Below are 144,179 nucleotides of genomic sequence, written 5' to 3' on the forward strand. Positions count from 1 at the left end.
ATTAGAGAGTGTAGCCTTTCTTACATTCCTATATGTACTAGACCAGTGTAACGGTGGGCAATGCAGCTCTTGTTCCCATTTACTTGAGCTTGTATATACAGTTACAGTTGCTAGTGCTGTTCGAAGTTTGCTATATAAACTAGCTATCTTAACCCTCTCATCTGTCTGGGCATAACAAAAATCAAAAAATAGGATTCTCCCATGGATAAATATTCCCTTTATTCCTAGAGGCCGAGTTCGATCATCCTTACATATAACCTAACCACCCCAACATCTCTTCTTTGGTCACTTTTACAGCAAAATGCTGGTTGTATGATATACAGTAAGAGAACATTGAGGCATGTCTACTAAGGTTGTTGTGCGCACTTCCCTCAAAATTCTGTTCTAATTTTTTTTTAAGATTTTGCAATAAACATAAAATTTGTGTGCACCAGACTCAACAGGTTTATGGCTAAGTGGATTTGTAATTTGCACCAAATGTATTATAATTTATTATTGGCATAGATGAATGGTCTAAAGTAAACCATCTAAGATATGCTATAAGTGAAAGGACCAGTAATTGGCTGAGCAGTTCCTTCCCGATACTTCCATTGTGTTGCGTTAGGATCAGAAGGTGAAGAGTAGTGAAGCAACATTGCAATGGTGAAGGTGGGTGGTGGGGGAAGGTTGTTGCAATGGGTTTTGTTGGTGGAGGTTTTAAGATGTCAGCAACATAGATCTTAAAAAACGAGAATTAATTGATTGAAGGTATGATAGAAAGTTGTATAACACCTTGTTAAGCAATTATAAAGCTTTATTTATATACAAATGTTCTTGGAAGGTACTGATTCTCCTTGTGCACAGCAGTTTTCTTCCGCCCGATTCTCAGCATATTTGCCAGGTTGCGGTTGGATCTCCATGGGTCCCCATTATAGTTAATGGGGCCAGACAGTGAAGTTCGAGCTTCCGGCAATGCCCAAATACAGAAAGATCCAGCAGGCTGTTCTCTCCAAAACAGTCTTCCAGATACATAGCGCTAGTGTGAAACTATCCTTACAGGCAATGCTTCATGGGTAAACGTAGTACCCTGGAGCAGGATTACTTTGACGTTTGGACATTTGCCCCTGTTTCCCCTATGCAAAATTATAACCTTATTTTATTTGACTTGAAATGGTTAAATTGCACTGTTTAATACTGTTTAACTTCATTTTATATGTTTGTTGTGATATATATTCTGTTCATTTGCACTGTATTTGCGAAGCTCTGTAGAAAGGGTAAATTAATACTGAGAGACTTTTGGGACTTTGAATGAGAAGCTGGAAATTTTTTAAAGCTGCCATAGAGTTTAAAGAAGAGCATGTTTTGGAGGGGAAAAGCCAGACTTGTTTACCACCAAAACCAGACAGCCTGACCCTTTGAATGTCTGGTTTAGCTCTGTTGTTATGTCTGGAAACGTATTTTTGTCTGGAAAAACTGATGACAGATGGGAGTGGTAACCTTGTAACTGTTTGTGCTGAGCTTCTCCACTTCACCCCTCCCACTACAAGGTTCCAGTCTAGCTAGAAATTGTATATAAGGAGAGCAGTCAGAGCCCCTAGTGTTCTGCAGTTAGGGATAAGTATTTGGAGGGGAAGACTGCCAGTCTGCATGAGTGACCAGAAGAAAACGCTGAGATGGACATGCCATGGGTAACCAGCCCTGTAACCAAGGAGCCACCCGAATACTGAGCTACAGACCGTGGGCCTCTAGCCTTTTGTTAGAATGTTTATAATGGTACTGGTCAAGACAATCTCCTGAACTCCAAACTGAATGTCAGAATGGGAAAGAAAGGTGATTTAAGCAATTTTGAGCGTGGCATGGTTGTTGGTGCCAGACGGGCCGGTCTGAGTATTTCACAATCTGCTCAGTTACTGGGATTTTCACGCACAACCATTTCTAGGGTTTACAAAGGATGGTGTGAAAAGGGAAAAACATCCAGTATGCGGCAGTCCTGTGGGCAAAAATACCTTGTGGATGCTAGAGGTCAGAGGAGAATGGGCAAACTGATTCAAGCTGATAGAAGAGCAACGTTGACTGAAATAACCACTCGTTACAACCGAGGTATGCAGCAAAGCATTTGTGAAGCCACAACACGCACAACCTTAAGGCGGATAGGCTACAACAGCAGAAGACCCCACCGGGTACCACTCATCTCCACTACAAATAGGAAAAAGAGGCTACAATTTGCACGAGCTCACCAAAATTGGACTGTTGAAGACTGGAAAAATGTTGCCTGGTCTGATGAGTCTCGATTTCTGTTGAGACATTCAAATGGTAGAGTCCGAATTTGGCGTAAACAGAATGAGAACATGTATCTATCCTCTGATGGCTACTTCCAGCAGGATAATGCACCATGTCACAAAGCTCGAATCATTTCAAATTGGTTTCTTGAACATGACAATGAGTTCACTGTACTAAAATGGCCCCCACAGTCACCAGATCTCAACCCAATAGAGCATCTTTGGGATGTGGTGGAACGGGAGCTTCATGCCCTGGATGTGCATCCTTCAAATATCCATCAACTGCAAGATGCTATCCTATCAATATGGACCAACATTTCTAAAGAATGCTATCAGCACCTTGTTGAATCAATGCCACGTAGAATTAAGGCAGTTCTGAAGGCAAAAGGGGGTCTAACACCGTATCAGTATGGTGTTCATAATAATTCTTTAGGTGAGTGTACGTTATAAAGGCAACCAATAAAAAAAAACCTTCTCAAATACAATGGGTAGCTTATCAGTGGTTCATGGAATAAGGAAACAAAAAAAACTCAGAATTGACACGTGACTTCTCCCAGGCAACAGATATTCATAACTCAAAAGTTTAACAGCACATGGCAGAATTGTCTCATTATGCACAAGTCTGGCTATAAGCCAATATTATATACAAAGTAAAATGAAACTTTCACCACTTACAGGTAGTATATAAATAAATATATATATACAGTACAGACCAGAAGTTTGGACACACCTTCTCATTCAAAGAGTTTTCTTTATTTTCATGACTATGAAAATTGTAGATTCACACTGAAGGCATCAAAACTATGAATTAACACATGTGGAATTATATACATAACATACAAGTGTGAAACAACTGAAAATAAGTAAAATTCTAGGTTCTTCAAAGTAGCCACCTTTTGCTTTGATTACTGCTTTGCACACTCTTGGCATTCTCTTGATGAGCTTCAAGAGGTAGTCCCCTGAAATGGTTTTCACTTCACAGGTGTGCCCTGTCCGGTTTAATAAGTGGGATTTCTTGCCTTATAAATGGGGTTGGGACCATCAGTGGCGTTGAGGAGAAGTCAGCTGGATACACAGCTGATAGTCCTACTGAATAGACTGTTAGAATTTGTATTATGGGAAGAAAAAAGCAGCTAAGTAAAGAAAAACGAGTGGCCATCATTACTTTAAGAAATGAAGGTCAGTCAGTCAGCCGAAAAATTGGGAAAACTTTGAAAGTAAGGGCTATTTGACCATGAAGGAGATTGATGGGGTGCTGCGCCAGATGAACTGGCCTCCACAGTCACCGGACCTGAACCCAATCGAGATGGTTTGGGGTGAGCTGGACCGCAGAGTGAAGGCAAAAGGGCCAACAAGTGCTAAGCATCTCTGGGAACTCCTTCAAGACTGTTGGAAGACCATTTCAGGGGACTACCTCTTGAAGCTCATCAAGAGAATGCCAAGAGTGTGCAAAGCAGTAATCAAAGCAAAAGGTGGCTACTTTGAAGAACCTAGAATATGACATATTTTCAGTTGTTTCACACTTGTTTGTTATGTATATAATTCCACATGTGTTAATTCATAGTTTTGATGCCTTCATAGTCATGAAAATAAAGAAAACTCTTTGAATGAGAAGGTGTGTCCAAACTTTTGGTCTGTACTGTATGTATATATATATATCGTTTGTTCATTGTCTTTTGTAAAGGCATGAAGTATCTTTTATGGTACCTGTCGGAATCCCCCACAGTTTACCACCTGGGAATGTTTATGTAAAGATTTCTAACTCTTTCCTAATAATTCTCTGTCCAAGAAGATTAAACTTGTATTGACCTAGATAGCAGACAAAAATGGTTACCATAATGTCCATATTCCAATCTGTAAAGCAAGATGTATAGGCCTTTACAATATTGATTCTTTTCTGCCCAATATTTCTGACACTTTGACAAGGGTACCAGCCTCCTCAGAGAGAGCAGCAACACATGGTGACAGCTCAATAAAATAAGCAGTATCTCAAACGTTGTAGGGTACTTATCGGCACTGTAGATCCACCGTGTGACGTGGGCCAAATTCACATAGAGTTCAAGAAGATAAATAACAGTGGTCGCGCTGCCCAGTACATAGAGGTCCGTCAGGTAAAGGTATTTCTGATTCTCAAGCTCTTCACAGCCACACAATAAAATTCAGGGGTCGATGCATCAGAGGACATTCAAACCGCTGTAATGAAAATTTGGCGCAAAATAGTGAAATTCCACAAGGATCAAATTCCCAAGGATTTTTATTTATACTCACAAGATAGTGAATTATAAAATCATAAAACAAAATAGTTCTTTCCTCGTATAACACCCCAGGGTGTTATATGAGGAAAGAACTATTTGGTTTCATGCTTTTAGATTGTGAATATAGAGATAGTGAATTATAAAATCATAAAACCAAATAGTTCTTTCGTCGTATAACACCCCAGGGTGTTATACGAGGAAAGAACTATTTGGTTTTATGCTTTTATAATTCACTATTTTGTGAGTATAAAAAATAATCCTTGGGAATTTGATCTTTGTTGAACTTTACTATTTTGCGCCAAATTTTCCTTACAGCGGTTTGGATGTCCTCTAGTGCATCGACCCCTGAATTTTATTGTGTGGCTGCATTGTGAAGAGCTTGAGAATCTGAAATACCTTTACCTAACTGACCTCTATGTACTGGGCAGTGCGACCACCATTCTTTATCTACATGGTGACAGCTCAACAGTGTCCGGGGAACCCAGCGTAGCATTGGAACCACCCGAAACCCGCAGAAAGAAGTAAACTGCTACTTATAGGTGACACTACAGATGGTTTCTTTTAACGAATAAACCCCTTGAAGTCTTAACAAAACTTCAAACAATAGTAATAATGTAAACATTAATAGACATTGTTACAGTGATTGCTCTGTTCTTTCTGTCTATTATCCAAGGTATAATTTTCAAACATCTTCAGAGAAAGAAATAACACAGAGCTATGGTAAGACCTTTTTTTTTTCTTAATATTCTGTATAGTTTATAATTGACATTATTACTATTTTACTCTGCCTTGTTTCTTATGATTGTAAACATGTCAATTATCTGAACTACTACTCCTATCAGAGTTTACTCCTGATTTATATCAATACACAGATTGCATATATCTTACATAAATAAAGAGCATTGGAGATGTGTATAGGATGTATTTTAATATCTTGTTTTTTTCGTAGGATATCCTAACATGGTAAGCACACAAAAGGATTCTACATTACCTCAAAGAAATAATAACCAGGTGAGATGTGGAGCTAATAATGACAACGATAAATTATATCATATTATAATATCAGACTGTTAACCTAAAATGGCAAAATGTGATGTGATGTGATTTATTATTATCTGGTAGATCTATAAAAAGCAGAACACAGTGAGGCACATGCCTGAAAGTTGTATCCTTATAGTGAATGTCCTGTGTGGTTGAAGCTCCATTTTTCTGATTCAGAGCTCAAAATTCCTGTTAGAGAATAAAATGATAAGATGCTGACTACCTGCAACCACCACTAGAGGCAGCTTAATGTATACTGTGTTATTCTTGTGATCAATGTAAAACAGTATTCAGTAAATTACAGAGCTCTCTCCAGTGGTAGCAGCTGGTGCCAACAAATAGTCGTTTAAGTATATGTCTTTGCAATGGATTTGGAGCTCCATATCAGAAGAACAACACAGCATGCATAAAGCTCCCTCTAGTGGTGGCTGCAGGTAGTCAGCATTTTATCATTTTATTCTCTAAAAGGAATTTGGAGCTCTGAATCAGAAACATGGAGCTTCAACCACACAGGACATTCATTTTAAGGCTGAAAGGAAAATGGTATATTGTATTATGTATGTTTTTTTGCAGGATCCCCTCTTATTGACAACCACAGTGATCTATTCTTTCCCATAAAATTACAAAAGGAACTGCTCGTGATGTATGCAAACCCTCATCACAGGCAATATATGGACAGGGACTAAACCTTAACTTTTTCTAGCTAGGTACTTTAATAGCAGGGTCTAATAGGCTCCCTGTCAGTGTAACACTGACAGACAATATATTGCAAGGTTGATGAAAATATAAAACCGTTATGGCTTTTAGAATCAAGAGATGAATAAAACCAATGTTTCTTTAAGGTCCATACTCGGACACATCTGTAAGGGGTTAAAAGGGTCCTGACAACTGTTGTAAGTGGTATGTACCATATTTATCAAGCAGTTAAGGCTGTCAATGCATCTTAAAGTGAATATGGTACCATGGAGACAGAAAGGATGTTCTTTGAAGATTTACACAGGGAGCAGGAGGCACAGAAGTTTACATATAGCGAATTTACTGATCTTCACAGAGCATCCTTTAAGTAGTAGGCCCAGCTGCTTGCAAGTTTTATCAAGGACCTATTAACCCTATAGAATGCCTGCTACAAACTTTTGCGTTTTGCCTTGGCTCTGATATCAGTCTCAGTTGATGTTTCTTCACAAACTTTGTAGGACAAAAAAAGCTGCTTTATGAAAGTAATTATGGCCACTATTTGTATGAAGGTCGCATTACCATATGAATAAAACACACAAAACGATAGCAGTCCAGATTTAATGCAGTCTAAAGCTTTCACTTCTTTCATAGAGGTCATAAGAGGACATTGCTATATAAGCATTTGCACTATAGGTTATATCGATATTTTTAACTGTAATTGCCTGCGTGTTTCTCCTAATGCTGAAAAACAATCTCCTGTGCTTATATAGATGAAGCAGATCTACATTTGTCATTTACAACATGTCAAACATTGATGGCAGACCTAGAAAACTGCGGGGGCTTTGAGAAAATAATAAAAGCACTTCCACCCACTTTTCCAACCAACCAAATCTGCAGCACAAATTGACAGATCTAAGGTGCCCACATATCTTCAATAGCCATCTCTCCCCACTCCACCATACACATAAGCGCTGTAACGGGGTGCCGAAGGCGCACTCGGTCTCCCATCAGCCGCAGATCTGCTGCTTAGCTTCGGGAGCTAGGATCTGTGTTTGACCTCGTTCCCAGGGTGGGAGGCTCCCTGCTCCTTTGGCCTTGAGCGCCGAGCTGATCACTTGGTGCTCGACTGGTCGGTCTGTCGGTCATGTGACGCTGGCCACGTCACATGACCCTCACTCCCCACTATAAATACAGGCAGCCTGCTGGCCACAGGTTGCCTGTTAATTTAGGTTCCTGGCGTTTGTTGGATACCTGTATACTTACCTGATCCTGTTCCCTGACGATCATTTGCCTGCTCCTCCTGTACTGCGCATCCCTCCTGGTATTTTGACCTCGGCTTCCGCCTGACTATTCTTTGCGGACTCCTTTGGTACTTCTCAACTCTCCTGGTATTTATGACCCCGGCTTCTCCTGACCATTGTTTGCTTATCCCTCTGTACTGCGTTGTCCTCTTGGTTTTGACCCGGTCCGTTCACTATCCATTATTTGTCTTGTCTGTCCTTCCCGCACGTATCCTAAGTTAGGGACTTCCGTCCAGTTGTCCCCTGTCATCAGGACTTGAGGCAAGTAGGCAGGGCCAGGGGTGAGGGTGGAGCGCAGTGGTCACTATCCTCCCCCCTGTGTATGTGTGTACGCGACTGTTACAGATTAACAGGCCCAATAACCACTGCATAATGAATCCTCTGGTGACCCTGACTGACCATGTCTGTAATCTGACGCAGATGGTGCAGGAGCTAGGGGAAAAACTCAGTTCTTTTGAGTTAGGGCAAGGTTATTCCACTCCTCAGGCCTCCAGTCCGCATTTTGAGCCCCAGATTAAGCTCCCAGAACCTTTTTCTGGAGACCGGAAGAAGTTTCTCTCTTTTAAGGACAGTTGCAGACTTTACTTCCGTTTGCGCCCCGTGTCCTCTGGCCCCGAGAGTCAACGCATGGGCATTATCATTTCCCGACTACAGGGTGATCCCCAGGACTGGGCGTTCTCTTTACCTGCTGGCGCCAGTTGTTTAACTTCTGTGGAGGGGTTCTTTCAGGCCCTGGGTACCCTCTATGATGAACCAGACAGGGCTCTGGTAGCCGAGATGGCTCTTAAGGCACTGGTTCAGGGCTATCTAGCTGCGGAGGATTATTGCACCCAATTCAGAAGGTGGTGTGTCCCCTCAGGATGGAACAGGATGGAACGAACCAGCCGTGAAGCGTCAGTTCAGGTCAGGTTTGTCTGATAATTTAAAGGATCTTCTGGTCAGTTATCAACTTCCAGAGACCTTAGAGGAGATGATGACCCTTGTTGTCCGACTTGACCGACGGGTTAGAGAGAGACGACAGGAACGACAGTTTTCTTCCCAGATGGTGGTCCAGCCAGAGGCCTATCCTAGAGACAACGCTGAGGTCTCCACCGAGGAACCCATGCAGGTTGGCATGGCCCGAGGGAATCTTTGCCGCAGACGTGGAGAATGCTTTTACTGTGGAGATCCTGACCATTGGATCAACCAGTGACCTAAGAAGGTCCTCTCTGTCAAGTCTCCTAAGGCAAGGCAACCTAAAGACCAGGTACACCCTGATTTTTCTAAATGTAAGCTTTTGGTACCCATTACGATTTCTCTGGGGGTAGATAAATGGCCGGGTAAGGCCTTTATTGATTCTGGCTCAGCGGCCAGCTTTATTGACTCTGAGTACGCTGTAAGATTGGGTATTCCAATGTTTGCTTTACCAACTCCTATCCATGTCATGGCTATTGATGCTACTCCTCTTATTGGTGGTGCGGTGAGCTCATGTACTTTAGAGATTTCTCTAACCGTGGGTGTGTGCCACTCAGTGAGATGATCCCTTTTAGTCCTGGAGAACCTACCGATTGAGGTGGTACTAGGGTTGCCTTGGCTCCGACTACATAACCCCACTATAGATTGGTCCAAGGGGGAGTTGGTGAGATGGGGGCCTAAGTGTGACTCGTGCTTGTCCGTTGTACAGGCTGGGGTCTCAGTAAAGTCTGATACTTTACCCACTGTTGTTGGGGAATATTCTGATGTATTCTCATCACCAACCCCGGAGGTTCTACCCCCCCATAGACCTTATGATTGTACTATAGAGCTAGTAGATGGGGCCAAGTTTCCTAAGGGGCGAATTTATAATCTTTCTAAGCCCGGACGCAAGGCCATGGAAGATTATATTGAGGAGAGCCTTGGTAAAGGGCATATTAGACCTTCTGTCTCTCCTATGGGGGCGGGGTTTTTCTTTGTTAAGAAAAAAGATGGTGGTCTTAGGCCATGTATCGATTACCGGAGATTAAATAAAATCACTGTCCAGAATAGATACTCCCTCCCATTGATTCCGGATTTATTTAACCAGGTTCTGGGGGCAACCTGGTTTTCCAAGATTGACCTGAAAGGGGCATACAATCTAATCCGAATCAACGAGGGAGACGAATGGAAGACGGCTTTCAATACTCCAGCAGGACACTTTGAATATCAGGTGATGCCTTTTGGACTCAGCAATGCCCCAGCTGTGTTCCAAAACTTTATGAATGACATTCCTAGGGAGTTCTTAGGTAAATTTGTTATCGTCTATTTTGACGACATTTTGATATTCTCTCCTGACTTCGAATCCCATGTGTCTCATGTTAAACAAGTATTAGAGGTGTTGAGGGAGAATCAGCTATCCGCTAAGCAAGAGAAATGTGTCTTTGGTGTACAGGAGATTCTGTTTCTAGGGCATGTTCTGACTCCTCACGCCTTCAAGATGGATCCTGGTAAGGTACTAGCAATTAAGGAATGGGTAAGACCTTCATCCTTAAAGGCCTTACAACGGTTCTTAGGTTTCACCAATTACTATCGTAAATTTATTATGAATTTTTCTGTAATTGCTAAACCGTTGACCGACCTTACTAAGAAAGGGACGGATTTGGAGAATTGGTCTACTGAGGCAATTTCTTCATTTGAAAAATTAAAAAAGGCATTCAGTAGCGCTCCCATTCTGATCCAGCCTGATCAAGAGAGACCTTTTATTGTGGAGGTGGATGCGTCCAAGGACGGCGCAGGAGCAGTTCTTTCACAAGGTCCTGCTAGCCTCACTAACCTGAGACCGTGTGCCTTCTTCTCCAGGAAATTTTCTCCCACGGAGAGAAACTACGACATAGGGAATAGGGAGCTGCTGGCCATTAAATGGGCATTTGAGGAGTGGAGGCATTTTCTGGAGGGGGCAAGGCATTGTGTAACTGTTGTCACTGACCATAAAAACCTTATGTTTCTTGAGTCTGCTAAGAGGTTGAATCCCCGTCAAGCCAGATGGTCTCTGTTTTTTACTCATTTTGATTTTTACATTACGTTCAGGCCGGGAAGTAAAAATGTGAAGGCGGACACATTATCTCGGAGCTTCCATGCTTTTCAACCTACTGAGGTACCACCTGAATCTATCCTACCAGCAAAAGTCTTCATAGCAGCTCTAACCCAGGATATCTCGGCTCGCATTAGGGCTGAACAACATCTGGCACCGGTATCCACCCCAACAGATAAGTTGTTTGTTCCCGTACAATTTCGTCTCCAGCTGTTGGGTGAGTGTCACGATTCTGCCTTTTGTGGACATCCGGGTGTTGAGGGCACTAAGGATCTGGTTTCTAGATCTTATTGGTGGCCCACTCTAACTAGGGATGTCAAGTCCTACGCGTCAGCATGTGAGGTTTGTGCCAGGTCCAAGACACCTAAGACTCGCCCTGCTGGTAACCTACGACCCCTACCCATTCCCAGTAGACCCTGGTCCCATATCTCGATGGACTTTATAACTGACCTACCGCCGGCGGAGGGTAAGACTGTGGTTTGGGTAGTGATCGATAGGTTTAGCAAGATGGTCCATTTCATTCCCCTGTCTAAACTCCCGAATGCCAAAACCCTGACGTCTATTTTTGTGAAAGAAATTGTTTGATTGCATGGTATCCCGGAAAATATTGTTTCTGACAGGGGTGTGCAGTTTGTGTCCAAATTCTGGAGGGCCTTCTGTCAAAAATTTCAAATTTCATTGTCTTTTTCCTCTGCCTACCACCCTGAGAGTAATGGGCACACTGAACGCCTTAATCAGTCTGTGGAACAATTCTTGAGGTTGTATGTTGCTGATGACCAGCAATTATGGGTTAAATTTCTTCCATTGGCTGAATTTGCTTTGAATAACCATGTCAATTCTTCTGCTGGGGTTTCACCTTTCTTTTGTAACCATGGTTTCCATCCCCGTTTTCATTCTGGGTCATCCGTCTTCTCCTCTAACCCTGAGGCGGATAGGCTCTCCTCTGAACTGTGCACAGTTTGGGCCCGGGTTCAATCGAACTTAGAAAAGGCTCAAAGTTCTCAGAAACTCTATGCCGATAGGAGACGTTCAAGGGGGTGAGTTTTCAGGTTGGCGATAAGATATGGTTGTCCTCCAAGAATCTCTCTCTTAAGGTAGATTCTAAAAAGTTTGCTCCTCGTTTTATTGGACCATATAAGATCACGGAGGTGATTAACCTGGTATCATTTAGGTTGGAGCTGCCCGAGTCATTCCCCATTCATAATGTATTCCATAAATCTCTACTTAAAAAATATTTTGAACCGGTAGTACCATCGAAAGCCTCGCCTCTGCCGGTTCTTGTTAATGATGCTGTCGATTATGTGGTGTCTAAAATAGTGGATGTCAGGAAGGTGCGTAATTCCTTGCAGTACCTGATTCACTGGAAGGGGTATGGACCTGAAGAGAGATCTTGGGTACCTACCAGGGAGGTTCATGCTCCTAGACCTGTTCGAAAATTTCATTTAGAACACCCTGAAAGGCCATCACCTGAAGTCTTGGGTCCGGTGGCCCCTCGTAAAAGGAGGGGTACTGTAACGGTGTGCCGAAGGCGCACTCGGTCTCCCATCAGCCGCAGACCTGCTGCTTAGCTTCAGGAGTGAGGATCTGTGTTTGACCTCGCTCCCAGGGCGGCTTTGCTAGCTGGGAGGCTCCCTGCTCCTAGGTCTGCCTTGAGCACCGAGCTGATCACTCGGTGCTCGACTGGTCGGTCTGTCGGTCATGTGACGCTGGCCACGTCACATGACCCTCACTCCCCACTATAAATACAGGCAGCCTGCTGGCCACAGGTTGCCTGTTAATTTAGGTTCCTGGCGTTTGTTGGATACCTGTATACTTACCTGATCCTGTTCCCTGATGATCCTTTGCCTGCTCCTCCTGTACTGCGCATCCCTCCTGGTATTTTGACCTCGGCTTCCACCTGACTATTCTTTGCGGACTCCTTTGGTACTTCTCGACTCTCCTGGTATTTATGACCCTAGCTTCTCCTGACCATTCTTTGCTTATCCCTCTGTACTGAGTTGTCCTCTTGGTTTTGACCCGGTCCGTTCACTATCCGTTATTTGTCTTGTCTGTCCTTCCCGCACATATCCTAAGTTAGGGACTGCCGTCCAGTTATCCCCTGTCATCAGGACTCATGAGGCAAGTACGCAGGGCCAGGGGTGAGGGTGGAGCGCAGTGGTCACTATCCTCCCCCCTGTGTGTGTACGTGACCGTTACAAGCGGCCAGTTTACCCGATTGTGTGTTTTCAATGGGGAGAGGAAAAAGCTGCTATCAGACACTGCTGATGGTGGTTTATCAACATGCACAATCCTTCTCTCCCCCGGCATCATCTTTTAGGGGGAGTAGTGGGGACTGGTTCCAGGTCTGGCCGTCAATAACCTATTGTGGATGGGGGTCCTTTTTAAATCTACACTGTAGGTCAGTTTTAGCTGTAAGATTTGCTACAATCATATCCATTTTGCTGGTATTGAAAATACATTCCAGATTTTCTGCATGCAATCCACAGCATATCTACCATGTGTGAACAGTGATGGTCAGTTCGCAGTGTTCACCAGCGAACACATGCGGGCTGCCATCTTTAGTAAGGTAGACTCACCCGTCCGGCGATGCACAGGTAAGCCCTTACCTGTGCCTGTACCGGCTCCCAGCACAGGTAAGGGCTTACCTGTGCATCGCCGGACGGGTGAGTCTATCTTACTAAAGATGGCAGCCCGCAGCGAACAATGCAAACTGATCATCACTGCGTGTGAACATACCCTGGCATTGAAAACTGGCTTTAAAGAGGTTGTCCGTTATTTTAACCCCACCCCACTGATCAGTTGTTTGAAGATGCTGCAGGACTCCAGTGAGTGGCTACAGCCTCTTCTTAGGCCAGTGACGTCACATTCATCCATCATGTGGCTTAGGTGCAGCTCCGTCCATTCAAGTGAATAGGGCTGAGCTGCAATACCAAGTTGCACTATGACCTCCTCAAAAAGCTAATTGTTAGGGGTGCTGGGAGTCAGACCCCAACCAATCCAATATTGATGACCTATCCTGATGATAGGCCATCAATATCTAACTCCTAGAAACCCCTTTAAAATAAACAACTTGTTAAAAATCGATGTGTATTTTAATAGATATGAATCTATTTTTATGGTTATAAGTCTCACATGTGTGCTTTTATACAGGGCATATATTACAACATAGTAAGAAAAGAGACAGGAGAAATGTCTCATGGAAGTGATCTCCCTCCTCAAAGTACTGTCAATGTCACCAAAAATGGCCAAACTTGTATTCTATTTGGAGTCAAGAGAATAATAATCAGATTTAAGAATCAAACTCAGCTGGACCTGACAAATACAAATTTCAGCCTGTATGACAACGTGGATGTGGTTGATTCGAACTGCAATGAAGAAAATTCCACGTAAGCAAGTATGGATTAATTTTCCATAAATTGTGTATATTAATTGGATCACTGTGTTCATAATTAGTGATGAGCGGCAGGGGCAATATTCAAATTAGCGATATTTTGCTAATATTTTGTAGAATATTCATCATATATTCGCGAATTCGAGATTATATTCTTGATTGCGAAAATCGGCAATGTATTATTTGCATAATGCGTGCAAAATATAGGCGTGGGTCATCTATGCCACATTTTTCAAGCTGGTATCAGAGACTGGAGAAAATGGTTGGCATGGCAGAACATTAGAATAGCTTTACATGCAGATAGAGTGCTCCAATATATTTGCGCTTGCTTATTTTCGGCAATTAATTATGCGCATATTTTTTCGCAATACGTGCAACTTGTATAGAAAGGGGCAGGCAACTTTTCTATTGGTTGCTAGGGATGTTGCTAAGCTGTGACAAAGCCTTCACATTGGCCCACAAGCTAGAAGAAGTGCCAATATTTGCGCTAAAAATTTGCTTTTTGAATATTCGCGCTCAACACTATTCATAATGTACAACATGCCTGACCACCGAAGTTTTAAGCCGATTCGGACAGGACCATTATCATTGTGTTTAAAATCAGTCAATATTGACCTAACAATGATCAATACAGTTATCCTCTTCCGGACACAGGGCGTACAGGTACGTCCTGATGTCCTGGTACTTAAGGACACAGGGCGTACCGGTACGTCCTGTGTATTTCCGATCACCGCCGCGCGGTGGGCGGTGATCGGAACAAGGTGCCTGCTCAAATCATTGAGCAGGCACCTTGGGTCAATGCACGGGGGGGTCCCGTGACCCCCCCCCCCCCGTGCCGGCTTTCGCCGCAAACCACAGGTCAATTCATACCTGCGGTTTGCGGCTTTTCATATTGCGGACGGCGGCGGGCAGCGGTGCCATCAGGTCCCCATGCAGCTGTAGGGGGGACCCGATGGCATGGAAGGCAGCCAATGCAATCCAATACAGAAGTATTGGAATGCATTGTAAAGGGGATTAGACCCCCAATAGTTGAAGTCCCAAAGTGGGACAAAAAATAAAGTGAAAAAAAAAGTTTAAAAAATAAAGATTTCCCCCCCAAAAAATTTACATTTTTAAGTAAAAATAAACAAAAACGTCATTTTCCCCAAATAAAGTAAAAAAAATTGGGAAAAATTAGGTATCGCCGCGTCCGTATCGACTGGCTATATAAACATATCACATGACCTAACCCCTCAGATGAACACCGTAAAAAATAAAAAATAAAAACTGTGCTAAATAAACAATTTTTTTGTCACTTTACATCACAAAAAGTACAACAGCAAGCGATTAAAAAGGAGTATGCCCACCAAAATAGTACCAATCTAACCGTCAGCTCATCCCGCAAAAAATGAGCCCCTATCTAAGAAAATCTCCCAAAAAATAAAAATAAATATTGTTCAGAATATGGATACACTAAAACTTCATTTTTTTTTTAAAAAAAGTATACATATTAGGTATCGCCGTGTCCGTAATAACCTGCTCTATAAAAAAATCACATGCCCAAACCCCTCAGATGAACACTGTAAAAAAAAATATACAAACGGTGTAAAAAAAGCCATTTTTTGTCACCTTACATCACATAAAGTGTAATAGCAAGCGATCAAAAAGTCATACGCACCTCAAAATAGTGCCAATCAAACCGTCATCTCATCCCGCAAAAATCATACCCTACCCAAGATAATCACCCAAAAACTGAAAAAACTATGGCTCTCAAACTATGGAGACACTAAAACATTAATTTTTTTTGTTTCAAAAATGAAATCATTGTGTAAAACTTACATAAAAAATAAAAAAGTATACATATTAGGTATTGCCGCGTCCATGACAACCTGGTCTATAAAAATACCACTTGATCTAGCCTGTCAGATGAATGTTGTAAATAACAAAAAATAAAAACGATGCCAAAACAGCTATTTCTTGTTACCTTGCCTCACAAAAAGTGTAATATAGAGCAACCAAAAATCATATGTACCCTAAATTAGTACCAATAAAACTGCCATCCTATCCTGTAGTTTCCAAAATGGGGTCACTTTTTTGGAGTTACTACTCTAGGGGTACATCAGGGGGGCTTCAAATGGGACCTGTTGTCAAAAAACCAGTCCAGCAAAATCTGCCTTCAAAAACCGTATGGCATTCCTTTCCTTCTGCGCCCTGCCATGTTCCCGTACAGCAGTTTACGACCACATATGGGGTGTTTCTGTAAACTACAGAATCAGAGCCATAAATATTGAGTTTTTTTTGGCTGTTAACCCTTGCTTTGTAACTGGAAAAAAATTATTAAAATGGAAAATCTGCCAAAAAAGTGAAATTTTGAAATTGTATCTCTATTTTGCATAAATTCTTGTGGAACACCTAAAGGGTTAAAAAAGTTTGTAAAATCAGTTTTGAATACCTTGAGGGGTGTAGTTTCAATGTACAGGGGGTCACACATCTTTATATACTGTGTGCAGGGGGTCACGGATCTCTATATACCAGAAATGGCCAACCTGTTGCTCTCTAGCTGTGGTAAAACTACAACTTCCACCATGCCCTGCTGTAGGCTGATAGCTATAGGCAGTCTGGGCATGCTGGGAGTTGTAGATTTGCAACAGCTGGAGAGCCGCATGTTGGCCATCCCTGCTATATACAGTGGTGCGGGTCACACATCAGTATATACAGTATACAGTGGCGGGGTCACACATCAGTATATATAGTATAAGGGTCCATTCACACATCCACAATTTCGTTCCGCATTTTGCGGAACGGAATTGCGGACCCATTCATTCCTATGGGGCAGCACGATATGCTGCCCGGACACAGAATTTGCAGACCCGCACTTCCGGGTCCGCAATTCCGTTCCCGAAAAAAATAGAACATGTCCTATTCTTGTCCGCAATTGCAGACAAGAATAGGCATATTCTATAGTGCCGGCAATGTGCGGTCCGCAAAATACGGAACACACATTGTCGCTGTCCGTGTTTTGCGGCTCCGTGGATTCGCAAAACACGTTGCGGACGTGTGAATGGACCCTAAAGTGATGGGGGTCACACATCAGTATATGCAGTATACAATGGTGGGGGTCACACATCAGTGCATACAGTATACAGTGGTGGGGGTCACACATCAGTATATACAGTATACAGTGTTGGGGGTCACACATCAGTATATGCAGTATACAGTGATGGGGGTCACATATCACTGTATGTATATCACTGTATGGGTCATATATCACTATATACAGTGTGCAGGAAGGAGAGGGCACACATTTATAAATGGTGAGACTAGTGACTGCTGCTGATATCACTGACCTCAGCCATAACTTAAATCCCAGAAGGGGTTAAACTGTTGGTCTGGCTGTCATAAACATGTCAGTGATAACATCACAGAGCAGAGGGGCCATAAACAGGACAGACACTGGGATTGCTCACAGTTTGTGGTCCATAGCACCTTCCTGGCCCTGCTACATCCTCACATGCAGGCAGGATCCTCTCAGTCACTGGCGTAACTATAGGGGTCGCAGCGGTCGCTGTTGCGACCGGCCCCCTATGCCAGTGGTACTGTACTTTTTTCTTTATAAGATGCAGTGCATCTTATAAAGGGAATACTAGCGAGCTCTTCCATAATGGAAGCGCTCACTAGTCTGCAGGAGGAGGGGGAGAGAAGCGCTGTGAGCGCTGTACAGTACTTATCTCTCCTCCTGCTTGCTCTTCTCACGGCCCGCGCTGCTGTGTCCTGGCTGCCTGCAGCGTCAGGACGTACAGAGCGCACTCTGACCTGAGGCTCCAGGAGGTCAGGTGACTGCAGCGTGGGCCCTGAGAAGAGAAGACAGCCAGGACAAGGAGATTGGCGGCAGGAGAGGTAAGTTACTTTATTATTTTACAGTCTGATCTGAGGTCTGATATGGAAGTCTAATGGGGGGGGGGGGGGGGGGGTCTGCAGAGGTCTAATTGGGGTCTGGAGGTCTGACTGGGGGGTCTGAAGGTGTGACTGGGGGGTCTGGAGGTCTGACTGGGGATCTGAAGTGGTCTAATGGGGGGTCTGGAAGTCTGAATGGGGGTCTGGAGGTCTGACTGGGGGTCTGAAGTGGTCTAATGGGGGGTCTGGTGGTCTAATGGGGGGGGTCTGGAGGTTTGACTGGGGGGTCTGAAGGTCTGACTGGGGGTCTGAAGTGGTCTAATAGGGGGTTCTGGAGGTCTGACTGGGGGGTCTGGAGATCTGACTGGGGGGTCTGGAGATCTGACTGGGGGTCTGGAGATCTGACTGGGGGTCTGGAGAGGTCTGACTGGGGGCTCTGGAGAGGTCTGACTGGGGGTCTGGAGAGGTCTGACTGGTGGGTCTGGAGAGGTCTGACTGGGGGGTCTGGAGAGGTCTGACTGGGGGGTCTGGAGAGGTCTGACTGGGGGTCTGGCGAGCGGTGATCGGAACCCGGTGCCTGCTCAAATCATTGAGCAGGCACCTTGGCTAAATGCGCGGGGGGGTCCCGTAACCCCCCTGTGTTGGCGATCGCTGCAAACCGCAGGTCAATTCAGACCTGCGGTTTGCGGCTTTACCTGCGGTTTGCGGCGGTGTGTGGCGGTGCCATCGGGTCCCCAAGCGGCTATAGGGGGGACCCGATGGCATGGAAGGCAGCGCGATGCCTAAGGAAGGCATAGCTCTGCCTTCCGGTGACGAGCCTGTGAGATCCAGCCCCCTGGATCTCACAGGCCGGAAGCTGCATGAGTAATACACACAGTATTACTCATACAGCCAATGCATTCCAATACAGAAGTATTGGAATGCATTGTAAAGGATTAGACCCCCAAAAGTTCAAGTCCCAAAGTGGGACAAAAAATTCTGTGGGAAAAAAGTTGAAAATAAAGTCCCCCCCCAAAAAAATTCAAGTTTCAAGTAAAAATAAACAAAAACATCATGTCCCCCAAATAAAGTTAAAAAAAATTGGTAAAAAATAGGGGGGAAAAAAGTATACATATTAGGTATCGCCGCGTTCGTATCGACCGGCTCTATAAAAATATCACATGACCTAACCCCTCAGATGAACACCGTAAAAAAAATAAAAATAAAAACTGTGCTAAATAAACCATTTTTTATCACCTTACATCACAAAAAGTGTAATAGCAAGCGATCAAAAAGTCATATGTACCCCAAAATAGTGCAAATCAAACCGACATCTCATCCTGCAAAAAATGAGACCCTACCTAAGATAATCGCCCAAAAACTGAAAAAAACTATGGCTCTCAGAATATGGAGACACTAAAACATGATTTTTTTTTTTGCTTCAAAAAATTATATCATTGTGTAAAACTTACATAAATAAAAAAAAAGTATACATATTAGGTATCGACGTGTCCGTCTCAACTGGCTCTATAAAAATATCACATGACCTAACCCCTCAGATGAACACCGTAAAAAGTTTAAAATAAAAACTGTGCTAAATAAACCATTTTTTGTCACCTTACATCACAAAAAGTGTAATAGCAAGCAATAAAAAAGTCACACGCACCCCAAAATAGTGCTAATAAAACCGTCATCTCATCCCGCAAAAATCATACCCTACCCTACCTAAGATAATCGCCCAAAAACAGAAAAAATTATGGCTCTCAGACTATGGAAACACTAAAACATGATTTTTTTTGCTTCAAAAAGAAATCATTGTGTAAAACTTACATAAAAAAAAAAAGTATACATATTAGGTATCGCCGCATCCGTGACAACCTGGTCTATAAAAATATCACATGATCTAGCCTGTCAGATGAATGTTGTAAATAACAAAAAATAAAAACGGTGCCAAAACAGCTATTTCTTGTTATCTTGCCTCACAAAAAGTGTAATATAGAGCAACCAAAAATCATATGTACCCTAAACTAGTACCAACAATACTGCCACCCTATCCCGTAGTTTCTTAAATGGGGCCAAAAAAGTGAAATTTTGAAATTGTATCTCTATTTTACATTAATTCTTGTGGAACACCTAAAGGGTTAACAAAGTTTGTAAAATCAGTTTTGAATACCTTGAGGGGTGTAGTTTATAGAATGGGGTCATTTTTGGGTGGTTTCTATTATGTAAGCCTCGCAAAGTGACTTCAGACCTGAACTGGTCCCTAAAAATTGGGTTTTTGAAAATTTCTGAAAAATTTCAAGATTTGCTTCTAAACTTCTAAGCCTTGTAACATCCCCAAAAAATTTAATATCATTCCCAAAATGATCCAAACATGAAGTAGACATATGGGGAATGTAAAGTAATAACTATTTTTGGAGGTATTACTATGTATTATAGAAGTAGAGAAATTTAAACTTGGAAATTTGCAATTTTTTACACATTTTTGGTAAATTTGGTATTTTTTGATAAATAAAAATTTATTTTTTTGACTTCATTTTACCAGTGTCATGAAGTACAATATGTGACGAAAAAATATTCTCAGAATGGCCTGGATAAATCGAAGCGTTTTAAAGTTATCACCACTTGCAAAAAATGTCCGGGTCTTTAAGGTGAAATAGGGCTGAGTCCTTAAGGGGTTAAAGGGGTTGTCTGCTTTTTTTTTTTTGTATGCGCGCTGCCTTCTCTGCTCTGTTTTCCTGCTCATCACTGCAAATGCTACGGCGAGCAGGTGAACAGAACAGAGAAAGCAGCTCTCATATGAGCGCTGCCCTCTCTTCAAATAGCTGATCATCCGGGGTGCCGAAGAACCCCGGCAGATCTGATATTGCTGACCTATCCTGAGGATAGGTCATCAGTAGTAAAAAGAGTACAACCCCTTTAACATTTCAATATTTGCCTTGGGTAGCAGAAAAGCTAGCTGCACCAGCGCTGAGGGAAGAGGGGGGGCCCAAACTGAACTCTTGCACCAGGGCCCATGAGCCTTTAGCTACGCCCCTGTTCTCAGTACAGGAGATACAAAGAGGGTGGAGTCCTCAAACAGTGAGCTCCTATCAGCCCTCACAGCTTCTCCTCTGTCTCCCTTCCTTCTGCAAAAGTTCCTTTATCTCAGCTTTTAAGAATCCTCCTGCTAAGCCCCTCTAGCCCTGCATAAGGCACCTCTGATACAAGCAGCGTGCTTCTAGGACCCAGACAGCAGCACTCCTTCAGGCATGGACCAGGTAGCTCCTACATGGCTGGAGCAGGGATGGACAAGTGAGGCAGCTGTGAGAGCAGGACAGGAGGGGCCGCGGTGAGAGCAGGGCAGGAGGGGGCGTGCCTTCCAATAACAGGACAGGAGGGGGCGTGGTGAGAGTAGGACAGGAGGGGGCATGGTGAGAGCAGGACAGGAGGGGGTGTGGGGAGAGCAGGACAGGAGGGGGCATGGTGAGAGCAGGACAGGAGGGGGCGAGGTGAGAGCAGGACAGGAGGGGGCGTGCTGAGAGCAGGACAGGAGGGGGCATGGTGAGAGCAGGACAGGAGGAGGCATGGTGAGAGCAGGACAGGAGGGGGCGTGCGGAGAGCAGGACAGGAGGGGGCGTGCGGAGAGCAGGACAGGAGGGGGCGCGGTGAGAGCAGGACAGGAGGGGGCGCGGTGAGAGCAGGACAGGAGGGGGCGTGGTGAGAGCAGGACAGGAGGGGGCGTGGTGAGAGCAGGACAGGAGGGGGCGTGGGGAGAGCAGGACAGGAGGGGGTGTGGGGAGAGCAGGACAGGAGGGGGTGTGGGGAGAGCAGGACAGGAGGGGGCGTGGTGAGAGCAGGACAGGAGGAGGCGTGGTGAGAGCAGGACAAGAGGGGGCGTGGTGAGAGCAGGACAGGAGGGGGCGTGGTGGGAGCAGGACAGGAGGGTCAACCCCTTTAACTGTAGAAAGCTGCACACATGTTTCTCCAGTCCTGATAGATTCCTACAGCGTGGAAGAGGAGGAAAAATAAACTGTCAGTATGGAGTCCAAGATATTTAGCTCCTAGAGAACCTCTCAGACTGGAAGCATTATAACCATCAGCTGCATGAAATATTAGGTTTCTACAGGTTTCAGCCTGTAGATGTAAATACAAATGTTCTACTTTACTGACAAACTAGGTTCTGATTCTCCTTGTATAGGAAGAAATTATTTAGGGGGAGAAATTATTTAGGTCAAAACTTACTGGGAAAAAGTATGCAAAATAGTGCTCCTCTCTAGTTCCACGTATAGATGTCAGCAATCCCCTTCCCTGGTGTGCCAGAAAAGTAATAAGTGGTGTCAAAAAGTCATAGTTTTTTTTGCACAGGCGTCATTTGTGCAAAAAAGTGTGCCTTTTTATGTGTTTTATACTATACTTGCCACTTTTTTTTAAAAAAACGTGGGTGGACAAACTAACCTTCACTAGGAATTCTATGTCTTCCCCCTTCTTGTTAGAGATGTTAACTCTCTTTGACACCTCATCCACATCTCTATACTGCTAAAACTTCTTATTGGCTCTTTGTGGAAAATTAGCTTTCCACTAGGGAGGAGAGGCCCACTTGTATTCATCCACCTGTTACTGGGCTTAAAGAGAAAACCAGTGCATAAGGCAGACAATAATTCTTCCTCTCCCAGGAGAACAACCAAGTACAGCATTGTTTCAGATGAAACTAGTAAGTATGTGCAGACCCAGCAATCTGCCATATTAAATAAACGTGACTCTGTTTGATGATAAGTCACAAACTTATTGTCCCAATCGCCTACTAAATGTTCATTAATGGCCACACAAATAGCAATTAGTCGCGCAACGATGTAGGGAATCAAAGCTGGCATAGTTCTGCTTCTGGGTTCAGAATCTTCTTCGAATGGCTGGTGTTAATCCAAGAGGCCTTTCCTATCAGACATCTCTATAGTAAGCAGGACTTGGTATGGGCCATCAGATCAGGGATCCAGACATTTTCTGATGTTTTTCAATCTCTACACTTTAGATGGTGGGTCCCCTCTTTTTTTTTTTTTAAACTTCTCTTTATTGAAAAGTACATGTACGATCACAAATCAGACAGAAAGGATATGCATCGGTGTACAATAAATGTTTACAATCTTATTTTCCATGAATCATTTCTCACCAGGAAAGGTACAGAGTTGAACATGACCAAAATTTTCTATTTTTTCTTATTTTTAAACCCACTAAACCCTCACCTCCCTCCCCCCTCCCAAAACAAACCCCCATCTCAGATATGCACGAGTTACAAACTTATTTATTATATGCCTAGCTGGTCTCAGAATTATGGATTCGATAATTATGAATCCAGGAACCAATTTTCGGCTAACCCCTCCTTGAAAACCCAGTACTGAGAAAGAGAGAAAGCCGGAGACAGCTTCCGTCCACATCCATCACCCTATCACTATCAGAGGCGACGGAAACTTTTTGTGAAGTTGATACCAAGAATCTGTGGTATCTAATTTCAAATACCATTCTGTATGAACAAATGGAGTTATATGTGTTAGTATTTCCTGGTCTGACATTAAAGCCTCCATGTACTGCCTCCATTTTTTAAAGAAAGGCGCTGTAAGTTTAGTTTTGGCTTGTTCTGCCTGTATACGGTCAAGTATTAGACAATTTGTAGTTTGTTGCACCACTTCTGTTATTGTTGGAACTTTTGATTGCAGCCAATGGTTTAAAAGACACCTCTTGGAAGCCAAAATCAACACATGAAAAGCTGGTGGAATTGTTGAAGATATCTCTGACCGCTCAATATGAAATAGGAGGACCTCTGGATCCATATTAATCTTCAGATTACATTTGGTGCTTAGCATGTCAAGAAGAGCCCTCCAAAAGGTGTGAACTATAGTGCATTCCCACAGCCCGTGAGTGACGTCAGTGTCGGGCATTTTGCATTTCGCACAGTGTGTCAATTTATCAGTCGACATCTTGTTTGTAGATTTCGGCAAGTAAAATCCATAGATTGCTCTATGCATAATTTTAAAATATGTCTCCCACCAAATCTCACTGCCCACCACCTTTCTTATGAGGATCCACCCATCTAGAAGTTGGTCCTGTAAAACCAGATTAGGGAAAAACTTGAGCCATGACTTAAAAAGCGAGGTATCACCCAATTTAGTGTCAACATCTCTTAAATAACCATATATGGTTGCCAGGTCCTTTCTTGGTTCTTTGGATAGCAGAGAAGAGTCAAAAGTGTTGGTTGAAAATTCACGTGACAACTCCCTGATTCTGGAAGACAAGAATGATATCAATTGTTGGTATGCCAGGAAGTGAGATGTCGGCATTTGGTATTTCAACCTAAATTCTTGGAAAGTATAAAATTTACCTTCCTCTCGGTTCCATACGTGTTCTACATTACTAATCCCCCTAGCCTTCCATTGGGCAAATTGGGCATTAATGGATAGGGCCTTAAATTCCAGGTGATCCCAAAGGGACATGCGTTTGGAAAGGGAAGATCAAACATCTTTCTCACTGCCTTCCATGCGGCTATTGTGTCTCTGAATAAAATGCTATGCTTTATACTGGAAGGCAGTTGCGCATATTTAGTATGTAATAGCGCGTTTAAGCACCAAGGTCTGGCCATTTCCTTCTCTACCTGTAAAACTGAGTAGTGTGACGTATTATGCACCCAGTCCAAACTATGTCTCAGTAAACTAGCAAGGTTGTATTTTCTGATGTCAGGAAATCCCACCCCTCCTCTGTGTTTTTGTCTGGCCAGAGTCTTCAAGGATATTCTACTTCTCTTAGATCGCCAAATAAACGATCTAAAAATATTTTGTAGATTTTGAATATCCCTGTGCTTCAGGAGAATAGGTAATGTCTGCATAGGATACAAGAGTTTGCTAAAACTCATCATCTTTATCAGCGAGCATCTACCAAGGAGCGAGATGGGTAGATTTGTTCAGGAATTGAGCTCCGCAGTGATTTTTTTAAATAGAGGAGGATAGTTTAGAGTGTATAAAGTATCCGGCGTCTTACCTATTTTTATACCTAGGTATTTAATACAGGTGTTTGTCACAGCAACTGGTAAATCTTGTAGCATTTTGGGATTTAGACTAGGTGAAGGTCACACTTAGATCTATTGACTTTAAAACCAGAAAGCTGGCCGAAGTGCTCTAATAAATTAAAGAGTATGGGAATATCAGCTTGGGGATGTGATAAGAATAATAAGAGATCGTCCGCGAAAAGTGCGTGTTTAAGGGTCTGGGATTTGATGTTAATTCCTCTAATGGAGTGGTCCTGGTTAAGGGCTCTAGAAAGTGGTTCTAAGGCAATATTAAATAATAAAGGCGAGAGCGGACACCCTTGCCTGGTGCCTTTTTGCAACACAAAATGCTTTGACAGGAATCCCGGAATTGAAATCCTAGCTAGTGGGGAGCTATACAAAGTCTTGATGTATTCTCTAAAAGGTCCTTTAAATCCCATCACATCTAACACCTCATTCAACCATCTCCAGTTCACATTGTCAAATACTTTTTCCTCGTCAATGGTGAGCAAAGCTGGAGACGGATATTATACCCCGCTGACCTGCCCTGAACAAAACCTACTTAATGGGGGGAAATGAGCCAAGGCAGAAAAGTGGCTAACCTGTCTGCCAAAATCTTGGAGATATATTTTAGGTCATTATTAATCAGGGATATTGGGCGATACGATGAAGGTAGGGTACAGTCCTTCGGTAGAACTTTTATGTATGCCGTATTCATATCCTGAGGAATCTTTTGTGCTTGCAAGATTTGATTGTATAGAGATGTAAGAACCGGGGCAATCTGAGGGTTCAATGCTTTATAAAACTCATTAGTAAAGCCGTCCGGTCCCGTTGCTTTCCCATTGCTAGAGTTTTTAATGACCCTCTGAACCTCTTCCACCGTGATAGGTTTATTTAAAATCTCTAGCTCCTCCTGAGAGACCGTCGGCAAGGACAAACTGTCCAGCCATATTTTTCCCTGAACTTCAGCATTCACAGTGGAGGTATAAAGGTCAGAATATAGCTTTTTAAAGATATCCACTATTTGTTTGGGTTTTGTGAACAGAGAACCCTTATTATCCCTCAACGCTGCTATTTGAGTAGGGGGCTTGAGTCCTCCCGCTTTGTTACCATATTTATAGTATTTCGCCTCTTTCTTTTTACCCTCTAATTCCTCTCTCCTCCTAAGCCAACTATCATATGCATTTTTAGCCTCCACCCAGCTTGTTTTGGTGGATGCAGAGGGGTGCAATAAATGTTGTGTGTAAGATTTCCTAAGCAGATCTGTAAGTTCTCGTAATTTCACGTTTACTTTTTTCTTCCAGTTGGCAATATATGCCAGTATCTTGCCTCTTGGTACTGCTTTACCTGCTCTCCAAACCAGCTGGGATTCACTCGTGGGGGAGTTTTCCTCCCAATATTCTAACCACCAGTGATTCAACATTTCTACAAGATTTTCATTGGATACTAGATCTGAAGGGAACCTCCAAAGAAAATCACTTCCCCTCGGCACTGAATCTGTAATTTCCATGATCACCGGGGAGTGATCCGAAATGACTAGATCTCCTATTTCCATTGATATTGTACGCTGCAGAATAGATTCAGTGACCAAGAAATAGTCAATACGTGACCAAGAGTTGTGAGGTTCGAAAAAATGGGTGAATTCCCTATCTTCTGGATGGGTGGATCTCCAAACATCGTGCATGTGTAGGTCAGCCGCAATTCTACCTAATATTACATCTCTAGTTCTAGGTTTAGGTTGATGTTTTGCATCGCTTCGTCTATCCTCTGAGAAGGACATAACCGTATTCATGTCTCCCGCTATTATACAGAGTGGTGTTGTATCTTGCATGACCATGTTGCATAGGTTATCCAAAAAAATAGTGTTGCTCTCATTTGGTCCATAGACGTTATAAATGCTTAAGGTTTTTGTTGGTAATTGAAGAAGAACATGAAGGAGTCTGCCCTCGTTATCTTCCTTACTATTTACGATTTTACACTGTAAACATCTATGTATCAAAAGCAGCACCCCCCCGGATCCATCTGCCGGAGAACCAAGGACCTGACCTACCCACAGACGTTGCATTCAATGAAAATCAGATTTTGACAAATGAGTCTCCTGGAGCAAAGCACGTCTGTGTGTAGGCGTTTCAAATGTCTTAGGACCATGATTCTCTTGTGTGGTGACTTTAACCCCTTCACGTTCCAAGTGACAATTCTAGTCATAGTTGTGTCCTAAAGAAGATATTTTCCGTAACGGTCTGATTCCAAAGATTAAGCATTGACTTTGATATCTGAATAGATAGATGAAAGCACATAAAACCGCTCCCCAATAAACAATGTCCCCCCCAACCCCCCCCCCCTTAGTAACAAACCAAACGCTGCAAAACCCGGACCTCACTTCTTCCCGACACAGCATTATAGCGCGAATCATTATCCCGCTGAGGCAATGAACTGAAGCATTAGTCCACAAATAGCCCTGTGAAATAGTAAAAGTATGCACTGGAGGTCTCATTAATCATAAATGAACTAATGAACAACCAAGTCCGGATACAGTGAGCGTGACGAACATGTCGAATATGTCGAATATCGGGTCATGTCCCGAATAACTCAGTCCCGGAATGAGCTTTGACCAAGTCCGAACAGACACTTCCGGACATATAATCTAGTATTCACTGTATCTCTGACTATGAAAGAGTTATATGGGGCATAACCGATTCCAGTCATGCACTGACCTTTGCACTACGGGAATGCGCGTCTTCAGTTGTTGTCATGCGGAGAACGTTCTCCCTCCTTGCGAAGTATGTTGTGCAAGGTGCTCCTAGCTGCTTGAGGATCTTGGTATGTAGCAATGGATCCCTCCGCATTATGAACTCGTAGGGTCGCAGGGTAAAGTAGGGCGAATTTCACTTGAGCACTGTAAAGATCCGAACAAAGTGAAGAAAATTCCCGTCTTTGTCTGGTGACCTCTGCTGAAAAATCTTCGAATAGAAGAGCTCGGGAGCCCCTTAACATCAGGGGTGTCTTGCTATTTTTGTAGGCTCTGAGTATGGCCGCTTTTTCTGAGTAGTTGAGGTAACGCACTATCACCTGCCTCGGCCTTTGGTTGAGAGCCGCATGCGCTGCTGGTTCTCGGTCCGGTCTCCCTGATGGCAATGGTGTTTGACCAATTCTGTGAGCCCTCTCCACTTTGCAGTGGGCAGGTAGATTCAGTGCCTGAGGGAGTTCTTGCTCACATAACTTTACCAGTTCGTGCAGGGGTATTGTCTCGGCTATACCCACTAACCGCAAATTGTTCCTTCGCGAACGATTTTCCAGATCATCCAATTTCAGCAAGATTCTTTTGTTTTCTTGTTGGAGTCTGGAGTATTCGGAGTGGTAGTGGTTCTGGTCCTCTTCTAGTGAGGTAATTCTCCCCTCTGCTTCAGTTAGGCGGCGGCCATATTCTGCCAGGTCTTGGTGGATCTGCGACAAGGAGGCCGAGACCGTAGTAGAGAAAGACTCCTGTAAATCCAGGAGGATATGTGCCGCCACCTCTAGAGCCAGTTGCTTGTAATCTACAGCAAAATCTTCAGGCTGATCTGACTCTACTCCGGGATCGTCTTCTGATTGTATCGGCGGCATCTCTGTAAGGGCCGAATGGGGGGGCATGATCCGCCATGCTTCGCGCCACAGACTGCGATCTGGTGACCTTCAGTGGACCTTTCTGTTTGTTTCTAGTCCCCATTGTAACTAAAAACCGGTCCATACGAAACTGGTAGGTCTCTGCGTGGGATAGACCCAGATCTTGAGCTTCGTCAAGTCTGGTAAGGCAGGGAGTCAGGCTAGCTACGTGCGGGCTGTTGCGGAGCTTCACTCAGCGCGACTTGCCATGTTGGCGCCAGAACCGGAAGTCCGTGGGTCCCCTCTTTTAAGTCTGAGCCCAGAATGGAAGAAAATACATTTTTGTGAATTCTACTAAGTTGACCATGCAGTGCGAAAACATAAGCAGTCAAGTCCCTGTGCTGGGCATGCAACTGCTGGGGGAAGTACAGGCCCATCCGGTGAACGTTCCCAAACAACACTTGATAAGTGGACATCCAGTGCTCCTGCTTGGAGCAGTGCAAACTGCAAATAGAGCAATGGGGAGGCACTCAGTCCATGGCTTTCTGGATTGATAACTTCAGAGTCCCATTAAAAGAAATGTGTCATCAAAAATTTTACCAGATAGTGACACACTTCCTGTTTATTTAATCTGTTTTATTTTCTGATTGCAGATTTTTTTATTCTATTTCCTGAACATGATTATGGGGTCGAGCATCTTGCCTGAGCTGTTCTTAGCAGGATTTATAAAGCTTTTAAAAAAATTGATTTATGGCAGCCACATGGACCATAGGCACAATGGTCAGGAGGTGACCTTATTGACTTCTGTGGAAGAGTCTTCTAGGCATGCTCTGAGACCTGTGCAGAGGTCATTGTACAAGGAAAGAATAGATGAACTTTGGCAATCACCTGTTGTGAATAAAAGATCCTGACTTATCTATACACAGAGGTGATACGGTATCTCCATATCATTACAGGCAGGTTTAGAATCGTAGATAACTGCAGTAAAATGATCTGTATAGACCAAGATGTGGTGCCTATTATTATTACTATAGGCATGGGGGCCAGTGCAAAAATATAGATATTGACATGGAAAATTAAAAATTACATAATCAAAACTTCTTTAAAATTATGTTAAACATAAAAATGTGATTTAAACACTAAGTCATTATCAGATGACAAATTTCCTTTAAGCCCCTCCCCTTTTCAATTGCTTTGAGTGTGATAGGATGTGTGGGATGCTTGTGAGATACCTAAGCTGTCAATAATTGCTCTCAACACATCTCCAGTGATCTACAGGTCCTTCTAAAAAAATTAGCATATTGTGATAAAGTTCATTATTTTCTGTAATGTACTGATAAACATTAGACTTTCATATATTTTAGATTCATTACACACAACTGAAGTAGTTCAAGCCTTTTCTTGTTTTAATATTGATGATTTTGGCATACAGCTCATGAAAACCCAAAATTCCTATCTCAAAAAATTAGCATATCATGATAAGGTTCTCTAAACGAGCTATTAACCTAATCATCTGAATCAACTAATTAACTCTAAACACCTCCAAAAGATTCCTGAGGCTTTTAAAAACTCCCAGCCTGGTTCATTACTCAAAACCACAATCATGGGTAAGACTGCCGACCTGACTGCTGTCCAGAAGGCCATCATTGACACCCTCAAGCAAGAGGGTAAGACACAGAAAGAAATTTCTGAACGAATAGGCTGTTCCCAGAGTGCTGTATCAAGGCACCTCAGTGGGAAGTCTGTGGGAAGGAAAAAGTGTGGCAGAAAACGCTGCACAATGAGAAGAGGTGACCGGACCCTGAGGAAGATTGTGGAGAAGGACCAATTCCAGACCTTGGGGGACCTGCGGAAGCAGTGGACTGAGTCTGGAGTAGAAACATCCAGAGCCACCGTCTGGAGTAGAAACATCCAGAGGACCGATTACAGACCTTGGGGGACCTGCGGAAGCAGTGGACTGAGTCTGGAGTAGAAACATCCAGAGCCACCGTGGACTGAGTCTGGAGTAGAAACATCCAGAGCCACCATGTACAGGCGTGTGCAGGAAATGGGCTACAGGTGCCGCATTCCCCAGGTCAAGCCACTTTTGAACCAGAAACAGCGACAGAAGCGCCTGACCTGGGCTACAGAGAAGCAGCACTAGACTGTTGCTCAGTGGTCCAAAGTACTTTTTTCGGATGAAAGCAAATTTTGCATGTCATTCGAAAATCAAGGTGCCAGAGTCTGGAGGAATACTGGGGAGAGGGAAATGCCAAAATGCCTGAAGTCCAGTGTCAAGTACCCACAGTCAGTGATGGTCTGGGGTGCCATGTCAGCTGCTGGTGTTGGTCCACTGTGTTTTATCAAGGGCAGGGACAATGCAGCTAGCTATCAGGAGATTTTGGAGCACTTCATGCTTCCATCTGCTGAAAAGCTTTATGGAGATGAAGATTTCATTTTTCAGCACGACCTGGCACCTGCTCACAGTGCCAAAACCACTGGTAAATGGTTTACTGACCATGGTATTACTGTGCTCAATTGGCCTGCCAACTCTCCTGACCTGAACCCCATAGAGAATCTGTGGGATATTGGGAAGAGAAAGTTGAGAGACGCAAGACCCAACACTCTGGATGAGCTTAAGGCTGCTATCGAAGCATCCTGGGCCTCCATAACACCTCAGCAGTGCCACAGGCTGATTGCCTCCATGCCACGCCGCATTGAAGAAGTCATTTCTGCAAAAGGATTCCCGACCAAGTATTGAGTGCATAACTGAACTTAATTATTTGAAGGTTGACTTTTTTTGTATTAAAAACACTTTTCTTTTATTGGTCGGATGAAATATGCTAATTTTTTGAGATAGGAATTTTGGGTTTTCATGAGCTGTATGCCAAAATCATCAATATTAAAACAAGAAAAGGCTTGAACTACTTCAGTTGTGTGTAATGAATCTAAAATATATGAAAGTCTAATGTTTATCAGTACATTACAGAAAATAATGAACTTTATCACAATATGCTAATTTTTTGAGAAGGACCTGTATGTGCCCTGATCACTTTAACTCACCTCTGGGGCTCTATACCTGCAGACTACCTCACTGAGAAGTTTCTTTGCAGTAGTTTTGGCAGAGGCAAAGTCTTGCAGGCCCCAGCTTCAGATCATCCATAGAAGAAATCAGTACATACCAACATATACATACATTTAAGGAATTATTCAAGAAATTTCACATATCTCCTATGAGAAACCTTTTTTCAAACTTTTTTTCAAACATTTAATATATCTCGATGATAAAACACTAATAGGAGAAAAAAACGCAAGTGATTTGAAGAAAACGCAACAAAAACGCAGATGCGTTTTTTGATGAAATTGACTTAGAAGAGATCCCTCCAGAAGAGAATCACCCTCCATATCTAGAAACTGCAGAAATTTGCAAATAGTTTGTATATGTATACACTATATATATTTTTTATATGTGATTTTATGTGATTCTATATGTATTTCTTATACACATATGTCCTATACATTTTTATATTTATTGTATATTTATATCATATAACAACATACTAAGAAGTATATCTTAAGAACGAAATGTCCTATTCAATTAATTATAAGTGGATCAAAATATAAACACAAAACTGCAAACATAATAGAGAAAACGCATCCCTATGAAAAAAACGCACTAAAAACGCAAGTAAGCTATAAGGATAGAAAATTAGATCTAAAATCTTGAGCCAGACTGTCTTTTTGGTGGATTCTGGGTCCAGACCAGGTTTTGAGTAGGACCTAGATCTAGAATAAATTACATTGACTCACAGAATCGGGATATACCACTGAAGAAGGGGAAAGCGTCTCCCCGAAACGCGTCTGGTGTGAAATCTTGGACAAATACCCTGTTTCCTATGGATACAAGTGCACTACAAAGAAGAAGATAAAAAGTTTCCTGTTACCTTAGAAAGACCTCACTACGTCATTGACCTGCGCCTAAAGCTGCAAGTGCGTAACTCTTGTATCGAGCCAGCCCTTGAAACCAGCTGGGAAGCACACGTGGGACGCGACAAACTCCATAGCCGGGACGCCGACTCCTAATACGGAGTAGCAATTCATTCGCAAGCCCCCACAAATAAAGAACCAGGCAAAGGTAAGCCCAGATATTGGGTACAAAATTTATGAGGCAAAATACTAAGCTACCTTAAGGAGAAACAACAAACTGCACTTAGTAATACGCTAAGGACTTTTCTATGTTAACAACCTCCATTAGGTTGAATTGCAATATCACTCTGTTGATACAACGGAGACTGGATACACTTTGCAAAAGAATATCAAACACAAAGGAAAAGTCGTATACAGTATGTGGAACGTTATCTGTGTATTTTTGACACACTGTTAATAACCAAGATTAGTCAGTGGCAATACAGCACATGCGTGCATTTTATATTTGAATATAGGATATATATGCAATATTTAATGTGTTCTTATGAATTGGATATTTATGCCATTTTATAAAATCGATTGATCAACTTTGGAGGAATATTATGTTTGGATTGAGATTAATTGTACAACTGTCCTCCCCCCCTCTGTATAAATCATAGAATTGTATGGGGAAAGCCCAGTGAGGATTTTTTGTGTTATTTCACCTCCATCCAAAGGACATCAAATTTTATTTGCAATTTTTTATTTATATATATTTTTAATTCAGTGTATTTTATTGTTATAGGATTTATGTTTGAATAAATTGCGTCCTATATCTTCATATATGAGTGCCCATCCATATTTCTTTACATACCAACATATACTCATACACACACACACACACACACACACCTACCTTAGGTATAAAATCTACATATATGAAGTCTCTGAAATTGGTAATGAGGGTGGGGTGTGCACTTACCAGTTTTAAGTGGGTTATAACAGGCACATATCTTGATGTAACTGCTGAAAATAGGTAGATGCTGCAGAAATAGTCTGGTTAGGCTTGGCGTGAGATACCGGACTGGTACCAGTGCGCTTTGTGCCGCCGCCGCAGTACAGTAATAGACTGAGTGAGAGGCGTGGTCTTACAACCTACATATTGGACCCTACAAGAAAAGCAAGCTATGACATAACATGATCAGCGGTACACTAACAAATTATAAATGAGTTAATTTTAACCTGAAATCCTGTAGAATAAGAAACTATCTGATCACTTTTAGTTGTAAACTTGCACATCTATTGAGCCCCCCTTTGAATGATTTAAAAAAAAATGTAACCATATATAATAGATTTAGTTAGATGCCTGTTCACATTATACATACTAGCTGATATTCTGTTACCAATAGTACAGGGCCTCTTGGCAACAAAACGCACACCTGTGTGTAGAATGTTGTAGAGTAAGTCATCTTTATATAGTACTAGTAAATACTTCTTAATAACTAACCACCTTGGGGTATTCAGCGCTATAACTGGTACTAAAAGTGTCTGGATCTATCTGCTGATGATTGGGGTCTCTAGGTTTGCTGCACGGACATAAACAATCCTCTCTAATTCTAAGTTTAGCTATATTTTCTGCTTATTTTAATTGAGAAATAGAAGTCTCTTTGTGAAAGCTTAGTTGCAATATTATTGCACTCAGCTTCTTTGGAACTAAGTGAATACATTTTTTACTAAGTGTGATTAAATATAAGATAAAACAGACAAATCACATACAGAATAACAAAAAGTAAATAATCATCACTAGCCTACATATGCAATATGGGGTAGGACTCCGGTCGACCATGCTATAACACATGGCTGTCTACCACGTTATAACACAGGACCGACACCACAGGGTGTACAGTCAGGTCCATAAATATTGGGACATCGACACAATTCTAAGATTTTTGGCTCTATACACCTCCACAATGGATTTGAAATGAAACAAACTAGATGTGCTTTAACTGCAGACTGTCAACTTTAATTTGAGAATATTTACATCCAAATCAGGTGAACGATGTAGGAATTACAACAGTTTGCATATGTGCCTCCCACTTGTTGAGGGTCCAAAAGTAATGGGACAGAACAATAATCATAAATTAAACTTTCACTTTTTAATACTTGGTTGCAAATCCTTTGCAGTCAATTACAGCCTGAAGTCTGGAACGCATAGACATCACCAGACGCTAGGTTTCATCCCTGGTCATGCTCTGCCAGGCCTCTACTGCAACTGTCTTCAGTTCCTCCTTGTTCTTGGGGCATTTTCCCTTCTGTTTTGTCTTCAGCAAGTGAAATGCATGCTCAATCGGATTCAGGTCAGGTGATTGACTTGGCCATTGCATAACATTCCACTTCTTTCCCTTAAAAAACTTTTTGGTTGCTTTTGCAGTATGCTTTGGGTCATTGTCCATCTGCACTGTGAAGCGCCGTCCAATGAGTTCTGAAGCATTTGGCTGAACATGAGCTTAGAATATTGCCCGAAACACTTCAGAATTCATCCTGCTGCTTTTGTCAGCAGTCACATCATCAATAAATACAAGAGAACCAGTTCCATTGGCAGCCATACATGCCCACGCCATGACACTACCACCACCATGCTTCTGTCACGGGCTTTGGTTTGCGCTGAGACACTGTTGCCACATTTGCGCTTGCCCATTTTGCTGTGAGAGCATGCGGTGGCAGTGTCTCGGCCTTCTGGGTGATTGCCGTGACATGGTTGCCATGCATGCTGTTGCCGGTGGTAACGTGTGGCTTGGTATGCTTGTGTGTGCACTTCCCCTTTAAGTTGCTTCCTTGTTCTGTCTGGTGTTGCAAGGGTTACCTCCCTTCCTAGTGTTTTGTGAACACTGGGTTTATGTGTGCGTGGGTGTGGCTGCTTGGGCTATTTAACCTCTGCTGGATGCCTGAAGCTCTGGGGGTTCCTCCAGCCTTGGTGTATGCTGGTGGTTCACTGTTCCTGGCTTTTACCATCTGTCCAGTGAGGGCCACCCTTGTGGTCATTGATGTTATTATGGCGTCTATTTCCCTTCTTATCTTTTGGTTTGCGTGGGTTATGTTCAGGGTGTTGTTTGTCTTGTGTTGTGTTACATGGCTGGTGATGTTTAGTCATCCAGCATGTTTGCTAGACATTCCCCTATCTCACGCTTACTGCAGCTATGGGTGTCCTGGGTTCCTGTGTGGTTGTGGTTTGTGCTGTGTCCTTTAATGTTGGTGTGGACGGCAGCACTTGTGCACGGGTTCCAATCAGTGTGGCTGTGGCAGGTAAGTGTGTTATGGGTTTTGCTTACCTGCCAACTCCATATGCTGTATGTGTTCCCCTTTCCTTGCAGCCTGGCCTCAGATAGAGACTCCTGTTCCTCCATGACTGGGATGAACAGGTTGTCTCTTCCCGGCTCCTTGGTGAGGGATTACCAGGGCGACTCAGGGTCTCTAGAAATCCAGAGTATGAGCCGTCCTACCATCGGGGTCCGCGCATACGGTGAGGAGTCAGGGAGAGGATTAGGGACGCTGTATGAGGTGACCTGCTCCCTTATTACTCCTTTTGGCCAGGCTAATCCCCTTTGACACCGCACGGTGGGGTTTTCCCCCACTCCCCACTGTGACAGCTTCACTGATGAGGTGGTATGCTTAGGATCATGAGCAGTTCCTTTCCTTCTCCATACTCTTCTCTTCCCATCACTCTGGTACAAGTTGATCTTGGTCTCATCTGTCCATAGGATGTTGTTCCAGAATTGTGAAGGCTTTTTTAGATGTCATTTGGAAAACTCTAATCTGGACTTCCTGTTTTTGAGGCTCACCAATGGTTTACATCTTGAGGTGAACCCTCTGTATTCACTCTGGTGAAGTCTTCTCTTGATTGTTGACTTTGACACACATACACCTACCTCCTGGAGAGTGTTATTGATCTGGCCAACTGTTGTGAAGGGTGTTTTCTTCACCAGGGAAATAATTCTTCTGTCATCCACCACAGTTGTTTTCCGTGGTCTTCCGGGTCTTTTGATGTTGCTGAGCTCACCGGTGCGTTCCTTCTTTTTAAGAATGTTCCAAACTGTTGTTTTGGCCATGCCTAATGTTTTTGCTATCTCTCTGATTTTTTTTTTTTTTTTCAGCCTAATGATGGCTTGCTTCACTGATGGTGACAGCTCTTTGGATCTCATCTTAAGAGTTGACAGCAACATATTCCAAATGCAAATAGCACACTTGAAATGAACTCTGGACCTTTTATCTGCTCATTGTAATTGGGATAATGAGGGAATAACATACACCTGGTCATGGAAAAGATGAGAAGCCAATTGTCCCATTACTTTTGGTCCCTTAACAAGTGGGAGGCACATATGCAAACTGTTGTAATTCCTACACCGTTCACCTGATTTGGATGTAAATACAGATGTAGCAGGGTTAGCACTCCAGCTCTTAACTCAAATTTCTTAACTCATCGCATTATCTTGAGACAAAAGCCATTGAAAAGCAATTGAAGCTGTTTGCTTAGATTAGATAACACTCCTGTTTTCGGAGATTTCTGAGGAGTGTTAACTCTGCTCCATCCGTACCCTCAAATTAAAGCTGACAGTCTGCAGTTAAAGCACATCTAGTTTGTTTCTTTTCAAATCTATTGTGGAGGTGTATAGAGCTAAAAATCTTAGAATTGTGTCGATGTCCCAATATTTATGGACCCGACTGTATAAGAAATAGGGCGAATCAATACTTACATCCTACCTAGGATGAAGTTCCAAGTGAAGTCCCCCTTAATCATCTGTGCAGACCACAGTTATTTCCATCAGCCCCTCCTCCAGTTTGCATCATGTATGTCTCTGAGATCACTCACTAAAATAGCACAATGGGGGGATGGGTACTACATTACAAGGAGTTACAAGGACTATCCTTACACAGAATACTAAATCTAATATAAAAGACAAAATTAAAGGGGACAGAACCAATCAATACTTAAAAATACCCTTACAATACAGGCGAGCTTGTATATACTTGCCCAAAAGTAAATTACTTATTATATGAGGTGGATAGCAACTTGATGCACGTAGAATTGAGTTACCAACTATAGGTTTTTCTGTATACCGAGGCATCCACTTTACCTGTACTACAATTACCAGATAGCCATATATCTAAGAACGAAATGGCCTGCTCAGACCACTGTGCTGTAATTTTGAGATTGCAAGCGTTATTATTCATATATGTAACCAGGTCAGCTATAGTTGATGGCGTACACCTCCAAAATTAATAAAATGAATGTACCATTGAATATTCATGAGGGGGGCAATCTATCATCGGGCATCCTTGTAATTGTAAAAAGCATTGATCATTAAATGTGAAAAAGTTATGCCTGAGTAAACAAAAAAATAGAGACATCCAAAATATACTCACGCAGAACATCAGAATATAATGGAAGGACCCCGGACATTAAGGGGGTTGCACATGGGCTAGAGATTTTCTGCCTAGTGATGAGAAGGCTAATTTTAGCCAAGGTTTTGGAGGGAAAATCTTCCTGCCTTTGTCAAGGTCACTGGGCAGAAGTTTGATTCTTCTCAGTGACCTCCTTTTTATTGGTCAGGCTAGATGACCTATTGTGTCCCGGGGCTCCGGGTAAGGTCCCCGGACCCTGGTAACAAAGGTCTAATTGGTGGAGGTGGTTTGGGTGCGGTCTATAAGTGTTTGAGCTCCATGGGCTGGTTCACCTTTATGCCGCACCTACCATCCACCCACCCCAATTTGGTTGAGTTTTGGCCATGGAATTAGGATGGGTGGTTTAAAGATAGTCATCCTGTGATGGGATGGACTCTGATGTATGGTTATGGTTTAATTGAGTTTATGACTAGGCTCATAATTGGTTAAGTAAAGTTAAAGTTTGATTTTTAAATAAACAGGCCATGAACAATTTTACCTCCACTCTCTAGTCTGTGTATTTATTGTCTATTTATAAATGCTGGTTATTGAATTTGGGTGTTTGGGGGGGGGGGGGGCATTATATGTCATGTATTGCCATATACACTCACCTAAAGAATTATTAGGAACACCTGTTCTATTTCTCATTAATGCAATTATCTATTCAACCAATCACATTGCAGTTGCTTCAATGCATTTAGGGGGTGTGGTCCTGGTCAAGACAATCTCCTGAACTCCAAACTGAATGTCAGAATGGGAAAGAAAGGTGATTTAAGCAATTTTGAGCGTGGCATGGTTGTTGGTGCCAGACGGGCCGGTCTGAGTATTTCACAATCTGCTCAGTTACTGGGATTTTCACGCACAACCATTTCTAGGGTTTACAAAGAATGGTGTGAAAAGGGAAAAACATCCAGTATGCGGCAGTCCTGTGGGCAAAAATGCCTTGTGAATGCTAGAGGTCAGAGAAGAATGGGCCGACTGATTCAAGCTGATAGAAGAATAACGTTGACTGAAATAACCACTCGTTACAACCGAGGTATGCAGCAAAGCATTTGTGAAGCCACAACACGCACAACCTTGAGGCGGATGGGCTACAACAGCAGAAGACCCCACCGGGTACCACTCGTCATCTCCACTACAAATAGGAAAAAGAGGCTACAATTTGCACGAGCTCACAAAAATTGGACTGTTGAAGACTGGAAAAATGTTGCCTGGTCTGATGAGTCTCGATTTCTGTTGAGACATTGAAATGGTAGAGTCCGAATTTGGCGTAAACAGAATGAGAACATGTATCTATCCTCTGATGGCTACTTCCAGCAGGATAATGCACCATGTCACAAAGCTCGAATCATTTCAAATTGGTTTCTTGAACATGACAATGAGTTCACTGTACTAAAATGGCCCCCACAGTCACCAGATCTCAACCCAATAGAGCATCTTTGGGATGTGGTGGAACGGGAGCTTCGTGCCCTGGATGTGCATCCCTCAAATCTCCATCAACTGCAAGATGCTATCCTATCAATATGGGCCAACATTTCTAAAGAATGCTATCAGCACCTTGTTGAATCAATGCCACGTAGAATTAAGGCAGTTCTGAAGGCAAAAGGGGGTCCAACACCGTATTAGTATGGTGTTCCTAATAATTCTTTAGGTGAGTGTATATCTGACAAGCATATCTCTTAGAGCAACTAAGGCCAACTCATGGGGGACTGCAGTATAAAGCCAAGTGATGTCACAATAATCCACATATATCAAGGTTTCCATTGTAACTTATTCAAACCTTGTATTTGAATAACAATAGGCTGGAGATGTTTGTCGAGCCAAATCCCTAACTTTTCTAATAACGAACCTATCCTAGATATAATAGGGCAAAATGGTCGAGGGAAGGTTTGCTTGTGTACTTTGGGTAATACATGGAATATTAGTGTCACCGGGAATCCTCCTGTACAAGTGCAAGATATTTGGTCCTAATGTCAGAGGTGGGATCTGTGGATAAACTCTTATAAACATCACAATCATTAAGGCTACTTTCACACTTGCGTTGTTAATTCTGGTATTTAGATCCAGCAGAAGTTCTCAATACCAAAATTAAACGTTTCGGATCCATTGTGATTTTGCACATCAGGATTCATCTGTTCCGTTATGATGCAGATGTGTGAAATCAAAACAGAAAAAAAATTATCCATCACTAAATACATTGAAACTCAATGGGTGACAGATCCCGGTTTTTAGGCTTCTAAAAAAAAAAAAGGATCTGTCACCATTGACTTACATGGTTTTCAGTGCCGGATCATTTTATTTCCGTTTTTATGATCGGATACAAAACGCAGCTTGCAGCGGTTTTGTGTCCGGTCACAAAACGGAATGCTGCCGGAACAGAAGACATCCTGATGCATTCTGAACAGATCTCCTTCCATTCAGAAAGCATGAGGACTAAATGCAAACATTTTTTTCCAGTATTGAGATCCTCTGCTGGATCTCAATACCAGAAAACAACAAAGCAAGTGTGAAACAGGCCTAGGTTGTTTCATAATCTCCATTTCACATAACCCACTATCTAGAACAGGGATCAGCAACCTCTGGCACTTCAGCTGTTCTGAAACTACCACTCCCAGAATCCTCCTTTTAGTTCTATGAGAGTTACAAGAACAGCTGAACAAATGTGCATGCTGGGAGTTGTAGTTTCACGGCAGCTGGAGTGCCGAAGGTTGCTGACCCCTGATCAAGAATAACTACGGATAACCCCTCATCTGCAGCACAGTGATTACTTTCTATTTGCCTTAAAGCAAGACATTCTTTTTTAGTTACATTATCATGTCCCATATGACTTGAAAAATCTTTTCAGTCTTTTCAGTTCTTTTTCCACAAAGATTGAAAATAGTCCATTGTTGATGAATCTGACTAAATGGGATAATAGTCAAAATTAGAAATGCGATCCATTTTAATAGCAGAAGCTTCCACCTTGGGTTGCGGTGGGTTACCATCCTGCAGTGACTCCAGAGTCATCAATGATACCTGCTCAGGAAACTCTAGGTGGTTCACAGCCAGAGGCGTATCTAGTGAAAATGGCGCCTATGGCAAGCACTGAAACTGCGCCCCTGTCAAAATATTTTAAACCCATCTTTCAGATAACCTTAACAAAAAAAAAAACAGCTGACAAATCTTCAAGTCAAACTCTTTAATCTTCCAATTAAAGTTTTTGTTGCCTAAAATTAATGTTTGTAAGGTAGAAAAACAGAATAGTGTAATGATTCTGTTAAAAAACGAGTAAATACTTATTAAATTCCTTCATCTATATCACCTCCGGCGTTCTAGTTTCTGTTCTCTCATTCACTTCCTGGCTTGCGGCGCTCGTTCATGTAAGAACTACATTTCCCAGTATGCATTGCAGCACGCATAGTAATTCACATCTCCTTGATGTCTCTAACACGTAGAGAGCGTCCTGCCACACAGATGTAGTTCCCAGGAGGGGGTAGGAACAGTGTACACACTGATTCGAAAGCGCCACTGCCCATTGAAATCAATGGGCAGCGCCGCCGAACCGCCAGCAATGCACCGCTGCAAGCTGCATTTTGCGGGCGGTTTTAACCCTTTTTGGGCAGCTAGTGGAAGCTCAAAGTCCTGCGAGCCGCATATTTGAGGCGCCCTGCTAGCGGCTGAATAGCGCCGCAAAAACTACAGTAAAGCGCCGCTCAAATAGCGACGCTTTACCGCCAATAGCGCAACGCCCCAGTGTGACAATAGCCTAAGCCTGGCATCATGACAGTCTCAAACAGAAGCAAGCAGCCCATCCAATATAGTGCTTGCACAATATGGATTAAATTAATTATAATTATGCATAGCCATAGATATAAATAAAGTGATTTGTGCAACAGCAGGTACAACTTGCACAAATCACTTTATTTAGGATATCTATGCATAATTCTAATTTATTTATTCCATATATTTAGCAGCACTATATTAGGTATTTAGCAAGGTTACATTTATTAGGTTGCCTGCAGTGCTTGGCAGATTGCAGAATGTCAGTACATCATTATACAGTGTGATCATGATGTGTGTGTGTACCGTAGCAGACTAGCAGTGCTGCCTGGCTGGGGGTCCAATCGTCCAACTTCTCACAGTTCTTCTCCTCACTTCACCTCAGTGCAGTCAGTCACGGTGACTGAGTCACCTCACGAGTGACACGCTTGGATAAATGAAGCTACGATACGCAGAGGAGGGTAGGCGGAGCTTGAGGCGGAGCCTCTGCAAGTTAGCAGATACACGGACGGACTGGGCGATCCCATTCATAGAAAATCATTGGGGCGCCTGTCTTTCTCCTACATGCCAGCCCTCAGTCCAGACTGTCCAGCCAAGGTAAAAGTACTTTCCAAGTTAATTTGCGTGCCGCCGCCAGCGCTGGGGCTAAAGGAGGTGGCTGCAGAATGGGTGGGAATTTTTTTTTCATGATATTTCTTTTTTTGTCGCCCCCCCCGCTTGGCGCCTATGGCACTAGCCATGGCTGCCATAGCTTGGATACGCCACTGTGTGTGTACCGTAGCAGACTAGCAGTGCTGCCTGGCTGGGGGTCCAATCGTCCAACTTCTCACAGTTCTTCTCCTCACTTCACCTCAGTGCAGTCAGTCACGGTGACTGAGTCACCTCACGAGTGACACGCTTGGATAAATGAAGCTACAATACGCAGAGGAGGGTAGGCGGAGCTTGAGGCGGAGCTGGAGGCGGAGCCTCTGCAAGTTAGCAGATACACGGACGGACTGGGCGATCCCATTCATAGAAAATCATGGGGGCGCCTGTCTTTCTCCTACATGCCAGCCCTCAGTCCAGACTGTCCAGCCAAGGTAAAAGTACTTTCCAAGTTAATTTGCGTGCCGCCGCCAGCGCTGGGGCTAAAGGAGGTGGCTGCAGAATGGGTGGGAATTTTTTTTTCATGATATTTTTTTTTTTGTCGCCCCCCCCGCTTGGCGCCTATGGCACTAGCCATGGCTGCCATAGCTTGGATACGCCACTGTTCACAGCTGACATATGAGGCCGTTCAATCTGTTGCTGCTCCTCCGCAGACAGAAGGGTATAGAGTCAACATAAAACAAATGTTCCTTTAAACCCTTCCTGACGCAGCGATTTTCTGTTTTTGAGTTTTAGTTTTTTGCTCTCTGCCTTCCCGGAGCCATAACTTTTTTAGTTTTCTGTTCACATAGCCAAATGAGGACTTGTTTTTTGCGGGACAACTTGTACTTTCTAATGGCACCATTTAATATTGCATAGAATGTAATGGGAAGCTGGAAAAACATTCCAAATGGGGTGGAATTGTAAAAAAATAACTGCAATTCCACCACAGTTTTATAGGTTTTGTTTTTATGGTGTTCACTATGCGGTAAAACTGACTTGTGGTTTTCATTCTCCAGGTCAGTACAATTACAGTGATACCAATATAGTTTATAGTTATGTATAGAGAGATGTGTGAGGGATCATTTTTTGATGAGACCATCTGTAGTTTTTGTTAATATCATTTTGGGGTGTGTATGACTTTTTGATCACTTTTTATGAATATTTTTAGGAGGTAAAATGATGAAAAACATCAATTTTTTCCCCGTTAAGCCACTCACCGTATGGCAAAGTTTTTTTAAATTTTTTAATAGTACTGGCGTCTTCGCACTCAGCGATGCCCATGATATTTTATTTTTTTATTGTTTAAGTATTTTGATTTTGGGGAAAGGCGAGTGATTAGAAATTTTATATACCCATATTTTTCGCCCCATGAGACGCATGTTTTTCCCTCCAAAGTAGGGGAAAAAATGTCACTGCGTCTTAAGGGGTGAATACTAATGAGCGCTTCCATTATGGAAGTTCTCATTAGTATCGGAGGACTGGGAATAGGTGAAGGCTCTAGCTAGCTCCGTACAGTATTCAAACAAAGTATTATGCGAATAGACTTTGGATGTTTCATCCGAAGTTGATTCGCTCACCCCTAATTTATATTTTTTTAACCTACTGTACATTAATCACTCTACTGACTTTTGTTTTTTTCCCTTTTTATAGGCTTACCTTGAAGTTTCTCAAGGTTGGGCATTTAAAAGGACTTGCCTTAAGGTAAAATCAGTGTAATTCGATAATTATGCTATCTGTATGTAATGCCTTGTCTCTCTCACTAGTCACAGTGGCACAATGAATTTGTCTAGCCGCAGAACAGAAAAGGTTATGACTTTTCCATGGTTGTAGAATGATTAGATGAAAGGGGTTTTTCAGGATTTTGGTATTGATGGCCTGTCCTGAAGATAGGTCATCAGTATCAGATCTGCAGGGGTCCAAAACTGTGCCCCCGCTTAGGCACCAGCTCAGTCCATTGTGTAGTGGATGGTACTGGTTACTGCAGTGCTTCTCTCATTCACATCCATGGGAGCACTGCTACAGTTACCAGCATCATCCACTACACAATAGACAGAGCTGTGTAGTGATCCATGGGATGGGAGGTGTCAGACCCATGCCCATCCGAAATTGATGGCCTATCCTGATGATAGGCCAACAATATCAAAATCCTGGACTACCTCTTTAAGACTTAGTCTGTGGTGTGGCCTAATATTCTACATTCCATTGGAAATGTGGGTTTAAAGGGTGTCACGGCCACGGTTCTGGCCGTGACTCCTTGGGAGCCGCATACAGTTGCCAGCGGTTTGGGTTGTTGTTTCAACCGCAGCTTGAGGCTTGATGTAGTTTGCCTCAAGTGCGGTTGCCGCGGACAACAGGTATGTGTGCGGTCCCTTTGGAGTTTGTGTGTCTGTATGTATGCACTTATGTATGTCTGTGTGCACTCTGTCTTATGTCTGGTGTGCACTGACATCTTCCCCTCACTGTGGTTGCCCGTGGCAACGTTTGGTTGTAGTGTGTACATGTGGTGGCAGTGTCCCGGCCTTCGGGCTGACTCCCAGGACACGGTTGCCACCCATGTCGTTGCTTGCTGCAACAGCCACAGTGTGACTTAGGTGTTGGACACTTTCCCTTTAAGTTGATGTCTTCCCTTCCCTGGTGTTGGAAGGGTTTACTTCCTTCCTAGTGTGTGTGTGCACTGGGTGTGTCCAATTGTGGGTGTGGCTGCATGGGCTATAAAGCCTCAGTTAAGACATGATGTCTGAGGGGTACTCCAGCCTTGTTGTAAGCTGGAGGAACTCTCCTGGTCACATTTCCATCTGCCACTGAGGGCCACCCTTGTGGTCATAAATTGTGATACACCATGTTATGTGATGTTCAGTTGATATTTTCCTGTTGTATTTTGGTGCAGCTATGGATCTGGGTTCCTGTGTGTGGTTGTGTGTTTGCTGGGTTCATTGAATGTTGTGTGGACTTCAGCTTGCCTGCACAGGGATCCAGTCAGCAAGGCTGTGGCAGGTAAGTGGAACTAGTTCACATTACCTGCCATATCCATAGGACTGTTTGTGTTCCCCTTTTTCCCAGCAGCTTGGCCAGTGAGACTCCTGTTCCTTCGTGTCCAGAAGGAACAGGTCGTCTTACCCTGCTCCTAGGTGAGGGCCATCTTGAGGGCTAGCAGGGACTTCTAGGTTCCGGAGCATGAGCCCTCCTACCATCAAGGTCGGCTCATGTAGCTAGGAGTCAGGGTCAGGTTAGGGATGCGTTTAGGAGGTGACCTGCTCCCTAATGTCGTCCTGGTCGAGCAGCGACCATCATCTCTGTTCATCGCACGGCTGAGGGTTTTCCCCATCCTCAGCCGTGACAAAGGGGTAATCCTGTGTCATAATATTATAATATTATAAGTGGTGGGGGATCAACTCCTCGTGCCCTCACTCATTCCTAGATTGAAGGAACAGATGTTCCTTTTCCAGTTTTGCTACACCGTTTTACACCATCCCACCCACCTGTGAAAGGAATAGCAACACAAGTGAATGGGGCTGTTATAGCTCCCTGCTCAGTGGCTGAGCTGGGAGCATTGCTGAACTGGGAAAATTAGAAAAGGACCTGGAGTGTAACTACCATGTTGCAAGGCAGTAGGTAGCACTCTAATATATTATAAACTGCCCATCTTACCCTCCCAAGAATTATTTAAATAGGAGCTGCCACCTCTTCTGACGTTTATTCTAGTAAATACCTGCATTCCCCATGCGATAACCATTCTGGAGCATTCCTCTGTTATGTCTGCTACAAGTTTATGAATAAGGTCCAGATGGGTGTTACCAGTTGGGGTGTGTCCCTTCACAGTGTAATACTGGCAACACTGATTGGATAGTTTCAGGCTGTGCAGGAAAACACCCCCAACTGGGAACACCCAGTGGGACCTCCTTAACTTCTAGCAAGAATAATAGAGGAATAGAAAAACATAGAGTCATATGAATGAGCATATATGGAATACATAAAACAGACATGCCAGGGAAGGTGATAGGTCCTCTTTAAAAAAGAATGCTCACACAATAGTATAGATATTATTTATCCCTCTTGTATCCATGTATTATCACCTGATCAACATCGTATGCCGCCTTTTTTTCATTGTAAAGCTTGGTTCACATAGGGTGATGGTGTCAAATGCGTTATTTAACATATAGTTAATAGATATTGCATGTAGTCCTTTAGGAAATTATAAATTCCTATTCACATAGTGTGTAAATTCATTCTGTTTTGTCAATATCATGCTACATTATTTCAAAAACACAGCATGCTCACTTCTTTACTTTAAAGGGGGTTTATAATGTGTTATGATGGGTTAGGCTGTACAACTGACTCCATGGTCATGTCACGGTAGGTGAGCGAAGGGAAGCAAACCAAACACAACAAAATTAATTAAAACAGCAGGCTAGGCCTCACAGCTAGGGAACAGGGAAAGGTCACCTCCTGACTATCCCTGAGCATTTCCCTGACTACTACCAACATGAACAAATCTCGATGGTAGAAGGCACTTTAACCTAAGCCCTGCTGCAACTGACACAAACCCTCAGCTAGGGAGCAGGCGAAAAGACAACCGGTTCCTTGCACAAGGTGAAGGAACCAGCGTCTTCCTAAGGCCTAGCGAGTACAAACAACAGAAGGAAAGGAAAGAGAACTTAACTGAAGACGAACAGGGAGCAGGAGATCCACCAACCACCAGCAGAGATCTCCAAGAGAAACTATAAACCGCATGGGCTATAGTAAGAGGCAGGTATAATAGCATCACTAACAAACTAATGAGCATAACCTGTGAGGAGGTGGGATCCTGCCCAAAGCAAAAACAAAGCAATCAGATAGATTCACGTGCAGCAAGTCTGACAGATCAGTAACAGGGCAGGGAGTGACAGGTCAACTACAAGGAGCACCAAAAATGGCACTAAATTTTATCTCTAATATGACTTTGTATCATGGCTCACAGAATGCAGGGGTCTGTATTATGGCACCTGTGCGGTCCCAATCAAGCACAGCGCAGACCTTCTCAGGGTCCATCCGAAAACCAGAAGCGGAGAGAAGAAAACCAAGAAATTGGATCTCCGGAAACCGCAAACACACATTTTTCCAGTTTAGCGTATAATTTATTCTCCCACAGAATCAGCAAGACCTGACATAGGTGGTCCCGATGAGTCTTGAAATCAGGAGAAAAAATTAAAATGTCATCTAGATACACCAGTACAAATTTCCCCATTAAATGATAAAAAATGCTGTTCACAAAATGTTGGAAGACGGCCGGAGCATTCATCAAACCAAAGGGCATAACCAAATTCTCAAAATGACACTCAGGGGTATTGAAGGCCATCTTCCATTCGTCCCCTTCCCTGACCCTGACTAGGTTGTATACCCCTCTTAAATCCAACTTAGAAAAAACTTTAGCCCCAACAATCTGGTTAAACAGGTCCGGGATCAGAGGAAGCGGATATGGGTCACGAATTGTGATACAGTTCAGCTCCCTGAAATCCAGACATGGTCTTAAAGAACCATCTTTTTTCCTAAAAAAAAAAAAACAGTGGCAACAGGTGACTTCGAGGGTCGGATGTGTCCCTTTCTCAGGCTCTCAGAGATATAAGTACGCATAGTGACTCTTTCAGGTTGGGAGAGATTGTATAGTCGTGATTTTGGCAGCTTGGCGTCTGGGATGAGATTAAGAAAGCAGTCGTACTCTACACCGCTCTCGGAAAGCACATCCGAAAATTCAGGGAGAAAAGATGGCACAGTCTTGGTAGAAACCTCTGAAAGAGACGCCGTGAGGCAATTCTCTCTGCAAAACTCACTCCAACCATTTATCTGCCTTGCTTGCCAATCAATGGTGGGGTTATGTTTAGTGAGCCAGGGTAGCCCCAACACTAGAGGAGTAGGTAATCCGCTTAAGACGAAACATGACATATCCTCAACATGAGCGTCACCCACAGTCAAACGGATATTGTGAACTATGCCCTTTAAAGGGTTTCTATCACTTGGTATGACATAATTAGCTGTCAGACACTAGCGATCTGCTAGTGTCTGCTCTGGCCAACCATCCTACTATAATCGCTTGTGGGGCAGCGGTTTTGCTAAAAAACTAACTTTTATAAATATGCTAATGAGCCTCTAGGTGCTATGTGGGCTTCATTAGCACCTAGAGGCTCCGTCTACCTTCATACACAGCCGCCGCCCAGCGCGTCCCTCCAGCCCGCCCATGTCCTCCTCCGTGTGACGCAGCGGACGAGTTCTCGCGCATGCGCCGTGCGCGGCTGTATTCGGGCATTTGAGATCTCAGCTCGGAGCGGTCAGACATTCAATGCGCATGCGCGGCTGTATTCGGCGCATGCGCATTGAATGTCTGACCGCTCCGAGCTGAGATCTCAAATGCGCCGAATACAGCCGCGCACGGCGCATGCGCGAGAACTCGTCCGCTGCGTCACACGGAGGAGGACATGGGCGGGCTGGAGGGACGCGCTGGGCGGCGGCTGTGTATGAAGGTAGACGGAGCCTCTAGGTGCTAATGACGCCCACATAGCACCTAGAGGCTCATTAGCATATTTATAAAAGTTAGTTTTTTAGCAAAACCGCTGCCCCACAAGTGATTATAGTAGGATGGTTGGCCAGAGCAGACACTAGCAGATCGCTAGTGTCTGACAGCTAATTATGTCATACCAAGTGATAGAAACCCTTTAATGATCTTTGAGAAAGTGGAGCGGAACAGATAGCATAAACAGGTATATCCTTTTCCAAAGAGCATACCTTGAAACCATGCGTTGTTGCAAATTGATTATCAATGAGATTGACAGCTGCTCCACTATCTACAAAAATCTCACAAACAATGTTCTTGCTGTCTAGCGCCACCCTGGTAGGTAGGAGAAAACGGGAACTACAAGCAAACGGCAAACCTTCAATTTCCGCATCAACCTTGCCAATAGTAGCAAATGGAAAGCTTTTAGAGTTTTTTTTTTATTTTGTTTTGTTTTTATTACCCTCAGAAAACTCCATGAATCTCCTAGAGGGGCAAACATTAGCCAAATGATTTATACCCCCACAACAGAAACAAACTCTCCTCTGAGAGCTGAATCCTCTACTACCAGAGGCAAGCAAACCCAGCTGCATGGCCTCCTCCTCAGAGGGGATTGAGACAGACTGAGACCCCTGCGCACTGAATGAGACAGCCCCACTGTCCTTGGGCTGAATATGACAGGAAAGAGTAGTCTCCTCTCTCTCTCTAAGACGCCTGTCAATACGAACAGCTAGAAACATGGCAGACTCTAACGACGCTGGTCTCTCATGAAAAGCGAATGCATCTTTCAATCTTTCCGAAAGACCATGGCCAAATTGACTTCGGAGTGCAGCATCATTCCAACCAGTATCAGCTGCCCATCTCCGAAATTCAGAACAATATATCTCTGCGGAGTGTTTACCCTGGCATAAAAGACGCAGTTTAGATTTAGCCAGAGCAATATGATCCGGGTCATCATATATCTGCCCCAGGGCAACAAAAAATTCATCCACCTATCGGAGGGGCCGTGCCCCCACCGGCAGCGAAAAAGGCCCAAGACTGAGCGTTATCCCTGAGCAGCGAGATGATGATCCCCACCCTCTTCTCCTAATCACCAGAGGAATGGGGAAATAGTTGATAATGGAGTTTGCAAGCCTCTCTAAAGTGAACAAAATTCTCACTACCCCTGGAGAACGTATCCGGAAGCGAGATCTTAGGCTCGGAACAAACTCCATGAACGCGAGCAGAACCGGTCACCTGAAACTGAGACACAGTTTTACTGAGATCTGCTACCTCCAGCAAAAGACCTTGCATGCGGTCAATCAAGGCTGAAACCGGATCCATGCTTAAGACGGTTATGGCGGTTTATAATGTCACGGATGAAGTTGCAGATAGCTGGAACTTAAAAATAAACGACCGACTGACTTGATCCCAAACTAAGGAGCATATAGGTGAGCCCTATAAAACCCTAAGAGCTCTCCCTGACTGCTATGTACATGCCCACGTACCTAAGACTGTGTGACACCTGAAAACCCTATAATAGTGAGGGGACACGACCACCGGCTCCCTACACTTAATACGGATGAAGTCAGGGTCACCTAGAATCAAGCCAGAAAGGAAACACAATAAAGTAAAAGACTTATCTGAGCAAACAGCATCAGCAGCCTCCAGCAGTGAACACTTCATCCAGGAAGTAGTATAAACCGCAAAGTGAGGCAGTATGGGAGGGAATATAAATGAAAGACAATTAGTCCAAATAAGTGACACCTGGCAGAAGGAAAGGAGATGACAAAGTGAAACCAAAACAAAGAACATCATACAAGAGGTAGAGAAGAACGTCTGCCAGACCTTCTCACAGAATTGGCGGTGACATGTAGTCCCCACTTCCCAAGACCAGGATCCAGATTCTAGTGGGTAGAACCGTGTTGTAATCCCAGGGGGGTATAATACCGATAGCAATCCCCAGAATAAATATAGCTGTTCCCCAACACATAAATTCACATTTCAGGCAAGAACCCGTCTGTGGGTATAGTATTACAGAGGTGGTATATAGAAAAATCAGTAGTCACAGACTACCACTCTTAAAAAATAGTCTTTAATTACTGTATGTACCGTTAAAACCCCAAATAACCTAAATGATAATATATAAGGGAAAAATGAAAAAAGAGTAAATATAAATGAGTAGATATTTAGCTCTTTGGGACAGAGGTAGGCAGGTATGGGCCAAATATATTATACTATGGGCTCTGACCCTATAGCTGGCCCTATATCTATCATGCCCTGCCTATAAACGTATCAGGAACCTCGTGAACGCCCTAGGATGACCCTGAATAGGGGATGAAGCTACCACGTAATATATAGCTGACAAAAGGAACCATCACTACAATGATGAGCAGCACAACATACAGTCAGGTCCATAAATATTGGGACATCGACACAATTCTAATATTTTTGGCTCTATACACCACCACAATGGATTTGAAATGAAACAAACAAGATGTGCTTTAACTGCAGACTGTCAGCTTTAATTTGAGGGTATTTACATCCAAATCAGGTGAATGGTGTAAGAATTACAACAGTTTGCATATGTGCCTCCCACTTGTTAAGGAACCAAAAGTAATGGGACATAATAATAATCATAAATCAAACTTTCACTTTTTAATACTTGGTTGCAAATCCTTGGCAGTCAATTACAGAATGAAGTCTGGAACGCATAGACATCACCAGACGCTGGGTTTCATCCCTGGTGATGCTTTGCCAGGCCTCTACTGCAACTGTCTTCAGTTCCTGCTTGTTCTTGGGGCATTTTCCCTTCAGTTTTGTCTTCAGCAAGTGAAATGCATGCTCAATCGGATTCAGGTCAGGTGATTGACTTGGCCATTGCATAACATTCCACTTCTTTCCCTTAAAAAACTCTTTGGTTGCTTTTGCAGTATGCTTTGGGTCATTGTCCATCTGCACTGTGAAGCGCCGTCCAAAGAGTTCTGAAGCATTTGGCTGAATATGAGCAGATAATATTGCCCGAAACACTTCAGAATTCATCCTGCTGCTTTTGTCAGCAGTCACATCATCAATAGCTACAAGAGAACCAGGTCCATTGGCAGCCATACATGTCCACGCCATGACACTACCACCACCATGCTTCACTGATGAGGTGGTATGCTTAGGATCATGAGCGGTTCCTTTCGTTCTCCATACTCTTCTCTTCCCATCACTCTGGTACAAGTTGATCTTGATCTCATCTGTCCATAGGATGTTGTTCCAGAACTGTAAAGTCTTTTTTAGATGTCGTTTGGCAAACTCTAATCTGGCCTTCCTGTTTTTGAGGCTCACCAATGGTTTACATCTTGTGGTGAACCCTCTGTATTCACTCTGGTGAAGTCTTCTCTTGATTGTTGACTTTGACACACATACACCTACCTCCTGGAGAGTTTTCCTGATGTGGCCAACTGTTGTGAAGGGTGTTTTCTTCACCATGGAAAGAATTCTTCGGTCATCCACCACAGTTTTTTTTCCTTGGTCTTCCGGGTCTTTTGGTGTTGCTGAGCTCATAGGTGCATTCCTTCTTTTTAAGAATGTTCCAAACTGTTGTTTTGGCCACGCCTAATGTTTTTGCTATCTCTCTGATGGATTTGTTTTGTTTTTTCAGCCTAATGATGGCTTGCTTCACTGATAGTAACAGCTCTTTGGATCTCATCTTGAGAGTTGACAGCAACAGATTCCAAATGCAAATAGCACACTTGAAATGAACTCTGGACCTTTTATCTGCTCGTTGTAATTGGGATAATTAGTGAATAACACACACTTGGCCATGGAACAGCTGAGAAGCCAATTGTCCCATTACTTTTGGTCCCTTAACAAGTGGGAGGCATATATACACACTGTTGTAATTCCCACACCGTTCACCTGATTTGGATGTAAATACCCTCAAATTAAAGCTGACAGTCTGAAGTTAAAGCACATCTTGTTTGTTTCATTTCAAATCCATTGTAGTGGTGTATAGAGCCAAAAATGTTAGAATTGTGTCGATGTCCCAATATTTATGGACCTGACTGTAGCAGCAAAAGATAAAAAATACACAAAATACACAAAAATTTATAATATCGCAAATAAGAATCCAAATTAATAAACCATTCCTATAAACCGATCCTGATTTCGTCCCGTTGATATTATAGCAAAGATATTATAGCAAAAGACTAGTGTTGAGCACAAATATTCGAATAGCGAATAATAATCGCAAATATCGGCACTTCGAGAATTCGCAAATATTTAGAATATAGTGATATATATTCGTAATTTTGAATATTCTAGATTTTATTTTTTAACAGTACACATGATCCCTCCCTGCTTCTAGTTTGAGGGACAATGAGAAGGCTGCAATATCTCTGTCCCTAGCAACCAATAGGAATATAATACATATATTTAGTGGTAGATAGTGTAGGTTAGTTAGGGAATAAGTTAGCTGATTAGGTTCCAGTGTAGAGTGTTAGGTACATTAGCTAGGTAGCTCAGTCATATACAGTATATAATCCAGATAGTTAGTGTGAGATAATGTAGGTTAGTTAGTTAATAGTGTAGCTCATAGGGTTTAGTGCAGGGTGTAGTGTAAGTTAGATAGAGATATAGTATAGCATAGCCTTTTTCTGTCTGTTTAGTCTGTGAAAAAAAAAAAAAGTATTTTGCTGTGTTTTAGGTTTTTGTGCGCTAGGATTGTCTGCGTCTTTTGTCTGTGAAAAAACAAAAAAATCCCCCCAAAAAGTCTTTGCCTGTGTTTTAGTGTAACAGTTTTAGGCTGGGTTCACACGGGCGTGACAGATTTGTTCAGGATGCGTCCCGCGTGTATTGCGGCAAACCAGCGCGAGTAGGTACGCAATTGCAGTCAGTTTTGACTGCAATTGCGTCCCGTTGTTCAGTTTTTATCGCGCGGGTGCAATGTGTTTTGCACTCGCATGATAAAAAAATTTATGAATGTGCTACCCAGACCGGAACTTCTTTACTGAAGTTCAGGTTTGGGTTAGGTGTTGTGTAGATTGTATTATTTTGAATACAGAATGCTAAGTAAAATAGGGCTGGAGGGGTTAAAAAAAAAATAATTAACTCACCTTAATCCTCTTGTTCGCGCAGCCGGCATCTCTTCTGTCTTCATCTGTGAGGTAAAGGACCTGTGGTGACGTCACTGCGCTCATCACATGGTCCGTCACACGATCCATATCCATGGTGATGGATCATGTGATGGACCATGTGATGAGCGCAGTGACGTCATCACAGGTCCTTTACCTCACAGATGAAGACAGAAGAGATGCCGGCTCAATGTCTCTGGGGATAATTTTTGTACTGCACAAAATCGGGATCCAACCCTATCCCGAGCCTGGGAAAATGTATTAATAATAGATCAAAGACATCAAGAGATATTGTATAGAGTAAACCAGCTGCGAGGTGAATCAATTGAACAGTTGGTGGTGCACCAGGCTTATTGCAAACTCGTGTTAGAGTTAGCCCACCAGCATGTTCTCAGGGGTCAAAATGCAGGACCGGATTCTACAGCGGTTTTACTGGCCCAGTGTTTTCAGAGAGGTAGAAGAATATTGTAAGTCTTGCCCAACCTGCCAGATAACGAGCCCCCAGCCACAATTCCATAGTCCCCTTGTACCCCTCCCGATTATCGAGGTCCTGTTCGGACGAATCGCTATGGATCTCGTAGGCCTGGTACCGAAGTCTGCTAGAGGACATCAACACATCTTGGTTGTCCTCGACTACGCCACTCGGTACCCGGAGGCGGTGCCAATACGGCCGATAGTCTTACTACCCAAGCCGGACTGTACATTGCGGTTCTGTAGCGACTTCCGCAAACTGAATGAGGTGTCCAAGTTTGACGCATATCCCATGCTCCGAGTGGATGAGCTTATTGAGAAGTTGGGCCATGCCCGGTATTTTAATGTGTTGGACCTCACCAAAGGGTACTGGCAGGTACCCTTGATGGAGGCTGCCAAGGAAAAAACGGCTTTCATTATGCTAGAGGGGCTGTATCAGTACACGGTATTACCCTTTGGTCTACATGGCGCTCCCATCACGTTTCAAAGGCTAATGGACATTGTACTCCGTCCACATCGTCGGTACGCTTCGGCGTTCCTGGACGATATCAGTTATCCACAGCACCGACTGGGAAAGTCACCTACCTAAAGTACAGGCTGTAGTGGACTCCCTTAGGAAGGCTGGCTTAACCGCTTACCCCAAAAAGTGCGCAATAGGGTTAGAAGAGACCAAGTACCTGGGATATGTAATCGGGCGCGCAATTATCAAACCTCAGGTGAATAAAATTGAGGCAATTAGGAATCGGCCCCGACCTGTCACTTCTCGGCAAGTAAAGTCATTCCTGGGTATAGTGGGGTACTATATGAGGTTTGTCCCCAATTTTGCTACAGTCGCCGCACTATTGACAGGCCTTTTGAAGGGACGCAATGCAGTGACGGTTCAGTGAAATGAGCAGGCGGAAAAGGCTTTCTCCACTTTGAAGTCTGCCCTGTGTGGGTCCCCAGTATTGGTGACGCCTGACTTCAAGAGAGAGTTTGTGGTACAGACCGATGCCTCTGAAGTAGGCCTTGGAGCTGTACTCTCTCAGGACATCAATGGGGAGGAACATCCTGTTTTCCTGAGCCGAAAGCTTACCCCAGCCGAGACTAGCTACAGTATAGTGGAGAGAGAGTGCCTGGCCATCAAATGGGCACTCGAGTCTCTCCGCTATTACCTGTTGGGGAGAAAGTTCCATCTGGTGACCGACCACTCACCTCTCAAGTGGATGAGCCAGGCCAAAGAGAGGAATGCTCGGGTCACCAGGTGGTTCTTGTAATTACAAAACATTTAATTTTCTGTGGAACATAGGGCAGGCAGGTTACAGGGAAACTCAGATGCCCTGTCCCGGGTCCACTGTCTGGCGGGTGTTCACCCCCTCAGGGTTGAAAAAACAGGGGAGGTATGTAGGAAGGCGCAAAGGGCCATCATTGATGGAAGATATGTGTCACCGAGATTCCTGGCCTCAGTGAGGTAACAGCCCGTAGTTTTAAGTGTCAGTGGCAGCTAGTGCTGACTGACACTGTTTGTTGTTAGTATGGCTGTAAAGCCGATCTGGGCCGGCTCTTACTGGGAGTAGCCAAAGTGCTGGGTGGGTGGCTTCTCCCTACGCTCCAGGCCGGGTTTTTATTGGCCTATATAAAACCCAGCCAGCAGTCTCAGCTGGATGTGGTTTTTCCTCCATCTGACAGAGAAGCTGGGGAGTCTCTGTGTTTTGGGACCTGTGTATTTGTACCATGCTAAAGGGCTGAGAGCCGCATGCCAGGAAAGAGGCCCCTAAAGCCTGCTGTGGACTGCGGGTGGAAAACTGCTAACCAGGTGAAGATTTTGTTCTATGGACATTGCATGGTGTGAACAAACACCATGACTGTGAAAGGTCATTTTGTTTTTCCATATGTGTGAATAAATACCAAACTGTTTAAGTTAAAGACTTTGTGATTGCCTCTATACTGCGTCCGCTAGCCTGTCTACCAGAGCAAAACCCCACACTGTATATATACATTACAGAGTGTTAGCGAGAGATACAAAAGTAATGTAAGCATTGTACCTGGGAATTTTCTGTCGCAGATCTCTCTGATCTGATCAGAGTTCCGACACTTCAAATTGGGCCATCCGAGGGTGATTGACCTTAAATTTTCTTTTCAGCTCGGACAGGATCTCCCTCACAATGGCCTGCTTCTATGCGTGGATCCGGGTGCGGTCATAGCCCTGCTCCAACATGAGCTGCAGGATAAAGACGCAAGCATATAATCGTCATTTTTTTAAATACAAGTATTGAAAATAATGTCCTCAATAAAGCATCAAAAAGTATTTAAGACTTTGAATGGGAAATATTAGATTTAATGTTACTGTTATAAGATCAGATTGTATTGCAATTGTATGTCTGTGGGGTCTGAGCAATCAGATATTGGCCAGCTGAGTAGAGATGTACTTGTCTAGTGAAGTGACGGCATGGTATGGGGTGTACAGCTGGTTCGCCTTCCCGTGGTGCACCCTGGGAAACTCTAAATGAGCCAGCAAATACTGGCGGTAACACAAAGAAAGCTTCTCCTGAGTCCCGACCAACAGGACACAAACTCTAATCTATAGACTGTGTTTGTGTATGTGTGTGGGGTATATAGTGTGCGGCAGGAAAATGGATGTGCAATGTGCATGTGAGAGATATTTCTATGCTGTCCATACATACATGCTACTGACATAGTGCTGTGCTGTCACAACAATACTTAGTGCACCAAATAGTAATATCTACTTAGACCTAATAAAAAGTGAAGTTATATGTATCGCGAAAAAAAATTCTGATCATAAGTGGCGATTTTCACAATCAGGAATATTTTATAACACTCTATCTGCATATAAAGCGATTGTTCTGTCATGCATGTGAAATGTAATCAAATACACTGCTGTAATGTCAAATTACTTACAGTGATCATTAGTTCTTCCTCACTGTCATGAAAATTGCTTCCCACCATCTTTTCCAATCTTCCCAAACTACGGGTAGTTTAAAAACAGTTCTGGAATTAGGCCACTCCCCTTGCACATGCACATTAAGCGAATTTTAGTGTACGAAAATAGCAAATTGGCGAATATATGACGAATAATCGTCCATATATTCGCAAAATATCGCAAAATCGAATATTGCCCCTGCCGCTCAACACTATTCACAACGTCATCGTCCCAACGGGTTTCAACCATGCTGTAAATGGGCTCATCATGGGATACATTCAGCTTAATACCTGACCAGGATCAGATCAAAACTTAGATCTGAGGATATACAGTAATAGATAAACCAAAAAGAGCTTCCAGCTTTCATAGCAACAATAGATATACATGATATCAACAGCAGCTCATTAGTATAATACAGTCTCCCTATATAGGGTATTATATTGGTATTAGGCCGAATGTGTCCCCTGATGAGTCCAATTACAGCATGGGTGAAACGTGTTGGGACGATGACGTTGTGAATTAACACGGCGTCTCTTTGAATATCAACAGGACGATGATGTTGTGAATTAACACGGCGTCTCTTTGCTATAATATTAACTTTCTATCTGTCTGAAATCAGGATCGGTTTATAGGAGTGGTTTATTAATTTGGATTCTTATTTACGATATTATTATATTTTGTGTATTTTTTTTTTTGCTACTACTGTATATTGTGCTACTCATCATTGTAGTGATAGTCAGGATAAATTAGCTGGTAGCTTCATCCCCCATTCAGGGCCATCCTAGAGCATTCAGGAGGTTACTGATACGGGATCGCCCCTATCGGGGCGGCTATTCCGTTTATAGGCAGGGCATGATAGTTATAGGCCCAGCTATAGGGTCAGAGCCCATAGTATAATATATTCGGCCCATACCTGCCTACCTCTGTCCCAAAGAGATAAGAATCTACTCATTTATATTTATTCTTTTTTCATTTTTCCTTTATATATTATCGCTTGGGTTATTGGGGGTTTTAACAGTACATAATTAAAGGCTATGTTTTAAGGGTGGTAGTCTGTAACTACCCCCAACCATTGGGACGAGACTCTATGTTGAGGGTAAAACAGGAACTGCATGCAAACAGACAGCCCCTCCCCAGTGTCTTAATGAAAGAATAGGGAGAGAGTAGACACATGCGATGGGATTATCTCCTGAGTGTAGCATGGGGTGATCTACTCCTCTACCCCGGAGTCGGCTACTCCTAGAGTCGGCTATCTTAATCCCATCACTAACACAATAGAACAAAGGGACAAATAAACTAACACATTCATTGGGAGTCTCAGTGCAGAGTTGACCCTTTTTGTATTGCAGGACACCTTTAATGGGCAATAGGAAAGATGTGGCCTATAACACCACACATAAATCAGGGTTAATAGTTCCTTGTAACCCCAAGAGGTCTGAGGGGGTCTCCATAGTTCTGGGTCCATAGTCCGTAGGAAGGAGGCTAGCCCTTCTGTCTTCTCCAGCAGCCCCAGTGACGGTTCAGTCCGTCACATTTTCTCCCCTCCCAACAGTAGACTAACCAGATAGCAGACCCCCAACTGGTCTGGACCTGTGTTAGTCTGACAAGATAAATCTAAAACCTCTTCCAACTGGTCCGCTTGACTCTGCTGCAGGAGAGTGATGCTACCCATGTCATATCCTGGGTAAACACACTGCCGCTCGGGGGAGAGGTTGGCTACCTCTTCTACCTGGGTCTCCATTTGCCGTTGGGGAGAGAGGTTGGCTACTTCTTCTCCTTGGAATGCCCTCTGCTGGTGGGGAGAGAGGTCAGCTACCTCTTCTTCCTGGGCCTCCATTTGCCGCTGGGGAGAGAGGTCAGCTAGCTATTCTTCCTGGGTCTCCATTTGCCTCTGGGGGAGAGGCCGGCTACCTCTTCTACCTGGGTCTCCATCTGCCGTTGGGGAGAGAGGTTGGCTACTTCTTCTCCTTGGAACGCCCTCTGCCGGTGGGGAGAGAGGTCAGCTACCTCTTCTTCCTGGGCCTCCATTTGCAGCTGGGGAGATAGGTCAGCTAGCTCTTCTTCCTGGGTCTCCATTTGCCTCTGGGGGAGAGGCCGGCTACCTCTTCTACCTGGGTCTCCATCTGCCGTTGGGGAGAGAGGTTGGCTACTTCTTCTCCTTGGAACGCCCTCTGCCGGTGGGGAGAGAGGTCAGCTTCCTCTTCTTCCTGGGCCTCCATTTGCCGCTGGGGAGAGAGGTCAGCTAGCTCTTCTTCCTGGGTCTCCATTTGCCTCTGGGGGGAGAGGGCGGCTACCTCTTCTCCCTGGGTCTCCATCTGACGCTGGGGGGAGAGGTCAGCTACCTTTTCTTTCTGGGTCTCCATCTGCCGCTAGGGGGAGAGGTTGTCTACCTCTTCTCCCTGGAACAACCTTTGCCGCTGGGGTGAGAGGTCAGCTACCTTTTCTTTCTGGGTCTCCATCTGCCGCTAGGGGGAGAGGTTGGCTACCTCTTCTCCCTGGAACGCCCTCTGCCGCTGGGGAGAGAGGTTAGCTACCTCTTCTCCCTGGGTCTCCATCTGCCGTTGGGGGAGAGGTTGGCTACCTCTTCTCCCTGGAACACCCTCTGTTGCTGGGGAGAGAGGTTAGCTACCTCTTCTCCCTGGGTCTCCATCTGCCGTTGGGGGGAAAGGTCGGCTACCTCTTTTCCCTGGAACGACCTCTGCCGCTGGGGACAGAGGTCAGCTACCTCCTCTCCCTGGGAAACCCTCTACCGCTGGGGAGTAGGACCGACTGTACCTACTCTCTGGAACTCTGGCTGTTGCTGGGGATCTGGACCAGCTTCCCAGCATCCCTGTAGGTGCGGTGGAGAGACCTCGGTCCCATCTCCACCCGCCGACTGGGGGTCCTCCCTGGACCAGTCTATGAGGTCCCCTACCTCTGAAGCAGGGGATACCTCAGTCGGGTCTTCCCAGCTGTAGGGTGATAGAGCTGAGGAGGTAATGGTAATCCTGCTCCAGCTCGCGCTCCATTGTCACTAGAGATGGCAGGTCTTGTCTCACCTCTCTCGCTGTAGCCCAATCATGCATACCATCCCTGTAGTCATAGATATCGCAGAATCTGGACTCTCCAGCATCTCCGAACTCTCATTCTGCAAAGGCCTTATACAACAAGCTAGGGCCAACGTAATCCTCACCCTCGGGCCTGTTGTGCTCAGCCATCCAGGGGGAGTGCCGAATCGAGTACCACTAGAGTGCCTGGTAGGCGTCATCTAGCCAAATCTCCTTCCATACCAGGCTCTCGAGTTCTGTCACCCACTCATCCAGGAACTGTTCTCCCAGGAGGGGCATTCCCAGGGCCACTCGCATCTGCAACCGCTGCTCCTCAATGGGGAGACTCTCACCCCACCGATGCTGTACGTCCCCCAGGGCCTCGTGCCGGACGCCTTTCCGGACTGCATCCCTCCAGTACGGGTAATCCCCCTCCTCGTAGTGGAACGCTGTTTGGGAACTAGCTGATTCCATACTGCTGTAGCCAAGGGCGCTGAACAGGTGCCCCAAATATAAATCCATGAACGGTGTCTCAAGGATGCTTCTATACTCCTAGGATGTCACCCCACTGCTGCCACCAATGTGACAGACTGCTTGGCACCAGATTGGCTGTCTCCGCCAATCAATTCTTCCTAGTGCTCACCGAGTACTTCCAAGCACTCCACCGGACACCATCAGCACTGTAGTCCCCACTTCCAGCATTACAGCTTGGCTGGAGTCTCGCTGTCCTCCACCCGCCCTGGGCCCAAGACCAGGATTCAGCTTCCAGTGGGTGAACCTCTGCTTATTCCAGAGAGCGAAACAGGAACAGGAACAGCTCTTACAAGAGCTACGGATTATACTCTGGAGAGTATAATGATTATAGCAATCCCCAGAATGTAGTTCTCCAATCCCCCAAACATGAGCCTAGACTTCAAGAAGGGTAGAACAGGACCTGCATGCAAACAGACATCCCCTCCCCAGTGTCTTAATGAAAGAATAGTGAGAGAGAGGACACATATGATGGGATTATCTCCTGAGTGTATCATGGGGTGATCTACTTCTCTGCCCCAGAAGCGGCTACTCCTAGAGTCAGCTATTTTAATCACATCACTAACACAATAGAACAAAGGGACAAATAAACTTACACATTCATTGGGAGTCTCAGTGCAGAGTTAACTCTTTTTGTGTTGCGGGATTCACACCCTGCACCTTTAATGGGCAATAGGAAAGATGTGGCTATAACTCCACACATAAATCAGGGTTAATAGTTCCTTGTAATCCCAAGTGGTCTGAGGGGGTCTCCATAGTTCTGGGTCCATAGTCCGTAGGAAGGAGGCTAGCCCTCAGTCTTCTCCAGCAGCCCCAATGACGGTTCAGTCTGTCACAGCACCATCAGAACTTGTCATCTACCGCTGTATGTGGGCACTGTGAGCAGGGCAGTTTCTAGGGAAATTTACCAACAGGGCGAACATAAAAAAAAGCGCGGATCTCTGCCGTACCCCACTGTAGTTGATGGGGGCGGCGGGCATTCAGTCTGCAGTGCCGGATCCAGTGAATTCCGGCAGGCTGTTCTCAGCTGGAACAGCCTGCCAGAATCACTAACGCAGTTGTGAAAGTAGCCTAATACAGGTCCACATACCTCTTACATCCAGTGACATCTCCTTTCACCCATCTCTTCTCTCTGCAGAGTTTGTCAGACATCTTAATTTCCTACTTTTCCATCATCCTCCCACCTTCTCAACATCCCATTATGCACCTCGAAAACTATACTGCATAAACTGATAAACCCCCTGAAAATACTAGTTACACACAGATAGCGCCCCTTCAATAATTATTGGAACACAATGCTCTAAAAAATAACTGCACCCAGCAAATGGTGTCCCTGACACTAATAGTGTAACCATAATGTCCCCCAAAAAGAACTGTGCTAAGCTGATACTGTGCCAGGGTGCCCCCACAGTAATAGTGCTCCCAAAAATCCAAACAATAGTGATAATTCTGTGCCAGAGTGCACTTAGTAGCAATAGTGCTCCTAACAGTAATTGTGTGCCAGAAGTAAGGTAATAATGCTCCCATAGTCCCCCAGTTGTAATACAGCCCACCATAATGCCCCGGTAGTAATAATTCTATTTATAGTGTGCGCCAGTGCAAAAAATGCCCCGTGTGTCAGTGGGAAAAAAAAAAAAAAAAAAAAAAAAAAAAACATCTCTTAGTGCCCCCAGTAGAGCCAATGTCCCCAGAATGCCCTCATGTGTTCCAATGACCCGTACTGTGTCCCACTACAAAAAACACTTAGTGCCCCCAGTTGAGCTTAGGTGCCCATAGTGCCCCTATAATTTGTGCCAGTATAAAAGACTCCTATATAGTGCCCCCAGAAGATGCCCCATAGTGCTCCTCCCCTGTCCCCATAGTGTCCTCCATAATGTGCCAGTATAAAATGCCCCTATAGACTGCCCCACATAGATGCCCCCATAATGCTCCTCTCCCCCTTCCCTATAGTGGCACCAAAATGGTTGCCAGTATTAAATGCCCCTATATAATGCCCCCATAGTGCTCTTCTCCCCCACTTCTCCATAGTTCCCCCCCATAATGCGTGCCAGTAAATAGGGCCACCAGTAAATGCCCCCATAGTGCTCCTTTACCCCCCACTTCTCCATAGAGCCCCCCATGAGTGCCAGTATATAGGGCCCCCAGTAGATGCGTCTCCTCTTCTCCATAGTGCCCCCCATATTGTGCTAGTATATAGGACCCCCATAGTGCTTCCCCTCTTCTCCATAGTGCCCCCCTTTATTTGTGCCAGTATATAGAGCCCCCATAGTGCTTCCCCCTCTTCTCCATAGTGCCCCCCCATATTTTGGCAGTATATAGGGCCCCCATAGTGCTGCCCCTCTTCTCCATAGTGCCCCCCCCATATTCTGCCAGTATATAGGGCCCCCATAGTGCTTCCCCTCTTCTCCATAGTGCCCCCCATATTGTGCCAGTATATAGGGCCCCCATAGTGCTTCCACTCTTCTATTTAGTGGCCCCCATAGTGTTTCCCCTCTTCTCCATAGTGCCCCTCCATATTGTGCCAGTATATAGGGCCCCTTCTTGCCACAGTATACTATAAATAATAAAAACAACAAACACATATACTGACTTATTGGGATGTAAGATTACTTCAGACAGCTGCCCGACCAACCCTACAAATGCTCAAAAATTATCTCTCGATCTACCCATGTAGGCCTTTTAGCCCAAACAGGAGCCCCAGCCATCGGCTTACCGACCTCCTGAGATGCACGCTCCAACGTGTCATGCACCTGTTTAAACATTGAATTGCCTTCCAGGACCCTCCATTAACCTGCCCCTACTACCATTGACGTAGCTACCTAACAATGGGCAGGTGGGTGGGCAACTCACAGGTACCCCGGACACTTCTGCAAGTCCCACCCCTATCACAGCTTATATACAGCCCGCAAAATTAACCAATACCGCCCCCCTCTACCACCAATCAGACTCCTGACCCGAATCTCCCATAAATTAACCCCTTCCTGCCTTCATACTTCCCCCCCCAAGTCAAGATGCACTTCACTACTGTCTGCGCCACGCTCGGTTGCTCCACTTACCTTATGCTGCGGTCAGTGATGCGATGCAGGCCTCTTCCGGCCTGTGTCCTGCTCTGTACGGCTCAGGCGGCGCGATGACGTCATTGCGCCGCCTACACCGGCCTTTGATAGGCTACAGGCACTAGGCCTGTTGCAGTCAGAGGAAGGGGCAAGGGAGACGCCTCTCCCCTTCTCCTCCGCACCATTCATCCTGAGGACGGCGATACAGATAAATTTGGAGAAGAGCGCTTCCACAATGGAAGCGCTCATCTCCACTCCTGCTTCCTCCGGACAGAAAGGGCCCCCCTCCGGCGCTGGGCCCTGCTGACGGCGCCCCCCGTCTTCTGTCATGAGGGATGCAACCCGTGCGGTCACACCCCTCGCCCTCCTCTAGAAATGGCCCTGACTGTGAGGTGGTGAATTTTCCCATAAAAGCAATGATTATCTCCGTACATACCACATTCATTGGAAATGATGAATAAAACCATGGCATATGGAGGTGTACTGTAGTTTGGGCTCCATATAATGGATTTGTACAACACTGATCCATGTGCATGAGGCCCAGTCCTGAAATTGAATGAACAGTTGACAGTTAAGTCTTGTTTTACATGTTCTCTTCCATCAGGCTTTGATGCTATTATTGCTATGTCTACATTATTATCTTAGATAACAGCATTTAATTAAATGGGTTGAAATCTTCCCAAAGCCATTAAATTTGATAAAGTAAGAAAAGATCCTGTACTCGCCACTTAACCCCCAGCCATTTCCAGCACTCTCTGGTCCTCCCCCACGGTTCTCCTGGTCATTTCCAGCACTCCTGCTCTGGTCCTCCACCACGGTCCTCCCAGTCATTTCCAGCGCTCCTGCTCTGGTCCTCTGCCACGTTCCTCCCAGTCATTTGCAGCACTGCTGCTCTGGTCCTCCCGGTCATTTCCAGCACCGCTACTCTGGTCCTTCCCCACGGTTCTCCCGGTTATTTCCAGCACTGCTGCTCAGGTCCTCCCCTGTGGTCCTCCTGGTCATTTCCAGCACTGCTGCTCCAGTTCTTCCCCCTCGGGATTTGTTTAAATGCCTGCAGCATCCAGTGTACTCAGGGATTGGTTGCTGTGGTCGTGTGGGGTATATACACACATCCCTGCTGCAGCTGGCTAAATGCAGACCGGAGTAAAGGATTGGAACAGCAGCACTGGAAGTGGTTGGGGATTAAAGGAATAATTACACTAATAATCATGAAGTCCATGTAAAATCCTGGAATGAAGTATCGGCAGAATTTCGAGAAATGTTATTGCACAACCACAACTCGTAGCAATAATAATACTTCCAGAGTGTTTGAAAGTTTATTGGCAGTAAAATGACAAATTAAATGCTTCAGCAATATAAACCCATGATTTTCTAATAAATTCAAGCACTTTAATACAATTAAATAAAAAACATCCTATACCCATCACTTAAAGGGAACCTGTGATCAATTGTATGCTGCCCTCTCTAGTAGTGACAGACTTGCTGGTTTCAGTAGTGTGTCACTCATGAACTAAAAGTAAGTGGTTGGGGGTGTTGCCTGACTATGGTGATCACGCACCACAGAGATTCTCCATACCAGCCTGCTCCAGAGCCCTTTGAGAGTACCAATGGTGAGGACAAGAAGAGTCCCTCCCTGGCAATCACTCAGCGGGGACTTCAGGGGAGCAAAGCAGCATTTACCACTTCTTCACTGCCGGAGCGGCCCAAGATGAGACCACAGCAGGCCGCAATCCAGGTGCCGCACCTTTCTGCCCAGCCCAGCCCAGCAGCCTATTGCTGCCCCGACACCAGCAAAGCCGACCGCTTAATCAGCGAGACATACTTCCACACCAGAGCGTGTTACTTCGAAGTCCTCTCGGGCCTGCTTATCAGTGCCGCTGGATCCTTTACCGCAGTGCTCTCCCACGCGGTCACCGCCATCTTGGAGTGCCAGCCCGGCCTCACAGCTCCACTCAGGTACTGTAGGGGCGCTTGATTCTGCTAAAATTTCAGAGGGGGGCCCCCCCCCCCGATATTCAGTGGGATTGGAAAGAGCATATGAAACTGCTCCTGACACGCCAAGAAATTGAGAAGTTTGTGGAGAGATTAGAAAACTCCTATAAACAGGAGCTATCAGAGGTGAAAGCCAATGTGCAAGCTATAGAGGAGAAGGTTGAGGAGGTCGGTTCTATGCATGATCATACTGCTGCTAAAGTAGATAAATTAATGGCCCAGTGGGAAACTAGAGACCGTCATATCTGCCAGCTATAATGCCTACATATAGAGAACCGCAACAGGAGAGATAATGTTAGAATAAGAGGTTTCCTTGAATCTACCAAAACAGAGGATTTGATCCCTATTTAGCACCATACTGGAGAAACCGGTATTTGAGCACCTGGAGATAGATAGAGCTCATAGAACCCTGGCTCCCATCAACCCGGATTCCTCCAAACCCAGAGATGTAATTTGCCGTCTCCACTATTTTGCAGTTAAGGAGGAAATAATGCGAAAGGCCCGCAACTTTTCTACCATTGACTTTGATGGGGCTACTGTAACAAACCTGCAAGATCTGTCACGCTCCACCTTGGCCCAGAGGAGAGCCCTCAAACCTTTGTCAGACCTCCTCAGATCAAATGATATCCCCTATATGTGGGGTTTCTCATTTCAACTAGTAGTTCGCAAGAATGGTCAACGTATTGAGCTGCGAGACCCAGAGGATTTGACGGCGTTCCTCACAGCGATGAATCTCCTTATAATTCAACTACCAGATTGGCATGGTGTGCCTCCACTACCTTCTCGTTCTCTACTACAGGGAGACCTAGGAGCAACTTACAGCGACACAGCAGCGCTACCCAACCCACCTGAAACTATCGGAAGATTTTTGGGAAAGCATAAGCTTAAGCTAAGCAGTGACACTTTATGTTTGAATTTAAGAGAGCTCCTATCCTTTATAGTTAAGCTACATGTTTGCTTTCGTCTTTCTTTCTCTTTATTTGGTCCTCTAGCTTGTCCCTGGCCTACAGCCCTCAGGGACACATCACCCCTTTGGTTGCTCTGGTTGTGGGGGGTTGATATTCTTCTTGTTAAGTATCTGTTTTGTTACCCGGTGTCCCAACCTTGGGGCAGCTCCTTTGCTCTGTCATTGGAAGTCCGTCTCCTATTTAGGAACTCGTCTCTACCTAGTTAGAGACGTCACACTCCTCTCCACAGAGGGTTTTTTTCTTTTCTCTTTTTTGTTTACTTGTTTTGAGTTTTTTTCTGTGCAGATCAGATACTGCACAGGACCAGTGACACAATTTTCACACTTTGTAGGGACACATAAGTGGTCTCTTGAGCCTTTTTATTTTTTATATCCTCCACTTCTTACTTTGTTTCAATCCTTACTTTTCCTGAACCATCTCTTCATACCCTACCTCACCCTTCCATCTATGACTATGGCTCCACCTGGTGTCAGACTCGCCTCACTAAATGTATAGGGAATTTAATATTCCTGAGAAACGCTCTACGGTTTTATACAGCATGCACAGAGAGAGGGTGCAGATTCTTTTGCTACAGGAAACACATTTTAAGCAGGGCCATATACCGGGTATATACTCTAAATACTACTCCTATTGGGCTCACAGTACGAATCCTGACTCTAAGTCGAAAGGGGTCTCTATTGCTTTGCATAAATCTCTGCCTTATACCTTTTTAGAGTCCAGGCAGACCCATGTGAACGGTTCCTTTTTCTGAAGCTGAGGATCCATGAGAGAATGTACACCATCGGGAACCTATACTTGGCGAACTTAAGACAAAGTAAAGTACTTACAGGTATTCTGTCCAAATTAGACGTCTTCACTGAAGGGATCATATTGCTAGGGGGCGACTTTAATATGACCATGGAGCCCTCGTTGGACTCCCTCACAGGCAAATCAATGGTTCCTAGCTTGGCAATTTCTCGAGCAAAACAAGCATTACACTCTAGGCAACTGGTAGATGTTTGGCGCATTTTGCACCTTAAGTACGGAGATTACACCTATTTTTCCTCAGCCCACCAATCATACAGTAGGCTGGACATGTTCCTGATCTCTCACCGTACATTGGCCTTCCACCCAAACACACATATAGGGACTTTCATCTGGTCTGACCATTCCCCAATATTCCTATCTTTGGAGTTACCTGGTGGCTAGGGAATGGACTTGGCACCTAAATGAGGCTCTCCTTCGTGACAGTGTGTGTTTAGGTGATCTGGAATCCGCCATTAAGGGTTTCATAATGGATCACTCATCGGATCCTATGGCTCTTCCTCTGCAATGGGAGGCACTAAAATGTGTACTACGAGGGGTGTTTATTCAAAAGGGAGCTAGACTCAAGAGGGAGCGGGCAGCCAAAGTACAACAGTTATTGTCCCAAGTAACTGCTTTAGCGTATTCACACAAACAGTCACTGGACCCTGAGCTCCTTACTGAGCTTACCCTGGCCAGAGATCTGCTTCAGAAGATCCTCACAGAATCTACCTGTAGAAATGCCAAAAGGTTTCGCAGTTATCTGTTTGAAAACTCCAATAAACCTGGGAAAGCCCTAGCGCGACTCATACATCCTCGCCAACAAGGGAGTTACATTCCCACTATTAAATATACGAGGGGCACATCAGTTCACCATCCTTGCCAAATAGCTGAGGCCTTTAAATCATATTACAAATCACTATATAACATCAGGGGCCAATTGGTTGATATGCAGACATCAGACTTAGACAACCGTATTAAAACATATGTAGAAGAAACGGCGCTGCCCTCAATCTCTGAAGAAGTAAGCTCTACAATGGAAGAGGCATTCTCGGAGATGGAGATTAAAGAGGTTTTGACCTCTGTAAAGGGGGAGGAGGGGGGGGGGGGGAGAGCCCAGGCCCGGATGGGTTCACCACACCTTTTTTCAAGAAATTTCAAGATCTCCTTGTAACTTTCCTTTTGAAGGTATTTAATAGCATCTCCCCTTCCTGCCCTTTTCCTAAACAAGCCTTAGAGGCTCATACCCCATAGTCGTGATCCCGAAACCTAACAAAGATGTGACCGTCTGCAATAATTATCGACCCATCTTGTTAATTAATTGCGACATCAAAATGTATTCTAAACTGTTAGTAAATCACCTCAGCAAGGTGCTTCCGGAGGTTACCCACAGAGATCAAGTAGGCTTTGTGCCAGGCAGGGAGGCTAGGGATAACACCATTCGAACTATTAATCTTATTTCCAGGGCGCGTAGTCATCAGGATCCTTTGTGTCTCCTATCAATAGATACTGAAAAAGCATTTGATAGGGTACAAATAGGATTAGGGCCTAGCTTTGTGGATAAAGTCTGCGCCCTTTACACCAACCCCACAGCTAGAGTCAGAGCTAATGGTATACTAGTGCAATGACCAGGATACGCGTGGGTAAAGTTCTGTATTTGTCGTGACGCCAATTGCAGCCTGCGCAGGGTACTATCCCAGGGCCCTTCCAAGGTGTTATAACGAACGCACGTCCCAGATTAGGAATGCCAGAGTGGCCTATAATGTCTCTATCGGATAGTGATAATTGTGTCAACGGTGTCTCCTATCTGGGTACGGCTGGACTCCTGGCTCCTGGCTCACTTGCAATAAATTTGAGTGTAGTGATAGTAGGATTAATAGAGGAATTTTGCAGAGTAAATGATGTCCAGACCTTTAGATGAAGTTCAAACGTTTCTTTACTGAAGATAACTTGTATCCAAGCAGTATACAGCTTTGGTCTCTGGTCCCAGCAGGTTTTAGCAATGATTGGCAGGAATGAGTGCTTCTGCTTTAAACTTGAAACTTGCAGGATAAGTCGTCTGCTTGGTAGCTCTGTACTTGTGGCACAAATTAATCTTCTGCACTTTTCTGTAACTTCTGCTTTATGGGGACAGACTAGCTGAGGAGGAATGGCTTCTCCTAGGTCTCTGGACTTAACTTACAGATAGTTTCTCAGGAGATGCTTTCTTCCTGGAACTCTGGAGGTTGTCTGTGGTTTTCTGCTTCTTCATCCAGCTGAGGCTGAAAGTAGTCAGACTGGGTATATGATCAAGTCTCAGCCAAGACAAGATCCTTGCTGTCTTCCCTATGCAGGGGAACTCCTCACACACACACCCTACCCCTAGCAGGGGGTGGGCTACACTAACTCTAACTTCCTTCTCCACCCATGCTGCAGGATGTGGGAACAGCCCACTTCGCTCACAGAGGGGGAGCTAATCTGGAATAATCCATTCCAGCCTAGAAACTTTAAACTGGAACTAGTAGCTTGCCAATGGAGTTTCTGCCACCTGCTGGTGAACCTGGAAAATTACAAGAACAATTGTGTTTAACATGGTTTTACATGCACATTTGTGAAGACATAATATAAATTATATCAGATGACAATATACAGGCTCTGAGCAGATAGTAATGTGGAAGAGGCGTGTAGTAACACTACTCTGGGGTGTTACACTAGCACCTTCTTTTAATATAAGAACTTGGCAGGGATGCCCTCTCTCGCCCCTGCTGTACATCTTGTAATGGAACATCTATCCAATGCGCTGAGAAGGAATCCAGACATTTCTTGCGGGTCGGGGATTGCCAGCATTGACTGGCACTTTATGCGGATAATCTCCTCCTGTATGTCTCGAGAGTTCATACCTCCCTCCTATCTATTCTCAGTGAATTCCAGCGGTTTGGCTATCTCAGCAACTTCAAGATTAACTTTACCAAAAGTGAAATGCTGAACATATCGCTCCCTGCAACTAATGTGTTTCTTGTACAGAGCAACTTTTCTTTTCGCTGGCAAACTCAGATCCTTAACTACCTAGGGTTACAGATTGTGACTCACTTACACCTACTATATCCGCTCAATTATTTACCATTGCAGAGGAAGACCCTAGAAGTTCTGCAGAGATATTCATTGAAATCTCTGTCATGGTTTGGCAGGATGAGTATAGTCAACATGGATATCTTACAGAGATTTTTGTATCTCTTTCAAACAATACCCATCTGTGTATCAGGTAGATTCTTCTTGACTCTTCACAGAGCCATAACGCGCTTTGTGTGGGGTACGAGCAAACCTAGGATAAACAATAATGTATTGACCAAATCCAGAAGTATAGGGGGAGCGGGACTGCCAGACCTAAAAGTGTACGATGCTTCAGCGATCCTCATGCGGATCTTAACCACCTCAGCCCCCCTAGCTTAAACACCCTTAATGACCAGGCCACTTTTTACACTTCTGACCTACACTAATTTAACCGTTTATTGCTCGGTCATGCAACTTACCACCCAAATGAATTTTACCTCCTTTTCTTCTCACTAATAGAGCTTTCATTTGGTGGTATTTTATTGCTGCTGACATTTTTACTTTTTTTGTTCTACATGTCTTTGATAAAAAAAAAATGTTTGGATAAAAAAAAAAATGGTTTGGGTAAAAGTTATAGCGTTTACAAACTATTGTACAAAAATGTGAATTTCCGCTTTTTGAAGCAGCTCTGACTTTCTGAGCACCTGTCATGTTTCCTGAGGTTCTACAATGGCCAGACAGTACAAACACCCCACAAATGACCTCATTTCGGAAAGTAGACACCCTAAGGTATTCGCTGATGGGCATAGTGAGTTCATAGAACTTTTTATTTTTTGTCACAAGTTAGTGGAAAATGATGATTTTTTTTTTTCTTACAAAGTCTCATATTCCACTAACTTGTGACAAAAAATAAAAACTTCTATGAACTCACTATGCCCATCAGCGAATACCTTGGGGTGTCTTCTTTCCAAAATGGGGTCACTTGTGGGGTAGTTATACTGCCCTGGGATTCTAGGGGCCCTAATGTGTGGTAAGTAGTTTGAAATCAAACTCTGTAAAAAATGGCCGGTGAAATCCGAAAGGTGCTCTTTGGAATATGGGCCCCTTTGCCCACCTAGGCTGCAAAAAAGTGTCACACATCTGGTATCCCCGTACTCAGGAGAAGTTGGGCAATGTGTTTTGGGGTGTCATTTTACATATACCCATGCTGGGTGAGATAAATATCTCGGTCAAATGCCAACTTCGTATAAAAAAATGGGAAAAGTTGTCTTTTGCCAAGATATTTCTCTCACCCAGCATAGGTATATGTAAAAAGACACCACAAAACACATTGCCCAACTTCTCCTGAGTACGGGGATACCAGATGTGTGACACTTTTTTGCAGCCTAGGTGGGCAAAGGGGCCCACATTCCAAAGAGCACCTTTCGGATTTCACCGGCCATTTTTTACAGATTTTAATTTCAAACCACTTCTCACGCATTCGGCCCCTAAAATGCCAGGGCAGTATAACTACCCCACAAGTGACCCCATTTTGGAAAGAAGACACCCCAAGGTATTTTGTGATGGGCATAGTGAGTTCATGGAAGTTTTTATTTTTAGTCACAAGTTAGTGGAATATGAGACTTTGTAAGAAAAAAAAAAATCATCATTTTCTGCTAACTTGTGACAAAAAATAAAAAATTCTAGGAACTCGCCATGCCCCTCACGAAATACCTTGTGGTGTCTTCTTTCCAAAATGGGGTCACTTGTGGGGTAGTTATACTGCCCTGGCATTCTAGGGGCCCTAATGTGTGGAAAGTAGGTAAATGACCTGTGAAATCCTAAAGGTGCTCTTTGGAATGTGGGCCCCTTTGCCCACCTAGGCTGCAAAAAAGTGTCACACATGTGGTATCGCCGTATTCAGGAGAAGTTCGGCAATGTGTTTTGGGGTGTCTTTTTACATATACTCATGCTGGGTGAGAGAAATATCTCGGCAAAAGACAACTTTAACCATTTTTTATACAAAGTTGGCATTTGACCAAGATATTTATCTCACCCAGCATGGGTATATGTAAAATGACACCCCAAAACACATTGCCCAACTTCTCCTGAGTACGGCGATACCAGATGTGTGACACTTTTTTGCAGCTTAGATGCGCAAAGGGGTCCACATTCCTTTTATGAGGGCATTTTTAGACATTTGGATCCCAGACTTTTTCTCACGCTTTAGGGCCCCTAGAATGCCAGGGCAGTATAAATACCCCACATGTGACCCTATTTTGGAAAGAAGACACCCCAAGGTATTCAATGAGGGGCATGGCGAGTTCATCAAAAAATTATTTTTTGGCACAAGTTAGCGGAAATTGATATATATATTTTTTTTTCTCACAAAGTCTCCCTAACTTGGGACAAAAATTTCAATCTTTCATGGACTCAATATGCCCCTCACGGAATACCTTGGGGTGTCTTCTTTACGAAATGGGGTCACATGTGGGGTATTTATACTGCCCTGGCATTCTAGGGGCCCTAAAGCGTGAGAAGAAGTCTGGAATATAAATGTCTAAAATTTTTTACGCATTTGGATTCCGTGAGGGGTATGGTGAGTTCATGTGAGATTTTATTTTTTGACACAAGTTAGTGGAATATGAGACTTTGTAAGAAAAAAAAAAAAATTTCCGCTAACTTGGACCAAAAAAATGTCTGAATGGAGCCTTACAGGGGGTGATCAATGACAGGGGGGTGATCAATGACAGAGGGGTGATCAGGGAGTCTATATGGGGTGATCACCCCCCTGTCATTGATCACCCCCCTGTAAGGCTCTATTCAGACGTCCGTATGTGTTTTGCGGATCCGATCCATGTATCCGTGGATCCGTAAAAATCATACGGACATCTGAATGCAGCCTTACAGGGGGGTGATCAATGACAGGGGGGTGATCAATGACAGGGGGGTGATCAGGGAGTCTATATGGGGTGATCACCCCCCTGTCATTGATCACCCCCCTATAAGGCTCCATTCAGATGTCCGTATGTGTTTTGCGGATCCGATCCATGTATCAGTGGATCCGTAAAAATCATACGGACATCTGAATGCAGCCTTACAGGGGTGTGATCAATGACAGGGGGGTGATCAGTGACAGGGGGGTGATCAGGGAGTCTATATGGGGTGATCACCCCCCTGTCATTGATCACCCCCCTATAAGGCTCCATTCAGATGTCCGTATGTGTTTTGTGGATCCGATCCATGTATCAGTGGATCCGTAAAAATCATACGGACATCTGAATGGAGCCTTACAAGGGGGTGATCAATGACAGGGGGGTGATCAGGGAGTCTATATGGGGTGATCACCCCCCTGTAAGGCTCCATTCAGACGCCTGTATGTGTTTTGCGGATCCGATCCATGTATCCGTGGATCCGTAAAAAACATACGGACATCTGAATGCAGCCTTACAGGGGGGTGATCAATGACAGGGTGGTGATTAATGACAGGGGGGTGATCAGGGAGTCTATATGGGGTGATCACCCCCGTCATTGATCACCCCCCTGTAAGGCTCCATTCAGACGTCCGTATGCGTTTTGCAGGTCCGATCCATGTATCAGTGGATCCGTAAAAATCATACGGACATCTGAATGGAGCCTTACAGGGGGGTGATCAATGACAGGGGGGTGATCAGCGAGTCTATATGGGGTGATCAGGGGTTCATAAGGGGTTAATAAGTGACGGGGGGGGTGTAGTGTAGTGTAGTGCTGTTTGGTGCTACTTTACTGAGCTACCTGTGTCCTCTGGTGGTCGATCCAAACAAAAGGGACCACCAGAGTACCAGGTAGCAGGTATATTAGACGCTCTTATCAAAACAGCGTCTAATATACCTGTTAGGGGTTTAAAAAATCGCATCTCCAGCCTGCCAGCGAACGATCGCCGCTGGCAGGCTGGAGATCCACTCGCTTACCTTCCGATCCTGTGAACGCGCGCGCCTGTGTGCGCGCGTTCACAGGAAATCTCGCGTCTCGCGAGATGAGGCGTAGATGCGTTACTGTGCGCAGGGCTGCCGCCTCCGGAACGTGATCCTGCGTTAGGCGGTCCGGAGGCGGTTAAATTGGTCTAATAGGTCATCTCTGAAACTCTGGGTCCAGCTGGAACAAGAACTCTCCCAGATGGACTTGTTAATTGCTCCATGGGCGACTCAGGATGATATAACACCATTAGAGGAATGGCTCTTCCTAGTTCATCATGCTCTTACTCAATGAGACAGCTGGGTCCTGAAGTTTCAGATACCACAGAGACCAGGTCCTATGAGGCCCCTCATGGGCAATCCTGCATTCACCCCTGGATTAAGGGTAGATGGGTTCCTAATATGGAATAGATCTTCGTATCCCAGGGTCCATGATGTCACGAAGAATGCAAAAGTAGTGTCCTACGAATCCCTTGATCTGGATGAGAGGCTTAAAGGCTCTCTGTGGCTCATGTATGCTCAGCTGAGATTATACCTAAATAGCTTACTCAGCCAAAATCTTTGTCATAACTTGAAGGACTTTGACACCCTTTTTATAAAACCCGACACTCACTTCAGACTGTTATCACAGATGTATAAGATTCTACTGGACCAGAGCAACCCAGATGTAGTTCCCTATTTTCGAAAATGGGAAGTAGACCTACAACTCACTTTTTCACCGAGGACATTCTCAAGATGTGTGCGTTCTCTCATGGATTGTCCGTAGCGGCCCATGCAAAAGAAAATAATTATAAGATTCTCTCCAGGTAGTATTACTGCCAGACGACCCTCCACTGAATGTTCCCTAATGTATCCAGCTTATGTTGGAGATGTGGACAGGAGGAGGGAACCGTGTTACATATATGCTGGTCTTGCCCTACTATAAGCAAATTCTGGGACCAAGTGCTCCAGGTTTATGGCAAATTTTTAGGAAGAGAGAAGGGAGATGGCATGTGAACACTGCTCGCGCCTTCCCTTCATACAGCTGATCTGCGGGGGTGCCGGTTGTCAGACCCCCAGCGATCTGATATTGATGAACTATCCTGAGGATAGTCCAAAAATATAAAAGAGATGATGGAGACAGCACATCCTAAACTTGGTTATAAATAAAGTCTATAGAGCCTTTCTTAGCTGAAACGTTGCATCTGGAATAAAATAACCAAGGTTAGGATGTGCTGTCTCCATCATCTCTTTTTTTATATTTTTGTATTATCTGTGGATTACGGGAAAGCTTACCACTTTCTCAGGAGACGTGCACCCACCGCTGGCTACTAGGAGTGCTGTCCACCCCCCATCCCTTTTTGTCTGGCTATGCTGAGGATAGGTCATCAATATTAAAAGTCCGGACAACCCCTTTAACTAGAAAATCATGGTTTTATATGGCTGAACAGTTTAGTTTATCATTTTACTGCCAATGAACTTTCAAACACTCTGGACGTGTTATTATTAAAGTTCTGGTTGTGTAATAACATTCCTTGAAATTCTGCTGATACTTCAATTCCAGGATTTTAAATGGACTTCATGACTAGGGTCATTGTCAATTGTTCTCTTTTGTCTCTCTTTTGCCCACACATACTCCTTAATGAATGAATTGCTAGAAATTTGCAACAAAGGTCCAGATGGGTGTTAACGGGAGGGGGGATGCCCCCCCCCCCCCCCCTTAACACCCATCTGGGCCTTTATTGCAAAGTTCTAACGATTAATTCATAACTTCTAGAAGGAATAATAAAGGAATGGCACATAAGAATAGATGTTCCATGGGGAATGCAAGTAGTTACTAAAACAGACATGTCAGGAGAGGTGACAGCTTCAGAGCTGAACCCGGACATACACAAATCACTGCAAAAAATGCACCAAAATGATACCCAACTGACAATACTAGCTAATTTCTCCGGCCAATGTTAAAAGCTGATAACTTTGCCAATATCTTCCAGTCAGGAACATATCAGAGCCCCTCATGCACCACATCATGGTGTCTCAGCACGCATGGGGTCCTACCACTAAACTGCCCGTGGTGTGTGAACAGGGTCTGAACAGTGCAATTAACTTTTGTTGCTGGGGCGGAGCTTGGGAAGCAGTGTGTGTATATATAGAGACAGACTCATTAGCTGGCCTAATTCATTAGCTGCAAGAACTAGCTTCAAGTACTACATTAAGTACTAGTAAAGAGATATTGCAGCAGACTGAAGAGATTCAAGAGATACTGCAAGAGATTGGCTTAGAGTCTCCAACTGGCTCATCTGTGTTGTTTTTGCTGATCATTGCTTGAGAAGAGGTAAGGAATTCGGTCAGCTGTTTGCTATTGTGCGTTTGCTAATGAGCCTAGCTCACTAAGGTGTTACATTTGTTGCTGGGGGCGGAGCTTGTGAAACAATGTGTGTATATATAGAGACAGACTCATTAGCTGGCCTAATTCATTAGCTGCAAGAACTAGCTTCAAGTACTACATTAAGTACTAGTAAAGAGATATTGCAGCAGACTGAAGAGATTCAAGAGATACTGCAAGAGATTGGCTTAGAGTCTCCAACTGGCTCATCTGTGTTGTTTTTGCTGATCATTGCTTGAGAAGAGGTAAGGAATTCGGTCAGCTGTTTGCTATTGTGCGTTTGCTAATGAGCCTAGCTCACTAAGGTGTTACATTTGTTGCTGGGGGCGGAGCTTGGGAAGCAGTGTGTGTATATATAGAGACAGACTCATTAGCTGGCCTAATTCATTAGCTGCAAGAACTAGCTTCAAGTACTACATTAAGTACTAGTAAAGAGATATTGCAGGATATAGTCAGGAGGTAGGCTGGAAGGTGGAAACAATACAAAAAAAAAAAGAAGGTAAGATTTGTTTGATTTGTTTGATTTAAAGTTACAAATTTATTTTTTTATTTTTTTCTCCTCTTTAAAATGGCAGACTTGGTTCAGTGCAGGAATTGTTGTGCATTTATTTCATGTTCCACTCTTTGGAGATTCGGATGCTGTCAGATCTGTAGACAGTTCTCCTTACTGCAGCAGGAAATTGCATTTTTGAAAGCTGAAATATTTAAATTATCTGTTAAACAAACTCCAGCTAGGACTGCTGCAATGCCACTGCCACAGAGGACCCCCAGAAATGGCAGATGGGTTAATGTAGGTTCTGGAAGTCTTAGAGTGGTGGATAGAAGACATGTCCCACAGTCAGTGGTTCTCCATAATTCATTTGCAGCACTCTCAGAATGTAAGGACAACATGGATATCGACTCAAGCACAGAGGGTGAGAAACCATCGACTCCTATGTCTAATGTATGCAACAAAAAAGATAAAGTGAAGTCTCAAAGGATGCAGCTGTTGCTGGGTGATTCAATCATAAGAAGTGTGGAGCTTAAAGAAAATGGTTTTGTGAGATGTCTCCCTGGGGCTACTGCTAGAAGAGATAGAAGACGTATTATTAATATTGTTAAGCAAGCAAAGCAGGAAGGGGACGTGGATGTTCTTGTCCATCTAGGGACAAATGACCTGGCTTGCAATGAAGTGTCAGAGGTGAAAAAATCTTTTATCACACTTGGTAATGACGTACAGGATTTTGCATCCACCATTTCATTTTCTGAAGTTCTGCCTGTGCATAATGTTCAGAATGATAGGCAGAGGCGCATAAAGGAGTTCAACATATGGCTTGGTAAATGGTGTCAAGAGCAAGGATTTGGCTTTGTTTCTCATGATAGCTCTACTTGGAATAGAAAGGAACTGTACAAAAAAGATGGTTTGCATCTTTCTCTCAAAGGAACAAATGTACTTAGTGAACAACTCCAAGAATTTGCGGAAGAGTATTTAAACTAGGAAGGGGGGGCAAAAGAGTGAAAATAAAAGAGTCCAATTGCCCCCCCGAAACAATGCCAGAACAGGTCAGAAGCACAGAGGTTAAGAAATGATAAGCTCAGAGTCCTGTCTACAAATGCTCGCAGTTTAGGTAAAAAAATCAATGAACTTGGGTCAATAATGGCATCTGAGAATGTAGATTTAGTGGCTGTTACGGAGACATGGTTTAATGAAAGAAATGACTGGGACATAACCATACCAGGGTACTCTTTATACAGAAGAGACAGAGAAGGCAAGAAAGGAGGAGGAGTGGCCCTGTATGTGAAAGATAGCATTAAATCTAACCTAATACAAGTTGGTGAGGCCAACATAGAGTCAGTTTGGGTTACGTTGCAGTTTGCTAACCATGCAGTAACTCGTGTAGGTGTGATATATAGACCACCTGGTCAAGTTAAAGAACTAGATGATCTACTAGTTGAAGAAATAGCTAAAATGACAATGAAAGGAGAAGTTATCATTATGGGAGATTTCAATCTTCCAGATATAAACTGGAAAACCAAAATAGCAAGTTCTACCAGGAGTACAGATATTCTAAATTCCCTACTGGGGTTATCTCTACAACAAGTGGTTGAGGAGCCAACCCGGAGGGAGGCCATTTTGGATTTGGTATTCACAAACGGGGATTCGGTATATGATGTCATTGTAGGCGAAACCTTGGGATCTAGTGATCACCAGTCAGTGTGGTTTAATATAAGAACTGTGAAAGAGTCCCACCACACAAAAACAAAAGTTTTAGATTTTAGAAAAACAGACTTTTCAAAAATGAAATTAGTCATAAATGAGTCCTTATCAGACTGGAACGGATTACATGGAGTCCAGGAGAAATGGGACTACTTAAAAGGTGCATTATTGAAGGCAACAGAAAATTGCATTAGACTTGTCAGTAAAAGCAAAAAAAGGAGGAGACCAATGTGGTACTCAGCAGAAGTGGCCCAAATCATTAAAAATAAAAAGCTAGCATTTTGTAATTATAAAAAAACCCAGAGCAATGAAGATAAGGAAATCTACAAGATTAGGCAGCGAGAGGCCAAGCAAGTTATAAGAACTTCTAAAGCGCAGGCAGAAGAAAAACTAGCTCAGTCTATGAAAAAAGGGGATAAGACATTCTTCAGATATATAAATGAAAAAAGGAAATTAAAACAAGGAATAACTAAATTAAAAACAAAGGACGGAAGGTATGTAGAAGAGAATAAAGGGCTAGCCGACTGCCTTAATGAATACTTCTGTTCAGTTTTTACAAAAGAAAAAGGAGAAGGACCTCCACTAGAAAGGATGACTATTAAATCGTTTGATGCATGTATCTTTACAGAGGAAGATGTTCTAAGTTTGCTGTCTAAGGTGAAGACAGATAAGTCACAGGGGCCTGATGAGATACACCCAAAATTATTAAAAGAGCTTAGTGGTGAGCTGGCAAAACCGTTAACAGATTTATTTAACCAATCATTAGTAACAGGAGTCGTCCCGGAAGATTGGAAATTGGCAAATGTCGTGCCCATTCACAAGAAAGGTAGTAGGGAGGAATCGAGCAACTATAGACCAGTGAGTCTGACATCAATAGTAGGCAAATTAATGGAAACCCTATTAAAGGATAGGATTGTGGAACATCTAAAATCCCATGGATTGCAAGATGAAAAACAACATGGGTTTACTTCAGGGAGATCATGTCAAACAAATCTTATAGATTTTTTTGACTGGGTGACTAAAATAATAGACGGTGGAGGTGCAGTAGACATCGCATATCTAGATTTTAGTAAGGCTTTTGACACTGTCCCACATAGAAGACTTATCAATAAACTGCAGTCATTGAGCATGGACTCCCATATTGTTGAGTGGATTAGGCAGTGGCTGAGTGACAGACAACAGAGGGTTGTAGTCAATGGAGAACATTCAAAACAAGGTAATGTTACCAGTGGGGTTCCACAGGGATCTGTACTGGGACCGATTTTGTTTAATATCTTCATAAGTGATATTGCAAAAGGCCTCGCTGGTAAGGTTTGTCTTTTTGCTGATGACACAAAGATATGTAACAGGGTTGATGTTCCTGGAGGGAAACGCCAAATGGAAAAGGATTTAGGAAAACTAGAAGAATGGTCAGAACTCTGGAAACTGAAATTTAATGTGGATAAGTGCAAGATAATGCACCTGGGGCGTAAAAACCCAAGGGCAGAATATAGAATATTTGACACAGTCCTGACCTCAGTATCTGAGGAAAGGGATTTAGGAGTAATTATTTCAGAAGACTTAAAGGTGGGAAGACAATGTAATAGAGCAGCACGAAATGCCAGCAGAATGCTTGGATGTATAGGGAGAGGTATAAGCAGTAGAAAGAGTGAAGTGCTTATGCCGCTGTACAGAACACTGGTGAGACCTCACTTGGAGTATTGTGCGCAGTACTGGAGGCCATATCTCCAGAAGGATATAGATACTCTAGAGAGAGTTCAGAGAAGAGCTACTAAACTAGTACATGGATTGCAGGATAAAACTTACCAGGAAAGGTTAAAGGACCTTAATATGTATAGCTTGGAAGAAAGAAGAGACAGAGGGGATATGATAGAAACTTTTAAATACATAAAGGGAATCAACTCGGTAAAGGAAGAGAGCATATTTAAAAGAAGAAAAACTACCACAAGAGGACACAGTTTTAAATTAGAGGGGCAAAGGTTTAAAAGTAATATAAGGAAGTATTACTTTACTGAGAGAGTAGTGGATGCATGGAATAGCCTTCCTGCAGAAGTGGTAGCTGCAAATACAGTGAGGGGGTTTAAGCATGCATGGGATAGGCATAAGGCCATCCTTTATATAAGATAGGGCCGGGGGCTATCCATAGTATTCAGTATATTGGGCAGACTAGATGGGCCAAATGGTTCTTATCTGCCGACACATTCTATGTTTCTATGTTTCTAACTCACAGCCAGGCTCTCACATGCCTCCATAGTGGTATCACCAATGCATTGTGAGGTAAAATAAAGCTGTGAGCGGCACCCACAACAGACCATGTGACACAGAAGCTACCAGGTGCAAAAGAATGTTACCAACAAAATAAAGTGGCACATTCCATACACATGCTGGGACGCATCTTTTGCTGGGGATTGCCGTTATCTGCGGACCGCATGCGGAGGAATTGCTCCTCCGGTTATAGACACGCCACAGTGTCTGGGTTTAGAGCATTTCCACCCGTTTAAGCCACTTTATTCAGTGAGTTTCTGTCTGAACCCGGACATACCCATAATTTCACCCAGGCAGCACCCCTGATGTTAGCATCGGAGCATTTCATGCTAGATCGCGCAGGGCAAGGGCTCTTTTGTTTACAATAACACACTGCCAGGCATTTGCGGATCCGCACTTCCATTCCGCAATTGTGGACAAGAAAAGGCATTTTCTATGAGAGTGCCGGCGGTCCACAAAAGGTGGAATGTACATTACCAGGTTCTGTGTTTTGCGGATTCGCAAAACACATACGGACGTGTGAATGGACCGTTAGGTTACTTTCACATGAGCGGCAGGACGGATCCGACAGGCTGTTCACCCTGTCGGATCCGTCTTGGCGCTATTTTGCCGTGCCGCCAGACTGCCATTCCGTCCCCATTGACTATAATGGGGACGGGGGCGGAGCTCCGGCGCAGCACGGCAGTGCGCAGCGAGAGGCCGCCAGACTAAATGTACTGCATGTCCGACTTTTTAGTACGGCGGCCTCTCACTGCGCACTGCCGTGCTGCGCCGGACCTCCACCCCAGACTCCATTATAGTCAATAGGGACGGAGTGGCAGTCCGGCAGCACTGCGAAATAGCGGCAGGACTGATCAGACAGGGTGAACAGCCTGTTGGATCCGTCCTGCCGCTAGTGTGAAAGTACCCTTAGTCAGTTATAAAACTGTCCTCCACATATGCCCCAGCTTACTGGTTTTATATATGATAATGTATTGTGTATAGTCAGATTTGATTTTTCTTTTGTTTTAGATTTGTATTAGTGAAAAGTTACTACAAGCTGTCCGTGCAGAACTGGTACAAACTGCAAAGCGTACAGATACTTCTTAACCATTCTGTGCAAGCAACATTCAGCACCTCCAGAATATTTGCTCCCGTCAGCTATTCTTACCACTGTCAGCATGTCAGCAGCCTACACAAATACGATGCGCTGTTAGTCCCCAGCTCCGCCGAAAACAGCTCGCGGCTGTGGGATGTCACGTTCCAGGATTTCCAGGTAATAAAAAAGCAGACATAAAAGATTTACTTTAACAAGAGCATGAAAGTACACAGCAAATAACAGGAGGGGAATAAAGTGAAGTTTATAGTATTATGTTATGTACTTTCTACTTTTACTTGCTGAAAGCCTGAGGCTTTCTAGATTAATGATGTCACAATTGTCAGGCATATCTGCCACACAGAATGTCCCTGCACTAGACTGCCTTGATAGCACAGATGTATTCTGGAGGCAATGACATGAGCGGAGAGGATTGTCATCAGGAACGTCTCGCCTCTATAGCCCAACACTGTGACATAATATCAGTCTGTGTCTGACAGAGAGACATCCTGAGATTACTCTGTCTATCTAATCTATCTTTCTTTTATATACAGTGAGGAACAGAAGTATTTGAACACCCTGCGATTTTGCAAGTTCTCCCACTTAGAAATCTTGGAGGGGTCTGAAATTCACATTGTAGGTGCATTCCCACTCTGAGAGACAGAATAAAAAAATAAAGTTCAGGAAATCACATTGTATGATTTTTAAAGAATTTGTTTGTCTTGCACTGCTGAACATAAGTATTTGAACACCTGAGAAATATCAAGAATTCTGTCTCTCTAAGACCTGTTACTGTGCCTTTAAAAAGTCCACCTGTATGGCATACATATTAGGACATCGTCAGACATCATCAACAACTCCATCCTCCGTCAGGCAAAACTCCCTCCTACCTCAGACTTTAGCCAAAACTCCGTCCTCACTCATCCAAAACTCCATCAGACCTCAGCCAAAACTCCGTCCTCCCTCATCCAAAACTCCGTCCTCCCTCAGACATCAGCCAAAACTCTGTCCTCCCTCATCTAAAACTCTGTCCTCCCTCAGACATCAGCCAAAACTCCGTCCTCCCTCATCCAAAACTCCATCAGACCTCAGACATCAGCCAAAACTCCATCCTCCCTCATCCAAAACCCCGTCCTCCCTCATCCAAAACTCCGTCCTCTCTCAGACATCAGACAAAACTCTGTCCACCCTCATCCAAAACTCCATCCTCCCTCAGACATCAGACAAAACTCTGTCCTCCCTCATCCAAAACTCCGTCCTCCCTCAGACATCAGCCAAAACTCCGTCCTCCCTCAGACATCAGCCAAAACTCCGTCCTCCCTCATCCAAAACTCCATCCTCCCTCATCCAAAACACTGTCCTCCCTCATACAAAACTCCGTCCCCCCTCATCCAAAACTCCATCCTCCCTCAGACATCAGCCAAAACTCTGTCCTCCCTAATCCAAAACTCCGTCCTCCCTCATTCAAAACTCCATCAGACCTCAGACATCAGCCAAAACTCCGTCCTCCCTCATCCAAAACTCTGTCCTCCCTCAGACATCAGCCAAAACTCCGTCCTCCCTCATTCAAAACTCCATCAGACCTCAGACATCAGCCAAAACTCTGTCCTCCCTCATCTAAAACTCTGTCCTCCCTCAGACATCAGCCAAAACTCCGTCCTCCCTAACTCAAAATACGCCCTACTACACACACTCTTCACCTGACGGAGCTGCTAGCTGCTGGAGAGGCAAAGGACCTGTGATGACGTCATGACCATGTGACGAGTCACGTGTGTGGGAGGGGTCAGATGTGCACAGCAGCTGGTAGAGTGTGCAGAACTGTAGCCATCAAATAGAGCTGTGTACTAGACATGTGTTGTAACCTACATGTAGCAGTGCTGTGTACTGTGTAGCAGAGCTGTATGTGTAACCTGCATGTAGCAGAGCTGTGTACTGTGTAGAAGAGCTGTATGTGTAACCTGCATGTAGCAGAGCTGTGTACTGTGTAGCAGAGCTGTATGTGTAACCTGCATGTAGCAGAGCTGTGTGCTATGTAGCAAAGCTGTATGTGTAACCTGCATGTAGCAGAGCTGTGTACTGTGCAGCAGAGCTGTATGTGTAACCTGCATGTAGCAGAGATGTGTACTGTGTAGCTGAGCTGTATGTGTAACCTGCTTGTAGGAGTGCTGTGTACTGTGTAGCAGAACTGCAGGAGTAACCTGCATGTAGCAGAGCTGTGTACTGTGTAGCATTCCTGTATGTGTAACCTGCATGTAGCAGTGCTATGTACTGTGTAGCAGAGCTGTATGTGTAACCTGAATGTAGCAGAGCTGTGTACTGTGTAGCAGAGCTGTATGTGTAACCTGCGTGTCGCAATGTGTAAAAACACCCATTGTATAAAAATATATTCCCCATACGGCAAACAGCAAAACAGAAAAAAAAAGTCCAAATGTCCGATTCGCCGTTTTTGGTCGCTTCATTTGCTACAATTTTTTTTTATAAAAAGTGAGCAAAAAGTCTTAAACACCCAAGAATGGTATCAGTGAAAAGTTCAGATTGCCCCGCAAAAAATGAGCCCCCACCCAGCTCCGTACACATAATTACAAAAAAGTTATAGGGGTCAAAATATGGCTACATGCAGGTTACACATACAGCTCTGCTACACAGTACAGAGCACTGCTACATGCAGGTTACACATACAGCTCTGCTACACAGTACACAGCTTTGCTACATGCAGGTTACACCTACAGCTCTGCTACACAGTACACAACACTCCTACAAGCAGGTTACACATACAGCTCAGCTACACAGTACACAGCTCTGCTACATGCAGGTTACACATACAGCTCTGCTACATGCAGGTTACACATACAGCTCTGCTACACAGTACACAGCTCTGCTACATGCAGGTTACACATACAGCTCTGCTACACAGTGCACAGCACTGCTACCTGCAGGTTACACATACAAACCGGATTCCAAAAAAGTTGGGACAAAAACTGAATGCAATGATGTGGAGATGGCAAATGTCAATATTTTATTTGTAATAGAATGTAGATGACAGATCAAACGTTTAATCTGAGTAAATGTATCATTTTAAAGGAAAAATACGTTGATTCCAATTTTCACGGTGTCAACAAATCCCCAAAAAGTTGGGACAAGTAGCAATAAGAGGCTGGAAAATATGCTAATTTGAGCATAACGAAGAGCTGGAAGACCAATTAACACTAATTAGGTCAATTGGCAACATGATTGGGTATAAAAAGAGCTTCTCAGAGTGGCAGTGTCTCTCAGAAGCCAAGATGGGTAGAGGATCACCAATTCCCACAATGTTGCGCAGAAAGATAGTGGAGCAATATCAGAAAGGTGTTACCCAGCGAAAAATTGCAAAGACTTTGCATCTATCATCATCAACTGTGCATAACATCATCCGAAGATTCAGAGAATCTGGAACAATCTCTGTGCGTAAGGGTCAAGGCCGTAAAACCATACTGGATGCCCGTGATCTCCGGGCCCTTAAACGACACTGCACCACAAACAGGAATGCTACTGTAAAGGAAATCACAGAATGGGCTCAGGAATACTTCCAGAAACCATTGTCAGTGAACACAATCCACCGTGCCATCCGCCGTTGCCAGCTGAAACTCTACAGTGCAAAGAAGAAGCCATTTCTAAGCAAGATCCACAAGCTCAGGCGTTTTCACTGGGCCAGGGATCATTTAAAATGGAGTGTGGCAAAATGGAAGACTGTTCTGTGGTCAGACGAGTCACGATTCAAAGTTCTTTTTAGAAATCTGGGACGCCATGTCATCCGGACCAAAGAGGACAAGGACAACCCAAGTTGTTATCAATGCTCAGTTCAGAAGCCTGCATCTCTGATGGTATGGGGTTGCATGAGTGCGTGTGGCATGGGCAGCTTGCATGTCTGGAAAAGGCACCATCAATGCAGAAAAATATATTCAGGTTCTAGAACAACATATGCTCCCATCCAGACGTCATCTCTTTCAGGGAAGACCCTGCATTTTTCAACAAGATAATGCCAGACCACATTCTGCATCAATCACAACATCATGGCTGCGTAGGAGAAGGATCCGGGTACTGAAATGGCCAGTCTGCAGTCCAGATCTTTCACCTACAGAGAACATTTGGCGCATCATAAAGAGGAAGGTGCAACATAGAAGGCCCAAGATGATTGAACAGTTAGAGGCCTGTATTAGACAAGAATGGGAGAGCATTCCTATTTCTAAACTTGAGAAACTGGTCTCCTCGGTCCCCAGACGTCTGTTGAGTGTTGTAAGAAGAAGGGGAGATGCCACACAGTGGTGAAAATGGCCTTGTCCCAACTTTTTGGGGATTTGTTGACATCATGAAATTCTGATTCAACATATTTTTTCCTTAAAATGGTAAATTTTCTCAGTTTAAACTTTTGTTCCGTGATTTATGTTCTATTCTGAATAAAATATTAGAAGTTGGCACCTCCACATCATTGCATTCAGTTTTTATTCACGATTTGTATAGTGTCCCAACTTTTTTGGAATCCGGTTTGTACATCTCTGTAACACAGTACACAGCTCTGCTACATGCAGGTTACACATACAGCCCTGCTACACAGTACACAGCTCTGCTACATGCAGGTTACACATACAGCTCTGCTACACAGTACACAGCTCTGCTACATGCAGGTTACACATACAGCTCTGCTACACAGTACACAGCTCTGCTATTTGCAGGTTACACATACAGCTCTGCTACACAGTACACATCTCTGCTACATGCAGGTTACACATACAGCCTGCTACACAGTACACAGCACTGCTACCTTCAGGTTACACATACATCTATGTAACACAGTACACAGCTCTGCTACACAGTACACAGCACTCCTACATGCAGGTTACACATACAACTATGCTACACAGTACACAGCACTGCTACCTGCAGGTTACACATACATCTCTGTAACACAGTACACAGCTCTGCTACATGCAGGTTACACATTCAGCTCTGCTACACAGTACACAGTTCTGCTACATGCAGGTTACACATACAACTCTGCTACACAGTACACAGCAATGCTACATGCAGGTTACACATACAGCTCTGCTACACAGTACACAGCTCTGCTACATGCAAGTTACACATGTAACATCCCAGAGTATGTCACTAAAACTCCTTCACCCTGCTTCAAAATGTTAGGTGTACATGTGTATTTCCATCTGATGTAATATAACCATGCATTACCAATGTATGTATTTCTATGCCTGTATTTGATATATTTGCTGTACTACTTCAGGGGGAGGAAAGAAAGTTCTAGGCAGTGTACCGGCCACCCCCGTTGGGGTAGGCTGTGTTGGTAGGAGCTCCCAGAAACAGGGACCCCCAACCCAGGATCCAAGCCTCTGCTGAGGCCCATGATCAACCTTCCCAGCCTGAGTCCTTACCTCAGCTGGTAGACCAAGGAAGCAGCCATCTACAGAACTATCAGATCTCCAGGAAGCCACCACCATACCCTGCGAGCAGTCCTGTAAGTAAAGATCCCAAAACAAGGAGAAGATAAGTACCTCCACAGCTAGTCAGACCCACATAAGCAGACCACAGACAGAGCAGAAGATAGATACCTGCCAGATTCTTATAGGCGTATGTCCCAGATGCAGAATAGATATAAATTCCTGCCACACATTGCCAAATCCTGCTGGGACCCTAGACTGAAGCTGTAACTTGTATGGATCAAAAGCTGCATATCATAACACCAAGTAAAGACAAGTTGGACCCTATTATCTGTGTGGAAATTCCATCATTCCTCAGTTACTCCTATTAACAGCACTCATTTTGTTGCATGTGAGCCAGGATACAGGAGTCCAGCCGTACCAAGGTAGGAGACACCGTTGACACTACCAAATCTGCTATACAGAGACATTATCCCCCTCTGGCATTCCTTACCTAGTACGAGAGCTCATAACATCTTAAAGGGCCCTGCTACAGTACCTGCGCAAGCTGCAACTGGCGTCACAAACTTATACACATATGTACTGACCCACTGCATAGCATGCCCACTGACCCAGTGTCCTGCTCATTGCATCAAGTGGCATCACGAACAGGATCAGATTGAATTGTGTGTCCATCCCTAACAACAGAACTGCATCTAGTTGTGTGCTAAAAACGGACTTAAAACCGCATGTTTCACAGTATTAGCAGGGCTGAAGATTGTACAAAGATCACTAAAAAGTGACTTTCTTACTTGTGTTGCTGTGCCAAGAAAGCGCTGGACGTGTGCTACTGCATACAAAGTGTTAATTCGACATTGTGGAGATTCGCCGTATTCGTTTTAAAATGGCGCTTCATCTTCATGCCAAAGAACAAAGAAACAAAGAAACGCCCTCCCAGGAGCGCAAAAATGCTGTCTACGCCCCCCAGAAGCGGGAAAATCTTGTAACACCCCCTCAAGAAAGGCGCGAAGATGTCGAATACGCCCCTTCAGGAGTGGGAAAAATAGAGAACGCCCTCCATGAACTTGTCACTGACCTGGCCCGAAGTGATAAAAGCTCCACCCTCTGCGCCCCTCCCTTAGTTCTGGCGATCAGTGTATGCAGGAGAGAAGCAAGAATGGCGTACCCGCGTCCCAAGTTTAACGAAATGGCCATTGACGGAGAGGACGTCTACCCAGAGCAGCCGCTGGAGATCCAAGTCTCCCAATTAATGCAGAGACGTGGACCGTCAATCTTTGGTGCCATGTCGGAGGCTGTGGATTCCTCCCTGCAGAAAAGAACCAAGTCACCTACCTTACCGAGCATACCGGAGGTGATGGGAAAGGTTGCTGAAGAAGTCCCGGTTTCTGCTGTGAAGAACCCGGACCTGATGGAGATCCCTCCGCCTCATCAGATGCACCCGCGGAATGCGACGCGATCCTGAGAATGGAGGTTGATGTCGAGTCACCACCCGCTGAGGATGTCGCTACCTCAGACAGCATCAAGGCGGTGGCCCAGATGAAGATGGCACCTTCGGATCGGAACCAGAGGACACCGGAACAGTCCGCCCGGCCGCGTCATCAGGTAGGAGCAACCCCGCTCCCTAAGGTCTGGTCCGTGTCCGTCCCACCGCCACATCCTGAGACCCCAGTACCTGCCGTCAGGCCCAGGCCTGCATCGCGTCCCGCGACACCCGCCAACGTCACCGGACCCCAACCTGCACCACTGTTTGTGCATCCTGGTGCGGTGGAGGCTGGGGATTCCACTCTGCCGCCCAGCTATGCCAAGCTCCGCAGCCTAAACCCAGATGTCCCAAGTGAGATTACTGCTTTTGCCCAGACCGCGTGGGAGTACAAGTCGGCGGTTGAGGAATGGGCAAAGCAGGTGATCGACGACCCCCAACCAGGCAACCCCAAGTTAGCCAGGAGGACCGGAACCATCCTATGGTTCTCGGTGGAGAGAGGAGTGGGGTTCCTCCAGGACAATTATTCTGGAACTGAGGTGTTTGTAGGCCGCCGGTCAGTGAAACGCCACTATTTTCCCCAGGAGAGGCACAATCTGTATGTGGGGGATAAAGTGGAATATACCCCCATGCGGTCTATGCAAGGACTGTTTGCAGCTGGAGTCACCTTGCTGCAGAAACCACTCTCCCCTGCCGTCACCCCAGAGACCTGGCAGGAGGATCCAGGCTCTGCGGCCAGGACCAGATGTCTGCAAGAGACCCCGGACGGCCGCCTGATCTTCAAAGAAAAGGCTCAACCAGCCCCTGCACCTCTCATTCCGGACTTGTCACCGCCACCAACCCTGAGGGTAGGACAAATAATTAATAGCGTGCTTAAGTTCAACCCCAAGGTGCAGCCGTGCTTTATGCCTCCCTATGCGCTTCACAAACTGCTCCAGGCCTCCCTGAGCCTTTGCAGCCAGAGATTCTGCCCCTTCCCGCATCGGCTGTGGATTCTGATCTGCGGCAAGCTACAGCTACGTTCTCCAGGCTGGCGGTACAGCCTATCCCTACTGTCACCGGTAGAGGGCGGTGGCGCACCACCACTAACACTACTTTGAGCCACCAGCAGAGGCTAGAACATCCTCTAATGAAGTTCAGCAGCTCCAGTAGTGATGAGGAGCTGGACACCTACCTGTAAGGTGTCCCCATCATGAAGAAAATATAACAAGTGACATTGTTTGGGAGCCACGCCATGGACTGATTACCTGACGGGTGAGGACCTGTTTGGCATGTTGTGTGCTTTTAACCCTTTTGTTCCAGGTTGCCGTTGTTTGTCCTCATCCAGATGGTCATGCCAGTTAGGACTCCCCCCATCTGCACTTAACCCCTTACCTCCAAGTTGAAAGTTTTATCCCCTTTCTCTGGTTACTTGATAGCCTGTTGCTGCTATTCTATGACATTTTAACCCTTTGGATTACAATTGACTCTTTTGCCCTGTGGATTGCAAAGAACTTTTATTAATTTCCAGAGGATTCTGCAACTTCAAGCACTTTCAGGAAAAAGGACTCAAGTTATTGTTGAGCCCCGCCTGACATTGATATTTGCACTAATAAATTTGCACTATTTTACAAAATGTTTGCAACATAAAAACTTGCTTATAATTGTCATGCTATTTAATAATTTATGTCATTGTAACCAGTTTACAAGTGTTATGCAACGTTCAAGATATCCTGCCCATTGTGTGTATTATCCTTCAAGGTGCTGCAATGTGAGTTTATGTACTGTCTACCATGATTGCACTTACCATTGCACTTAACAAAAAATGTAGCAACTTACTTAAAGTGTGCCTTTTCACAGCTCTTGTTCTTTCCCCCCTTCATACGGACTGTCTTCATATGGACATTGAATACTAATGGCCTACACCCGGGTAGGACCAAGTGGTAAGTCCAGACAGGTCTAGTAGTTACACAAGTACCCCTGCTGCTTCGGGAATCGTTAGAAGCCCTAGGCTGCTCCTTCCCGCTTGTTAAATGTTCCGGATTGTTCCCATCCGGAGGTGTCTCATTTCCAGGAGATACATGGGAACGTACTTCCCTCCTCCTGTGACTTGCCAGAAGACACGGAGACGATAAATACCTCCCCTTCTGAGCCTTTGCCTAAGGTATGGTACCTCAAGCCTTAGAGACATATATTCTAGCTTCCTCTTAGACATCATAGTGATCGTGCTATAAGCCAAATTTCTTCAGGCTATGATGCAGGGAAGGGAATACAGGATAAAGCCACCCTTCTATTTGCGGGCATTCCATTACATAATGGTGGGATTACGGAGTAAAGACACCCCCATGCTTTCTTTGATATTGGTGGACGATATACAAAGTCAGTCAGTAAAGGTATTGCTTTGTGCAGTATTAGGTTACCTGGTTATACCAAGATAAGGAAACTGTGTGTTGGACACCTTATGCTAGCGGGCAGGAACCTCGAGGAAACAGTTAAATGTTTTGTCTTTGTACGTCATTTTATGTATATTCATGCAGCACTTTGTATTTATTGGGTACCCAGAGCTGATTCCTCCTCACCCTCCTAAGCATACGCCGAGGACGGCTTCACTTAAAGTAAGCGGGTATGTAACATCCCAGAGTATGTCACTAAAACTCCTTCACCCTGCTTCATAATGTTAGGTGTACATGTGTATTTACATCTGATGTAATATAACCGTGCATTACCAATGTATGTATTTCTATGCCTGTATTTTATATATTTGCTGTAATTCTCGATGTACACCAGCAGGTGGCAGCAGTATGTAAAAGGTTAGAGTTAGCTTCTAGCCTGGAACAGACCATTCCAGGCTATCTCCCCCCTTTCTGAGGAGGAGTGGAATGTTCCCACATCCTACTTCAGGGGGAGGAAAGAAAGTTCTAGGCAGTGTACCAGCCACCCCCGTTGGGGTAGGCTGTGTTAGTAGGAGCTCCCAGAAACAGGGACCCCAACCCAGGATCTAAGCCTCTGCTGAGGCCCAAGATCAACCTTCCCAGCCTGAGTCCCTTACCTCAGCTGGTAGACCAAGGAAGCAGCCATCTACAGAACTATCAGATCTCCAGGAAGCCAGCACCATACCCTGCGAGCAGTCCTGTAAGTAAAGATCCCAAAACAAGGAGAAGATAAGTACCTCCACAGCTAGTCAGACCCACATAAGCAGACCACAGACAGAGCAGAAGATAGATACCTGCCAGATTCTAATAGGCGTATGTCCCAGATGCAGAATAGATATAAATTCCTGCCACATATTGCCAAAACCTGCTGGGACCCTAGACTGAAGCTGTAACTTGTATGGATCAAAAGCTGCATATCATAACACCAAGTAAAGACAAGTTGGACCCTATTATCTGTGTGGAAATTCCATCATTCCTCAGTTACTCCTATTAACAGCACTCATTTTGTTGCATGTGAGCCAGGATACAGGAGTCCAGCCGTACCATGGTAGGAGACACCGTTGACACTACCAAATCTGCTATACAGAGACATTATCCCCCTCTGGCATTCCTTACCTAGTACGAGAGCTCATAACATCTTAAAGGGCCCTGCTACAGTACCTGCGCAAGCTGCAACTGGCGTCATGAACTTATACACATATATACTGACCCACTGCATAGCATGCCCACTGAGTCAGTGTCCTGCTCATTGCACACATACAGCTCTGCTACACAGTACGCAGCTCTGCTACATGCAGGTTACACATACAGCTCTGCTACAAAGTACACAGCACTGCTAAATGCAGGTTACACACACATCTCTAGTACACAGCTCTATTTGATGGCTACAGTTCTGTACACTCTACCAGCTGCTGTGCACATCTGACCCCTCCCACACATGTGACTCGTCACATGGTCATGACGTCATCACAGGTCCTTTGCCTCTCCAGCAGCTAGCAGGTCCATCAGGTGAAGAGTGTGTGTAGTAGGGCGTATTTTGAAGGAGGATGTTGTTTTGGACGAGGGAGGACGGAGTTTTGGCTGATGTCTGAGGGAGGACAGAGTTTTGGATGAGGGAGGACAGAGTTTTGGCTGATGTCTGAGGTCTGATGGAGTTTTGGATGAGGGAGGAAGGAGTTTTGGCTGATGTCTGAGGGAGGACGGAGTTTTGGCTGATGTCTGAGGTCTGATGGAGTTTTGGATGAGGGAGGAAGGAGTTTTGGCTGATGTCTGAGGGAGGACGGAGTTTTGGCTGATGTCTGAGAGAGGAGGGAGTTTTGGATGAGGGAGGACAGAGTTTTGGCTGATGTCTGAGGAAGGACGGAGTTTTGGATGAGGGAGGACAGAGTTTTGTCTAAAGTCTGAGGTAGGAGGGAGTTTTGCCTGACGGAGGATGGAGTTGTGGATGATGTCTGACGATGTCCTAATATGTACGCTGTACACCTCTACTCCACTCATTAATCTAACTTAGTAGCACCTGTCTGAGCTCTTTAAATACCCCTGTCCACCCTACAGTCAGTCAGACGCCAACTACTACCATGGACAAGACCAAAGAGCTGTCAAAAGTCACCAGAGACAAAATTGTGGACCTCCAAAAGGCTGGAAAGGGCTACATGGCATTTGCCAAGCAGCTTGGTGAAAATAGATCAACTGTTTGGAGCAATTGTTATAAAATGGTAGAGGCTAAAGACGACTGTCAGTCTCCCTCGGACTGGGGCTCTATGCAAGATCTCACCTTGTGGGGTATCACTGATAATAAGAATGGTGAGGAATCAGCCCAGAACTACAAGGGAGGAGCTGGTCAATGGCATGAAGAGAGCTGGGACCACAGTTTCAAAGGTCACTGTCGGTAGAACACTACGCCGTCATGGTTTCAAATCATGCATTGCACAGAAGGTTCACCTGCTGAAGTCATGTGGATAATCCAGAGGAGGCATAGGAGAAAGTCATGTGGTCAGATGAGACCAAAGTAGAACTTTTTGGTATAAACTTCACTTGTCGTGTTTGGAGGAAAAAGAAGGATGAGTTGCATCCCAAGAACACCATCCCTACTGTGAAGCATTGGCGTGGTAATATCATGCTTTGGGGGTGCTTTTCTACGAAGAGGACAGGACGACTGCACTATATTAAGGAGAGGATGAATCCCTCCTTTCATTGAAGATGGGCCGTGGCTGGGTCTTCCAACATGTCAACGACCCGAAGCACACAGCCAGGATAACCAAGGAGTGGCTCCATAAGAAGCATATCAAGGTTCTGGAGTGGCCTAGCCAGTCTCCAGACCTAAATCCAATAGAACATCTTTGGAGGGAGCTGAAACTCTGTGTTCCTCTGCGACAGCCCAGAAACCTGACAGATCTAGAGGAGATCTGTGTGGTGGAGTGGGGCAAAATCCCTGTTGCAGTGTGTTCAAACCTGGTCAAGAACTACAGGAAATGTTTGACCTCTGGACTTGCAAACAAAGGCTTCTGTACCAAATATTAACACTGATTTTCTAAGGTGTTCAAATACTTATGTTCTGCAGTGCAAGACAAATAAATTCTCTAAAAATCATTCAATGTGATTTCCTGAATATTTTTTTTTAATTCTGTCTCTCAGAGTGGGAATACACCTACAATGTGAATTTTAGACCCCTCCATGATTTCTAAGTGGGAGAACTTGCAAAATCGCAGGGTGTTCAAATACTTCTGTTCCTCACTGTATGTCTCTTTGTATGTATGTATGTATGTATCTATCTATCTATCTATCTCATAACTGTCTATCTACTGGAACTATCTGGTGTAGCTTTCTATGATAGCATCTATCTATAAATGTATCTATCTGTCTATCGTCTGTCTACCTACCTGTCTGTCTATCACTTGTCATATCATTTATCTATTTTACAAGGTTTAATCCCTAAAGCACTTTTCTTCTATCTTGCCCCACTTTATGCTTGAGCATATTTAATTTGCACATTGTAATGCTGGAAGGAAAAAAAAAAAAAAAGAAATTGCCTTCAGGCTTCATCACTGCAGTACCCAGCACAGCTCCACTAATGTGGCTGTGTCTGGTACTGCAGGTTAGCACCATTTCACTTGACTAGCAGTACTGCACACAGTCACATGGGCATGGACAGCATGGTATATGGTACTGCAGTGATGAAGCCCCTTATTTCAGTTGATCAGTGCGGTTACTGAGGGTCTAATCCAGCCCCACCAATCTCACATTGAACGTCTATCTTAAGACCACCTATGTTATATGCTAAATATTTTAATATTATATCTTAAATGAATCATACTTTTTAGGAGAAAATCAAGATGAAAAGGGTTGTCCGAGTTAAAATCAAAAATTGCCAATTAGCAGGGAAATATTTAAAATAATAAAACAAGTTATACTTACCTGTTCACACCTCCAGTTCCTCGCTGGCGCTCTGATCCTCCCTGCTATTGCAGCCATAATGCCATCTTCTTAGCTGCAGCAGTCAAACTTCTTTTTCTTATTTTTAACTCTTTCCTGCAATTTAGTTAATTTTAAGTCAGACAATCTTGTAAGAATGAAATGCATATTTTCCAACAATCCAAATAACAGTCGAATATCTATTATTTGTATTCATGCAAATATATTATGTGATGTGAATAAGATTTCCACAGAAATCCTTTCTCATCGTAGTTCTACTACACAGCAATGTGTCCAGCTGTGTGGTTCAGAAAATGTAATTTCCAAATATCTAGGAAATTCAGAATTAATAGAATTAGATAGGCTGTTCAGGCCAGTCATCTAATAGACAGATCAGAGAGCGGCTGAAAGAACAACTTTCTCGCTATAAGACCTGTGGATGTGTTACACATGCCTTTCATTTCAATGGGCATAGTGAAATACTTAATTTTCCCTGAGGTGTCCCACAAGAGAATTGAGCGATGGCGTTCAGATTCCCACACAGTTTACTGCCGGTTACTGTGGGTCTTAGTCTTGTGACACCCTGTGATCAGATAATTGTTGGTGTACCTTTCTAATAAATAAATAAAAATTCCAAGATGACAACCCAATGAAGTTGTCCACTAGAAAGTTACGATAATTTCTATGTATGTCTGACACGATGGAACATAATTTTCAGTGACAGATAAAATACAGTGGGGGAAATAATTATTTGACCCCTCACTGATTTTGTAAGTTTGTCCAATGACAAAGAAATGAAAAGTCTCAGAACAGTATCATTTCAATGGTAGGTTTATTGTAACAGTGGCAGATAGCACATCAAAAGGAAAATCGAAAAAATAACTTTAAATAAAAGATAGCAACTGATTTGCATTTCATTGAGTGAAATAAGTATTTGAACCCTCTAACAAAAAAAGACTTAATACTTGGTGGAAAAACCCTTGTTTGCAAGCACAGAGGTCAAACGTTTCTTGTAATTGATGACCAAGTTTGCGCACATTTTAGGAGGAATGTTGGTCCACTCCTCTTTGCAGATCATCTCTAAATCCCTAAGGTTTCGAGGCTGTCTCTGTGCAACTCTGAGCTTGAGCTCCCTCCATAGGTTTTCGATTGGATTAAGGTCCGGAGACTGACTAGGCCACTCCATGACCTTAATGTGCTTCTTCTTGAGCCACTCCTTTGTTGCCTTTGCTGTATGTTTTGGGTCATTGTCGTTCTGGAACACCCATCCACGACCCATTTTCAGTTTCCTGGCAGAGAGAAGGAGGTTGTCGCTCAGGATTTCACGATACATGGCTCCGTCCATTTTCCCGTTTATGCGAATAAGTTGTCCTGTGCCCTTAGCAGAAAAACACCCCCAAAGCAAAATGTTTCCACCCCCATGCTTGACGGTGGGGACGGTGTTTTGGGGGTCATAGGCAGCATTTTTCTTCCTCCAAACACAGCGAGTTGAGTTAATGCCAAAGAGCTCTATTTTGGTCTCATCAGACCACAGCACCTTCTCCCAGTCACTCTCTGAATCATTCAGGTGTTCATTGGCAAACTTCAGACGGGCCTGCACATGTGCCTTCCTGAGCAGGGGGACCTTGCGAGCCCTGCAGGATTTTAATCCATTGCGGTGTAATGTGTTTCCAATGGTTTTCTTGGTGACTGTGGTCCCTGCTAATTTGAGGTCATTAACTAACTCCTCCCGTGTAGTTCTAGGATGCTTTTTCACCTTTCTCAGAACCATTGACACCCCACGAGGTGAGATCTTGCGTGGAGCCCCAGAGCGAGGTCGATTGATGGTCATTTTGTGCTCCTTCCATTTTCGAACAATCGCACCAACAGTTGTCACCTTCTCTCCCAGCTTCTTGCTAATGGTTTTGTAGCCCATTCCAGCCTTGTGCAGGTCTACAATTTTGTCTCTGACATCCTTGGACAGCTCTTTGGTCTTTCCCATGTTGGAGAGTTTGGAGTCTGCTTGATTGATTGATTCTGTGGACAGATGTCTTTTATACAGGTGACTAGTTAAGACAGGTGTCCTTAATGAGGGTGACTAATTGAGTAGAAGTGTCTAACCACTCTGTGGGAGCCAGAACTCTTAATGGTTGGTAGGGGTTCAAATACTTATTTCACTCAATGAAATGCAAATCAGTTGCTATCTTTTATTTAAAGTTTTTTTTTCGATTTTCCTTTTGATGTGCTATCTGCCACTGTTACAATAAACCTACCATTGAAATGATACTGTTCTGAGACTTTTCATGTCTTTGTCATTGGACAAACTTACAAAATCAGTGAGGGGTCAAATAATTATTTCCCCCACTGTATATGATCAACACTGGATTGAAAAAAAAAATCTCTTTTTTTCCATTGGTGTAAAAGTTTCTGACCTCACTTGTCTTTAATCATATCTATTTGTCTCTAGCCCTAGAAAGTTAAGTTAATGATAACGTTTTGGACCAAAGGAACAGTGAGTGGTAACTGTGATGTTAAGATAAGCCAGCAGAATGATCTCACTGTCCTTGACCACCTTGTATGAATCTATATTAAAAGAGTATTCCATTGTCAGATCAGTGGGGGATCTAACACCTCCTCAACCCTCACCTTTCAGCTATTTTTGGTAGCCCCGAGAAACTAAACAGTGGATTCAGATGGCAGCAGAAGGCTCCATGCACTGTGTAGTGACCATGTTGGCGTACTTTAGTTCAACTTCCATTTGGAGCTGGCAGGTGATGAGAACAACTGATCGGTGGGGGTGCAAGATGTCTGACCATTACCGATCTGATAAGGGTGACCTTATACTAAGAATAGATCTTCAGTACCTAAAAGCTGGAATACCCTTTTAAGTTACATTCACAATAATTTTCTTCAGTAAATTAGGGTTCAGTGAATGTTCTTGTTTTGAGTATGAGACCCATCAATGTCAATATTTTTTTTATAATTCTTTACATTTCTGCCATTGTTTTCCAGATACAGGGATTTCTCATTGAAGCCGGAGAGTTTGCATATGCCAAGGACTGTACTACCTACTTTTCACCAGCAATTCTTATGGGTCTAGTCATGTCACTTATCCTTTTGTTAGTTTTGGCCTACGCACTCCACATGCTGATACATTTGAAATCAATGGACAGACACTATCAGAGGAAATGCTCTGCCACCTATTTTCCTAAAATGAAGGACAATTACCTGGAAGATGAGAGGGAGCCCCTCAGAGGCAACGGACAGGAATACTATGAGCTAAGACAGCCGGAGCACTGTAGACTAAGCATTCAGCAGTTTGCATCTGTTTCTCATTAGCTTTATAATTGACCATTGTTCCCCTTTGTGTATTTCTCTTATTCTGATTTCACATTAAACACAGTTTCCAAGAAATGACTCCCCAGATAAAGACCTTATAAAATAAACTCTTGTGCAACACAGTAACTCCGGAGACCAAAGACCCTGAAAGACTCTTGTGAAACTACAGAGCATTTTGTCACAAGGATGTTTATTGCCCACAGTATATTGGTGATGTGTTAGATTGTGAATCAAAAACAGTAAAGGTAATCATGACAGCCACGTCCCCGCCGCCGAAAAGTAATTTATGAGGTGAATGAAAATCTGGTTGTTGGTCGGATAAGATGAACGTGATTTGCCTTCCCTTGGGAAAATTGCATGAAGCACATAAATGTACAAAAATGCATAAGCTTCATGTGACCTCAAGCAAAATATAGAATGCTGGGAAAGCATGAGGCTAGAGTTAAAGGGATTGTCTGCGTTCTAATAAAGTGGGGTAGGAGCATCCAAATAAGTTAGAATAACACTGGGTACTATGATGGTTCAGCGTGTTCTCTCATTGGCTTTTGTTTAATTCAGCTTCACAATGGTCTTTTTGTCTCTTCATCTCAAGACCCTTCATAGAGCAAGAATAAAAAAGTTCTAATAATGAAAGTTTATTTGGAGTAGATGTGAAACTAGGGTCATATTCCTCACCTTGTGTGGTGCTGTATAGAGCACTAAAGTTGGGTGTTTCAGCTCGCTAGAAGGGGGCTAGATGCTCCTAATACCTTACCCTAGTCCTTATGGGTGTAGGTATGGTGTATTGGCTGCTGTACTAAAGGTGGACCATAGCAGCATCTCATGTGAAGAAGGAGACAGAGGCTCCATGAAATCCATATTGCTAACAACTAGTTTGGTAGCCCTCACACCATTACTGTCCACCTCTGTTATAGCAGCTGTCTACATTCCACAGACAGCTTTTTCAGTATCGAATGGGGACATCAACCACTCCAAGAAGCACTGCACACCTTGAAGACACAGTAATCCTGCAGAGAAGAAGTCATGGAGTGCAGGAAAATATAAACTAACAAAAAATGAGCACAAGACCCTTCCAGCACCACCATATTGCAAAAGTATTACACTAGGAGAGGTCATTTCACAGCTTTGTTCATATTCAGACTTTAGAGCCTGGTGGTCAGATGGTCGATCATGATCTAATCTACAATGGGAACTAGTAGATCTCAGTGTTAGGCAGGAGCAGATTGGCCTTAGACCTTACAGGAAATTTTTGGGGGTTGAATTTTGTGCTGCTGGCAGCAGTATTTTGTGATGGACTCCGGTATTTGGCTTTGTTGGGGTGGTATAGTGTGCCACAATATGGTATTGCTGACCCTGCCTTCCATCAATTTGGACCCGACAACAAACTTTTAGTATTTTTTCCAGGGCCACTTTAAGTTCCCAATCTGCCCCTGGTGTTAGGCTACAAGACTGTCTCTGGTCTTCAGCACAGATGTGAGAAAACAGTTTTGTTTTTTTCAGGGTGCCCTTTTCAACCCTTTCCCAGCCAAAGGTTCATTGAAGAATTATATAAGCACCAAAATCTGAGCCAGTGCCATTAGCTGGCAAGGCTCACACACTGCTTGATGGCTAAGAAATACTGTAAGGGTGGCCATACACATTCATTAGCTGTCAGACTAACCATCATTCTGACAACAGTTATCTCTCCTGACTCCCCTATACATGGCTCGGCTGAATGTACACGTGTTTTTAATGGGGAGAGTGGAGAAAGCCACTGCCAGATACTTCTGGTGGCTTATGTCCTAGGAGAACAAAAGGATCAGGCAAAAATATTAAAGGGAACCTGTCACCTCCAAAAAACATCCCAAGCCGGCAGCAGTACCTGAGAGTAGCCAGCAGCGTGTTTGTAATGATCATTTACTTCCTGCAGGCAGATGAAGCAAAAGCTGTAAAAACTTTCTTTAATATTCTGCCAACGCACTTCTCTAGTCAGGCTTGAAGTCACGGAGGCAGCGGCCTCCTTGCTTCAAGTCACAGTAACCACTCCCCCTTCCATGCCCCTTCGCTGTGATTGACAGCGCTCATGCATGACAGTTCGGCGGTCTTTGCCAAACTTCCGGCTGTCAGTCACAGCGAAGGGGCAGGGAAGGGGGCGTGGTTACCGTGACTTAAAGCAAGGAGGCCGCTGCCTCCGTGACTTCAAGCCTGACTAGAGAAGTGCGTCGGCAGTGGATTAAAGATCGTTTTTACAGCTTTTGCTTTATCTGCCTGCAGGAAGAAAATGATAGTTACAAACACGATGCTGGCTACTCTCAGGTACTGCTGCCGGCTTGGGATGTTTTTTGGAGGTGACAGGTTCCCTTTAACTTCTCCCGATCCATCTCGCCCTTGACATATGTCAGAAGCTCCCCATATACATTAGACTGTCAGCAGGTTTGGCCAACAATAAGCTAATGTGTATGAGGGCCTTAAAGGGGTTCTCCAGGATTTAAGAAAATGAAAATACTTAAACATTACTTTATTATAAGTATATTCCCAAATACCTTTCATTAGTTATAAAGGGTCATTTTGTCTAGGAAGCAGTCATTAGGAGAAACAAAATGGACGCTGTCCTATTACTACACATAAAACCTGTCCTAATTATGCAGGAGGACATGTCTCCTCTGTACTCTACTTGTCATGGATTATGATCCTAAATACAGCAGATTTTTAGCTAAATATCTGTAGGAATGGAGTTTTTGAGGAGACATGAAGTACAGAGAGGACGGACAAGACGGGCTGTGGTAATGGAGACTGCATACAAGTGCTACTGCTCATTACCCCCACCCTCCTCTCTGTACTTCATGTTTCCTCTTGAACTCTGTACCTACAGAGATTAATTTTATCAACTGTATTCAGAATCATAATCCCTAACAAGCAGAGAGGAGGATGAGGCAGCTCTGTGGCACAGTGGTGTGAAGTAACTTGTTTTCCTGTGTGATTAGGACAGGTTTTGTGTGTACTAATAGGACGGCGACCATTTTATTTCCCCTGGTGATTGCTCCCCAGACAAATAAGCCACTATGTCTAATGAACGGTATTTGGGAATATATTTATAATAAAATAATATTTAAGTATTTTCATTTTCTTAATTCCTGGAGAACCACTTTAAAGGGAATCTGTCACCTGCTTTTACCATTTTAAGCTGGCACCATCGCTATGTTGACTAAAGTACCTTATTTCCAGCAGTCTTCTTTTTACTTTATTTTGTTTTGTAGTTTTGATATAAAAGCGCTTTTTATGTTATGCTAATTACGGTCCAAGGAGCCCAAAGGGGTGTTTTTTTCACTCTCCGGAGCCCAGTGACGCCCCCCTGCAGTGCCCAGCCCGCCTTAATTTGAATTCCAAGAACGCCTCCTGATCATCAAATAACCTCCCACAGCCCCGGCAAACGGTTCTGCCCCCTCCCCATGTCATAGTCTACCTTATAGAAATGCCCCGTCCTTCTTCCTGTCTGCGGCCAGAAAAAAAAAAGCAAGCGCAGTACTGCCAGCGGCCTGCGCCTGCGCGATCATCAACGTCCTGAGGGCAACAGCACTCAGGTCACATCACTGGGCTCGGCGCATGCCCAGTGAGACTTTTGAGGCTGTTGTAGAAATACGGAACTGAGGATGCCTTATTGTATTTAGGTTAATATATAACTTTTATTTAGGTCATATAAAATAAATGAGACAGTATGGTGTATAAATCTACACTATTAGAAGATAGGGGGCGCTATGGGTCTATATCAGCAAATGAGGCTAGTCTGCCTGTTATAGTAGAGGAGGGTGGTAACCTGGGGAGGAGCCTATTAGTCCGGACCCTAACTCATGGTCTCAATGAATACCTTTCGTATAAACCGTTCCTGTGAAAACAATATCGGTAGATTAAAATACAGGCCATCTAGTAGTGAAATGATACCGACCAGACTATCCCTCCATACTTTTGCTGTCCACGGCGCTGCCCCCAAGTGTGCCTATGGGACATTGGTACCTAAGGGACACTATGGGACACTGGTAACATCTATCTGCACCAAGTGTTCCAATCCGAACTTGGGGACTGTACTGAGTGGACTATTACCATCTATCTAGGAATAACCTATATATCATAAATACTATATGGAGTAGTGCTAACTATACTAGGGTACACTTACCCTCTACAATATACCATGTGGACAAACTTATTGTCATGATCAGTGTCAGCTGCATATAAATTACTAAAAGTATAGGTCATCTGATCTTGGCCATGCACGGGGGTACCTGTGTGATACACACTGGTCTATGGTGCAAACTCTTCTGTACGTATAGGCAACAGACGCTGGTCATGTATAGGTATATGTGTGCGATATACACATGTAGACACTACTATATATATATATATATACTTGCTATCTTCTTACCAAAAGCTGTACCTTAGTGCAATGATACTGCTGCTATAACTTAGAAGTGGACTGGACCTGCACGCTCTCACTGTGGTCCGGAACAGGACGGGGTGATTGAGCGTCGTCTCCGGTCCACTAACTGATACATTTAAAACCACCCATTAGCTGTCCTCTGACCCAGACGGCACTAGGATCGCTAAACAGCGATCATCAATAGAAACTTGCTGCACTGAAAGTTAGCCGGGGACGCGGAGTTAGATCCCCATAGCAACTAAACCACTCCCACAACACATGTCACTTCCGGGTAGTGACGGAGCACAGCGAGCCCGTACTCAGCTTGGGGCGGTATCTCGGCATGGTGTCTCCGTCTGAAGAGACACGTGATGAGTGACGCACCATGTGGGAGGAGCTACGCGTTCAAAAGGAGACGCGGGAGTATCAATGATTGCCACTGCCAGAAGAAGACTACAGACGCACAGCCACTGCATCCGGTGCTCTGTCCACCAATATCCCTGACGAGCCGAGTCTACACCCGGTGAAACGCGTAGGATAAAGGTACCATCAACAACTTCTAGGGAGGTAAGAGAATAGGGTTTACAGCACAGGCCCGAGGTTCCTGAGGCTGGGGGTCGTCCTTGTTAGGACGAGTGCCCCGACTACAGCCACTGAGGTTATTTGACACCTATTAGACCAGGCCAAGTAGGGTGAGTATACAGGGTGAGTTAGGGTCCGGACTAATAGGCTCCTCCCCAGGTTACCACCCTCCTCTGCTATAACAGGCAGACTAGCCTCATTTGCTGATATAGACCCATAGCGCCCCCTATCTTCTAATAGTGTAGATTTATACACCATACTGTCTCATTTATTTTATATGACCTAAATAAAAGTTATATATTAACCTAAATACAATAAGGCATCCTCAGTTCCGTATTTCTATTATTGAGACCACTGAGAATACAAATAGGAGGTCTACCTACTGTAGATCCCTAATATACATTTTTGAGGCTGTTGCCCTCAGGAGGTTGATGATCGCGCAGGCGCAGGCCGCTGGCAGTACTGCGCCTGCGCGAGTTTTCTGGCCGCAGACAGGAAGAAGGACGGGGCATTTCTATAAGGTAGACTATGACGTGGGGAGGGGGCGGAACCGTTTGCCGGGGCTGTGGGAGGTTATTTGATGATCAGGAGACGTTCTTGGAATTCAAATTAAGGCTGGTTGGGCACTGCAGGGGGCGTCACTGGGCTCCGGAGAGTGAAACCCCCCCCCCCCCTGGCTCCTTGGACCCTAATTAGCATAACATAAAAAGTGCTTTTATATCAAAACTACAAAACAAAATAAAGTAAAAAGAAGACTGCTGGAAATAAGGTACTTTAGTCAACATAGCGATGGTGCCAGCTTAAAATGGCAAAAGCAGGTGACAGATTCCCTTTAAGCAAGAGAGGACATGGCCATGTATGAGAAAGGAATGGCTTTATGTAAACTGGCAAGTGCTATAATGGTGGTTACTATTGCTATTACACCAGATTTACCTGCCCCGGTTAGGCCTCACAAAAACGACATCTTATATTGAAAAAGTATAACCATATATTAAAAACGTATGAAGACATCTACTCTAGACTCTCTAGATATGATGGTCACCAGGACCTGAACAAAATAAACACTTTTGGACAGAAAATTAAACCTAGGAATGTGCATTGTAGAAGATCACTGTTTACCCAAAAGTCAAATCTGGCATATAATTAAAAAAAAATAAACCCCTTTACAACACAATACTATGTATCTAAATTCATTCACTAGCTTATCCTACATCAAAGAACAATTAGTTTCACATAGTTGTACATGCTAGATGGACATTCTCTACTTTCATCATGCTTCCCTGATCATATACAGGTGAAACTCGAAAAATTAGAATATTGTGCAAAGTTCATTTATTTCAGTAATGCAACTTAAAAGGTGAGATAGACTCATTACATGCAAAGTGAGATATGTCAAGCCTTTATTTGTTAGAATTTGGATGATTATGGCTTATAGCTTATGAAACCCCAAAGTCACAATTTTGAGGTGCTATTTGCTCAGGGGATATGGATTAATTAGCTGACTAGAGTGTGACACTTTGAGCCTAGAATATTGAACCTTTTCACAAAATTCTAATTTTAAGCTGCATTAATGCAATTCCGTTTAATTTGCATTACTGAAATAAATGACTTTTTGCACGATATTCTAATTTTTCGAGTTTCACCTGTAAACAGTTACATGTGACCAAGCAAAGCCATGCTCAGAGGTCTTGAGATCTTTTTTATTTCCCATTGACTTTGGGAAGTTTGTATAAAGGGAATCTATCACCAGTACATGGTTTTTCTGCTTGCAACATATAAGAGCTGCACCTGCCGATCGTGTTTGGGGCGATGTTAAAAGCTTTATGGTCACTAGTCGTTCTGCTTAGTTGTTTAGCTGAGTAGGGCCACATAGCCAAGCAGGAAGAGTGTACCCTTGATTGCCTTTCTTAATGCATCTTTCAGATCCTCAAGGCTAAATATTGACCTAAGTCTATTTTTGAGGTATGGGAAGAAGCCAGAGTACCTGGAGGAATCCCACCTGAACATTAGGGTAACTTTCAAACTCCATGAATTTTGGAACCCATACAGAGACTGTGTTAATTAATCTGCAAATATTTCATTCAATAGAAGAAGTAACTGCAATAAGATTTCTACAGTCTGATACAGTCTGACTATATTGACAGTCCAGACAGGATAAAAAAAACTGTTCGGTATACCACAGCTATAATTATCGCATAACAGAGTAAAACATTCAATTATTTTCCTGTCAGGTGACCATATAAGTATTTTGACAGTAGCTGTGACTAATTGTGGTCATTACACCTACACACCACAAGATGGCAGTAGTACTCAGCAGTTTGTGCTGCCTTTCGTTTGTCAAATGAACTGCGAGAATTAAATGGCAAAAGCAAAAAATCTTTTATTAGCAACAAACGGATCACAGTACAAGACACAACAGGGACATGTATAAAAGATGGGGACGCAATCATTCTGCTCATCCATAAATGACCTCTGTGACAACTTTGGTGGTCTTTTACGTAATTTATATACTAGTTACACTAATGAAATACAGGGACCACAAAAACAAACGTGTCACTATGGCAAGTATGTCACACTAACTATGTCCATTACAGCTAAAATTTGAAGCATAAAAAAATGCAGTTTATAAAAAGAACCAGTAATATCATGCACACAGCCATGCGTCATTCCTTTGTTTCAGTTATGGATGAGAAAATGTAATGTTCCAATGCCTCCAATGTTGGAAAAATCTGAACCAGGGACTGGACATTCTGCAATACTGGATTAATCTGGTCTATAGATATTTTAAACTACATTATAATAATGAGGATGGACATGTAACACTCAGTTTCGGACTAGAGTACCAGAGGATCCCCCGGTGGGTCCAGGCTCTGATACTATAGTGGGCCCCAAATGTCCATAAAAAAAATAAAAAAATAAAAACATTTGGAGTTGCCTTTATAGACAATGAATTGCCATCAGGGTATATTTATGTAAATCAAAACCTATTAGAATTATTGATGATATAGGGGTTGGGTCACCAAAGTAATTTCCTCTAGTGGACCCAAGGAACCCCAGTCCAATCCTGGTAACACATTACTGTATTTCCAGGCTACTGGACAAAACTGTATGCATCTCTTTCTTAGTAGGTACTTGGAACAGTATATGCTATATCTTGCTAACATAGGAGTTCATTTGCTAAGCAGGGGTGCACCATCAATGAGGCAAGGTGAGGCGATTGCCTGGGGCGGCACCACCTAGGGACAAGTGGGGGCTGTGGCAGGATTGTGGGCAATAAGCACTTACATTGTTGAAGCGCTTATCAATATTCAACTATATCGCTGTTCTCAGTGCAATACACATTATAAGGGGATATTTTTATACTGGCACACATTATAAAGGAGTATTTTAGGAACTGCCATACATTATAAGGGGCATTTTTGTACTGGCACACATTATAAAGGGTTTATTTTTTGTACTAGCACTCATTATAATGTGTTATTTCTTGTACTGGCACACACTATAAGGGAGTATTTTTCATATTGGAACATACTATAAGGGAGTATTTTTAACAGGGGCGGACACAGGCAGCAAAGGGCCCCTGTGCAAAGGATGTACCTGGTCCCCTTTCCCCCAAACCACACATACAAATATAAACATATATGTGCAAATAAAAAACATCTTGTGAATATGTTTACAATATATATATACAGTCAGGTCCATAAATATTGGGACATCGACACAATTCTAACATTTTTGGCTCTATACACCACCACAATGGATTTGAAATGAAACGAACAAGATGTGCTTTAACTGCAGACTGTCAGCTTTAATTTGAGGGTATTTACATCCAAATCAGGTGAACGGTGTAGGAATTACAACAGTTTGCATATGTGCCTCCCACTTGTTAAGGGACCAAAAGTAATGGGACAGAAAAATAATCATAAATCAAACTTTCGCTTTTTAATACTTTGTTGCAAATCCTTGCTGTCAATTACAGCCTGAAGTCTGGAATGCATAGACATCACCAGACGCTGGGTTTCATCCCTGGTGATGCTCTACCAGGCCACTACTGCAACTGTCTTCAGTTCCTGCTTGTTCTTGGGGCATTTTCCCTTCAGTTTTGTCTTCAGCAAGTGAAATGCATGTTCAATCTGCTTCAGGTCAGGTGATTGACTTGGCCATTGCAGAACATTCCACTTCTTTCCCTTAAAAAACTCTTTGGTTGCTTGTGCAGTATACTTTGGGTCATTGTCCATCTGCACTGTGAAGCGCCGTCCAATGAGTTTTGAAGCATTTGGCTGAATATGAGCAGATAATATTGCCCGACACACTTCACAATTCATCCTGCTGCTTTTGTCAGCAGACACATCATTAAGAAATACAAGAAGACCAGTTCCATTGGCAGCCATACATGCCCACGCCATGACACTACCACCACCATGCTTCACTGATGAGGTGGTATGCTTAGGATCATGAGCAGCTCCTTTCCTTCTCCATACTCTTCTCTTCCCATCACTCTGGTACAAGTTGATCTTGGTGTCATCTGTCTATAGGATGTTGTTCCAGAACTGTGAAAGCTTTTTTAGATGTCGTGTCGCAAACTCTAATCTGGCCTTCCTGTTTTTGAGGCTCACCAATGGTTTACATCTTGTGGTGAACCCTCTGTATTCACTCTGGTGAAATCTTCTCTTGATTGTTGACTTTGACACACATACACCTACCTCCTGGAGAGTGTTCTTGATCTGGCCAACTGCTGTGAAGGGTGTTTTCTTCACCAGGGAAAGAATTCTTCGGTCATCCACCACAGTTGTTTTCCATGGTCTTCCGGATCTTTTGGTGTTGCTGAGCTCACCGGTGCGTTCCTTCTTTTTAAGAATGCTCCAAACAGTTGTTTTGGCCACGCCTAATGTTTTTGCTATCTCTCTGATGGGTTTGTTTTGTTTTTTCAGCCTAATGATGGCTTGCTTCACTGATAGTGACAGCTCTTTGGATCTCATCTTGAGAGTTGACAGCAACAGATTCCAAATGCAAATAGCACACTTGAAATTAACTCTGGACCTTTTTTCTGCTCATTGTAATTGGGATAATGAGGGAATAACACACACCTGACCATGGAACAGCTGAGAAGCCATTTGTCCCATTACTTTTGGTCCCTTAACAAGTGGGAGGCACATATGCAAACTGTTGTAATTCCTACACTGTTCAACTGATTTGGATGTGCAATGAGCAGGACCGTGGTACGGTGGCCAATTCTGCAGTGGGTCAGAGTTTGTGTATATAAGTCTATGGTTTGTTCGTGACGCCAATTGCAGCGTGCGCAGGGTACTGTTGCAGGGCCCTTTAAGATGTTGTAACTCACGTACCAGGTGAGGAATGCCAGAGTGTGGATAATGTCTCTATGTAGTGTCAACAGTGTCTCCTACCTGGGTATGGCTGGATTCCTGGATCCTGGCTCACTTGCAATAAATTGAGTGTTGCTAGTAGGAGTAATTGAGGAATTTGGTGGTAATGAATAAGATCCAGACTTGTAATAAAGTTCAACTTGTTTTTACTGGTTTCAGCATAAATCCATACGAGGTACAGCATTAGTCTTTAGGTCCCAGCAGGTTTCTGGCAATGTATGGCAGGGATCAATATCTCTTCTGCTTCTATACTATATGCCTGGGGAATATGGCAGGAATCTGTCTTCTGCTCTATCTTCTGCTTGGTGTGGGCCTGACTAGCTGAGGAGGAATTTGGCTTCTCCTGGTCTCTGGATAGCTACTCACAGTTCTGCTCGCAGGGAATGTTTCGTCCTGGAGATCTGTAGTTCTGGAGGTGCTGCTTGCTTGTCAACCAGCTGAGGCTGAGGGCTCAGTCTGGGAAGGGTGATCTTTGGTCTCAGCCGAGACAGATCCTGGTCTGGGATCCCTATTTCTGGGAGTTCCTACCAACACAGCCTTCCCCAAGCAGGGGTGGCTGGCACACTAACTATAATATACCTTTCCTCCCCATGAGGCAGGATGTGGGAACATTCCACACCTCCTCAAAGAGGGGGGAGCTAAACTGGAATGAACTATTCCAGTCTAGATATACTAAACTGAACTAAGACCTTCTGAATACATTGCTGCCATCTGCTGGTGAACATGAAAATTACAGCAAATATATGTAACAGGCTTGGATAATGCACATTATTAAGGATGTGATATTAACTTATACCAGATGACAGTACAGAAACACTTAACAGGTTGTAGCGGGGGAGAAAGAGCTTAGTAACATAACTCTGGGATGTTACAGATGTAAATACCCTCAAATTAAAGCTGACAGTCTGCAGTTAAAGCACATCTTGTTCGTTTCATTTCAAATCCATTGTGGTGGTGTATAGAGCCAAAAATGTTAGAATTGTGTCAATGTCCCAATATTTATGGACCTGACTGTATGTTCTTTTCATACTAGGTCACGCCTTTAACTCTGCCCAAGGCATAACTATACACACCCAGTCCCCTTAATGCCCCCACATAGTAATTATTCTCCCTTTGTGCCAGTACATAGTAATTATGTCCAGATATGTGCCCCCTCACAGCAGCAATGGTCAGATATGTGCCCCCTTCACAGGAAGTTAAAATATACTCACCTAGTTCCTCATGATCACAGTTCAGCCGCTGGCGCTCCACTGCAGTAGCAGGATGTAGTGTCGCACATTGCTCTGCTGGTCTGTGTAGGAGGAAGCACAGCAGATTCCCGGCCGCACTGCTCCTCCTCATACACAGACCAGCAGTGTGATGAGTGACATTACATCCTGCTACTGCTGTGGAGCCAGGTCCATATTTAGATTTGATGCTGCCCTACTCCCAACAATGAAGTCCATAGCTGATGGTAAAATGCTCCCTAGGCCTTCAGCTATCCCTCAGGACTCCCTCATACACTTGGACAATTAAAGGACTGACCTGTTACATGTGCGCTTGGCAGCTGAAGGCATCTGTGTTGGTCCCATGTTCTTATGTGCCTGCATTGCTGAGAAAAATGATGTTTTATTATATACAAACGGGGGCGTTAACATTACACCTAGAGGCTCCCCCTCTCTGTAACTGCCGCACCCTCTGCACTTTAACATGGGATGACATTTACACTGCCAGGCCCTGTCAAAGTAGACAGGGAGCGTCAGTTGCAGAGACAGCAGAGCCTCTAGGTGTAATGGTAACGCCCCCGTTGCTCCTAAAGGATCATTTGCATTTATAAAAAAAAAAAAAATAATAATAATAATAATAATAATAATAATAATAATAATAATGCAGGCATATATGAACATGGGCCCAACACAGACCAGCACTGATGGGTAGCTTTAGCACTGCACTAGCCATTTTACAGGCTAAGGCAGCTCTAAAGCATGTCCATTAGTGCCAGTGACATCACCGGGCTTACTGCCAGGCGGAAGACACCCCCAAATAGTATCCCCAGTGGTAATAAGGCTCCCTACAGTGCCCTCAGTACTAATAAGGCCTCCCTATAGGGCACCTCTTATAATCTATAAGGCACTTCTATGGAGCCCTCAGTAGTAGTAATGCCCTCCACCACTGCCCACAGTATTTATAATGTTCCCTGCAGTGCCCCCTGTACCACCTCCTGCTGAACCCCCCGAAGTTATAATCATCTCTGTAGTGCCCCCATAAAATATAATGCCCGTCCTCTCCCTCCAGTTTTCTATACCATGTAGTCCCATGTAAATAACACCAGTCGTCTCCCACCAGCCTTCTATATGATAGAGTCCTATGTAAATAACCTATCTTCCTTACAGTCGTCTATACCATTCATTCCCATGTAAATAACTTCACTCCTCTCCCTTCAGTCTTCTATACCATGCATTCCCATGTATACCCATGTATATAACACCAGTCCTCTCCCTCCAGTCCCATGTAAATAGCTTCTCTTCCTTACAGTCCCATGCAAATAACTTAAATCCCCTCCTTCACCCCCCTCTAACACATAGTCCCATATACAGTCAGGTCCATAAATATTGGGACATTGACACAATTGTAACATTTTTGGCTCTATACACCACCACAATGGATTTGAAAAGAAACAAACAAGATGTGCTTTAACTGCAGACTGTCAGCTTTAATTTGAGGGTATTTACATCAAAATCAGGTGAACGGTGTAAGAATTACAATAGTTTGCATATGTGCCTCCCACTTGTTAAGGGACCAAAAGTAATGGGACATAATAATAAATCAAACTTTCACTTTTTAATATTTGGTTGCAAATCCTTTGCAGTCAATTACAGCCTGAAGTCTGGAACTCATAGACATCACCAGATGCTGGGTTTTATCCCTGGTGATGCTCTACCAGGCCTCTACTGCAAATGTCTTCAGTTCCTGCTTCTTCTTGGAGCATTTTCCCTTCAGTTTTGTCTTCAGCAAGAGAAATGCATTCTCAATCGGATTCAGGTCAGGTAATTGACTTGGCCATTGCAGAACATTCCACTTCTTTCCCTTAAAAAACTCTTTGGTTGCTGTTGCAGTATGCTTTGGGTCATTGTCCATCTGCACTTTGAAGCGACATCCAATGAGTTCTGAAGCATTTGGCTGAATATGAGCAGATAATATTGCCCGAAACACTTCAGAATTCATCCTGCTGCTTTTGTCAGCAGTCACATCATCAATAAATACAAGAGAACCAGTTCCATTGGCAGCCATACATGCCCATGCCATGACACTACCACCACCATGCTTCACTGATGAGGTGGTATGCTTAGGATGAAGCCAATTGTCCCATTACTTTTGGTCCCTTCACAAGTGGGAGGCACATATGCAAACTGTTGTAATTCCTACATCGTTCACCTGATTTGGATGTAAATACCCTCAAATTAAAGCTGACAGTCTGCAGTTAAAGCACATCTTGTTCGCTTCATTTCGAATCCATTGTGGTGGTGTATAGAGCCAAAAATGTTAGAATTCTGTCTATGTCCCAATATTTATGGACCTGAGTGTAAATAACATTACTCGTCCTTACTCTCCAGTCTTCTAAAATATCCAGTCCCATGTAAATAACACCAGTCATCTCCCTCCAATCTTCTATAACAGTCCTACCTCCACTTCCATTGCTGAAAAGATTACATGACTATGATGTCATCGAAGGTCCTTCAGCTATGGAGTGTAGACACAAACGGCAGCAGATTTGCAGTAAGTGCTAATCAGGCCCCCCCACCCCCAAAAAACTCTGCCCCCTCCCAACCTCCACACCAAAGTGCTCAGGTTACCCTGTTGGCAGAGGTAGGGAATGAAAAATATGATAAGATAAAAAAAAAAATATGCCTCTGCTGGCACTGGGATATGGCCCCCTCCCTTTCTGGGCCCCTATGCAGCTGAACCAGCTACACAGGCGGTATGTCCACCCCTGCATTTTAAGGAGGTATGTTTGTACTTGCACAAATTATAAGGGGATATTTATTTCTACTGGTACACATTATAAGAGGACATGTTTTTTACTAGCACATATAATTAGGGGAATTATTACTACTCAGGGGCATTATAGTAACATAGTAACATAGTACATAAGGCCGAAAAAAAACATTTGTCCATCCAGTTCGGCCTGTTATCCTGCAAGTTGATCCAGAGGAAGGCAAAAAAAAAAAACCCTGTGAGGTAGAAGCCAATTTTCCCCACTTTAGGGGAATAAAAAATTCCTTCCCGACTCCAATCAGGCAATCAGAATAACTCCCTGGATCAATGACCCCTCTCTAGTAGCTATAGCCTGTAATATTATTACGCTCCAGGAATACATCCAGGCCCCTCTTGAATTCCTTTATTGTACTCACCATCACCACCTCCTCAGGCAGAGAGTTCCATAGTCTCACTTCTCTTACCGTAAAGAATCCTTTTCTATGTTTGTGTACAAACCTTCTTTCCTCCAGACGCAGAGGATGTCCCCTCGTCACAGTCACAGTCCTGGGGATAAATAGATGATGGGATAGATCTCTGTACTGACCCCTGATATATTTATACATATTAATTAGATCTCCCCTCAGTCGTCTTTTTTCTAAAGTGAATAACCCTAATTTTGATAATCTTTCAGGGTACTGTAGTTGCCCCATTCCAGTTATTACTTTAGTTGCCCTCCTCTGGACCTTCTACAGCTCTGCTATGTCTGCCTTGTTTACAGGAGCCCATAACTGTACACAGTACTCCATGTGTGGTCTGACTAGCGATTTGTAAAGTGGTAGGACTATGTTCTTATCACGGGCATCTATGCCCCTTCTGATGCAACCCATTATCTTATTGGCCTTGGCAGAAGCTGCCTGACACTGGTTTTTGCAGCTTAGTTTGCTGTTTATTAAAATTCCTAGATCCTTTTCCATGTCAGTGTTACCGAATGTTTTACCATTTAGTATGTACGGGTGACTTGAGTTATTCCTTCCCATGTGCATAACTTTACATTTGTCAGTGTTAAACCTCATCTACCACTTATCTGCCCAAGCCTCCAATCTATCCAGATCCCTCTGTAGTAGTATACTGTCCTCTTCAGTGTTAATTACTTTACACAGTTTAGTGTCATCTGCGAAAATTTATATTTTACTATGCAATCCTTCTACAAGTTCATTAATAAATACACTGCTCAAAAAAAAAAAGGGAACACAAAAATAACACATCCTAGATCTGAATTAATTAAAGATTCTTCTGAAATACTTTGTTCTTTACATAGTTGAATGTGCTGACAACAAAATCACACAAAAATTAAAAATGGAAATCTAATTTTTCAACCCATGGAGGTCTGGATTTCGAGTCACACTCAAAATTAAAGTGGAAAAACACACTACAGGCTGATCCAACTTTGATGTAATGTCCTTAAAACAAGTCAAAATGAGGCTCAGTAGTGTGTGTGGCCTCCACGTGCCTGTTTGACCTCCCTACAACGCCTGTGCATGCTCCTGATGAGGTGGCGGACGGTCTCCTGAGGGATCTCCTCCCAGACCTGGACTAAAGCATCTGCCAACTCCTGGACAGTCTGTGGTGCAACGTGACGTTGGTGGATAGAGCGAGACATGATGTCCCAGATGTGCTCAATTGGATTCAGGTCTGGGGAACGGGTGGGCCAGTCCATAGCATCAATGCCTTCGTCTTGCAGGAACTGCTGACATACTCCAGCCACATGAGGTCTAGCATTGTCTTGCATTAGGAGTAACCCAGGGCCAACCGCACCAGCATATGGTCTCACAAGGGGTCTGAGGATCTCATCTCGGTACCTAATGGCAGTCAGGCTACCTCTGGCGAGCACATGGAGGGCTGTGCGGCCCTCCAAAGAAATGCCACCCCACACCATTACTGACCCAATGCCAAACCGGTCATGCTGGAGGATGTTGCAGGCAGCAGAAGGTTCTCCACGGCGTCTCCAGACTCTGTCACGTCTGTCACATGTGCTCAGTGTGAACCTGCTTTCATCTGTGAAGAGCACAGGGCGCTAGTGGCGAATTTGCCAATCTTGGTGTTCTCTGGCAAATGCCAAACATCCTGCACAGTGTAGGGCTGTAAGCACAACCCCCACCTGTGGACGTCGGGCCCTCATATCACCCTCATGGAGTCTGTTTCTGACCGTTTGAGCAGACACATGCACATTTGTGGCCAGCTGGAGGTCATTTTGCAGGGCTCTGGCAGTGCTCCTCCTGTTCCTCCTTGCACAAAGGCGGAGGTAGCGGTCCTGCTGCTGGGTTGTTGCCCTCCTACGGCCTCCTCCACGTCTCCTGATGTACTGGCCTGTCTCCTGGTAGCGCCTCCATGCTCTGGACACTACACTGACAGACACAGCAAACCTTCTTGCCACAGCTCGCATTGATGTGCCTAACTTTTGGGAACACTATTACTGAAGGGGCATAGTATCAGCTTAGCACAATTATTTTTGGGGGACACTGGAAGTAAAAAAAATATTGAAGGGGTTACTATCTGTGTGGTACTAGTATTTTCAGGGGGATTATCTGTTTCTACAGTATAGTATTGGGGAGCACATTGGGCATAGTATTAGGGATGGCAGGATGGGGTATTTAGAAGGTGGTGGGGATGATGGAAAAGTGAGGAACCTAATATATCTGTGTGTCAAATTCTGCAGAGATAAGATGCTGAAGGAAATCACCATGTCTCCCATGTCTGGTTCTAATGGAGAAGATGAGGAAAGAGTCTACATTAGAGGAGACATCACTAGATGAAAGAGGTTTGTGGCGCTGTATCAGGGTCGATTCACACATCCGCAATTCTGTTCCGCATTTTGCGGAACGGAATTGCGGACCCATTCATTTCTATGGGGCCGCACAATGTGCTGCCCGGATCCGGAATTGCGGATCCGCACTTCCAGGTCTGCAATTCCGTTCCCGAAAAAAATAGACCATGTCCTATTTTATTAAGTGCCGGCGATGTACGGTCCACAAAATGCGGAACGCACAACGCCGATGTCCGGATCCGCAAAACACACACGGACGTGTGAATGGACCCTTACCCTGTATGTTCTTTGGTGCTATATGTAAAGTTTTTCAAGTATCTTTTTACTAGTATGGCTGGAACGAATGGGTACAGTTTCACAGGTTGAGCATACACAAATCACTTCAAAAAATGCACCAAAATGATACCCAACTGACAATACTAGCTAATTCCTCAAGGCGATGTTAAAAGCTGAGAACTTTGCCAAGGAACATATCGGAGCCCCTCATGCACCACGTGACGGTGTCTCAGCATGCATGGGGTCCTACCACTCAACTGCCCGTGGTGTGTGAACAGGGTCTGAACAGTGCTACAAACCAACTCACAGCCAGGCTCTCACATGCCTCCATAGTGGTATCACAAATGCACTGTGAGGTAAAATAAAGCTGTGAGCCGCACCCACAACAGACCATGTGACACAGAAGCTACCAGGTGCAAAAGAACGTTACCAACAAAATGAAGTGGCACATTCCATACACATAAAGACACAAATTCTCAGAAAAAAGTGGCCTAAACGGGTAAAAATGCTCCAAACCCAGACACTGTAGCGTGTCTATAACCGGGGGAGCAATTCCTCCGCATGCGGTCCGCAGAAAACGGCAATCCCCAGCAAAAAATGGGTACAATGTAGGATTCCGGGGCGGACCACATGCACCACAAGGACATCTTACACAAAATGATACATTGTGCAGATGAAAAAATATATACATACACAACGCCGATGACGTCACATGTACACCCGGCGCAGGCGCACTGAGGATGGAGCGGCCGAGCGAGCGTCCTCCACTCAGTGCGCCTGCACCAACTGAAGACCGGCGCGAGATTTAAAACGCAGACAGGGCCAGTCAGAGGAGGAGCGCATTCGCTGGCCCCGTCAATCAACATGAGGAGGGGGCGTCATTATGAATGGAGGATGCGGCTGCTAGCGGCAGGTAGCCGCCCTACCTGCTGCTAGAGAGGTAATTTGCATATTATAAAAGTCCGTTTTTTTATTTAACTACTGAACCAAACTAAGTAATAGCCCTATATATTGAGAAATCGCAGCATAAGGATTTTAAGGAGACAAAAAAATAAAAAAGAGTTTAGTGGAGTGACAGAAGCCCTTTAAGCACCACGAGTCACTATTATAATTAAAGGGGTTATCCACATTCTAAAATATCTCCCCCAATGCCCGTGTCCCTCGTATGCATTATACTTACCTGCCCCCTGGGCACCTGCATTGCTCCTGATCCCCAAACAGCCGCCGCTGCATCTCCCCTGTCACACAGATCAAAACATCCAGTGACAGGGGGGAGCAGCCATTAGTAGGCCGTGACCGTGACCAGTCTGAAGGGGGCTCGTCCCCTTCACATCCTGCTGTTGGCTGCTCCCCCGTCTCCGGATATTTTTTATCTGCGCGATGGCCGTGCAGGGATCCAGAGCGACCCGGGCGCTGGAGAGCAGGTAAGTATAATGAATACAAGGGGCCCGGGCACCGGAGGGGATATTTAGAATTTGGATAAGCCCTTTAAGCAAAGGAAATATCTCACAAATGAAGAATTTTTGAAACCGAGAGTAAATTACTTGTTTTTCATGCTGAATTATATTAAAGTACAATTTAATGGTGACACAACGGCCTTAAGCATATCTCTGCTACATCTGATAAATGGAGCCATGCCCCAACTGTTTCTCTACAATGTGTGGTAATAGACTGTTAGAAACCAATATATAGTTTAGATTCTATTCCTTTTTCCATGTTTCCACTGCTGTCAGCTGAGATCGCTCTTCCAGTATAATGAGTGCATACACTTGGCCACTTTCTCAGTGTAATACACCCAAAACTAACATTTTAATTTAGGGACAGAGCAAGGCATTACAGCAGACGGAGGCCAATTTCCATTTACTTTTGTTGTCTTAATGTTATTAATGTGACCTATTTAAGGCAGCTGCTCACTGTTATTTCGTTACCAGTAAGTAGTTGGTGGGAACAGTATGATATGTGGAGTTAAGGCTATTGCCGCTTATTATCTGATATCAGCCATTTCATCAAATTGTGTCACCGGTGTCCACACATTTTAGGTTCCTGGCTTCCTTCCACATATCAGTGGTTTTTATGTATGGTATGTTGTGGGAATCTCTGGCTTGTACGGGAAGCCCTATTGAAATACGTGATTAACTACCGATAAGGAATTTCATCTTTATTTGATTAGGTCTTAAAACATTGGACAGCGACCCTTTGTTTGCAGTGTGTAGCCTGTGAAATTTATATACTGCATGCTTCATATGGCATTAATAAATAAGTCATTTATCTTAAATAGTATTTCCATTCCGCATCCTAGCATTGGGAATGTACAATGTAAATGAACATTTCTTGGTTGGAATTGCTCTTAAAGGGGTTAATCCTATGAAATTGAATATGCAATGAACAGGGCAAATGAAGTATTACTGCAATATGCACGATGCAATAAAAATATTGTTCATTTTTTCTCTGGTAGCGCCACCTGCTGTTTATCCTTCTTGTCCACCTTCTGCATTCAGTGGTGGACTATCATGTGCAGTTGCTTCCCTGCTCTCAGTGATCTCATAGTGAAGCAGGTGAAGTGGTCCAGACACCATTCATTCATTCATTCATTCATCCATCCCTACTTCAAAATTCATAGAATTATATAGCTATGCAGTATGTCTCTATATACAGAGGAGAAGGTGTATTAGGGGAGGTCAAATTCAATGAGTTTGGGACCTGCAACACAAAACAAGCCATTCTTCCACAAATGTCATAAAGGCAGACTGCATGACTAGGGGCTGGATTTTATACACCTGTGGCAATGGGACTGAATGAAACACCTGTATTCAATGATTGAGAAGTGTGTCCTAATACTTTTTATCAGATAGAGTATGTGATTATTACTTTTTGTTCCTGTAGAAATTCTATAATGACCGCTTTACATATACAATCTAATTTTCTTATAGATGTACAGCATATCTACAGGATATACATGTATATAAAACGGGGGGTTTGACCATAAAATACAACATGTTCCAGTAGCTGAGCAGTTGTATACATATGTGGTGATAGCTTTCCCCAACTTCACCTCCTACTTACAGCCACCAGACCCCTTTAGTTGCAAAATGGAAATCATGGGACCTCCATTCTTATAATAGGTAGGGGTTTAAGTGGTACAATCTGGTTTTCCCATGGGAAGCTTTCATTGGCCAGACATTTCCATTTGCATTGACTGCTACAGAAGAAAAGTAGTATTGCTCAGAAGAATGTCTGTCCAAGTAATCCATGGACCACTTGACTTCATCAGAATAAGAGACGACTTTACAGAACTGTCTTCATTTCTGGCACATTAAGTTGGTTAGACAGAAGAACTGTCAATAATGTGCCTAATAGGTTACATTGAGGAGGGAACTCATGAGACAACCATTTTAACCAACAAAGGGCGATAGGCCCACGACACAGCCTACTAGGGGTTAAGGTAAAGGCTTCTATAGTTATAGAGATATGGGTATTGTAAGGAGTCTTTACATAGTGACGTTATGAATTGCTCCAATAGCGCTCTGCTATATCCCTCACTGCATAGGGCTGCGGTATCGCAGCAGGACAGCATCAACTGCTGCTGCGCGTGGTACAGCGGGGAAGACATTCTGCAAGGTACATCAGCAATTTTCTCCTTTGCCCGCCCTTAACTCTACTTCACATTCTTCGTGCGCGGAATCATTTATATTGTATGTGAGTTTTGAGTCCTAATTAATGTGAATCTGTCACCTGGTTTGGGGGCCACTAAACCACGAACATGCGATTATGCAGCTCGGATTTAGGGTCCCAAAGCTGCCATTATCTGGCCCCCCAAGTTTAGTGTGTAATGTATTGCAACTTACCAAGATACTCATCTCCAGTAGCATTGGGAACATGCGCCAATAGAGATGGCCTTGCGGTTCGCCCGGCGGTCGTTTTGCTGAGAACTTCGCGTGTTCGCGATTCGACGAACATGTGAACATATGGAGAAATTTGCGCCCGCTATTTTCTTTTATATTGTGAAGAACTTTGACCCATGACACATCCATCAGGTGGTACAGGACAGCCAATTGAGACGTTTCAGCACATGGACATACCCCCTACCTTATAAACAAACCTGATCTGGCCGCCATTTTACATTCAGTGTTTTGCCAGTGTAGGGAGAGGTTGCTGTGTGGAGCAGGGACAGGCTGTTAGGGACACAAAACGCTAGCTAATAGGGCCACAAAAGTCATTTTAAGCACTAGTATAGGTGTGCTATCTATATGTGTGATACACAGAGGGGTGCGATATACTTATAATATACTTTTATAATGAGTCAAAAACACATAGATCTATATAGTGATCACCTGGAAGTCAGGGGGCTAGGGGCTTACTAGGGCCATTTTTATATAGGGTAAGGTTCCGGATGGGGTCGCTCTTATCAGGGCGGGTGGTCTGTGGTTAGACTATCAGGGCCAGAATAGCACCCCCCTGCAGGGCAATATCAGGGACAGTTCTTTGTCCATCCTGTCCTTCAATGCCACATCATCATCTAGCCCAGGGTTGGATGTTTTTTTGCTTTCTCTCCTGGATTCATGGATGTGCACTGGAACCCCCCGGATTGTGGTAGGACATATGGTTTCTGATTTGGTGCCGCCGAGCACCTGATTTAGTGCCGCCAAGCACTTGTTATTGCCTACCACATCTATGCTTTTTGTTTAACTTTAATAATTAAATTTATTTTCATTTTGAGGGATATCTTTTCCATTCACACGTCCGCAAAATCGGTTTGCATCCGTTGCGCAATTTTGCGTAACGGGTGCAGACCCATTCATTTTCAATGGGCCAGAATGTGCTGTCCGCATCTGCATTTGCAGATCCACATCCGCATTTGCGGATCCGCACTTCCGCATCTGTGCTTCCGTTTCCGCAAAAAAATAGAACATGTCCTATTCTTGTCCGCAATTGCAGACAAGATTAGGCATTTTCCATTATAGTGCCCGCGATGTGCGGTCCACAAATTGCGGACTGCACTTTGCCGGTGTCCGTGTTTTGCGGATCCGCAAAACGCTTACGGATGTGTGAATGGACCCTCATAGTAAAATTATTAAAGGTTACGTTTTATCTTTATGTATATTCTAATGGATTGCCTTCCTTGTACAATGTTATAATATACTTTCTATGTTAGAAAGTATATTATAGTGCATTTGTATTGTGCGGCAGTTGTGTGCGGTTCTGCTGCGATACAGCAGGTATATAGAGGGACAAGCGTTATTGGAACAAATAATTTCTACTGGTGTGATATACCAGTCCCCCCCCAAAAAAACTGATTGAAGCGGGGTGTTATATACCAATATACTTTCTTTATAGTGCATTTGGGTACTGTATACTGCAATTGCGCATGCGCGTACGCGAAAATTATATTGCCGATATTTCGCATTGAAAAAAAAATGAATGGAGATCGCAAATTCGAATAATTCATCTGGTATGTCACTGTCCATGTTGTGGGACTATTTGTGCACTTCTAGTAATTATTTCTTGGCTGCAAATATGAGCTGAAGGTTTTTTCAGGTTCGCCTGCCATTAAAATGAATGGGACCCGCCTCGAACTTGCGGTTCGCGAACATTTGATCGCGTTTGCGCAATCGCGTTTGCGAACCGTTTCGGCAGATATTCGTCCATCACCATGCGCCAATGAACACCTCACTTCACTGCACATTCCCTACACATCAGGGCATGCCGAGGGCCAGTCAGGTGTAATATGGGCAGGTTTGGCACCTTAACCCCAAGCAGCCTAACAGCATGCTGATGGTTTAGTGCAGGTATCAGCAACCTTCAGCACTCCAGCTGTGGTGAAACTACGACTCCCAGCATGCACACTTGCTTAGCTATTTTCAGGACTCCCATAAAAGTGAATGGAGCATGCTGGGAGTCGTAGTTTCAACACATCTGGAGTGCCGAAGGTTGCTGACTGCTGGTTTAGTGGGTCCAAACAAACAGGTTTCCTTTAAGGAAATAAATGAGACTTAATTTTTCCAGCCTTTTTAATGGGGTTGTATGGGATAAAAAAAAATGTCTGGTCTGTAAGTGTTTGAACCATGTGCATACAATTCTAATGACTGGCATCTAAGAATCTGAGTATATTACAATTTGTGAACACTTTAAAGGTTGGCAGTGATGTTAGAAAATAAATAAAAACTTTCACCTATTAAAGTGCCCTGCATTCTCGCTCCATGGTTCCTGTGGGTCCTTTGCAGACCGGATGTGACAGGAACTCATTCTTCGTTACGTGGCCTCAACAGCCGTGTGTAAGAATGACATGTCACTATTTAGGCTCAGCCACAGCATCAGAGACCAAAGAAATGACAGCTAATGTGTCCTTCATTTTATATTTTCCATAGACCTTAAAGGCCATGTAAAAAATTTTTATTATTGCATTGTTCTAATTTTGACCAAAAAAATCTTTTTTCCAATTGGTCTTTATTAAAAATATGGAGGCTTTTTTTCTGTACATAGTTGAGATGCTGCAGTAGCAGTCTCTGGATTTCCTCTCTTTTCCGTCATCTGGGGAGCTGACGGGCTCCTTATTTCTGCTCCCTGACATTATAAACACCCATTATCGCTCCATTCTTATCTTACTGATAAGAATGTGGCTTAAATAAGTGTTTATGACCTATTAGTAGTTTACAGATAAGCAGGGGTCAAGTCCTGGGAAAAAAAAGTGTGGGAACTCACCCAAGATCCACTGCCACCCCGACCCCCCCCCCCCCCCCCAAAAAAAATAAAAAAAAAATAAAATATATATATATATATATATTTCGCAGAAAATTCAGTGCAACATAAAACGTAAACAAAAACTGGAATTTGCGCCATATGTCTGTTCAGGCGTAATTCGTCTCTTTTCATATTATAAGCTCCCCTTATATATAATTTACTTACAGTTCTGAAGACTGAGGGGTGCTGGCTGGCTTAGCCTTTAGGTGTGCTGGCAGGCTTGGCCTCAGGGGTGCTGACAGGCTTGGCCGGGCAGAAGGAGTGTGGGAGACTGTGAGGCCTTTTTTCTCCAAGCTGCTCCGGAAAAAAATATTTTTAATTACACCTTAGGTCAGACCACCAATCAGACCCCCAATGTTAATCAGACCTCAGCTAACCACCCCAATAAGATCCCTAATGTTAATAAGACCCCAATATGACCTCAGATCACACCTCAGCTAAGACCCCAATATGAATGACCCCCAATCAGACCTCAGATAAGAGCCCCATGCCTCATAGCAGCCCCCAGTAGCCTCATAGCAGCCCCCAGTAGCATCTCCATCAGCCCCCAGTGCCTCTCCATCAGCCCCCAGTGCCTCTCCATCAGCCCCCAGTGCCTCTCACCAGCGGCCCCCCAGTGCCTCTCCATCAGCCCCCAGGCCCCCGTCAGTGCCTCTTCATCAGCCCCCAGGCCCCCCAGTCAGTGCCTCTCCATCAGCCCCCAGTGCCTCTCACTAGTGGCCCCCCAGTGCCTCTCCATCTGCCCCCAGGCCCCCCAGTGCCTCTCCATCAGCCTCCAGGCCCCCCAGTCAGTGCCTCTCCATCAGCCCCCAGGCACCCCAGTCAGTGCCTCTCCATCAGCCCCCAGGCCCCCTAGTCATTGCCTCTCCATCTGCCCCCAGGCCCCCCAGTCATTGCCTCTCCATCAGCCCCCAGTCAGTGCCTCTTCACCATTCTCATAAAATAAAATAAACACTTACCCTCTCCTGCTCCTGGATGCCGCCACTCCTCTCCTCCTAGGCGATGATCCTACTGTCGGCTGTGCTGTGAAGGCTGCGCACAGCGTGACGTCACAGAACGCCTCAGCCCTCATGCCTGTGCGCAGCCCAGCACAGCCGACAGCCGAGGACTAGTGTTGAGTGAACCCGGTGAAGTTTGGGTTCGCTGGGTTCGGCCGAACTTCAGGTCAAAGTTCAGGTTCGGGACCCGAACTTGACCTGAACTTGACCCCGAACCCAGACCGCATTAAAGTCAATGGGGACCCGAAGTTCACTTTATTATTTTTCGTTATAACATGGTTATAACGGAAAATAATACTATTAGCTTTTTCAGATCTGAGTTTTCACGATCGTGAAAACTCAGATGCGATGGTATATTCTAACACAGAGGCATTCCTATGGTGATGGGGACACTTGAAGTTAAAGTTTACCATCGGATTTGAGAAAACTCAGATCAGATAGTATATTCTAAACCCGAGACGTTCCCATGGTGATGGGGACGCACTTCTGACAGGGCGCTGCCATCCGTGGCACCTGGGGGGTTAATTGCACAGACAGCAGTTCCCTGTCAGAGGTCGGATGCCGGGAATGTTTCTACAATGTTTGCATTGGTGGGCAGTGCGCCCCCCTCCCAGGTATTAAAATCATTGGTGGGCAGTGCGCCCTCCCCCCCATCATTGGTGGCAGCAGCAGTTCCTATCGGAGTCCCAGCAGTGTAATGCTGGGACTCCGATCGGTTACCATGGCAGCCAGGACGCTACTGAAGTCCTGTCTGGCTGCCATGGTCAGTTAGTCAGCAGCATTATACTTACATGCGCTCCTTCTTCTTGTAACTCACAGGTCTGTGCGGCGCATTGCTATAAGCATAAGTAATGCACTGCACAGACCTGTGAGTTACAAGAAGAAGGAGCGCCGGGCGGCCACAGCACATGTAAATATAATGCTGCTGATTAACTGACCATGGCAGCCAGACAGGACTTCAGTAGCGTCCTGGCTGCCATGGCAACCGATCGGAGCCCCAGCATTGCAGTGCTGGGACTCCGATCAGAACTGCCGCTGCCACCAACGATGGGGAGGGAGCACTACTCACCAATGATTTTAATACTGGGGAGGGCGCACTGCGCACCAATGCAAACATTGTAGAAACATTCCCGGCACCCGACCTCTGACAGGGAGCTGCCGTCCGCGCAATTAACCCCTCAGGTGCCGCGGATGGCAGCACCCTGTCAGAGGTGCTTCCCCATCACCATGGGAACACCACGGGTTTAGAATATACCATCGGATCTGAGTTTTCTCCAATCCCATGGTATATTTTAACTGCTATGAAAAAAGTGCAGGAACACCGTTCCTACACGTTCCCGCAGGGCTCGAGCCCTGCAGATAAGGTTTATTAGATGATCGACACAAAGTGAAAGTACCAGTCACGCAGTTAGAAAAACAGTTAACCCTTTGTGACAGAACAGCTCAATATTTTTAATAAAGGACAATTGAAAATATGATTTTTAATCAAAAATTTGTAAACTGCAATCATCTTAAATTAAAATTGCCTCCGAAGGTATATATAGCCTTCAATCAGGCACTCACCTTTTTACTACAAAAAATGCATAAAAAATGTCAGGTGTAAAAACCGCCACTAAATATGCAAAACTGCAGAAAAACAGCACTAAAAACCTATTGCATGTGTGAACTCACCCTAATACTAGTTTACATTCAGGTAATCTGAAAGCATGAGGATGACTTTTCCCCAAATCAAGTGAATATTATGTCCCCCTGGAATGTTTATTTCAATTTATTTAAGGGTACTTTCACACTTGCGGCAGAGGATTCCGACAGGCAGTTCCGTCACCGGAACTGCCTGCCGGATCCAGCAATCCAGACGCAAACGGATGGCATTTGTCAGACGGATCTGGATGCGGATCCGTCTGACAAATGCATTGAAATACCGGATCTGTCTCTCCGGTGTCATCCGGAAAAACGGATCCGGTAATTATTTTTTATGCATTTTTAAAGGTCTGCGCATGCGGATCCGGATCCGTTTTGCCGCAACACTTGAGGCCGGAACCGGCATTAATGCATTTCAATGGAAATTAATGCCGGATACGGCATTACGGCAAGTGTTCAGTATTTTTGGCCGGAGAGAAAACTGCAGCATGCTGCGGTATTTTCTCCGGCCAAAAAACTTAAGAGGGACTGAACTGATGCATCCTGATGCATACTGAACAGAATGCTCTTCATTCAGAATGCATTAGGATAAAACTGATCAGTTTTTTTCCGGTATTGAGCCCCTGTGACGGAACTCAGTGCCGGAAAAGAAAAATGCTAGTGTTAAAGTACCCTTACTAAATGTGAAACAAGCAATAAACTATATACATCAATCATTAATTAAATGTCATCACAAAAAATATTTGTAGGTGTTAAGAAATTAAGTGAAAAAAATTTTAATTTATAATCCAGGACATGATCTTCACTTCTTCCCCTTCCCCATACAAACAGAACGATTGTTTTGGAAGTACATATTTGACTTATAGACAAAGCTAAATCAATAAAATCAAATGTAGAATTTGGCACCAAGACAGTATCATATATCTTGACACAAAGCAGTTGTTTAAGGCCTTGGTGTATCAATATCATATGTATATCCTGGAAGCTAAAAGAAGTCAAATCAGGACACTTTTTAAAAGTGTACACTGTTTTTTTTATTAGTGCAGTATATTCAGTACTACCATGATACACTGAGAATAGCAGTACATAGATGAGCAGCGAGCCCATAAGGAACCCGGTGCAGAGGATAGGAGTAGTAGTGGCCCTGATGAGATGTGTCATGGTGTATTCCCTCAGGTCGTCACTCCCTGGGGTTCAGTGCAGTAAAAGTATAGATTGCAGAATCAGGCCACTAATAAACATATAATAGTCTCTGTTACTCAGTGCAAAATATAACTTGTTGCACATCCAGCAGCAATAAATAAAAAGTGCAGTTTCTCTGGCACCAGATGAAGAGGTATAATGAAGAAGGCTGATTGGATGGCAATAGATTGCCACTAGCAAGCACCTGTGGATATAGGTGTCCGCTGTAGTACAGGCCTAATGTTTGTCTGGTCTAGCAATGGTTTAGGTAAGTGATGGTGTCTGAGCTGTTATCCCTTACCTTGCAGCAGTGTCTGTAAAGCTGTATTTCACTGATCACTCTGCTGTCTTGTCTATCAAGTGTTTATTTGTGACAGGATTAAGTTGTTCTTGCAGGAGAAGAATATCTGGTTCCTGAGTTTCCCTCTGGAGTGTTGGTCTCACAGGGGAATAAGGTATTGCTCCTGGGAGTAGAAGCTCTGGCATATGCTTCCTCACTCTCCCATCTGAACAGAAACTCCCTCTTATTTTCTCTCTCTGTCTCACCCTCCTGGCAAGAAGTAGGACCAGCCCACTCCTACCAAGAGGGGAGGAACAGGGTTGTTAACCCTATTCCTGCCAACCGTTGCTAACCATAACCGCCTCTTGCTTAAATGTCACAACAATAAAAACATAACATTACAATACATAACTATATACAATTACAGATACCCCCAGGTCTGGGGTACTGCACTTCCAGTGGGCTTGAATGATGTAGGGCAGTAGTCTTACCACTGTACTTTTTACAGGAGCTGGTATGGATTGCACTGAACTTGTCCATATTGGACCACCACATCATAATGGTACAGTATATCCCAAATATATTTATCTTAAAGCTGGTGGGCTGTGTCTATGATAGCAACTAGCTAGCATGGAATGACCTACTGGAGTCTACTACAACTGTACAATAAATATATAATTTTGGCATGTTTTTAACTTATCATATTTCAGCACAAGATGATTGATGAACAGATAGATAACAGGAACCTGTATTGGCCATATCAAAACATCATTTACTAAAAATGTAATAAAATATCTCAGGGAATATGCATTGACCGTATAAAATGAAACAATGCCGTTTTATATCATGTCATCAGTATATGGAATTTACACCATGACATTAAATAATACTGAATTTAGGCTTAACCTATACCGTAGGATTAAGCTGACATTAAAGTTTAGTATGGGCCTTAATACGACTTAAAACATCGGCATTCTCCATTGTATACTGTATGAGCTCCTAGGGGCACATAAAAAAATACAACCCCAATGGGAAATCACCTCCTGTCTCAGTCAAGGTCTGTCCTTTAAATGACAACATATGGGAAATATCATCCTGCTCATCTGCAGTTGCTGTGTGTATTAATATTATGTGAGATTTTTCCACGGCACAGAGGAAGATGGAAATAAATATAATATTATATAAATATTATAACCCCGTTCTGTGAACTTACCGCCTGGTAGACATATGCTTCATATCAGGAGGACTTGTTTTTGTTACATCAGCACTGCCAAACTGATCCACAAATCAATGTCTCATTTATTCATATCATTGGGAGAATATTCTCTCCTAATATAAATATAATACAAATAATATTAATGCAAATATTAATGATGCAGATGTTTTTTTTACACTGTATGTCTCCTAACACAGTGGCCACCAAATTGCATTATCCAGCTTAAAGAGGACCTTCCATGGGTCCAAATATTATAAACTAATTATCAAATTAGTTTCTATCATATCCCCTCTGTCTCTTCTAGCTTGGAAGAAAGACGAGACAGAGGGGATATGATAGAAACTTTTAAATACATAAAGGGAATCAACTCGGTAAAGGAGGAGAGCATATTTAAAAGAAGAAAAACTACCACAAGAGGACACAGTTTTAAATTAGAGGGGCATAGGTTTAAAAGTAATATAAGGAAGTAATACTTTACTGAGAGAGTAGTGGATGCATGGAATAGCCTTCCTGCAGAAGTGGTAGCTGCAAATACAGTGAAGGGGTTTAAGCATGCATGGGATAGGCATAAGGCTATCCTTCATATAAGATAGGGCCAGGGACTATTCATAGTATTCAGTATATTGGGCAGACTAGATGGGCCAAATGGTTCTTATCTGCCGACACATTCTATGTTTCTATAAGTATCAGGATATGTAGGGCATAGTACAGGGATCTAACTGCACTTACAATTTTCTTCTGGGCGCCGCTCCATTCGCCCGCTGTGGCCCCCGTTTTATTCTCCCACCTGGTATGCTAATTTTAGCATCGGAGCAATGAGGGGGAGACTGAGTCTTTCTCCGTGGGCGTCTCCTTCTCCCTGGAGAGAAAAAAACAGCTCACCTTCTCCCTGGCTGTGACACTCTCCGCTGTGATTGGACAGCGCTGCAGCCAGGGGAGAAGGAGACGCCCACGGAGAAAGACTCAGTCTCCTCCTCATTGTTCAGATGCTAAAATTAGCATACCAGGAGGAGAATACAACGGGGGCCACAGGGGGCGAACGGAGCGGCGCCCAGAAAAAATAGTAAGTGCAGTTAGATCCCTGCACTATCCCCTACGTATCCTGATACTTAGTTTATAATGTTTGGACCCATGAAAGGTCCTCTTTAAGACTTCTAAGCCACACAGTAAGAAACAAAAAAAAAAAAAATCTATTAAAAATGCTGGATAGAGGTTACATGGCCTTCATACAATTTTTATCTAGAAATTTAGTGAATTCTGTATTCATTTCTGACATTGTGCATACATTGGATCAACAGTGAAATGTGACCAAGACATCCAAGTCATGGAAATGGAGAAGAACCGAATACATCCGATCATTTACACAAATATATCCATTTTCATTCATTTACTGTTCAGTAGTATCAAGCCTTTGATTTTTTTTTTAAATGTACAAAGTATGTGAACTTATCCTTCAGAAACTGGTGTGAACTCCTGAGGGCCCTGTTCACATTTACGTTCAGGGTTATGTATGAGGTTTCTGTCACTTCTGACAGCAACTACGGTATAATGCAGCATGCAACTCTATTTTTGTCATCAAGATGATGGCAACCTTGATGAAACCCCCATGGACCTTATCATAAGTCAGTTGGATGCCATGTACCATTTTGACGCCTTGTACTATGGATCCAGCACAATGTCATGACTTTCATTAGACATGGAAGTCACAACACAGATACGAACAGAGCCTCAAGTAGTTATGATTTTAACCAGGTATTTAAAGGGGTTTTCAGGATTTTACATTAAAAGTCTAACCTTGCATAGGACATGAATGTATGATTGTGAGAGTCTGATCCATGCGACCCCTGCGATCAGCAGTAAAAAGTGGTGACATCCGTATGCATATTGCTGTGTCTAGTACTGCACTTCATCTCATTCACAGAATATGGCCTCATGCACACGGCCGTTTTTCGGGTCTGCATCCGAGCCGCAGTTTTTGCGGCTCAGGTGCGGACCCATTCACTTCAATGGGGCCGCAAAAGATGCGGACAGCACTCAGTGTGCTGTCCGCATCCGTTGCACCGTTCCGTGGCCCCGCAAAAAAAATATAGCATGTCCTATTCTTGTCCGTTTTGCGGACAAGAATAGTCATGTCTACAATGGGCCGCCCGTTCCGTTCCGCATATTGCGGAAGGCACACGGACGGCTTCCGTTTTTTTGCGGATCCGCGGTTTGTGGTCCGCAAAAAACGGCACGGTCATGTGCATGTAGCCTAAAACAGAGTTACCTAATATAAAACGTAGGCCCCGTTCACACCATTTGACACAAATAATACAAGTCTTAATCTGCAACATCAGTCTGGATCCCATGCATGCAAGTGGGGTTTCTGAAATTCCATTCACAAGCAATAGACATTTTACAGGTAGATTTTTGGTGCCACCATGAAAAAAATCCACAATAAGGCTCCATTCAGACGTCCGTAGCGTGTTTTGCAGATCCACGGATCCGCAGATCCGCAAAACACGGACAGCGGCAATGTGCGTTCCGCATTTTGTGGACCACACATTGCCGGCACTAATAGAATATGCCTATTCTTGTCCGCAATTGAGGACAAGAATAGGACTTGTTCTATTTTTTTCGGGAACGGATCTGCGGACCCGGAAGTGCGGGTCAGCAATTCTGTATCCGGGCAGCACATCGTGCTGCCCCATAGAAATTAGTGGGTCCGCAATTCCGTTCCGCAAAATGCAGAATGAAATTGCGGACGCGTGAATGGGGCCTAAATCTGCTGCAGAAATCTGAGGGTAATCCGTCATCTGATGAGTGAACATAGCCTTAAAGTGCTACAATATTAACATGCTCCAGAAGAATTTGTGCACAAATTCTCTTTTCTACAGATATTCTATTTTTTTTTCTTAGTTTCTTTGACTTGGTCAATTATTTTATTATCAATCATAAAATTCAAGGACATGCACTAGAAATATTCTCCACTAACTTGTCATAAAACCCAAGTGAATTATCCCAAAGATTTATGATTTTCATCCGAAACATCCCAAGTCACTATAATCAAGCAGGTATCAGACATGATGGCTGTCAAGACTGAAGACTCATTAATTCATTCCAACAAGTGCCAGTGGTTTTCTGATGATAACCTGGCCATGCTATAACACATCACGCTGTGATATGTCAAAACCTTCATCATCATATACACAGAAGAATACTTCAGATTCTGTAAAAATAGAAATGTTCTTTACTAGACATCATGCTGTGTAACTAGTAATCCATACATTTATACTAATATCAGCTAGCATGACTTAGCAGGATTCCGGACATATGCTTGATTCTGACCAGAGCACCGTAAGCGTGAATTCTATCCTATGTACAAATGTTTGTCTGAAGCCCCATTCACATGACTGTAGTTTTGTTCCGCATTCGATCCGCATTTTTTGCAGATAGGATGTGAACCTATTCATCTCAATGGATCTGCCAAAAATTCAGGCAGCACACCGTGTGCTGTCAGCATCTGTATGTCCATTCCGTAGTCCTGCAAAAAAGATGTCCTATTCTTGTCCTTTTTGTGGACAAGGATAGGCATTGTCACAATGGATCCGTAAAAAAAACGGATGTAATGCAGACGTCACACAGATCTCATCCGTATTTTGAACTACATACGGTCATGTGAAGGCACCCTGAGATTTTAGTGTCCTCCTCTCCCTCTCCCTCTCCTCAGACTGACACACTGGGAGGTGCTTTATCCCAGCCTGATTAGAGCAGGCATCACCTGGGGAGCCCTTCTGCTAGGGAAAACCTGCCCCGGACTGGGGGAGTGGGAGGTGGATTGGGAGGTCCGACTGCCAAAACCTACCATCCCAATCCAAGTAAAATCCAGCCCTGAATAAATAAAGAAAATAGCTTCAGCAACTATATTTACTGAAGCTAGCGTCATTCTGGATTTCACCCACCTCAGCCAGTTGAGGAACCTGGGAGAGCTACCGTATACCCCCTTGCATTTTACAGTTCACATCGCCACAAGACATTAAACCTGTTACAATAACAGGCGCTAGAACATTAGTGCATAAACATTAGTAGGAACAGTCTATATTAAATGGCACTGGCACTGACTGGTGGCTGTGGCTGGTGGCCGAGACTGTTGGCTGTGGCTGTGACTGCTGACACTGACTCGTGGGTGAGATTGGTGGCTGACACGGCTGGCACTGACTGGTGCTACTGCGACTGGTGGCTGAGACTGATGACACTGACTGGTGGCTAACATAGCTGGCACTGTAACTGGTGGCTGTGGCTGGATTACTGGCACTGACTGCTGGTGCTGAGATTGCTGGTAGCGACTGGTAGGTCAGACTGCTGACAGGGGTTCTTCTCTATATGGGTTATAGTGCTGTAAAACTTTGTATGCACGGACGCAGTGCACTAAATGGCATGTAGGCAGTGCAGGCGCGCTTTAGTACTGCGCATGCACGCGTCTCCTTTTACGGCCGCTCATCAGGTCTGTACAGCGAAAGCGGCGCATGCGCACTGGCTGTTTGTGTGCTACACTGCTGGTGAGCCGAGAGAGGAGCGGATGGCGGCGGAGGAGCTTTGGCAGGAGCCGACGGCGGAGGGGGACCTGTGGCCTGCCTATAGGGTCTCGAAGGTATCTATGGGCAGTGAGGCTGCTGACACTCTGCGGGGAAACTTGTGTGTAGCGCTTTGTCCGTGTGAAGCGCTGTGTCCTGATCTGCACCCATGCCCTTGTGTCTCTGCACCTTGCCCTCCTCTGTCCTCTGTCTTTCCTTCACTCGGCCCACGTCTGCCTCGTGCCATCCCTGGGGACAGAGGGCACAGCTGTTGTGTGCGGGAGGTGCCCACATCCTCCTTCCAGGAAGTAGCTTGATGTGTGTGATCAGATCCCAGATCTTCATAGACCTGCGGAAAACACTGAAGCCGGTAAGCATCCCTCCTTGGCTCCTCCCACCGCGCCGTGTGCTGTTGTGTTTTCTCTTCATTTCAAACTTGTGTGTAGCGTTATGTACGTGTAGAGCGCTGTGTCCTGATTGGACATTGTGTCGCGCATGCCCAGTTCAAAACTGGTGACACACACACGGACACAGCGCACTCACACAGGGATTTTATTATTATAGATAACTTCAGACTTATTACTGTTTAGACAGAATAAAGTTAGGTTATCTGAGTCTAGCTTTTACCCTAATATCATCTAGCGACACATTCTCAAAGATTGCTTCCAGGATCTCCATGGTTTGTAGATATAGTTATGGCTTGTCTGAATCTGTGAATAATATAGAGGATGACTGTAGAAGTCTGACCTATTGGATCCCCCATGATAACAAGCATGGGGGTGCCGTTGTCTGCGGGGACCCAGGAAATGAATGGAGTGGCAGTTCAAGCATGTTTACTACCGCTCCATTCATCTCAATCGGTCATTGGCTATTTCTGGCAGTGCTATAGAGATTAAAGGGAAACTGTCACCAGTTTTCTGGTGTCCTAACTAAGGGCTTTGTTTAATTGACCCATCTATTTTGTTAAGATCTTGTACTAAACAGCATGCCAAACGAGTCCCCATATGGATGAGCTCATGACTCTCCCCACCAACCTGCTACTGATTCATATGGGAAAAACCTGTCAAACAGAGTTAGGTGGGTGGCGAGAGCCATAAGCTCATGAATATGGGGACTTATTTGCATGCGCTGGAGCTGTTAGAACCAGGTAGCATAAAACTGGTGAAAGATTCCCTTTAATGGAGCAGCAGTGTGCATGCTCAACCTGTTGCTCCATTCATATAGGGGGTCCCCACAGGGAATGAGGCTCCTGTTCTTGTTGGGGGTCCCAGAGGTCGGACCCCCACTGATCTAATAGTTATCCTCTATACTGTGGATAGGAGATAACAATGTACCTATTTAAATGATCAAATTAAACAACTGAATGCAATTTTGTACAAAAGTTCATTTAATGGTGTATATGATTTTATAACCCCGCGGGTTCGCTCATCCCTACTCATGACCCAACTTCTCAAGGCTGTTCATCTCCTAGCGCTGTGATCTTGGTCTTGTTTAAAAGCTTAGATTATGAGCTTTCGCGTCTTTAGCTGCTACCCAGTCCAAGATAGTAAAGGTTAAAGTATCTTTCCCTCTCTTCAGCCATCTGTGATCAGCCAGCCTGGAGGAGGAGTATGAGGAGGGTCAGTGGGGGAAGTGCTCAACAGCTGCAGGAGGTTGAGGGTAATGTGAACTTTTGTGCCCCCCCCTCCCCTTACAATCATAGAGCATACTTTTTTTTTCCAGAACAGGAGTGTGAAGATGAGCGCCATGACCCAAATGTTTAACAGCGTCCGGATCACTGCGACAAGTAACTTGCACCAAACATTTGTACGCCACAGACAAACATCATTAAAGTTCCCATTTTACACAGTCCCTATCGTGTTCATATTCTATATTTAATGTAATATATGCATGGTGTTTCTATGATACCCATTGAATGCTGCAGTAACAGTGGAAAATCTAATATACTTCTGGCAGATGGGAAAGGTTTTCATCAGTCAGAAGATCAGTTTTATTCAAATAGTTTTACTAAATAAACCAGTATGACAACCAAGGCAAACTGGGCAGCTGCACAAGGCTGCATGCTTCAGGCACAGCACTGAAATAGCTGTAGAGTATCCCTCCCTCAAGAAAAATATGAAATAAAAGTTATGTAATAAAACAAAGAACTACAACTTGTCACACAAAACTCAAGGTGTCATACAGCTAAATTTAAGAAAAAAAATATGTTATGAACGATGGAACTCAGAGGGGGAGAAATGTTACGTCACTAAAGGGTTAAAGTCACCTGAGTTGTCCACCGGCTACTGTATATTTACTTGAGATACATTCAAAATCTACAATATAAATGTGACATTTTTGGGAGATTTTTTTGATATGATTGTTGAGGCATTAAATCAGGAGAATAAATGGATTTGATAACCATGTTGATGATCATTTTCCAGAATTTGGACCTACCATGCCTACCATGTGAATGCATTGGCCAAAAACCAGTCCATATACACACATATACGTTAAATTAAAACACAATTTCCATGTGTTTGCCCAAATATAATGCTATATAGTGTTTAAAAAGCCTACATAAAATACATAAAATTCTATATAGCGCCCACCATATGACTTAACACGCCCATATGTTTCTATAAAATCTTATATCCACTTTCACAGTGTAGTGTAAGGGCTTCTTATTGTACAGTATACTTGTGGATAAGCAGGGACTAGACATAGATCCATAGTTTGGCTCATGATCTGTAATGGTAGGAAAAATAAACGGAGGGATAATAAGAAAATGAAAGGGTGACATTTGCTAAAATGAAGACATATGAGAGGTATCTGGAGAATTCTCTTATTACTGATGGCTGGAAACAGTGTGGGAAACTATGTAGAAACATGTGTAAAGTCCTCAATGTGGTTGGGAGATTTAAAGATTATTGTTTATTAGAGCGGAGACTAGTGTTTTCTAATGGAAGTGGTTTGTCTATTTATAATGCAAGATATTCTTTATGTTATTACGACAAATTAAGATGCTTCAGGAAAACCACATGTAGAGGAGGAGGCACGTAAAGGAAGGAACTGCATTAGATAAGAATATTATCTTTATTTAAAGTTACATGATTAATGTAAAGAATGAAAATCCAATATCATATAATACACAACAGTCTCTTTCTAACAAACTTAGAACCAGCCCTGTACCTCACATGGATCCAGAGATCTCCTCATTCATTGCTTCAATTGCTCTACTAGATTTATTTCAAGCCGGCATCTTAGGAGGCAGGCGCTTATTCAGTGGTGTGTCCTTTCTACTGCAACGGGTGGAGGTTAAAGGATGGAACTGAGCATGTGCTTCCATCTCAGTGAGCAGGACACAGAAATTAGAAAAAAGAGCAAACAGCAGGTGGCGCTATACAGATAGATTTCAGTGAATAGCTCAGTGGCTATCCTAAATATTTAAAGGGGGGGGGGAGTTGTCCAAGTTATTTTTATTGATAACTTATCCAATATCAGATCGACGGCGGTTTACGACACCTGGCACCATGTGCTGCTTTCTCTTCAATGTTTACCTGCTCGCTGTCGCAACAGCATCGGTGAGCAGGCGTAATTACACTTGTATAGGAACGAGCCGTCCCATTGAAATTCATGGGGCTGCTTAGATGTAATTACACCTGCTCACCGCTGCTGTTGTGATGGCGAGCAGGTAAACAATGAAGATAAAGCAGCGCTGGCATGGCTCTTGCCTTCTCTTCAACCAGCTGATTGGCAGAGGTGCCGGGTGTTAGACCCCCGCCAATCTAATATTGATGTCCTATCCCGAGGATAGCTCATCAATAAAAATAACTTAGACAACTCCTTTAATTACATGCAATTACATACATATTAGATCCAGCTGCTGGTTTAAAGAATGTAGACTATTTTCCGTGGGAAAAACCCTTTAGAGGTGATTTCCAGATCCAAACTGCAATCATTTCTTATTTGCAGTACTTATCCCAAATAAAGCATATTTGTTTCTCATTATTCCTTTTTCACCTTTTTCTGTCTTCTTCGCCATATTCTATATATCAGTGGTGAATCCCCTGATGTTTTGTTACTGAACTTCTGGTCTTTGGTTTGCTAACCCAACCCCACATGCCTAGTGCACACTTTATTCCCAGATCTTGCTCAGCCTTCTCTCCTATTGGACATGTACATACGTGTCGGTGGACTGGAATGCAAAAGAGAGTATCTGGAATGGGGCATTAGTGGATGTGGTGAAATCTGGACTGAGGCCTTCACAAGACAGCAGTGCAGAGGGGAGAACCGGTGGGGTAAGGACTGTATGATGCCTCTTTCTTCAACAAGTTATATTTTGTAATAGGCCTGGAGATCACAAAAAGTAAATTTAATCACAAAAAGTAAGTTTACTTGAAATCTACTTTCCTATGAACCACAATATTATTCACCCATTGCAATACAGTATGGCAGTGACTGGTAACACGGAAGATGAGATGCTCTTTTTGAGGCCTGTATGTCACATACAGGGTAGTCGCAGGTACATTACATTTGTAAGAGATCAATCTGGTGAACCAGATACCCTTCTCAGCAGATAATGGACTGCACTATATCCTTTTCTAAGTTTGCTGTTTTCTTATCAAACTGTTTACACCACCATTGCGGCATAAAAAAGTCACAAATTATGCTGCATGTTGTACGTATTTGCATCATCTTATATACGACTTTTCACTTCTCTCACCACTGTTTAAGTTGCAAGAAAAGTGTCTGTGGCTTAGCGGGAGGGATGTGGCGTCCTCCAGCCCAACCGATTTACTATCATTTACATAGTTCAAGTCTATGCCTGCTCATAGCTAGCATAGATTTGAAAGTTTGGAGCAAGGACTGCCTAAAAATGGCCTATGCCTCTTAATAAATTTGGTGCAGAATGATTTTTACTTAAACTGGTGTTTGTAACGCCAGTCTTAGTATATGCTCCCCTGTGTGTTTTGCTGAGAGACTGCTCAGCTATATTCATTTGTACTGTGTACATTAATGGAAACATGTTCTTGTTCGCCATGGTTCAGAGCAGGACCGATGTATAAATGTTAGGCTGTTACTGCTCCTGTGTGAGAAAGAACATTACAGTGGAAGATACATGATCCTAGCTAAGCCCAAGAAGAGACTAGTTCTGGACTCGAGATGGAGTGTGGAGATGCTGATATTCTGCATCACCATGCTGGTAGGAGGCCACAGAGGACAGCCTACGGTATATATACAGTAGGGGTTTGGAAACATTAGCAGAGTATGTGGGACACAAGGTGCTGGACCAAAGCATTTAGTCTGCATGTTATAGGTTGGGATCTGGTTGTGAGGTTGTGAGATCATGATGTGAGGGCCTTTTGGAACTAAGCAAGAGCTGAAGAGGATAGGCAAATATGGAGAAGGAAGCAAGGCCTTGGAGTAAGGTTCAAAAAATGTATGATAGACTGCTGATGACAATACTCGATGAGGCCAAGTTGGACGACTAGACCTATTTACTCCCAAAATAATATAACAAATTGTAGTGATCATCTAAGGGACAAAGGGGTAAAACTTAACATTTTATATAAATGCTTCTAAAAGTACTAGACGCTAGAGGATAGACCTCTATAACAAACAAATATGAGACAGCCCAAAGGGCCTAGACTGGACATGCACAGTATGGTGAATACAACCAATAAGCAAACAGGAACGTTCTCACCCAGTTGTGGAGGAGGACCAGGAGTTCTCTCAGGCGTTGCTGAAGTCGATGATGGACTTTATTGGTAGGTCGCCATGCTGGATAGTGCCAAGTAGGGATGAGCGAACCCGAACTGTATAGTTCGGTTTCGTACCGAATTTTGGGGTGTCCGTGACACGGACCCGAACCCGAACATTTTCGTAAAAGTCCGTGTTCGGGTTCGGTGTTCGGCGCTTTCTTGGCGCTTTTTGAAAGGCTGCAAAGCAGCCAATCAACAAGCGTCATACTACTTGGCCCAAGAGGCCATCACAGCCATGCCTACTATTGGCATGGCTGTGATTGGCCAGTGCACCATGTGACCCAGCCTCTATTTAAGCTGGAGTCACGTAGCGCCGCACGTCACTCTGCTATGATCAGTATAGGGAGAGGTTGCAGCTGCGACGTTAGGGCGAGATTAGGCAGATTAACTCCTCCAAAAGACTTGATTCTGTGATCGATCTGCAGCTGTGGATCATTGAAGTGCTATTATTGACTTGCTCACTTTTTTGAGGCTGCCCAGAGCGTTTTTAGATCACTTTTTTTCTGGGGTGATCGGCGGCCATTTTGTGACTTGTGGTGCGCCAGCACGAGCTATCACCAAGTGTATTTAACCATCGATAGTGTGGTTATTTTGTGCTATATCCTACATCAGCTGCAGGCTGAGCCTGTGTCACCCAAGTGCATTTAACCATCAACAGTCTGATTATTTTTTGGCCATATACTACATCAGCTGCAGGCTGAGCCTGTGTCACCCAAGTGCATTTAACCATCAACAGTGTGGTTATTTTTTGGCCATATATTACATCAGGGGCAAGTTGAGCCTGTCACCCAGCGCCTAAAAAATAGACCTGACATTTCTATTCAACCAAATCTGCACAGTTTTAGCTGGTCAAGTTATTTGTAGTGACCGTAAAAGCAGACTTTTTGTTCTGGGTTGAAAAAGCATTCCCAAATTTGACATTCTGAAAATAACTAGTTTGTGGTATTTGAGGCCTACTTGAAATCTATCCCAAAAAGAAAATCTTACATTGAAGGTATTGATAGTGTGATTCAGAAAAACCTAAGACACACGCTAGCGTGCTGATAGAAGTGTCATTCTGTGATTAAACCTATAACTGTCACACAGCGCAAAAAAAAAACAGGTCTCACATCTCTATTCAACCAAATCTGCACAGTTTTAGCTGGTCAAGTTATTTGTAGTGACCGTAAAAGCAGACTTTTTGTTCTGGGTTGAAAAAGCATTCCCAAATTTGCCATTCTCAAAATTGTTGTGAACGGGAACAATGAGGAAAACATCTAATAAGGGACGCGGACGTGGACATGGTCGTGGTGGTGTTAGTGTACCCTCTGGTGCTGGGAGAGGACGTGGCCGTTCTGCCACAGCCACACGTCCTAGTGAACCAACTACCTCAGGTCCCAGTAGCCAGCAGAATTTACAGCGATATTTGGTGGGGCCCAATGCCGTTCTAAGGATGGTAAGGCCTGAGCAGGTGCAGGCATTAGTCAATTGGGTGGCCGACAGTGGATCCAGCACGTTCACATTATCTCCCACCCAGTCTTCTGCAGAAAGCGCACAGATGGCGCATGAAAACCAAGCCCATCGGTCTGTCACATCACCCCCATGCATATCAGGGAAACTGTCTGAGCCTCAAGTTATGCAGCAGTCTCTTATGCTGTATGAAGACTCTGCTGCCAGGGTTTCCCAAGGGCATCCACCTAGCCCTTCCCCAGGGGTGGAAGAGATAGAATGCACTAACGCACAACCACTTATTTTTCCTGATGATGAGGACATGGGAATACCACCTCAGCACGTCTCTGATGATGACGAAACACAGGTGCCAACTGCTGCGTCTTTCTGCAGTGTGCAGACTGAACAGGAGGTCAGGGATCAAGACTGGGTGGAAGACGATGCAGGGGACTATGAGGTCCTAGACCCCACATGGAATGAAGGTCGTGCCACTGACTTTTTACAGTTCGGAGGAAGAGGCAGTGGTGAGACCGAGCCAACAGCGTAGCAAAAGAGGGAGCAGTGGGCAAAATCAGAACACCCGCCGCCAAGAGACTTCGCCTGCTACTGACCGCCGCCATCTGGGACCGAGCACCCCAAAGGCAGCTTCAAGGAGTTCCCTGGCATGGCACTTCTTCAAACAATGTGCTGACGACAAGACCCGAGTGGTTTGCACGCTGTGCCATCAGAGCCTGAAGCGAGGCATTAACGTTCTGAACCTTAGCACAACCTGCATGACCAGGCACCTGCATGCAAAGCATGAACTGCAGTGGAGTAAACACCTTAAAAACAAGGAAGTCACTCAGGCTCCCCCTGCTACCTCTTCTGCTGCTGCCGCCGCCTCGGCCTCTTCTGCTGCTGCCTCGGCCTCTTCTGCTGCTGCTGCCGCCGCCTCGGCCTCTTCCTCTGCCTCTGGAGGAACGTTGGCACCTGCCGCCCAGCAAACATGGGATGTACCACCAACACCACCACCTGCGTCACCAAGCATCTCAACCATGTCACACGGCAGCGTTCAGCGTTCTCACAAACATTTGAGAGAAAGCGTAAATTCCCACCTAGCCACCCTCGATCCCTGGCCCTGAATGCCAGCATTTCTAAACTACTGGCCTATGAAATGCTGTCATTTAGGCTGGTGGACACACACAGCTTCAAACAGCTCATGTCACTTGCTGTCCCACAGGATGTTGCTCCCAGCCGCCACTACTTCTCCAAGAGAGCCGTGCCTTCCCTGCACAACCAAGTGTCCGATAAAATCAAGTGTGCACTGCGCAACGCCATCTGTGGCAAGGTCCACCTAACCACAGATACGTGGACCAGTAAGCATGGCCAGGGACGCTATATCTCCCTAACTGCACACTGGGTAAATGTAGTGGCGGCTGGGCCCCAGGCGGAGAGCTGTTTGGCGCACGTCCTTCCGCCGCCAAGGATCGCAGGGCAACATTCTTTGCCTCCTGTCTCCTCCTCCTTCTACTCAGCTTCCTCCTCCTCTTCTTCCACCTGCTCATCCAGTCAGCCACACACCTTCACCACCAACTTCAGCACAGCCCGGGGTAAACGTCAGCAGGCCATTCTGAAACTCATATGTTTGGGGGACAGGCCCCACACCGCACAGGAGTTGTGGCGGGGTATAGAACAACAGACCGATGAGTGGTTGCTGCCGGTGAGCCTCAAGCCCGTCCTGGTGGTGTGCGATAATGGGCGAAATCTCGTTGCAGCTCTGGGACTAGCCGGTTTGACGCACATTCCTTGCCTGGCGCTTGTGCTGAATTTGGTGGTGCAGAAGTTTATTCGCAACTACCCCGACATGTCAGAGCTGCTGCATAAAGTGCGGGCCGTCTGTTCGCGCTTCCGGCGTTCACACCCTGCCGCTGCTCGCCTGTCTGCGCTACAGCGTAACTTCGGCCTTCCCGCTCACCGCCTCATATGCAACGTACCCACCAGGTGGAACTCCACCTTGCATATGCTGGACAGACTGTGCGAGCAGCAGCAGGCCATAGTGGAGTTTCAGCTGCAGCACGCACGGGTCAGTCGCACTGTGGATCAGACACACTTCACCACCAATGACTGGGCCTCCATGCGAGACCTGTGTGCCCTGTTGCGCTGTTTCGAGTACTCCACCAACATGGCCAGTGGCGATGACGCCGTTATCAGCGTTACAATACCACTTCTATGTCTCCTTGAGAAAACACTTAGGGCGATGATGGAAGAGGAGGTGGCCCAGGAGGAAGATGGGTCATTTTTAGCACTTTCAGGCCAGTCTCTTCAAAGTGACTCAGAGGGAGGTTTTTTGCAACACCAGAGGCCAGGTACAAATGTGGCCAGACAGGGCCCACTACTGGAGGACGAGGAGGACGAGGATGAGGAGGAGGTGGAGGAGGATGAGGATGAAGCATGTTCACAGCGGGGTGGCACCCAAAGCAGCTCGGGCCCATCACTGGTGCGTGGCTGGGGGGAAACACAGGACGATGACGATACGCCTCCCACAGAGGACAGCTTGTGTGACGCTTTGCGATCCACAGCGATACTAGGAAATCGCAAATGCGCCATATTTCGCAATCACAGAGACACCAGAGCCTTTACTAAAAATCTTCTCTTTTCACTAAAGGAGTAATTCACAGAGCAGAGGTGCCATTATCACCACCTTGTGACAAACCTTTCCTGCCCAGGCCAAGTTGAGTAGCCATCAATCTAGTTCTCTTATGACAGAACCTCATAAACCTGGTCTTTCTGCAGCCATAGTGTCTCCAATACCAGCAGGGGTCTCACACCTTTAGCCTGGGCAGCGAGCTTCAGAAGAAAAGGACAGATCCTTATCACACAGCTGGGTGGTACAGGAAGGAAGATGACCTGAAAGTCCCCTTCAATCCATAAGCTTCATTTTTTTCCCATATTTTCCTAATATTTCATGGGTTATGGAAATGTGAAAGGAACCATCTTTTCAGAGATGGTTTTGGTTCTTCTAACCCACCTTCTAGGAAACCCGCGGGCAGATCAGAGATTCCCGCTCTGAGATATAAAGGTTCTAAGGCACCCTGTATTATCTTCTAGTCGTATTTGTTATCAGAGGATGCGTAAAATTGTACTGATTATCAATATCAACTATATTTCTTGATTGGACTTACGGGATATGGAGAAATGGGCAAAGCAAAGATTCTGCCAGATTTTCTCCCTATGGGGCAAAGGACTGCCCCTGTTCCAATTACACAAGGCTGGACCTGAACGTGTCATAACCACTCCCCGCTTCAGAGTGGGTAAAAACAGTGACACACTCAGGCCCTGCGTCCTTCTTCTACCATCTGACGTCGACTAACATCACGACCGCCCGCTGGACACGGGCACACCCCACCATCTTGGATTATTCTACAAAGACTTTGCCTTTTACTGGACTGTACCACGGTAATTCTGAACTTACAGACATTCTATTCCCTTCCACCTCTTACCTATTTCTATCCAAACCAATCTGTTCAACTGGCAGGTATATTTATCTGTCAGCTTTAATATATGTATATATTTTTGTGTATAGTTTTAGAATAAAAAACTAATGATTTCATCATTCCAGTTTTGCCCTTGTTACTTGATGAACTGATCTATGCTAAGAACTCTGTCCTCAGAAGACATACTACCAAATTGTTTTATTTTTATAAATTGTTAATTTACTAGCTAGGTTGCAAATAACCGTTTCGTCCCTTTAGGATTAGCTAGCCGGGGTCTCTTCGCCCTGATTCAATACGAAGAGTGGTGGCAGCAAATTAATTTTATTTCCAGCGTGAAATCAGTAATTTAATTTTTACCGATTGTACATACAATCGTGATTGTATCATGTATGGGCCCACCAACCAATCTTAAACGTCTTCTGTGCTCACAGTGGATTCGCCTCCAGAAGTCTCTAGTGGAGACCTGTATGGCAACTGTGGCATAGGACGACGGGATTGGCGGGTGGTTGTCACACTTGTCCTTACCTCTGGGCAGCCTGGCACACATGAGCGACTACATGCTGCAGAGCCTGCGCAACGACAGCAGAGTTGCCCACATTTTAACGTGTGCGGACTACTGGGTTGCCACCTT

The 144,179-nt window shown here is 44.2% G+C and overlaps 1 protein-coding gene across 1 annotated transcript; it reads left to right on the forward strand.

Annotated features, from left to right (window-relative positions):
* The first annotated feature begins 13,744 nt into the window (after positions 1-13,744).
* On the forward strand, positions 13,745-99,112 carry ATP6AP1L (ATPase H+ transporting accessory protein 1 like). The gene is made up of 4 exons (XM_040419643.1): positions 13,745-13,941; positions 43,753-43,803; positions 82,272-82,515; positions 98,556-99,112. Exons 1-4 carry the CDS (start codon positions 13,745-13,747, stop codon positions 98,880-98,882), a joined length of 819 nt encoding a protein of 272 aa, XP_040275577.1. The 3' UTR covers positions 98,883-99,112.
* The last annotated feature ends 45,067 nt before the right edge of the window (positions 99,113-144,179 follow it).

Source organism: Bufo bufo, chromosome 2 (genome assembly GCF_905171765.1).
Source record: "Bufo bufo chromosome 2, aBufBuf1.1, whole genome shotgun sequence".
NCBI classification, from domain to species: Eukaryota; Metazoa; Chordata; class Amphibia; order Anura; family Bufonidae; genus Bufo; species Bufo bufo.

Coding starts and splice junctions, on each gene's coding strand:
- ATP6AP1L (XM_040419643.1), top strand. CDS start 13,745: ATGTCTCATGGAAGTGATCTCCCTCCTCAAAGTACTGTCAATGTCACC. Junction 13,942..43,752: donor TGCAATGAAGAAAATTCCAC/GTAAGCAAGTAT, acceptor CCCTTTTTATAG/GCTTACCTTGAAGTTTCTCA. Junction 82,516..98,555: donor TCACGTTCCAGGATTTCCAG/GTAATAAAAAAG, acceptor ATTGTTTTCCAG/ATACAGGGATTTCTCATTGA.